The sequence below is a fragment of the Hoplias malabaricus genome, chromosome 5 (genome assembly GCF_029633855.1).
Source record: "Hoplias malabaricus isolate fHopMal1 chromosome 5, fHopMal1.hap1, whole genome shotgun sequence".
Lineage (NCBI taxonomy): Eukaryota > Metazoa > Chordata > Actinopteri > Characiformes > Erythrinidae > Hoplias > Hoplias malabaricus.
The window spans coordinates 3,250,426-3,389,614 of record NC_089804.1 but is presented as its reverse complement, the minus strand read 5'-3'; the positions used below and the strand labels follow the sequence as shown (position 1 = coordinate 3,389,614).

Genomic DNA, 139,189 nt, shown 5'->3' with positions numbered 1-139,189 from the left:
AGAAAATACTGAATTGTCCCTGGACAAAAATTGTTCAATATCTACTCAGTGTGTTTGGTTCACAAACGGTTAAGGTCTTATTCTCCACTCCAAGCCCCACCTCCCGAACCCACACCACTAACAGCGTTCTTCACTAAAATACAGCTAAAGTGCTGTAAACATAGCACTGAGTGAGAGACACTGTCCGCATCGTGTCCTGTTCTGACTGAGTAAGGGACAGTGCATTTTATTTTTAAATGACGAATGTTTCAAAAGGTTTTTATATGAACTGGTGGCAGCCCTAAATCTGTGTGTGCGTGTGTGTGTGGGTGTGTATGTGCGTGCGCGCATGTGCTCAGTCAGAATGGTATCCAAAAAAAGGAAGGTGTAAATTATGGTGAGAAAACTGTTGCTCCGAGGCCAAGTCTCCCGCAGACTCACACACACTGTTCAAGCCCAAGCCTGAAGCAAGGTCTTAAAGTGACACAAAAATAAAAAAAAATTGCAGAGACAGGTCTAAAAATTCCATGGATTGTACATAATACAAACAATGAAAGCCAAACATACAATTATTGTACATTATATATATATATATATATATATATATATATATATATATATATATATATATATATATATATATATACAGGGATTGGACAATGAAACTAAAACACCTGGTTTTAGACAACAATAATTTATTAGTACGGCCTGCTTTTGCGGCCAATACAGCGTCAGTTCGTCTTGGGAATGACATACACAAGTCCTGCACAGTGGTCAGAGGGATTTGAAGCCATTCTTCTTGCAGGATAGTGGCCAGGTCTCTACGTGATGCTGGTGGAGGAAAACGTTTCCTGACTCGCTCCTCCAAAACACCCCAAAGTGGCTCAGTGATATTTAGATCTGGTGACTGTGCAGGCCATGGGAGATGTTCAACTTCACTTTCATGTTCATCAAACCAGTCTTTCACCAGTCTCGCTGTGTGTATTGGTGCATTGTCGTCCTGATACACGGCACCGCCTTCAGGACACAATGTTTGAACTATTGGATGCACATGGTCCTCCAGAATGGTTCGGAAGTCCTTGGCAATCCTTGGCAACACCCATCTAGCACAAGTATTGAGCCGAAGGAATGCCATGATATGGCAGCCCAAACCATCACTGATCCACCCCCATGCTTCACTCTGGGCATGCAGCAGTCTGGTGGTACACTTCTTTGGGGCGTCTCCACACCGTAACTCTCCCGGATGTGGGGAAAACAGTAAAGGTGGGCTCATCAGAGAACAATACATGTTTCACATTGTCCACAGCCCAATATTTGCGTTCCTTGCCCCATTGAAACCGATGTTTGGCGTTGACGTGAGTGACCAAAGGTTTGGCTACAGCAGCCCGGCCGTGTATACTGACCCTGTGGAGCTCCTGACGGACAGTTCTGGTGGAAACAGGAGAGTTGAGATGTACATTTAATTCTGCTGTGATTTGGGCAGCCGTGGTTTTATGTTTTTTGGATACAATCCGGGTCAGCACCCGAACATCCCTTTCAGACAGCTTCCTCCTGTGTCCACAGTGAATCCTGTTGGATGTGTTTGGTTCTTCTTGGTGGTACGTTGACATTACCCTGGATACTGTGGCTCTTGATACATCACAAAGACTGTCTTGGTCACAGATGCGCCAGCAAGACGTGCACCAACAATTTGTCCTCTTTTGAACTCTGGTATGTCACCCATAATGTTGTGTGCATTGCAATATGTTGAGCAAAACTGTGCTCTTACCCTCTGCTAATTAACCCTTCACACCCTGCTCTTATGGGTGCAATGTGCAATTAATGAAGCTTGGCCACCAGGCTGCTCCAATTTAACCATGAAACCTCCCACACTAAAATGACAGGTGTTTCAGTTTCATTGTCCAACCCCTGTATATATATATATATATATATATATATATATATATATATATATATATATATATATATAAACAGTTGTCTGTTATGGTTATTTAGCTATTTATTCCTCTTTAGTCATTGAGATCCCATTTGGGTGGAGGGGGTTGGGGGAGTGAGTGTTTTATTTGTCTTTCCAATGTTGAAATCAAATCTATGCCCTTACACACACACACACACACACACACACACACACACACATATTCTCTCTTTCTCGTTTGGAGAAGATTCACTCATAATCACCATAATCATAATTTCACCTAATTATAATCTTCAATGTTTCCCCATTTAACTCTGGGTTTGGATCTTAGCAGATGTTGTTTTATACACACATGCATGCACACTCTCTCACACACACACACACACACACACTCTCTAGTACACACACACACACACATTCTAGTACACACACACATATATCGTCACTCTAAAGTAAACATGTATCTCTGTGTTCGTTTATGTTTAGTTTACTCCATCATCTGAACACAGCAGCTGTCTTTCACACTGTGTGAACATTTAATGATGAACGAACCAATAGAAACACTCCAAACTTAGTCTGAAGAAAACTGTTTTACATGGACTTCCTCTGACAGTTCAGAAGGTACATCATTTGTGGGGGTGTCACTTTGGCAGAATACAGCGGCAGAGCCACAGATAAAATGTCAGAGCCATGACAGGGTCATTGTTTATTCTTTATTTACTGTGGAGCCAGATCAGAGTGAGATATAACACTGTGTAAATGTTATTGAGTTCAGAGGCGTTCTGCTGAGCTTGTGAACGGCGGAGAAATGTAACCAATGCAGACCAGCGGCTCCAATGTGCATTGTGTCGCCCCAAGCACAGCCATGGAAAAACCAACTCTCCTTTGTTTTATGTCTGTGGAACCAGTTTATGTTGAACTGGAACCATTCCGGTTCCTTGTGGGAAAGCGTTATCTATGTACGCATCGTCTGGTTACATTCACACCCATGCAGTGTTGAGAAAGATGCTCAATGTCCATAGCCAACTGAGGACGACCACAGAGTGTCTTCTCTAACATCAGAGCCTCATTCAAAGCCACAGTAATGGAGTTCTGATCTTTTTCTTTTGTGAATGTGTTTACTGTAAGGTCAGAGCAGGTTTTCTTTGTTCTCCGTCAGGGTCCGAGCTGGATTTTGGTGCCAAGGTTTCTGGGAACTGGTGCAGGTTTGGCGGAGGTGTTGTGGTATTTGTTTCAGTAATCACGGGCTTAAGCGGTTTCCCATCTTCTGTGTGCAGGCGTTGTCCTCTCTTTCACTGGAGCAGGAGAAATAAAGAGCCCTGATGATCAACAAAAGACCCTTCTCTCTCTCTTTCATTTCTCTTGACTCCTCCCTGTCCAGGTTCTCCCTTCCCTCTAGTTCTGCAATCACAGACTCTTGTCCATCTGTGGATCTGCATACTTTCCCCCCTTTCCCCCTGTTCCTCAGCACTCAGGACCCCCACAGAGCAGGTGTGATGTGGTGGTGGATCATTCTCAGCGCTGCAGTGACACTGACGTGGTGGCGGTGTGTTAGTGTGTGTTGTGCTGGTGTAGAGTGGATCAGACACAGCAGTGCTGCTGGAGTTTTTAAACCCATTACTAAAAAGAGTCAACAAGCTGCACTATGTGGAACTGCCTGTTTGGAGACCTCTCTGGTGGAAATGTGTGACTAAATGTGACATAGACCTTTCTGAAACACACACACACACACACACACACACACACTTTTATAAATATGAACAGAGGTCTATAAACTTTAGTTGTTTTATCTGTCATTAGGCCAATGTCCTCCCTCTGTTCTGAATCATGCTCTGGTCTACAGCTTGACCTGAAAAGATCCCCTGCTCTCTGGGCCCTTATTAAAGTACACTCCAGTGATGTTGGACTGGGTTTAGTTTGACATGAAACATCCGTCCCCAAGGAACAAAAACCAGCGAAAAATGTTCAAATTCCTCCCACCTCCTCATGCGTGAGGCTGATTGAAAACGCACACCAAAAGCCAGAGAGTGGTCCAGAGTCTCCCACTCATTTGTGAGGAGGATGAGCTCAGGCTGTTCTGCTGTTCTCTCAGTGAATCAGACCTTGCTGGGCCAGGACGTAAAGCCAAATCTCTGTGCCTTCCTCCAAACTTTGTAAATCATTTCAGCAAACATCATTTTTGCTACAAATGTAAGATGAAAAATGTGCTTAAAACTCACATTTTCAGTCCAAATAACTCAACAGAGAGAGCTATTTTCAGCTGTAGGTCTGGAGGAGCCCTGCAGCGTCTTCTTTCATTCAGATTCTCACCAACCACTGTTTACTTTTGCTCACCAAACCCAACCTCATTTCCATCACTTTGTCCGAATCTGAACCACAGAGCTATGGAGAAAGTTGGGGCAATTCTGTGGAAGTCCCCTTTAAAGTCAGGGTGTGTGAGGTTTAGTGGCATCTAGTGGTGAAGGAGCTTATTGCAACTGGGTACCCCTCCCTCACCCCTCACTTTCCAAGCTGCTGCTTCAAAGTACAGATGCAGAGGAAGTCTCTAGTGCTTTTGTTTGTCCCTTCTGGGCCACACACACACACACATACACATACACATGGATTAATCAACATACACGTTGAAGCAGAATATGCAATAGTTTGTAAACTGTTTCTATAATGAAACTCATGCATATACAGGAGTGCAACAGTCACACACACACACACACACACACACACACACACTACCTCTTTCTAATACAACAACAGAGCTGTAGGGAGTTTCCTCCTCCTCTTTCCTCCAGAGCTACAGATTTATAAACTTTGGGTGGAGGCAAAAAAAACAAACGCCTGCAGCATCTGCAACCACCACTCTGAATATCTGCTGAAGTATCATCCTGAGACATGGGCTGTTGACAGTCAAGGGTGTTCCTGGGGTTTATCATGCCTACGTCTACCAGATAGAGCAGTGCACATTGTGTTTGTGTGTGTGTGTGTGTGTGTGTGTGTGTGTGTGTGTGTGTGTGTTTATATAATCCCACCCCCCCGAGAGACCACGATCCAGGCTTTAGCTCATATTTTATAAAATGTCTTGCTAACACACTGCTACAATTAGTGCCCCTTCCATTTCAGATCCACAGTGCTCCTATACAAAGCCCTGCCCCTTCAAGGCCACCACAGCCAGAGCAGCAGTGCTATTGGTCGAGGACATAAATTCTCAAGTGATATTTCACCAAACTTGAATTTCGGCCTTAAGTTTCTCTCGTGAAACATATTCAACCTGGACGTCTGCTTCTCTAAATCGCTAATAGCAGCTAATCCCATTGAAATGAATGGGACTTTTTCCCAGCAACATTTTGCTAACTGAAGACCGGTGAGGGAGAGACATCCTGTCCACCCAGGGAGAGAGAGCGAGAGAGAGAGAGAGAGAGAGAGAGAGAGAATGTCCTAGTAACAGAGGGGACAATTACTGTCTGTGTGGGACAGCAGTTTACGGATGGCTGTGGCAACACTAGAGATGGCAGCTTAGGAATTTAGTGAGCAACTTAGCATCCTCAAGATTTCTTACCCTATAGGTCTCACCGTAATTGATATTGGATGCCACATTTTGTGTTACACACACACACACACATAAAACATGGTCAAAAGTTTGTAGCTACCCTCTTACCCCATTTACCCTAGTTTCTTCATAGGAGTGTTTTTTCGTCTTCCCTGCAGTCTCTAGTCTTCCAGGATTATCTTACACTAGATTCTGAGGCATTGCTGTGATGATTTGATGGCATTCAGCTACATAAACATCTGCGAGATAATGTGAGGATCTCTAGATTACAGTGTGAACTCTTCAGTCCAGTGAATGATCTCGCGGATGCTTATGTGACTGTGGGGGGGTCAGGGTTAGGATGGACTCTTGGTATTGGGTGTAGTGACCTTACTCTGCAACTGCTCCTTAGCTTCCCATTTCTGTTCCTTTCCTTTAAATAAACTCAGACAGTCTAAACACTGTCCAGCTGTTTGCAACATGTGTAGAACAGCATGGTTCAGTCAGATGCAGATGCAAACAGCTGTTTGTTTGTTAGGTGAATGTTAGCATGTTTATGAGATGAAAGAATGTGTTTTTCCTCTCTCTCTCTCTCTCTCTCTCTCTCTCTCTCTCTCTCTCTCTCTCTCATTTTGGGTATGTGTCCATGTGTCCAAAGGCCAGGGCTTATTAGGCTGCTAGTGGCCTTCTACGGAGCCAAAAGGACCACCACGTGATCCAGGAGAAGCCGCTGCCTTTGGAACATTAAGAACTTTGTCTAGTGAGAGAACAGGGAAAGGCCACGTGAGGATTAGGTTTCTCAGGGTCAGTGAGAAAAGGGGATCTTTTTGTAGAAAGGATCAGGAAAATGCAGTGTTTCTCTCTTAAATTACGGCCGAATCTCGTCTGTCTCTTCATCTGTTTTTCTGTGGTGTTTCTCTGACCACAGCATCCACATGTGTCCAAACAAACAAACACACACACACACACACACAGAAAGAGAGAGAGAGTGTGAGAGTCTGACCACTGAGCCTCGTCCAAACCATAAAATAAACAAGAGTTTTGCAGCCATCTCTTCCATACGGTGTGCACACCTATCAATTTCTGGGTCTCCAGAGGGAATGGCAGCTATGAGAGCATCAGTGAAGTCAGGTGACATTAGGCTCATGTGCAGCTACCCCACACCATTTCAAATTCTGAAAGTTAAATACATTTACAGTGTTTTGCTTGACTTTGTGAGGGTATGAGGGTGTGAGTGACTGTGTGAGGGTGTGAGTGACTTTGTGAGGCTATGAGGGTGTGAGTGACTGTGTGAGGGTATGAGGGTGTGAGTGACTATGTGAGGGCATGAGGGTGTGAGTGACTGTGTGAGGCTATGAGGGTGTGAGTGACTGTGTGAGGGTATGAGGGAGTGAGTGACTGTGTGAGGGTGTGAGTGACTTTGTGAGGCTATGAGGGTGTGAGTGACTGTGTGAGGGCATGAGGGTGTGAGTGACTGTGTGAGGCTATGAGGGTGTGAGTGACTGTGTGAGGGTGTGAGTGACTTTGTGAGGCTATGAGGGTGTGAGTGACTGTGTGAGGGTATGAGGGTGTGAGTGACTGTGTGAGGGCATGAGGGTGTGAGTGACTGTGTGAGGCTATGAGGGTGTGAGTGACTGTGTGAGGGTGTGAGTGACTTTGTGAGGCTATGAGGGTGTGAGTGACTGTGTGAGGGTATGAGGGTGTGAGTGACTGTGTGAGGGCATGAGGGTGTGAGTGACTGTGTGAGGCTATGAGGGTGTGAGTGACTGTGTGAGGGTGTGAGTGACTGTGTGAGGGTATGAGGGTGTGAGTGACTTTGTGAGGCTATGAGGGTGTGAGTGACTGTGTGAGGGTATGAGGGTGTGAGTGACTGTGTGAGGGTGTGAGTGACTGTGTGAGGGTATGAGGGTGTGAGTGACTGTGTGAGGGTGTGAGTGACTGGGCGAGGGTATGAGAGTGTGAGTGACTGTGTGAGGGTATGTGGGTGTGAGTGACTGTGTGAGGGTGTGAGTGACTTTGTGAGGCTATGAGGGTGTGAGTGACTTTGTGAGGCTATGTGGATGTGAGTGACTGTGTGAGGGTGTGTGTGACTGGACGAGTGTGTGAGTGACTGTGTGAGGGTGTGAGTGGAGTGTGTGTGAGACTGTGTCAGTGACTGTGTGAGGGTGTGTGTGACTGTGTGAGGGTGTGATTACATGCAGGATCTGCACCCACTGCGTCCCAGAACAGGATGAAGTGCTTACAGAATGTGAATGAATGAATGATTCTGAGAAGTCTGAGGACCCTTTTCTCACGCTGTGGTCACTACAGAGAGAAATGACTGTCTGAGCTTGATTCCTTTTCCAAAATAAACCACAGGAGTTAATACAGAGAAGAATTTAGATAAACATTGGCAGCAGGGAGGGGCCCGACTCTTCTGGGATTGATTAATACGGTCTGGAATCTGTTAATGCGTATCAGATCCAGAGAAGTAATGAGAACCGGGTTCTGCTGGATGTGCTGACGAGGGTGTGAATGAGGTAATGTTTGTCTTGGGCTGAATAAATAGCACGCTAACGTGGCGTCTGAGGCCCCTCAGATCCTCCACTGCACGTGGGAAAGACCCGAGCGCTGGAGGGAGCGAGAGAGGAGAAGAAAACATAGCGTGAACACGAGTGTGGGAGCATTTAGAGGTGAACCCAAGTCTCCCCCTGCACCGGGTGTGTATTTCTGGACCAGAGGAAGGGTCCTGCATGTCCCAGGTCCAGAATGAAGACATGTGTCTTCACAGTAATTCGACCAAGTCTTCATAGATGAGGAGACGCTTCAGTGGAGAAGAGGGAGCTCTTTTGAAGAGGTTCAAACGCTCCTTGGATCGGTGGCCGACGAAAGAATCCAGCGAGAGCGGGACGCTGCAACAAGGAAGGAACAAACTCTACTGATCTGTCTGAACTGATGACGGAGCTGTGTTCAGTCCCAAACAACAACAACACGCCGATACACCATGAGTAAACACCACTTAACGTTACCGCCGCCGTTGTTGTGGTTTCCAAAGCCCACTGTTCCTTTAGAGACGGGGTTTAGAGACAGCCAGAGACTAAACAGTAGAGTCCAGTAGAGTAGGGACCATGCAGTGGAAAGTCACCTCAGCACTCACTTACCATCACTATCTGATCTTTCACCCTTTCCTCCTCTGCCTTCTACTGCTGAGAGTTAGACCAGGTGATCTCACAGCGCCCTCTAGTGGTGGGAGACAGAAAACACAAGACAACATTCAATTAGAACACTCTAAGTTCTCCCTGCTATTTTTTTCTGCCCTAAACACCCCTCCCCTCAGATCTTGCTGTCTGTGTTTTTTGCCTTCTCTCTTTGTCTATCATTCCCCTCAATACTTTCTATGCTCTCTTTCTCTCTCCCTCTGTTTTCTATCTCTTCTTTCTCCCCCATTTTCTCACTCCATATTCTCTATCATTATCTCCCTCCTTTGTGCCTCTCTTTGTTTTCTGCTTGTATTTCCCCACACTTTTTCCTCTCTCTCTCTCTCTCTCTCTCTCTCTCTCTCTCTCTCTCTCTCTCTCTCTCTAATGAAGTAATTTTTAAGTGACCAGAGTTTTCAAGCTTTTGCAACTTAGGTAATGCTCCTTACGGCCAGTAGGTGGCAGACGTGGGCAAGTATTTGTTTGACACAATGTGTGTGTGTGTGTGTGTGTGTGTGTGTGCATATGTTATTAAAAACATATACACCAATCAGCCATTACATTAAAACCACCAGCCTAATAACAGCTCTGCTGACATACACCTGACTCATCAAGGCATGGACCCCGCAAGGCCTCTGAAGGCCTCCTGGGGTCTCTGGCACCGAGATGTAAACAGCAGATGCTGTAAGTCATGAAAGTGGAGCTGGAGCCTCCATGGAGCGGATTGGTTCTTCATGCTCATCCCACAGACTCTGGACCTGGCCTCTTCTTATATCAGAGCAGCATTACCTCTTTCAGCAGTGTGTGTTCACAGCCCTAATATAGCACTATTTAAACCACAGCTTTCCATTAGTTCAGTGCTAATATGAATGTGTTTTCGCTGCTTTGTGTGTGTGTGTGTGTGTGTGTGTGCATGTGTTCATATTTGTGCTCTGGACCTCTGTGCTTGTGGGTGCGAATACATTAAACCACAGTCAGGAAATAAGCCAGATCGTGCTAACTCAGCAGAATTGCTGAAGCCATTTCACTTCCTCCCAAAGTTTCCATGGCAACCCAAATGTGCAAGTCACATGGTTTATATCTCATATTGTTTTCATATTGATGTGCCAATAATACAACTGCATCTTGCTGACTGTTATTTTTAAAAGATCACAATGCTAGAGCCAAAGATGATGCCACAGCCATCTGTAAACATTCATAACCCCGCATACATATCTCTCTCTCTCTCTCTCTCTCTCTCTCTCTCTCTCTCTCACACACACACACACACTCTCCACTGTCTTTCCCTCTCTCTGTCTGGAACTCCTTTCACATAGAAACTCTAGAGAAACTCCAGAGTATCAAGTCCGGAGATGTCCCAGAGTGGTCCTTTCACTCGTGTAGTGCACAGTGGGAGGTTTTCTTTTTCTGATGTGTTCTCACAGTGAGAAGTGCTCTGCGTACATTAGGCATGAGGCAGCGCATGTGCACCGCAGTCAGTGTGATACTCCGGGACATTAGCGGCTCTGTTCACACATGCGCCCACTCTGACTTTACTGGAGTCTTTGCTGGGGCTCTAGGAGGATAAGGTCCATATAAAATCTGGGGCGAATGCCATAGGTGTTTGTGTTCACACTCCTCCCTTGTTTCTTTTCCTTGTCCCTCTGTTCCTTGCTAACACAGGTGTATGTTGGATGAAGGCATAGATCTGTCCTCAGTGTTGGTAGGGACACATGACACATAAAACACTTTATTATGCCACACCCAAAACAAACAAACAAACAAATAAAATAACAAAATATTGAACATCATGGGAAATCAATGAACAGGGAGGATGTTAATGAATACATAAGTAACCTAAACAGAACACTGATAAGTACTGATCATGAAATAGTTTACTGACACTGATACTGTACATTCATCATTCATTCATTCATTATTTGTAACCTTTCTCCAGTTCAATGTCTGTATTATGTAGATTTTGAACATTTTTGAAATTTTGAATCACTTTATCGCCCACTATTCTGCACACAGAGGAATTTGTTCTCTGCAATGAACCCAATCCGTGCAGTGAAACACACATTTACACACACTAGTGAACACTAGGGGGCAGCCCTAGCCACAGCGCCCAGGTAGCATCTAGGGATAGGTGCCATGTTCAAAGGAACTTCAGTCATAACCTGCCGGCTCTGGGGATTGAAATGACGACTTCTGAATGGGCACCTGTCTCTGCAATTACATTTATGTTTGTGATTTTTGGTGCACTGTCACTTTAAGACTGTTCTGCTTCAGATTTGGACTTGAACAGTGTGACTCTATGACATCTGTTTGTAAGGACACACTGCTGGCGTCACTGTTTAAGTTCATTTCAAACCACACCACATCAAACCAATGCATTGTTTGTTCTGTATCAGGTGCGATTTTTAACCATTCTCCATTCAGGTGACCTGCTTTCACTCCTACTGTGAAGTTAAGCAGATTTACGAGTTTGTGTTACAGTCTGGGGGTCAAGGAAAGGATGGATGTCCAGCTGTGTGCCGCCCCTCTCTTTTTAACCTGAAAAGCTGTGATAGTGAAGCAGAGGAGCTTTTACTTTCAGATTTACTCACAATACGGCTCCGCATTGTCTCAGGCAGCAGAAAATAGCTGGATACAACATTCCCACGGGCTGATCCCGCAGCTTTCCCTGTGCTGCAGACACCTGAGTGGGGTCCAGCCTGAAAGACTAAGCCTTGTGTGAAGACGCTGAGACATCAGTGCAGTTTATGAGCAAAGTCTGTTAATGTCGAGTCTGACCCGAATCCTGCTGCTGTATCGGGTTCGGTCAGGTTCAGGTATCGTTCAACAGATCTGTGGCTTAAACACTCGTCCAGCCATTGTTACCACCATGTGGTGTGTGTAGAGACGGGGCAGTGTTTGTAGAGACTGTGCAGTGTGTGTAGAGTCTATATAGTGTGTGTAGAGACTGGGCAGTGTGTGTGTTTTGTGTAATATATAAAATGTGTGTGTGTGTGTGTGTGTATTTGGATGTGTTTTGTGTAATACATAAAATATGTGTGTGTGTGTGTGTGTGTGTGTGTGTGTGTGTGTGTGTGTATGCATGTGTTTGTATGATGTTTTTTGTGTAGTAGAGAGTGGGTAGTTTGTGGGAGCAGGCTTCTCATTGTGTGTGTGTGTGTGTGTGTTGTATTTGGATGTGTTTTGTGTAATATATAAAATATGTGTGTGTGTGTGTGTGTGTATGCACATGTGTTTGTATGAGGTTGTTTGTGTAGTAGAGAATGGGTAGTTTGTGGGAGCAGGCTTCTCATTTTGTGTGTGTGTGTGTGTGTTTGTTAGAGTAGAAGCGTATTGCGTTAGCTGTGATGGCTTAAACGATAAAAAAAAAACTTCCTCTTCTCACACTTTCACTTGCCCCCACTTTTTCTCCCCATACCTAGAGATTTTAAGATGCCATGTCAGCATGTGTGTGTGTATGTGTGTGTGTGTGTGTGTGTGTGTGTGTGTGTGCGTGTGTGTGTGTGTGTGTTTGTAATGTGTTCACATGTCGAAACAGCATGAACACGTGATCGTTGATGTACTGTGACAAAAAACTTCAGTGTCATTTATTTCCACTTTCTACACTTCACAGCTTTTTAGTGCTTTTGAAAGTGCATTTTATCATCTTTAAAATCTTTAAAACAGCTTTCCACATCCCTCAGATGGATCATATCAGCCTGGACTTCACTTTAGCTATGTACAACAACTCTGAGCCTAAGGTTGTTACAAACACTAGCTGTCAAAGAAAGTTTCCAAAAATAAATCTCCTGAAAACCACATCCATCTCTTCACTAAGGGCACGCAGACTTGCAGATGTGGTTCAGGACGCTTAATGTGAGTTGTAAACAAGAATGAAAACCCATTGTGTAGCTGAACTGTGAGAACAAATGCAGGACAACTTCTAAGAGTGTTTTATTGCCTACTCAGAGAATGCATCCTGCTTGGTAAAATAATAAACAAATAATAAACAGGATTCAGTGCTGATATCGAGAATAAGAGAAATACAGAACCAGCACAAAACAGCTGCCATGCCGAACTGCAGCCAGTGCTGAGACTTTATAAGATCCAGTCTCAAACAGAGAAGAAGAGTCGGTCCTTCAGTGCAAACTGCGAGGTCGTCCATGGGTGAGTCAAGATAAAGAAGCTCCAGAAAGAGGTCAGACCCTCAAATAAAGCATAATCTCACAGTGGAGTTGGAAGTGGTCATTTGCAGCATATTATATGATCCTCGCTTGTGTGCTGGAACCAGAGAACCAGACAGAACTGTGTATGTTGTCACACTGTAATGGGGAAATGGAAAGAGGAAACGACCAATTTCTGACTTTTATAAAAAAGGGGGATATAAGAAAATAAAAATGGGAAAATGTTCCATCTATTTTTTTCTGGGAAGCGGTCAGTTTTGGGACATTCGAGGTTCTACGAAGTTTTGTTTTAAGAGTAATTCAAGACAAAGATCGTAGGTGAAGCTTGAAACTTGAGGCACAGATTTGGGTTTTGACCATAGCCATCAGGTCAGGAGACCGGTCCATTCTTGGCACTGCAAATTAAAACAAGCTGCAAAAGCACAAAACACATCCATCAAATTGTTGACACCTGGGCTTCATTTAAAAAACACAGTGTAGGTTTAGAAACCCTGCGAATCCAGTCACAACACAAAAGAAGTGCGGTGCCCCTAAAAATATGTGATGTGTGGAGGAAAAGCCTGTCAGAATCCGACTCTATTTGTGTGCAGCTGCGTCACCAAGCAGCACTGGAATGACAGATTACACTCGAGGATATTTTTAATCAAATATTTTTTACAAAGTTTTTTTTTTATATATTTTTGATAAAATAAATCCTGTGTTCACCACCAACAACTAAAATAAAAGGTATTCAGTTAATTACATGCAATACAACTAAAGCTTAATGCTAATGCTAACCTGTTTGTGCCAGTGCTGCTTGGTGACACAGGTGTACACGAAAGTCAGATTCTGATGGGCCTTTGTTCTATACATCACATAGGGGTGCAGCAGCAGGGTCGTCCAAAAAACTTCTGTTGTGTTGTGACTGGATTTGCAGTGTTTCTGATCCTGCAGCGCGTTTCTGAAAGTTTGTTTTCTGAATCTTGTGTTTTTTAAATGAAGCTTTTGCAGATCGTTTTAATTTGCAGTGTGTTTGGGCTGTCACAGCCATGGGTTTAAATCTGATGTGTGCAGCCATAGGAAGACTAAAGACAAGCCACGCTGCTGCATTCTGTATTAGCTGCAATGTTCTGATAGCCCATAACGGAAGCCCGACCATGATTATGCTGCTGGATTTCAGTCTTGAGATTCACTGTGTAGGCCCAGTGTTTCTAGAGAGACTCATGGATGAGAGATTATGTTTACAATTTCTGTTGTTTCTTGTTTTTTTACCAATCTTCTCAAATATTTTGAGTCTTTGAACTGATTCTGAGGAACACCTCTGCTCCAGTAAGAGTCTTGATGAAGGACAAAGAGTGGCACTGATATTGAAGATGCACATATGCTTCACATAGAGGTGAACAAACAGAAGTGTAAACAAGACTGCAGGAGATGCTGAGAGATTAGAGCTCTGCTACATCCTGTGGTTATTGTAATGCATCTTGTGGTGTCTACGTGACTTATGCTTGTGGAACCACAAAGCCACAGGGACAGAAGGAAGATCTTGAAAGACTTGCATTGTCATTACTGAAACATTCTTGCACTCTCTCTCTCACTTTCTTCCTTTAGAAAACAACAAATTAACAGCAGCCATGTGTGTATGGGTTGATTCCTCCCCTTTGGTTACTGTCTTTGAGGAGTACAGTATGTCCCCCACTGTGTCCTCTGGAGTTGCGTGTGTGTGTGTGCTCCTGGTGCTGAACCCAAGCCCGGGTAAAAAGTGTGTCATACACAGCTCATCTCCCTGTGCTCAAGAGAGTTTCACAGCACTCAGAAGCACAGATGCCCACTGCTACTTTGCGCCAAGGGGTTAAAGGATCCCACGGGGTTGCATAATGACCTGAAAAAGATAGGTATCCTCTGTTAGCCACATTAGCATTTTCCTAATTGGACCTAGTGGGAAACTGTTAGCATGATAGACTCCAATGAATGTCTCTGCTCTGGACCAAATCTGAGAAAGTTATATATATATATACAGATCATACACAAGCTTCAGTCATTGACTTACACAGGTTGGACAATGAAAGTGAAACACCTGGTTTTAGACCACAATTATTTATTAGTACGGTGTAGGGCCTGATTTTGCGGCCAATACAGCGTCAGTTCGTCTTGGGAATGACATATACAAGTCCGGCACAGTGGTCAGAGGGATTTGAAGCCATTCTTCTTGCAGGACAGTGGCCAGGTCGCTACGTGATGCTGGTGGAGGAAAACGTTTCTTGACTCGCTCCTCCAAAACACCCCAAAGTGGCTCAATAATATTTAGATCTGGTGACTGTGCAGGCCATGGGAGATGTTCAACTTCACTTTCATGTTCATCAAACCAGTCTTTCTCCAGTCTTGCTGTGTGTATTGGTGCATTGTCGTCCTGATACATGGCACCGCCTTCAGGACACAATGTTTGAACCATTGGATGCACATGGTCTTACTGGTGCAGTGTGGAGTTAATGAAGATTGTCCACCAGGCTGCTCCAATTTAGCCATGAAACCTCCCACACTACAATGACAGGTGTTTCACTTTCATTGTCTAACCCCTGTATTTCACTCCTTTTTGTGTTGTAGTGTGTAAGAGACGACAGACACAAGCCCTGAATGCTCTGTCTCAGTCTTTTCCCCCTGTTTACAGGTAAATAATTAGATCCCACTGTCCATGAACCCTGAGCGTGGAACATATTCATGGAGAATGATGTTTTATCCTGAATTAATTATTCCTCTGGTTTGGCTTAAAGTTTAATAAAGTAGTTATCCTCATCTGAACATGAGATTAGTGAGAAAGGTTTTCACACTGCAGAGAAGCTTAGGCTGAATCCCAAATGGGACACATCCCAAGCTCCTCTACTGACTGACACAGACGAACAGAGCTCTGGTTACAAATGTGACATGGATAAATTGGTCAGGGATCCATGCTTACATTTATTTAATTTTAACGTCTAAAAGTGTTGACAGAAACAATAAAACAACTTAAATATAACAGTTTTTATCCAAACTGTTTGTTTGAGTGATAAATTAGTCCCAAATATGGTGTTTACCCTTCACAATGCAGTTAGCTGCAACTGCTGGATAGACTGTATGGCTCAACAAAGGTCAAACAAAGGTCAAAAAGAGGCTTCTAGTTCTACGTAGGTGCATTTTAAGGGACAAAGGCCAACAACAGGAAGTCAGGCTGCCCATGCACTGCCTGAATGTTGTGTTCATAAGCGTGATGTGTGAGCAACCACGTGTGATTGCAGACAAGGAGCATAACCTTAGGTTGAAATTTGAAGGGCAAGGGCATGCACAAACACAAAATATGTGACAGTGGCAACAAAGTATCATCTGGGTGCAGTTTAATAACACTGACAACACTGTGGCAGAATGTAAAAGATGGAAGATGAAACTCTCATATCAAGTAAGACCTGCTGACACCTTCACTAGCATAGCAGTACTCAACATCCAACTGTGCAACTTGAAGAAATAAGGCAAGCTCGCATCCCTACTACGCTACCTGGACAAGCCAGTACATCTAGTGGAACCGTTGCAATGTCAACAATCACCCCTCAGGCATCAGTTACTTCACAACCAATTGCAACACCCAAGAGTTCTATGAGCCAATGTCATGAGGAAATGGCTCAAACGATGAGGCAAGAGCCCAAGAACCCAAAGACACTTAAATGCTGCAGTCTATATAGAACTGTATAACAGAGAAAACTTGAAAACACATAGTGGGAGGTTGAATGCAAGGGATAAGAGTTTTAAGCTGGGATTTGCAAGAGGACATCCTTTACTCCTGGTAACTCCATTGTGCTCTGGGCTTTTTCATTTTTGAGTGGTCAGTATAGTCATCCCTGGGTTTTGGTATTTCATGTCATTGGTTTATTCATTCATTCATTCGTTCATTGTCTGTAAGCGCTTATCCAGTTCAGGGTCGCGGTGGGTCCGGAGCCGACCCGGAATCAAGAATCAAGCAAGGGAACTCCACCCATGCTGTCAGTCCAGTATTCATCATTTTCTAGCAGGAAAAGCACAGAGACTCACAAAAAAAACTGCCGCAAGAGCCGACTACTGAACATCCAGCGCCACCAGTCTGCTACGTCACTTTACTGAACATTATAAAACCTCTTCTGAGAATCTGAGACTAGTGGTTGACAGAGATGTTCCGAGAACCTGGCGGAGGAGCTGCTAAGTGTGGTAAAACAGAGGCAAGTGGAAATCAAGGTGGTTCGTGAGACAAGGTGGAACCCACCTTGCTTTGTAACTGCCTTCAAAATGTAGTTTCCATACAAGTGCCTGTGGGGTGTAAAGGCCTATTTATGCTTTACTATAGTAAGGGAGCGGTGAGGTTGTGACAGATGGACACTGTCCAGGGTGTGTTCCTGCCTTGCACCTTGTAGGCTCTAAACCCACCGTGACCTTCAGCAGGATGAAGCATGAATGATTGAGGTGTTGTTTTTCATATTTGAATTGATGCAATTTACTACAGTCACTGCCTTCAGAAGGAATGAGAGTTTTGCTTCTCGTTCCAACAAAAGGAGGCAGAGTGAGAATGAGAAAGAGAAAGAGAGAGAGAAAAAAAAGTGAGACATAAACAGAGAGAACAACAACAAGTTTGAGTGCAGCAGGAAGTGAAAACTAGTGAGGTTTTGTAGATGTGGTCAGACATCAAGCTCAACTTTCCACTCTTTTCATGAGTCTGGGCCTCCGCTGTTACTCAGAGCCACTGATCTCTGTACTAAACCCCTCGTACAAACACACTGACCGCTGCTTTAACCTCACGTCGTCACAGGGCGGAGGCTCAGGGCAGTGTCATGTTGACTGTTCAGGCATTGTTTATGTTTTACACACAGTGTCATTATGTTCTTATTTCAAAAGGCTGAAATGTTTCCTGTTTTAAATTAACTTTTACCAGGTATTCTTCCTAATTTAAGTCATGGTCAGACCCTCCCTTTACCTAGGCTTCCCCCCGTCACACACACACACCTGCCTCAGCCTAGGAGAGTGAGGAGCACATGCTCCTTCCGAGACGTTTCAAGCCAAATACACCTCTTTTCACACTGTTGCTAACAATGCTGATGGAGGGGAGATCATGGGGGAGACAGGAGAGCTAAAGAATAATGAGTATAATATAAAATAAATATTATGTGTTTTACTTAATTGTATTTAAATTATTTTATAATTTATAAAATAATAAGGCCTTGCGCCCGATGATTCCAGGTAGGCTCTGGACCCCCCGCAACCCTAACTTGGATAAGCGGTTACAGATAATGGATGGATGGATAAAATAATAAGTCCAGAAAGCAGTGTTAGAATGAGCCTAGCATAATAAATAATTAGGTGCTAGCATAATCTATTTTTTTATTTTTATTTGTTGCTGAATGTAGATGAGGTAAAACACACACACACACACACACACACACACGCACATGTCCAGTATCATGGTTTGTGTGTGTGTGTGTCTGCACGCATAGGGGGCTAATCTGTAGTAATCCTGCTTTATTGGCCATTAGCGCAGTGACGCAGGTTTACTCCTCATGATGGATTTTGAGTGACATCTAGCCCAACCTGACACAAACACACACACACACACACAAACACAGACACACACACAGACACACACACTTTCCCTCTGTTGAATGCGTAAGTTAAACTAAGGAACTGCAGTGTGTACCACTCTGTTCTTGTTCTGGATCATGTTGAAGCAGTGGAACCGTTCCTGGGGGTTCCACTGGTGTGCTCACATCTACCACAGTACAGCCTTGCCTTTAAGTCTTGCACCCAAATGTATAGGAACCATGTTTGCTTAACACCGGAAACAAATGCTCTACAAAATGAGTAGTAAGTCGATGGTGGTTTTTGGGAGTGTGCATTTGTGTTCAGGGTGTGAGGTGCTCCCACGCTTAAGGGCAAGGCCCCCCTCTCACTACGATTTCCTGCCTATTGAGATTCAGAAGTTCCACTGAGTCTGTTGGGCTGGGTCTGTGGTAGTGCAATGGTATGTTCCATGACATGGATTGTGAGCTGTGGCGCAGTGGAACTGTGTTCTCTGGAGCAACAGAGCTCCATCCACTGCTTTGGAATAAGTTGGAGTGGTGTTTGTGATTCAGTGGAGTTCTGAGATCTATTGGCAATGTGAAAACAATCACCATGAAGACCAAGTTCATGGAGCGTTAGCAGATCACTCCCTGGCCACTTTATCAGAAACCCCTCTCTTTCTAACGCACCACTTGTGTCCGCCGTCCTCTAGTCCTCCAGTGGCCCTCAGGCCACAGACCACCTCTCTGGCAGATAGTTTCGCTCTCAGTGTTGCGGCGACTTTTATGTGTGTGAAAACCTCAGATGTGCCACTTCATCTGGCACACTTGTGCCCACCCAATGATACACACACACTGAGCCTTGTCAGTGCCATGAAAAGTTTTTGCACATTTCATCAAGGCATAAAAACTAAACTACAAAAATGACAAAATGGCAAGGAATTAAAAACAGGAAAATTCTCCATTTGTTTACTGTGGGCAGAGCAACAAAACGCATCGGCCTTTCTCATTTCTGAAATTTCATCTCTGAAATCATATTACACGTCACCAAGAAGACACCTGTTGCCCAGCAAAGGACTGGCACCCCCTCCAGGGTGTGTCCTGAACTTGCGCCCAGTGATTCCGGGTAGGCTCCAGACCCACCACGACCCTGATCTGGATAAGTGCTTACAGACAATGAATAAAGGAATGAATGAACTAAAAACACACCGCAGTATCTGCCACTGTGTCACATTGTTGTGGGGAAGATAAAGTGTTTACCTTTATTAGTGTGGGGGATTTTAGTTTAAAATGTCATGAGTCAACTCTATCTCAACCTCTTTCACATTAAGAGCGGTGGAACACAGTCTAAGTAAATGTTATTAATGTAAATTAAATTAAAAGAGCTGTTTCTTTGAACCTCAGGGAGTTGTTTGTATCAACTGCTGGCCAATGATTCAAAGAGTCCTAGATTTTCTAAGAAAAAAAAAAAATCATGTAACTGTAACAGCAAAAATAAAGCCCCATGTCTTCTTTGTCCTCCAGTGCTTCACATGGAAAACCCAGAGGACCATGGGACCCTGGGATCACGGCTCTAACTGCAGACAGTTGTAGAAGTTGAGGTGCAGTGGGAGAGGAGCAATGTCATCAGTTCAATATTTTTTCTCAAACATTCTGCCACAGTATTAACCAAACTTTGCCAGAGAGATTTTTATACTTCTTTTTGGGCAATTTCATCATAGTATCGCACTAGACTGCACTCTTCCTCTTTTAAGACACCTTTCTCAAGCTGCAGAGCCTTCAGTTCATTCTCAGTGGGTTCAGAGAGGGCTCACCCCGACATGCTTTCATTATACGTAAGGCATTTCCCCAATGTATCCCTACTCTATCACTACATTCCTCATTATGTAGTGCACAATCAAATTATTGTGTGAGTTGTGGGATATTTGTGTGGCCAGACTAAATAACCATGTATTTGTTGATGGTTCAGTCATTGTAACTTTATTAAAGGAGACTTTTATTTGCCATCTGATGGTTACTGATGTTTTTCCTACACGAGGTGACCAGAGAAATAAAACTCTCCAATGTTAGATGTTTCAAGTTAATTTACTGATTAATTTGTACAGTTGTGTGCCATTTGTCTAAATGTCTAGCTCTTAATTTACCCAAAGAACAAACATTTATCATGGCTATTGCTTTGGAATAGTACAACAAAAGTATAACATTAATACAATTTTATTTGAAGCTAGTTTATGCTGTAGCATATCAAGCACACACACACACACACACACACACACAAACACACACACACACACACACACACACACACACACACACACACACACACACACACACACACACACAAACACACACACACACGTTGCAACCCTGAAGATCCTGCAGGTTCTACCATACTCTTGTGGAGAACTAATGCTTCCTGGGACACTGCACTTGCAGTACCGTACATGTCCACTAGAGAGCAGCCTTGAAGTGCAGCACCGTGGTGAACGAAGACGCACCCCAAACACACATATACACACTCCGAAAGTGTGTGGACACCACGTACAATGGGTGAATTCGCGTCCAGTTGTGTTTGTATAAAAGCAGGAGCAGCTGCACATAAGGTGTATAAACCTGTGGAACTGTGGAACGGTTTTCTCTGGAGAGGACTGAGCTTCCTTTAGGCCGAGCTGGAGTGTCCTCAGCACTGGTGTCGAGGTGAAGGCTCTGAACATCCTCAAATCCTCACAGCTACTTAATAACAGTTGATAATAAATACTTATCTACGTCACAACTCCTCAACTTCCCTTACCCCTCGGCTTTAAAGAGAAACGAAACTGGAGAGAGACAGACAGAGGGAAGAAGAGAGAGAGAGAGGGGGGGGAGTGAGAGAGTGAGAGAGAGAGAGAGAGGTCGGGAGGAGTGAGAGAGTGAGAGAGAGAGAGAGAGGGAGGGAGGGAGGAGAGAGACAGAGAGAGAGAGAGAGAGAGAGAGAGAGGGCGGGAGGAGAGAGAGAGACGCTGATCTCGCGCTGCAGCTGAGCAACCCAAACAGACGGAACTGTCCGCAGCGGCGCGCGGGACCGTGACTGAAACCCTCATCATGTAAAAAAAACAACAACAACAACAAAAAGCAGCAGCAGCAGCAGCCACCCCGGAGCAACTGTGTGCGCGCGCGATGACGGAGGAGGTCTCTCCCGCGAGCGCGCGCGCGCTGACCTGGGCGCAGGTGCGGCGGCTGGACGCGCTGCTTGCGGAGCGCGTGCACATCCACGGGCGCGGGAACTTCCCGACGCTGCACGTGAGCCCACGCGACATCGTGCGGGTGGTGCGTGCGCGCCTCCGCGAGCGCCACATCGACGTGCGCGAGGTGCGCCTGAACGGCTCGGCGGCCAGTCACGTGCTGCACGAGCACAGCGGCCTGGGCTACACGGACCTGGACCTGATATTCCGTGCGCAGCTCGCGAGCGAGCGCGACTTTCACACGGTCAAGGAGACCGTGCTGCACGCGCTGCTCGACTTCCTGCCCGCGTGCGTCAACAAGGACAAGATCACGCCGCTCACGCTCAAGGTGAGGAACGGCACGCGCAGAGTGCTGACAGGTGGGATCCGGAGCTCTGGGAATGGCAGGAATTTTAACATCGGGTTCCTCAAGAGAACCCGTTGTTTTGGTTCCGTTGACCCAGCCGGGACACCACTGTGGTTTCCATAGGGGTAGAACATGGCTTCTGATCTACTAGAGGGACTATTAGGGATGGGTTGCCTGTTAGGAGGATGTGGGAGCTGTGGGCAGCCAAGTGCTCACATACCACACTCTTAAAAAGAAGGTTCTTCAAGGGTTCTGTAGCCCAGGCAATGGTTCTGCATGGTGACACAGTTCCTCAGATGGACAATGTGGGGTGTATTGATTCACATGGCTCTGAATAGCACAGAATGGCACTCTTCCACCCATCTGAGGAACCAGTGCACAATTGCACATGGTTCTAGGAACACATAGTTCGGTCTAGAACCATTGCATTTGCTAAATGACCCTCGAAGAACCTTTTTATTGCTTTGTTTACAGACACTTCCTATAACTGTACCATGTGTTCATACTCAATAGGCTTTATACACTGTCACTGACATTTCATAATACAAGGTACAGTTTACATACCAGTAAATAAACCCTCATATTACTGTAGTTTCATAATCATATAACGGTCATTATAACTGTAAACATCACCTTGTATTACTGAACTATATAGCTATAATCATAGTTTTAATACACTGTAAACAACACCTGATCACGTGCAGTATTTATAAATTGTAAACAAGACCTTAATATACTGTATACATTCATAATCATAGTCTTTATAACTGTACTCATTGTCTTGTATTACTGCACTATAAATAATCATAGATTTAATACTGCATACAACATCACCTCATAAACCTTACTGGACTATATATTAATTAGTTCAGGCTTTATTCACTGTAAGCTAGACCTCACTGTACTATATATTAATTAGTTCAGGCTTTATTCATTGTAAAATAGAACTTACTATACTATATATTAATTAGTGCAGTCTTTATTCACTCTAAACTAAACCTTACTGTACTATATATTAATTAGCGTAGACTTCATACACTGTAACCAACACCTCCTGTTACTCTCAGTTTTGTTGTTCAGTAGCCATGCTAATGCTAGTGGTCACTCTAATTTAGGATTGGTGTCAATAGCAGATAATTTGCCCCCAGTTTTACTGGAGCTAGTGCTAAAACAGACTTTGTTTAGTCTGACTGACTTAAAATGGTTAGCCTGTCACCTTTAAATGAGTTAGGCTAAAAATTAAATCTTAATTTTAAATCTTAATTAGAACATATTTAAAACCACCTATCATTACCTTTGTGTTATTACAGCTATAATCTCATGGTAAACTCTGTTAGCTATTCAGGTCTGCTCTACTCTAAGTCATTAACTTTTATTGGTTAAAAATAGCTTAAGGTAAATAATGTAAAATGATAGCTTTAATTCTTATTTAAGCTTTTATTCCACTGTTCAGCTAATCTTTAACATTCTAAAACATACTAGGGTGACCAGATCTGAGATGGTGAAAAAGAGGACAAGTCTCGGGGTTTGGGGGGGGCGGTTGTGCTCTCACCCCTCGCTGCCATTGTATGCTTAGCTGAACCTATGTGTGTTTTTAGGTCCTTTACACCTTTATTTGCTACACAAAACATGGGAATTCCTTTTTTAATTCATCCGAGAACTTACATTTACGTTTCAGCATAGCTGCTCGAGATGAGGGTGGGTAAATGAGCTTTGCCTGATGTAAACAAGGACTACTGACATGCAGACTGACTAATCAAATGTTTACAGAAAAGATTATCGACCAATAACTGGAGCTCTACAGTCAGACCCTCCAATCAGAAGATTTTAGGCTACTTCACCATGCCCCCTTCGCACTCAAGCGAACCAATCGGAGTAGGGGAGAGCGGGACTAGTTTGTGAATGAAACGCTTCTCAAAATTCTATGTAAGCTCTAGAAAAACAAAATCCCGGATATTTTTGAAATTCCACCCGGACATTTTTTTCAAGTTTAAAAAAGAGGACATGTCCGGGTATTACTTTGGAGTAGATGTTAGCATTGCTAGTCAAACTTATTTTAAAAAGCTTCCTTAAATGCAACTAAAAGAGGCACTGACAAATAAACTGAATAGCAAAATAGCTATATATATAGGGTCCATAGGGTTAAATAAGAATTGATAACCCAGCTTTATTCAAGTTGATAGCCTATAGCTGTTAGCTAATCTTAAATAATAGTAGCATTCATTCATTCATTCATTCATTCATTCATTCATCTGTAACCGCTTATCCAGTTCAGGGTTGCGGTGGGTCCAGAGCCTTAATAGTAGCATAACATTTATTAAATTTGCTAACTGAGCTTGCATACATTTGCTTAATTGTAAGATATTAACTTGCTCAGTTTAAAACCTTTGGACAACTTGCTTCCTGCGTAATTTGAATTGTGGAAACCTAAGAATTGTTATTATCACAGTTCAATACCCTTACAGCCATCTTAGGCCATTAGTACACAGTGGCACAGCCTCACTCTTTCTTGGTGGATAGGATGGCCCTCTTTCATGGATGGAGTCTGTTTCTTATCAAAGCACATCTGTACATTTAGTGTTCTCCTCCAAGGGTCTTAAGCTACATTAGTGTTGTGTTAGCAGCAGGTGAAAACAAGTAGTAGTTGGCTTCACTTGAAGCAAGTGCTCCTCAGTCTCCGATGTCAGGGGCTAAGTGTGTGATGAGGGAGAGTCATAAGGCATTTTTCCACTGCATTGTTCCTACTCCACTCTACTCTACTCGACTTATTCCACTCCTCCACCAGGTGAATCAGGTCCTGGTTCTGAAAGCAGGTTCTTGTTTGTGGCTGTTCTCTCGTGGTTCAGAGCGAGTCGAGTAGGGACTAAACCGTGGCATGTAAACCTTGCAGAGCGCTGATTGTCCAGAGAGAGTCGTCACCCTACACCATGCAATGCAGATGTCCAGCGCAAACTCTCTTTTATTATTTGACTCATGATGGCAGCTTGTGAAATTACGATTAATTGAGGAAGGAACAAACTCTACTGATCTGTCTGAACTGATGATGGAGTTGTGTTCAGTCTCAAAAAACTACAACAGCACGCCAATACACCATGAGTAAACACTGCTTAACGTTACCACTGTTGTTGTTTCGGGGGAGTTGTGGTAGCATAAAACCAAACAGGAACCAGGGACCAAATAGAGAGTACAGTCCAGTGGAGTAGGACCCATGCTGTAGAAAGGTGCTGTCTGATAATGGGGGCCTGGGTACAACAAAACTGTGGAGGATAATGGACATTTTGAAAAATTAGCATCATGTCAAACATTTTGATCTGAAAATGCAGTTTTATGAAATAGATTATTTTGTTGTTTTTCAGGGGCTATTTGTTCTATTTGTTTCCGGTGACATGTATAAATTGAAGTGTGTATTTTGACAACAAGGGCATGGCCTTATCAGAAAGAGATAATTGGGTTTAAGCTGATGCTGAAAAATAAAACGGTGGTTTCCTGCACAAAGAGGCTTTACTTTAAACCAATTTACAACCGATCCGCTTTCACCTCATTCTGCCTCACACCTCACACCCACACACACACCCACACACACACACATACACACACATATATATATATATATATATATATATATATATATATATATATATATATATATACATATATATACACACACACAGACACACACACACACACACATATATACACACACAAATGGAAAGGGAGAGAGAGAGCACACATATTTTCATGTGTGCAAATTCAGCGCAAATAGAGCTACTTTTATGGATGTTTTTATCTATTACGGCAATGCAAATCAAGCTTTTAACTGAAAGTGCGTATGCTAATAGGCTTCATGTCAGCTTTGTGTAGACACTCCAGTCAATTTCTCTCTACATGGTTTAGAATTTACTCTCTGTGTCCAGGAGTAGATTGTACACTCCCTAAAACTGCCTCATGTGTTTATGGGCAATTTAAATGACTGTACAACCTTGAAGCAATTAATCAAAAGGTCAGTGATGCTTTTTAACCATTGTGGCAACAATTTCTCAATTGTAATTTAACCAATTACCTGCTGCAAATTCTCATGCAACTGAACTCATTTTTTTAATTTGGAAACACACAGCCATAAAGATGATGATGGATTTGATTTATAATGAAAATGAACAGTTTAGGAACTGATCAGATCACCTTCCAACCTCCAAGAAATATTATTTCCATCATGGGAGATCTCTGCTTCTACCCCTGTGATGCCTCAGGGAGTTAGAAGTCCAAGAAAACCCAGCCTTGCTCTCTCCAGTGTGGTAGGATGGCCTTTATTCTTCCCCAATCTTAAGCCCAGTTCTAGCAGCACAGTTGACTCTTAACATGCAGTGCATATCTGGACATTTAGCCTCCTCCTTCAAGCATTTTGAGCTCTAGTGGCATTGTTTTTGTTGCAGTTTGACTTATGATGAAGTTCCTTATGTTGCTCACTTTTCCAGGTTGGGGGCTTTGTGCATTACTTTGGGAGTCATGTGTAGAGTATGTACCATGCAATGCAAAATCAATATATGATGGGGGAACCAGAGATTGCTAACTGGGATTTATTAAAAGCACAAGGATGTTTTGTTGTGCAAGATGAATTAAATCAAGTGATCAAAAAGTTTCATTGATGTCACACTGCCCAGAGGAAGTGAGAGTAAACAATGAGCTTGGTCATGTTGTGTCTTCCTACATTTAAACCCTGCACTACAGCATAACTCTCAGTTCTCAGCTTTATGACAGTGTTTTTAAAAACCTGTAAATCTTTTAAAAACCTGGTTTATGAAAATGTTTCAGGGAATACAATGATGCTATGTCTGGTGATATTTCCAGCCAATATTTGGAAATCATTTTATTCCTGGTTAAGAATTTCCATTGGTCCAGCCATGATTATAGTTTGATTGTGTTTCACTTGGTTAATCAGGGTGTAATTGGTTAATTACATCACTCTAACAGCTGCAAATTACATGATGTACTTGATAAATTAAGTCATCGATAATGGAATAAATAAGATGTCTAATTTTCTTGTCTCACACTCTTCCTTTCCTCTTCCCCCCATTTCTTTTACAGGAGGCATACGTTCAGAAGATGGTGAAGGTGTGTAATGAGTCTGACCGCTGGAGCCTGATTTCTCTGTCAAACAACAGTGGGAAGAATGTGGAGCTGAAGTTTGTGGATTCCCTTCGGCGCCAGTTTGAGTTCAGCGTTGACTCATTTCAGATACACCTCGACTCACTGCTGCTGTTCTATGAGTGCTCGGAGAACCCCATGGCTGAGAACTTCCACCCATCCATTGTGGGCGAGAGCATGTACGGCGACTTTGAGGAGGCCTTGGAGCACCTCCGCAGCAAGCTCATTTGCACGAGGAACCCCGAGGAGATCCGTGGAGGCGGGCTTCTGAAATACTGCCACCTACTTGTGAGGGGCTTCCATGCTGCTTCGCAGCCGCACATGAAGCAGTTGGAGAAATACATGTGCTCACGATTCTTCATCGACTTCCCAGACGTCACAGAGCAGAGACGTAAACTCGAATCCTATCTGCAGAACCACTTTGTAGGGCTTGAGGAATGCAAGTATGAGTACCTGAGCACACTACATGGTGTTGTCAGTGAGAGCACCGTGTGCCTCATGGGTCACGAGCGTCGACAAGCCCTCAGCCTTATCACCATGCTGGCTGTGCGGGTTCTAGCTGAGCAGAATGTCATCCCCAACGTCGCCAATGTCACCTGCTACTACCAGCCTGCACCATACGTCTCTGATGGAAACTTCAGCAACTACTATGTGGCCCAGGTGCAGCCAGTTTATGCCTGCCGGCCATCAAACACTTTCTGTCCCTGGCTGCCCTGCAACTAAGACCAATACACAAAAAAATGTCAAAAAGAGTTGCTCAGATGCTTTATACCTTCTGTACCCTTAAAGTTAATCAAAGAGAAGGTTTGGCCTAAATGAATTGGCCCTTGATAATAAATGTCACCTAGGTTTTTGGTATCCTGCAGGTTGCTCCTTTACAAAAGTTCAAGCCTGTCCTCTGTCCCTTAATGGGACCAAGTACTGGTTAAAATGAAAGTAAATGGTCATCTGAATGACACACAGCGACAGATCCCTGTACCCTCTGAGAGTTTTAGGGTAAGAGATTTTCAAACCTTTGGGCTACAAGCAAAATTAGGTAGATACAGTATTCAATGCAAAACTAAATAAGCACACATCAGACATGCTACACCTTTTGGCTGATCAACTTCATTATGTTTCTTTGGATGCCCATTGCTTTAAAAAGGAAAACCACAATGGCTGGGTACTCTAAGAGCAAGATGCAAGATGCCCTACTGTGTGGCAAATTACAGAGGTGGAAATTCAGGTGGTGATAAATTCAGCAAAGTTACACATCTACAGGAATCCACTGTAGGATTAGACTTAGAAATGTTTGGGGAAGTGGTGACAAAGCAATTTTATATCATCATGAAGAAGCACTTGTATGACCATTTTCACTTTTACCCAGTGTTACTATTAAAACTCAGTGGTCATCTGAGCAATTCTTTTAGACATCTGGTCTGGCATCACAGGCAGCATGGAGGAGTAATCGGACCAGCTTCGGATTGCTGTGCTGATTTGACAGATATACATTTCTTTGTTTTTCTTGTGATGAAAATAAGAAGAAAGGGAAGTCAAGCTTCGCTTGTGGCAAAAGAAAGCACATGACTTACATTTAAGCAAAAGACAGAGAGAAGTAGGTCACTCGGCTTCGTTCCCAAAGGGCGTTATGTTGTGCCCAGGTGTTCAGAGACGTAATGCCAAACCTGAGGAAACACTGCAAAGATGAAAAGGGCTACAACAGGACAATACACACAGAGACTGGAACTTGAGTCCTGGGAACAATCTCAGATTTCTTTTTGGAAGCTGGTTTGGCATGAGGAAGCAGAGAGATAGTTTTTGTACTAGTTTTGCTTTGTCTTTAGGACATGTAAAAAGACTTAAAGGGATGTACAGATGTGTCACACAAATGTTGGTGTGAAGGCAGGTGAGATAGATGTTGATCAGAAGAAAAACTCATACAGAGACACATTCAAAATAACCAGGGATAAAGAAACTGTTTACAAACCAAAGAAATTGACTTAGATTTAAACTGTAGCCATAAAGAGACAGCTTTATTATTGACAATCTGCAAAAATTCAAGTGCCTGCAACAGATCAAATGCAACAAAGACTTACAAATAAATCACAGCCCCTGCAAACCTGCAAAAAAGAGGGGTGGTGCCCTGGACAAAATCGAGGTACTCACTTAGTGTATGAGAATTTTTTTGTGTGTGTGTGTGTGTGTGTGTGTGTGTGTGTGTGTGTGTGTCTTCAAAGTGTATAGTAAGCAGGTGTAAGGGTTAAATCTCTAAACGTGTATTGAACAATTGCATTGCAAAATCTCAAAATTCAGCAATAAAATCTAACCTCAAATTTAGGATTAAAACAAAAAATATCTGTATACTTTACTATTAAAGTGCATAACCATCAGATTATCAAATGTTTTAGGACACACATTGATATTGGAATCCTACCAGTCTTGAAAGATGTTTAAATTATTTAAAACTTCATAATGTATTTATGAAACTTTGGGTCAATGCACTGAAATATCTGCATTTTAATCATTTCACTGCATTTGTAGCCCCCACTGATTTAATAATTCTGAGTGGATTTATTCCAGACTTTGATATTTTCTGGTTGTTCATATATATCAGCATTGGGAGATACCATGTGTATATGAAAAACATTGTGTTATCATTGGTCCACACTCCACAAGTTTGTGCAACACTAGAATTTTCAGTCCCTAGATAAGTGTGATAGAGATAGTCTACTGAATGAGGAGGGACAACATTACTATTGCACAATATAAGGTTGTTTGTTTGTGTGTGTGTGTGTGTGTGTGTGTGTGTGTGTTCAAGATATGAGTAACTCACAGACATTCACCTCCTCTGGCCTGACCTTACTGTACAGTTGGCTCAAGGGGGCCTGGGAGCTGGCTAAGCTCAGATTAGAGCGCTGGGGCCAATGCCATTACTGCTGAAGGAGAAAATGAAGCTAGGTCACAGGCTGAAAAAGCAAATGAAGGAAGTGGGTTCCAATGACAGAGGCTGGTCGAATCCACATCCTCTTTTCTTTGTATGATAATAACAATCTGCACATCCACATATAGTGAAGTATACTGGACTACCCTGTAAACCATGCCAATAAAGACAAGCTGAATCAGAATCTGTTTTAGTTGCCAAGTACATTTTGTGCAAAATCTCTGCGATGAGCCTAGAGCTGTTTCTAAAGATATGTTTGGTCAAATATAAGGCTCCAAAGGGACTACTGGACTGTCATTAATTGAGCTAGAAAACTTGCGTGCTAGAAAAATGGTTTCACTTCAGAGTTTTCAAGCATCAGGATCCTGGTTTTAAATGGCAACCTATTAAACAATTGTGTTCAGTGAGTGGAAAACCATATTCAGATGTGTACTGTAAAGAAGCATAGATTATATTCCATTTTACTAAAAATCATAAATTCAGACTCTCAAGTTATATGCACACAGACCAAATTGTTACAAAGTTTAATTACGTTGTTAAACACAGTCAAGATATTTTGTAAAATACCATTTTGTAAACATTAGCGTTTTTTATGGAAATTTGAATGGTAGTTGAGTGGTAAAGATTTTTATGATTCACTTGAAAAAAAATCAAGAATAAAGAAAAGAACAAATGCAGTTAATCAAATGGCACAACCTTAGTCACCAAATAAAGCCAGAATCTGGACACAGCCCTAATGCTAATCATGACATATCATTTGTTTATCTTTTGAAGAAAGTAGTGTATTAAGCAAATAAAGAAGGAAGTCTCTGGGGTGGTTCTGTAGGTTCTGTTGCCACCTCAATGATGTCACAGCCCACTTCAGTGCTCTAATCCCTCAAGCTGAGATCTTACAGAGGAATCCTGTTGTGTGTGGGATCAGCTCTACAATCGGTTACTTGAACCATGCTAATGAAGGGCTGGAGATTGAGAGTTCAGACAGAAGTGTCTCTAATGGAACCTGCATGACACTTGCAGCACATTCCCTTCGCCTTTAGTCGTGTCTCTTTTATTTTTCTACTGATTCCTCTATTTTTGTACGTTTGCTTGATGCTAAGGTCGCGACCATGACCTTGTTTCTAATGCTGTGAAAGAAGAGTGTGCATGTGGAAAGCTATCCAAAATAGCTGAATTGTCTTTCTTTTGACTCCTGTAATGATTTAGTAGTATGTGGATGTGTAATTGATGAATGCATATTTGTAGGGCTGTGTGTGTGTGAGTGTGTATGTGTGTTTTGTTCAATTTGTATATGTTCTGGAGTCATTTCTAAAAGAAGATTATGAGTGACTCTGTAACTTGTAAATGACCATGTAATTTGAACATGAATCTTATTAAATGGTGGAAAGACATAGCTGTTCTTTTGGGTTTTCTCTCAACACGACCAATGCCCACATGGCCCATAGTCTTGCAGATGGACACAGGGGATGACATCACAGAAATCCATAATGATCGCTAACAGCAAAACTAATTAGACTGATTAAGTGTGAACACAATTAGTGCTAAAACAAAATGAAGGTTTCATTTTGTTTCAGTATGGTTATAAGTCTTTTATAAACTAAGTTACATAGTGAAGGTTTGTGCAACGGCAGGACAGTTTGTAGTATTCAAATGAAAAATTCTAATCATCAGCTTTTACATATTGACACAGTGAAATGTGAGAGATGAAGATAAAGGCAAAGAGATGGCTTGTATGGGGCTGGGCTAGAGAGAGTAAATTCAAGGGCATGGGCAGTGACACAGTCGCTTTAATTTTATGGATGCCATAACTTCAAACATCACTACTACTAGCCTAAGTAAATGAAAAAGTAAAATGTCTTTCTATACCACATTTCAAACAACCAAAATGCACCAAATTGTTTCATGAAACCATACAATTCACACGGCCTAAAAATTATTTGTCAAAGGTAAGCCATGGATATTTATTTAAAATTCATTAAGGTCAATTTAGAGAAAATGTCATCAGGTCAAGATTCAGAACATCATACCTTCAGTGCCATAATCTGTAATTGAAGTAGCCTAGTATCAACATTTACGTAGTTCACATCTACTGAACTATAAATCAAATTACAACTACAGTTACAGTTCCATTATTTTTTAGCAGTATTTATCAGTTTACACATGGAATTGGATGAATTGTCAATAACAGACACTAAACAAAATAGTCTTTTCTTACTTAAGTTAAAATAAAAAACCTAATGAAAATGTGTGTGTTAAAACAAAGTGCTTAAATTAGTTCTGGTTGAATTTCCTGCTTCCCCCCACAAACTTCACCACACTGAAAACCCTCCTCCGCTCACTGCATAACCAGCAGGACTTTATCTTTCAACATGAACATGAACTCCCATTCACATTTCAGCCAGGGAGCAGTCTCCTTATTTATAACATTTATAACATTATAACATGCACACAACAGAATGTGTCCCAAAAACTTTATCTCATCCCATGGGCTGTTTCTATTGGCTCCTGGACAGTGAAGTCTGGAAACAGGCCCTGGTGTCTGTCATTCACTCGAGTCACAGCACTCATCATAATGCACAGAATGTACTATGCATGTGATAGTAGTTTATCAAACATAAGTCCAGGTCCAGATAGGACAGTGACCACTTAGCTAATAGATACAGGTACGTTTTCAGTGTTTCCTTAAATGCCAGAATGCTCACACTCACACTCATACACACCACAGACAAAAATACTGGTTTATTTTAGCATGTGTCACATTCTAATGCATGCCAGATGTTCCTAACCTCTCTCTCTCTCTCTCTCTCTCTCTCTCTCTCTCTCTCTCTCTCTCTCTCTCTGTTCAGTTCATCCATCTCAACTTCACTGTTAGTATAGTTAAAGAATTTGGAACTAAGGGCAACTAGTCAAGCATATGCTGAAAGCAAGTATTTATTACTGATCTGTGCTTTACCTGAGCAGGTAATCCATCTCTACGTATCAGTTCTAACTGATCTGCACATTACCCAAGCAGGGAATTGAACCCTGGTCTTCAGTTCTGACTGATCTGTGCTTTACCTGAGCAAAGAATCCAACCCTAGTCATTAGTGTCTTGATCAGAGTAAAGTACAACCCATGGTCGCTTAGCTACGACAGGCCTATTACCCTTGGCATCGTTGTAGTAGGTGAGAAATGGGGTCTAAGGGCATATTGGCATGGATGATGGTGGAAAGGGGGCTGGATGGAGGCCTGGGTGATCCTCTAATTGAGCAGCTGCAGAGCATGAGCTATATTTAGAGCTCCATAATCAGGATATTAACCTGTCTCTTCTAATCTGATGAAGTGCTTAATAGCCATGTGCTCAACAGTCTAGGGTGGTTACAGCATTTGGACTTATGGGCATTACACTGTAACACAGGGAAAGGCTGGGGCAGGGGGTAACTCCAAAGCCACCGCTACTCCAGCTCCCATCCTGTTAGCACTGGACAGGGTCAGTGTGCCTTGGATACAGAAGAGAGACAGAGGGAGGAAGAAGCATTATCCACATATCTGGTCCATTTCCGTCTTAGGTCTTGGGGATGAGACGATGAAGTGGCCGGTTTGTTGCACAACCACAAGCCTAGACAGATGGGTTATTATTGATTAATCAGCCTGTCCCACTTGGATTCAATTCCAGAATCTGCACCAACTTGAGGGTAGACTTGCCAGTAATATCAAACACTCCTTCACACTATCCACTGGTGTTTGAGCTCCAGTGCCCCCTAGTGGCTGGTATGCAGACTGGCCCACTTTGTTTGAGCTTTGCAGCCTCACTTTAGAGACGACTGCTGAATGAATCCCAACATCACTCATTCATTCAGTCATTCATTCAACACAATCGTTCACACATTCATACCTGTTGACACGACTGGAAGAAGCCTTGATTGAATGGAACCATAGACAGATACACCACTCAGCACTGTTTACGCTTTACCAGTGATATCTATTGTCTGCACCTGAGGAACGCATTGTTATACTCTGCACTTACAGTGAGTTAATCATTGACCTTGATACTTTCCATGGGGCTTGAACATTAGGTCAGGATTCTCATCTTCCAGGTGTAACCAGGATTGAAACAGCTGTAGTGGTACCCTCAAGGGAACATATCCATACCTTTAATTAGGGAATATATCCTATATTAACTGTAGATTTTAAAGTTGTGATGATTTCATACACCCCGTTTCATCTCCAGGACTTTTATTCAGTTGTTTTATTTGACACAGTTCTATAAAGAAAGATTACAGATTTTCCTTTAGGGAACACAACTGACCAATAATGTACCTCAACCAAACCTTTTTTTTCTGAGAGTGTAGAAACTCAATATGACCAACAGAACCACTTGGAGAATGCACAGCTTTGACAAAGGACAGATTAGATATGTGCTGATGCAACATTTCAGTGACGCAAACAAAAAAAATAAAATAAAAAATAGGACCGAACCCACTGCCCCTGGAATTGATTGATTATTGCTGTTAATGGTATGTAGGCGATTAGTAAACAAGAAGCGCTGGCTGGTCGAATGTAGTGGGAGATGAGTGTGTTCGTCCATCTGCAATCACAGATGTTCACCAGCACTTTCACTCCAGCAGGTTCAGGCCACTCTGCTAATACTTGCTTTTTGTTAGCAATTGTTTGGCCTCATTCATATTTTAGTCGTTTTAGATAAGTTTCTGATATACTAGTAATAAATTAGCATCAGGATGCATTTTTATTAAAGCTTCAGACTAAATTTTACTTTTTTTACTTTCAAATTGTACATTTGAATGCATTTGTACATTATGTGACTTGGATGAGCTAATAGCTTACATACACACTCCAGAATCAGAGATGAGGATGTAATGCATTAATCAGTTTAAATTAGCATGAAACATTTGACAGTTGACTTCACTAGCACATGGAGTGAGCAAAACATTAGCTTTAGGCTAAATCAAACTTTCACTGGAAGTTATTCACAGGGAGGATATTACACACACTTTAGCTCATGTAGCCTGTGCATTTTAGCATGTGCAACATCACTTACAGATTAGTGACTATGTCCCTTCCTGAATGGTAATACAGTGCATGTGTTCTCTACTACTGGCCCGACTCTACTGGTGTTAAAATGCAGCTTTGTGGTCAGACCCTTCCTTAAAAAGGGGAGTTATGAAGATTAGCGAGTGATTTAAGAGTAAATCCTATCGTCCAATGCAGCTCTGACTCATTCAGCTGTTCCCATGGCACCACACAGGTTTTTCCACTCGACCTTCAGACTCCAGGACCCTTAACACGTCTCTCTCTCTCTCTCTCTCTCTCTCTCTCTCTCTCTCTCTCTCTCTCTCTTTATCTCTCTCTGGTATTAAACATGTTCTGCTGTAATGTCTGCCTGCTTCTCACTGGAGGTCAGATGTTGAGAAACATTACTGTGTTGAACACAATCCAAAACCAAACTCACTGTCCATTTTCTCAGCTCCACTGATCATACAGGAGCACTTTGTATTTCTATAATTACAGGCAGTAGTCCATTTGCTGCTCCGCATACTTTGTTAGCCCCACTTCACCGTGTACTTTAATACTCAGGACCCCCACAGAGCAGGTATGTTGTGGGTGGTGGATCATTCTCAGTGACACTGATGTGGTGGTGATGTGTTAGTGTGTGTTGGGCTGGTGCGAGTGGATCAGACACAACAGTGCTGCAGGAGTTTGTAGAAACAAGTAGATTATGGCTCACTGGTGGCTGACTGGTGCAAAGTCTTTTCAGAAGTGTAGAGTGTGTGTAATGTGAAAGCTCCTCTCTGAGGCACTGCTGTGTTATGACGTGTGTAACTGGATGATCCTTGCCCTATTCAGGATTGGTTTGTCCTCAAATGACCTCAGAGCTCCAATTGGGTCTGTTTTGTTTTGATTGTGTTTAGATAGCTGCGTGAGATGGTGACTTCTGACCCAGACAAAGTCGAGCTGGATGGACTGTGCCCTGGCTGGGCCAACTGGGATGTGTCCAGACGGGAAGATCTCCCTGTGTGTGTTTTCCTATGTCTGCTCTCATAACCTCCACCAGCGATGACAGTATGGTGTGAGGCCTCTCGTCCAAAAAGAAGTGCAGAATGAACAAAATGGCTGCCCCATTTGTGACCAATGACCTCACAAATGACACAGTAAAGCCTCTCTCACACATGAATGGTATTTTCTGAATATTAACCAAAGTACCTGTATGTGTGAACACAAATGTCAGTAGCAGTCTTACCAGACATTATACAGATTTATTCCTGTTGTTTGGGTAATGTCTTAGTGTGTGTGAATAGAGCCAATAATATTCCAGAGAATTCACAGTAAATTCCAAGAATGCGTCTGAATTAGAAAACCTCTTACTGCATGCTACATAGGTGGAAACGGCTTTAGACTGTAACAAATCATAAGAAACCTCACACCTCTGTACCATGCATCTGTCTGCCTGTCTATGTTCATTCTGGTGAGAACAAGCTGTCATCCTTCCTTCTGTTTGACTGTTGCATCTCCTTTGGATTCAACTTTGTTTTCATTCATTCATTCATTCATTCATTCATTGTTTGAAATCGCCTATCCAATTCAGGGTCGCAGTGGGAGGGATTCCGGAACCCACCCGGAATCACTGGGCGCAAGGCAGGAACACACCCTGGAGGGGGCAGCAGACCTTCACAGGGCGATACACACTTACACATTCACTCACACACTCACACCTACGGAGACTTTTGAGTCTCCAATCCACCTACCAACATGTGTTTTTGGAGCATGGGAGGAAACCGGACCACCCAGAGGAAACCCACAAAGACACAGGGAGAACACACCACACTCCTCACAGACAGTCACCCGGAGGAAACCCACGCAGATACAGGGAGAACACACCACACTCCTCATAGACAGTCACCCAGAGGAAACCCATGGAGACACAGGGAGAACACATCACACTCCTCACAGACAATCACCCGGAGGAAACCCACACAGACACAGGGAGAACACACCACTCTCCTCACAGACATTCACCCAGAGGAAACCCACGCAGACACAGGGAGAACACACCACTCTCCTCACAAACATTCACCCGGGGGAAACCCATGCAGACACAAGGAGAACACACCATACTCCTCACAGACAGTCACCCGGAGGAAACCCACGCAGACACAGGGAGAACACACCACACTCCTCACAGACAGTCACCCGGAGGAAACCCACGCAGACACAGGGAGAACACACCACACTCCTCACAGACAGTCACATGGAGGAAACCCACGCAGACACAGGGAGAACACACCACTCTCCTCACAAACATTCACCCGGGGGAAACCCATGCAGACACAAGGAGAACACACCACACTCCTCACAGACAGTCACATGGAGGAAACCCACGCAGACACAGGGAGAACACACCACACTCCTCACAGACAGTCACATGGAGGAAACCCACGCAGACACAGGGAGAACACACCACTCTCCTCACAAACATTCACCCGGGGGAAACCCATGCAGACACAAGGAGAACACACCACACTCCTCACAGACAGTCACATGGAGGAAACCCACGCAGACACAGGGAGAACACACCACACTCCTCACAGACAGTCACCCGGAGGAAACCCACGCAGACACAGGGAGAACACACCACACTCCTCACAGACAGTCACATGGAGAAAACCCATGCAGACACAGAGAGAACACATCACAGAGAACACGTCTGTGTGGGTTTCCTCCGGGTGACTGTCTGTGAGGAGTGTGGTGTGTTCTCCCTGTGTCTGCATGGGTTTCCTCTGGGTGACTGTCTGTGAGGAGTTTGGTGTGTTCTCCCTGTGTCTGTATGGGTTTGCTTCAGGTGCGCACTGTGACTCTGAACTCGATAAGCAATGAATCAGCAGACAATAAACGAATAAGGATTTGCAGCATCCCAGTGACTCATGACTCCACCCAGACTCTCCTTACATCGACTCTGGACTCGAATTATATTATAGTGATTCACATCTTGACTCAGTTTGCATCCCACTGATTTGTGATTCAACTGAAACTCACATCCCACAGATTCAACTCAAACTCACATCCCATTGATTCTTGATTCAACTCAAACTCACATCCCACTGATTCGTGACTCAACTCAAAATAACATTACAGTGATTTGGAACTCTATTCAGACTCACATTCCAGTGACTAATGACTCCACTCAGACTCTTCTCACATTGACTCTGAACTCAAATCATATTATAGTGATTCACATCTTGACTCAGTTTGCATCCCACTGATTCATGATTCAACTGAAACTCACATCCCACTGATTCAACTCAAACTCACATCCCACTGCTTCAACTCAAACTCACATCCCACTGATTCATGACTCAACTCAAACTCACATCCCATTGATTCAACTCAAACTCACATCCCACTGATTCATGACTCAACTCAAAATCACATCCCACTGATTTTTGATTCAACTCAAACTCACATCCCACTTATTCGTGACTCAAATCAAAATCATATTTGTGACTCTATTCAGACTCACATTCCAGTGACTCATGACCCAACTCAGACTCTTCTCACATCGACTCTGAACTCGAATCATATTATAGTGATTCAGGGACTCATGAAACAACTTACACTCACATCCCAATGACACAAGCCTACTCAGACTCACATCCCTGTGACTCATGACCGCATCTCAGACTTGCATCTCAGTGACTTGCCAATTGATTCAAAGATACATCCTGGTGAATCCTGACTCAACTCAGATTAGAATCCCAGGGATATGACATCCCAGTGTTTCCCAACTTGACCTAGATTCATATCCAACTAATCGTGACTTGAGCCAGACTCGTATCCTTGTGACTTTACGACTCATATAGGTGCCTTGGTCCGGTGACATTCCACTTCAGCCACATAAAAAGGCTTTAAGCACAACCCTTCAGTCTAATCTCCTCAGACACAGAAAAACAGTGACCCAAGCACAGCCTATAGGACCTGGGAGACGTCATTAATAAGAGCACATTCTGTTGTTGAAGGTTTTAGTTTTACGAGCATGAATTGTTTTGTGTCGGGTTTCTGGAACATCAGACAAAGCCTGGTTCTCTTGCCGCCGTCGCCGCTGACACACAGTGCTGGAAAATGTGAAAAACATGGACGTAAAAATGTTGTGTTTCATCAATCTTCCCTGAGTCTGGGCACATACATGATCTTGCTCTTACCTTGCTCCACTCGCACCCACAGCAGAGCTTAATCATTGCCTTTAAAGAGCCCTCAGACTTGGCTCTTGCTCTGATTCAGCCAGATATGAACTCTATTTACTGTGTTCCCATTACTCAGAGGCATCTGGTCCAAGGAACAGTCTGCTGTCTTTAGTTCAGCACTGGAGCTATGAGAAGACTGCGGCTAATGAGAAACAGAAGCGTGGACATTGTCTGTTGAGGAATTCCACCTCGTTCGGCAAAAATCAGTCTTGGAGATGTAAACAAAGTGACAGTGAAGGTCTGGGTGATGGTGAATTGGTTAGGGTTCCAGTGGTGGTGAATGGAACCAGGCATCTCTGTGTCTCCAACATGAATCCAGCACTTTATTTCCACTCCAGCTCCTGCAAAGACCTGTCTGGAGAGCTTTAAATGGAAAGAGGACGCAGGGTAATGGTGGAAATAATACAGTAATAAGACGTAAAACAGTTGTAACTCTGCAAATAAACACTCTCTTTAATTTCTCTCCAGGCAGCTTCTAAGTCCCACCTGCTGCATAGTCTACACCACACACACACACACACACACACACCTGCAGTTCATTAAGTGCAGGCCTGTTAGGCACTGACATTAAATCAGAAGCTGTTTTTGGATGCTTCTGTTAAACTTGTGTCATTCAGTGCTTGAGCAGTGACCTTCTGAAAAATTCAGACTCTTTCCCTTTTTTTTGGATTTGGTCCACTTTTATTGTTGGTTTTATGTTTGTTTCGGATCCAATTCCTGCATTTCTTTGTGTCTCTTTATGGGAGTGGAGCTTCTCGACTTGCAACTAGGACACCTAATTCCTGCATTGTTACCATGACAACAAACACCAGCTACATTACTAAGGCAATCAGTGCCTGTATCACTACTAATAAATACAATGTCTGTATCTACATTTAAGTCACCAATCCACCTACCAACATGTGTTTTGAACACACCACATTCCTCAGGTCACCCGGAGGAGACCCACGCAGACACAGAGAGAACACACCACACTCCTAACAGACAGTCACCCGGAGGAAACCCACGCAGACACAGAGAGAACACACCACACTCCACAAAGACAGTCACCCGGAGGAAACTCACGCAGACACAGGGAGAACACAGTGCACTCCTCACAGACAGTCACCCGGAGGAAACCCACGCAGACACAGAGAGAACACAGCGCACTCCACACAGACAGTCACCCGGAGGAAACCCACGCAGACACAGGGAGAACACACCACACTCCTCACAGACAGTCACCCGGAGGAAACCCACGCAGACACAAGGAGAACACACCACACTCCTCACAGACAGTCACCCGGAGGAAACCCACGCAGACACAGGGAGAACACAGCGCACTCCACACAGACAGTCACCCGGAGGAAACCCACGCAGACACAGGGAGAACACACCACACTCCTCACAGACAGTCACCCGGAGGAAACCCACGCAGACACAGAGAGAACACACCACACTCCTCACAGACAGTCACCCGGAGGAAACCCACACAGACACAGGGAGAACACATTCCTTTATCAATGGAATGGCAAACAATGCCTGCTCTGTCACTATGACAGCCACCACTTGCATCATTACTATGACAACCATTGTCTATGTCCTTTCACTGATTGCACCTTTAAAGCACAAGACACACTGCAGCTTGTGTGTAAAAAACACATCATCTGAACTCCCAGAATACTTTACTGACACAGATGTCAGAACATAATTCTTTCAAACACACACACACACACACACACACACACACACACACACACACACACACACACACACACACAAATACACACATTTGTTCTTGCCATCCATCTTTTCTTTCTCTTTTTTCCCAGCACTTGGATTCTCTAACATTATCCCACATATTTCAGCAGTCGGCGTGGTTCTTATCACGTTTCACACGACACGAGGGGATTTCACAACTCCGACTGCGGTGGGCTTTCGTCTGAAAACAGTCAGACATGAGTTGTCAAATGTTTCTGCACGCAAACAAGCTAACTGTATTCATGAGAAGGACTATTTATAATGGGGCTAACACACATTGATTTGCAGCCCCTGAATGAACTGGTTAATGCTCCATGGAGTGGGTCCCCCACCATGTTAACACAGCCGTTAGTACTGACTCCTACACACTAAGTGAATTAAAGTCTGGAATAGAGGGGCTGACCTGGAGAGGGGTTTATGATCCAGAACTAATCCTCCACCATCAGCACCTCACCTCACTGAGGTTTATGTGAAGGCTGAAAGCCCTAAAATCTGCACAGAGAAAATGTTTCAACATCTAGTGTAAAGCCTGGGTGTGTTTGAGCCAAGTGTGAGAACTGAGGAAAATGAAATAAAAAAGGACAAAACACAGATGGAACATGGCGTTCATGAGCCTTAAAACATCGACACGAAGGGAACGGAACGGGAACACGGTTCCTCTATGGGTCAATAAAGCACTAACTGTGTTAGAAATATTCCCCCATCTCTTTAAACCACGCCAGCTGTTTCCAAGACCGGGGCTGATTTGATGATCACGCTGGCCAGAGATGATGATCTCGTAAACACAGTCCCAGCAGATCTGTGCTGACAGGAAGGATGAGTGCAGACAGAGAGAGAGAGAGAGAGAGAGAGAGACAGAGAAAAAGAGAGAAAGAGAGTGTTCATCCTCCACATCCTTGGAACTGTAAAGGCCACAGTGAGAAATGTTCGAGCAGTGGATCTCACTGAGAGAAGAAATGATGCGTACGAGCCAGACAGGCCAATAAAATGCATCCAGTATTTAACCATGACCCACCCACACACTCACACACACACACACACACACACGTGCATTGAGAGAGAGAAAACAACAGTCTAACATACCATAAACATTACACTCAGGACAGATTCATACTGGAATAAATTAACAGCATATGGAGTGTGTACAGTCTGACAGTAATAACAGTGGAGGGATTATAATCCAGTATTAATCTGCAGTGTGTGGAGTGTTTACGGTCTGACAGTAATAACAGTGGAGGGATTATAATCCAGTATAAATCTGCAGTGTGTGGAGTGTGTACGGTCTGACAGTAATAACAGTGGAGGGATTATAATCCAGTATTAATCTGCAGTGTGTGGAGTGTTTACGGTCTGACAGTAATAACAGTGGAGGGATTATAATCCAGTATGAATCTGCAGTGTGTGGAGTGTGTACGGTCTGACAGTAATAACTGTGGAGGGATTATAATCCAGTATTAATCTGCAGTGTGTGGAGTGTTTACGGTCTGACAGTAATAACTGTGGAGGGATTATAATCCAGTATTAATCTGCAGTTTGTGGAGTGTGTACGGTCTGACAGTAATAACAGTGGAGGGATTATAATCCAGTATTAATCTGCAGTGTGTGGAGTGTGTACGGTCTGACAGTAATAACAGTGGAGGGATTATAATCCAGTATTAATCTGCAGTGTGTGGAGTGTGTACGGTCTGACGGTAATAACAGTGGAGGGATTATAATCCAGTATTAATCTGCAGTTTGTGGAGTGTGTACGGTCTGACAGTAATAACAGTGGAGGGATTATAATCCAGTATTAATCTGCAGTGTGTGGAGTGTGTACGGTCTGACAGTAATAACAGTGGAGGGATTATAATCCAGTATTAATCTGCAGTGTGTGGAGTGTGTACGGTCTGACGGTAATAACAGTGGAGGGATTATAATCCAGTATTAATCTGCAGTGTGTGGAGTGTGTACGGTCTGACGGTAATAACAGTGGAGGGATTATAATCCAGTATTAATCTGCAGTGTGTGGAGTGTTTACGGTCTGACAGTAATAACAGTGGAGGGAATATAATCCAGTATTAATCTGCAGTGTGTGGAGTGTGTACGGTCTGACAGTAATAACTGTGGAGGGATTATAATCCAGTATTAATCTGCAGTGTGTGGAGTGTGTACGGTCTGACAGTAATAACTGTGGAGGGATTATAATCCAGTATTAATCTGCAGTGTGTGGAGTGTGTACGGTCTGACAGTAATAACTGTGGAGGGATTATAATCCAGTATTAATCTGCAGTGTGTGGAGTGTGTACGGTCTGACAGTAATAACTGTGGAGGGATTATAATCCAGTATTAATATGCAGTGTGTGGAGTGTGTACAGTCTGACAGTAATAACAGTGGAGGGATTATAATCCAGTATTAATCTGCAGTGTGTGGAGTGTGTACGGTCTGACAGTAATAACAGTGGAGGGATTATAATCCAGTATTAATCTGCAGCGTGTGGAGTGTGTACGGTCTGACAGTAATAACAGTGGAGGGATTATAATCCAGTATTAATCTGCAGTGTGTGGAGTGTGTACGGTCTGACAGTAATAACAGTGGAGGGATTTTAATCCAGTATTTGATCTGCAGTGTGTGGAGTGTGTACAGTCTGACAGTAATAACAGTGGAGGGATTATAATCCAGTATTAATCTGCAGTGTGTGGAGTGTTTACGGTCTGACAGTAATAACAGTGGAGGGATTATAATCCAGTATAAATCTGCAGTGTGTGGAGTGTGTACGGTCTGACAGTAATAACAGTGGAGGGATTATAATCCAGTATTAATCTGCAGTGTGTGGAGTGTTTACGGTCTGACAGTAATAACAGTGGAGGGATTATAATCCAGTATGAATCTGCAGTGTGTGGAGTGTGTACGGTCTGACAGTAATAACTGTGGAGGGATTATAATCCAGTATTAATCTGCAGTGTGTGGAGTGTTTACGGTCTGACAGTAATAACAGTGGAGGGATTATAATCCAGTATTAATCTGCAGTGTGTGGAGTGTTTACGGTCTGACAGTAATAACAGTGGAGGGATTATAATCCAGTATGAATCTGCAGTGTGTGGAGTGTGTACGGTCTGACAGTAATAACTGTGGAGGGATTATAATCCAGTATTAATCTGCAGTGTGTGGAGTGTGTACAGTCTGACAGTAATAACAGTGGAGGGATTATAATCCAGTATTAATCTGCAGTGTGTGGAGTGTGTACAGTCTGACAGTAATAACAGTGGAGGGATTATAATCCAGTATTAATCTGCAGTGTGTGGAGTGTTTACGGTCTGACAGTAATAACAGTGGAGGGATTATAATCCAGTATTAATCTGCAGTGTGTGGAGTGTGTACAGTCTGACAGTAATAACAGTGGAGGGATTATAATCCAGTATTAATCTGCAGTGTGTGGAGTGTGTACAGTCTGACAGTAATAACAGTGGAGGGATTATAATCCAGTATGAATCTGCAGTGTGTGGAGTGTGTACGGTCTGACAGTAATAACTGTGGAGGGATTATAATCCAGTATGAATCTCTCCACAGTTATTGTCAGACTGTAAACACTCCACGTGTTGCAGATTCACACTAAATTGTAATCATTACTTATTAAATATGGTTTTAATAAATCTGAAAGAATTTGTGTGAGGAGAAGAATAGTAGAATTGCGAGAACAGGAAAAGAAGGGAGATTAGTTCCTCTGTGTGTGTGTGTGTGTGTGTGTGTGGAGATGGCACTGAGAACATCAGAAGCAGATGTGGAGTTCCACTGGCTCTAAATCTAATGCCATTGAGTTCCTCACACTCCACAAAACCCTGCCCCAAACACCGTTTACTTCTGGCCCCGCCCAGTTATTTCTGTCCCCGCCCATCAAACTCTAACCAGCAATGAAAGGTCTTCTGAGGACACAGCACGTCTCTTTGAGGACAGCGTCCAGCGACGTGTGGAAGTCATTATTTTAAAAACCGCAGCCCAACAATGTGATGTCTCCATCTCTGCTTCTTTTTTGTCTTCCGGTCTAGAGCCAGGACACAAACATATTGCTCCCACTCTGTCCCCTCCCTCCATCTGTCCCCACTCTGTCTTCTCTCCCTCCATCTGTCCCCGCTCTGTCCCCTCCCTCCATCTGTCCCCACTCTGTCCTCTCTCCCTCCATCTGTCCCCACTCTGTCCCCTCCCTCTCTGTCTGTCCCCGCTCTGTCCCCTCCCTCTATGTCTGTCCCCTCCTTCTGTCTGTCCCCACTCTGTCCTCTCTCCCTCCATCTGTCCCCTTCCTTCATTTGTCCTCTTCCTTTGTCTGTCCCAACTCTATCCCCTCCCTCCATCTGTCCCCACTCTGTCCTCTCTCCCTCCATATGTCCCCTTTTTTCATCTGTCCCCGCTCTGTCCACTCCCTCCATCTGTCCCCACTCTGTCCCCTCCCTCCATCTGTCCCCACTCTGTCCTCTCCCTCCCTGTGTGTTTCTGCTCTGTCCTCTCTCCCTCTGTCTGTCCCCACTCTGTCCTCTCCCTCTCTGTCTGTCCCCGCTCTGTCCTCTCTCCCTCCATCTGTCCCCGCTCTGTCCCCTCCCTCCATCTGTCCTCACTCTGTCCTCTCTCCCTCCATCTGTCCCCTCCCTTCGCCTGTCCCAACTCTATCCCCTCCCTCCATCTGTCCCCATGCTGTCCTTTCTCCCTCCATCAGTCCCTGCTCTGTCCTCTCTCCCTCCATCTGTCCCCGCTCTGTCCCCTCCCTCTCTGTCTGTCCCCGCTCTGTCCCCTCCCTCTGTCTGTCTCCACTCTGTCCTCTCTCCCTCCATCTGTCCCCTTCCTTCATCTGTCCTTTCTCCCTCCATCTGTCCCTGCTCTGTCCTCTCTCCCTCCATCTGTCCCCGCTCTGTCCCCTCCCTCTGTCTGTCTCCACTCTGTCCTCTCTCCCTCCATCTGTCCCCGCTCTGTCCCCTCCCTCTGTCTGTCTCCACTCTGTTCTCTCTCCCTCCATCTGTCCCCTTCCTTCATCTGTCCCCTCCCTCCATCTGTCCCTGCTCTGTCCCCTCCCTCTGTCTGTCGCCACTCTGTCCTCTCTCCTGGTCTGTCCCAGCCCTGTCCTCTCTCTCCAGCTGCAAAGATGGTATGGGAAATATATTCCATAATTAGGTGATTGTTGCTTTCAAAAATCCCATAATGCTTTGTGTGATAACTTTAGCAATTAGCTTGCCATCTATTTGGTTTTGTTTCAGATTTCTGCAAAGAAAACAACACTTTATCTGTGCAGCATGAGGCCAAGCTTTTTATATTCTTTCTGTTCTCTTATTTTTATTTTCTGTTCTGTTTATTGTTTGTTTTTCTTCTCTCATTTTCCTCATTGCTCTTGCTTCTCTCGTTTTTACTATGTCCTCTTAGTTCTCTGCACTGAACATTTTCCTTTATTTAGTTCAAGGATAAACACTAAACACCAGAATATAATTGTGCAATGCTCTATGAGCCACTCACACTCAAACCTACCAACTTAAAATGCCAGATATAGTGAGAAGATTATGTTGATGCACCTGCTTCTTTCGCAGTGGGACGCATCATAGCCCTTAGCTCTGATTAAACTCAACATGACCGCACTGTCCAGCTGTCTCCACACACACACACACACACACACACACACACACACACACACACACACACACACACACCAACCTCCACCAGCCTCAGAAAACATACTTATATTAGAGTCCACATCATTATTTCTCCAGTATTTCACACAATGTTCAGCGCAGTTTCCTAGAAAACTGACTGGTATTTCCTTTAATGGAGGAAACCCATGCAGACACAGGGAGAACAGTAACCTGAGGACAGGACCCTGAGACACTGATTCCGTCAGTGATGTATATTCCTACGGTGTCCTACAGTAACTCTGAGGTGACCGCTGTCCTCGCTGCGGCACAAATAACAGGTGTTTGACCGATCGGAGGAGGAAGGGTCACTTCGTTAGCGCCCCTGACCTGCCCGGGGTTTATAAGGACACTGTCTTTACTGGAGTTCATTCACCCAGGACTCGGGGACTCGGTCCGAGCGATGATCTGCGGTCAGTTATAGCTCACACTGAAGTCACACTGTATCCAGATGTCGCCATATTATTCAGGGTTATGGAGGACATTTATCAATCTGTGCAGTTCTCCACTGACTCGAGGGCATGTGGAGTGTCCTCAGTCCCTGGTCAAGCAAAGAATTACTGCGTTAAATAACGAACCCCCAAAAACTCCCAGAGGAAAGGAAAATCAAAAAATGATATCTCCTTAATATCTCAGTAATTGCTCCTAGACACCAATAAGAGCAAATGGAGAAACAAATGAGACCTTAGCATAAGTGTCCTGTTGCTCAAATGTTTCTCCTGAGACTAAGACCTCAGTAGTCTCACACATATCTCCTTTGGAGTTTAAAAGGAGATCTCAGTATAGTCACAATCTGTGCTCGGATTTTCCAGATTATACTTTATATCTCCTTTATTCTCCTTTATATCTCTCTCATGTCTCCTATTTGTCTCATGTTTTTTCTTCAAAGGAATTATAGGAGAATCACAGTTATATCTCTTGAGACACTACAGAGCTACAACTTTCCCCTGAGGTACCCACAGTCCTCAGAGAGTGAGCCAAGGTCAGAAGAATGTTCTCAGAACATCTGTCAGCATCTGTCCGCCCAGGATCTGAAGTGTTGACCACTCTGTTCTTCTCTTTCTGGATCATTTTGGACTATAACTCCAGGGTCATTGATGCAGCAACAAGCCACCACCACATGACTCTCTGAGAACAGGTCAGAGACAAAATATGGACAGGTTAAATGGACCTTGTCTTATCTCCTTCCAACTCTATAAACCCATGGAGAAACGTTCAGAGCGTTCTGCCAGTGAGCTTCCTCAGATCATGTCCCAGTTCGGTCCCAAGCGTCCCCTCTCAATCCGGAGACGCATTACACGCAGTTCCCTCTTTCCAACCCATAGCTCAAACATCTCTCACCAATGTCTCAGGAGACTCGGCTATGGTTCTTCTAAGATTTCCTCAAACAAAAACAGCATGACATGAGATAAAAGGTGCTTGTGTCCAAATGAAATAATCTCTGTCTTTTATCCAGAGGGTTTAGTCTCAGCAAACTTTAGACCAGTGTGAGACATGCTGAGATCTCAGAGAGGTTTGATGAAACACTACTGAGATATTAACGTGGCACTACAGAGATATTAATGAGACACTACAGAGATATTAACATGACACTACAGAAACATTAATGAGACACTACAGAGATATGAAGGAGACACTACCGAGATATTAACGTGACACTACAGAAACATTAATGAGACACTACAGAGATGTGAAGGAGACACTACAGAAACATTAATGAGACACTACAGAGATATTAATGTGACACTACAGAAATATTAACATGACACTACAGAGATATGAAGGAGACACTACAGAGGTTTTAAGGAGTCACTACAGAAACATTAATGTGGCTCTACAGAAATATGAGTGACACACTACAGAGATATTAAGGAGTCACTACAGAGATATTAAGGAGTCACAGAGATATTACTAAGCATGTGAGACTTGCCCAAAGAAGCCAATCTTCAGACAAGACTCAACCTTGGGCAGAAGACAGAGAGATGAGGGGTGTTCTGAGAGACAGATGAGTGTGAGGTGTGGGAGGAATGTGAGGAGAATCTGGACAGAGAAAAGAGCCTTGTTCATCAGAAAAGAAAAGCACAGGAAGCAGTAGTTTTTATAATGAAATATATGTCATTAATCATTTCTAACCATTCCAGACCTCAGGAAAGAAGTAGAAAGTCTTTTAGAAAAGATCTAGGGACTCACAGGGCGTTTAATACTTTATTATTTATAATATAATTATATCTCACTATGAGGGGAACAGCATATTCATTCATATACACAAGAAGGTACCAAAGAAATGTACAATATCAGTGTTTTAAACTATGATCACCAGTGTATTATCTTAGTTTAATGTAGATCAGAGTTCCCTTTTCCTCAGAACAAGCAGAAAACAGCACGAGCAGCAGCTGATGTCTCTGCAGTTAGTTGTAACTTAAACGGTGAAGAAATCACATTATATTTTCCTGATAATAACCTGCTAAAGACATGGTGGAAAAGAAAGAAAGACAGAAGAGTTTGTAGAAGATGTCTTATCCATGTTATGTGTGTATTCCACTGATCATGCCCAATGCAAATTGTGGGGGGAAGTGATGGTGGTAAATATAATAATAAAGATACCATCACTGAAAAGAATTGTGGATTTGACAGTGTCCTGTTTGTTTTGACTCAGGATTTGATTGTGATAATAGTGATGCTGGCGATGATAATGATGCTAATTAGGATAACAGTGATATACAGTGATCGTGATGATGATTGTGATGATGACAACAGTGGTGATAAATGGAATAACGGTTGATCACAGAGATATTGAGGATGATAATGATTTTATATGTGATGATGATGGCGATGATGATAACAGTGATAGTGATGGTCATGATGGGGTTAATAGTGACAATGTTGGTGATAATGGTGAGAGAAAAGACATGTTTACAGTGGGACTGAGGGCTCTGTGAGGAAGGAGACCCCTGTGGAATTATAAGAGAAAAATAAGAGGAAAGTCAGGGCTTTCTTTGGACCTTGGAAAAGCTTTTCAAATCCAGGGAAAACAGACCTCTTTAGTGGACGGGAAAAGCTTTAAATAACTGTGGAAGAGAATCAGTTTAATGAACAGAACAACCTTGAAACACATGATACCAGTGTGTGTGTGTGTGTGTGTGTGTGTGTGTGTGTGTGTGTCTGAGCAGAGTGGAAAAATGAAGTGTGCGTTTGAGGCGGATTTTGTGCTGATTTGGGGTTATTACAATTACAATTACAGAAATATTTACACAAGACTGTCACACGTACCATATGTTTTTATTTTCAGAGCTTTGTGTGGTACTCAGATGCGCCTTCATCCCATATCTTCATAAACGTGGGCATTTTCTGACCAAATATTTACTGGCCTTCTGCTCAGTTTTGGTAATTCTTTCCAAACCGAATGAATAACAACGTGGTTGTAATAATTCTAGAGCTCTGCTTCGCTTTCATACCTTTCCTAAAATGTTCTGAAACATTTATTATTACCTTAAAAGCCTACATTTCCCACAAGCCCTTTCTTCCCTCACCTGACCAATAAGAGAAACACACACCAACTGACAACAAAAGTGGATGGCAGGACTCTAGCTGTGTTCAACACACAGTATCACACGGTATTCGTGAACATCAGTGAAATGTGGTCCAGGAGGGTGTCCATCTTTCAACGGGTACAGGATCAGCGAGTAATGACTGGTGCCCTGACCACACTCGTCTGAAAGTGATGGTTGACTGAGATTTTTTCATTTCACTCGATCCCATGCAGAAAACAAGCTTTCTGCATTGTGTGTGTGTGTGTGTGTGTGTGTTTGCTTAAGAAGATGCTGTGAAGATTCAGGATCATTTTTGACCTGTCAGCATTTGACTCTCTCTAAGCAGTCGACTCTGGCTCAGACTCTGTTCTGACTTGGACCTACCTTTATTCAGGGTCTGATTTAAACAAGCGTGGCTCAGGATTTGAATCAGATTTTTTTATTTTGACTCAGCAATTGACTCATGATTTGACATGGCAATTGACTCAGGATTTGAATTATTTACTTTGACTCAGTATTTGACTCAGAATCGTTTATTTTGATTCAGGATTTGACTCAGAATCATTTATTTTGACTCAGGATTTGACTCAGACTTGTTTATCTTGACTTGGCTTGTCAGGATTTGACAGTGTCCTGAGTGTTTTGACTCGGTATTTGACAGTGTCCTTCCCCTCTCAGTGATTTATGTCTGTCTCTGCACGGCTGCATGGCGGAGCTGAGTGTGCTGAACTGCAGAAAAGCTTCAGGTTTGTCCCCTAGGGATTATAAATAACTCTGACTTTATTCCAGATCTCCATTACTCTCCACATCTCTCTCTCTCACACACACGCATACACACACACACAAACACACACACACACACACGCACACATGCTTTGCATTAATAAAGATTTAACAATGTGAATTCAAGGGAACATGCACACACACACACACACACTCACACACACACACACACACACACAAATTATGCCAAAGCCACTTCACAAACAGAGGACCTTGAAACATTAACGGGTTTAGAGAGAGACTCACAGAGAGAGAGAGAGAGAGAGAGAGAGAGAGAGAGAGAGAGAGAGAGAGAGAGAGAGAGAGAGAGAGGGTGAAATGGAGAGAGAGAAAAAGAGTGAAAGAGTAAGAGAGAAGTAGATATTCATTCGTTCATTATTTGTCTGTAACCCTTATCCAGTTCAGGGAGTCCGGAGTCTACCCGGAATCACTGGGCGCAAGGTGGGAACACACCCTGGAGTACACGCCAGTCCTTCACAGCCGACACACACTCACACATTCACTCAAACACTCACACCTACGAACACATTTGAGTCACCAATCCACCTACCAACGTGTGTTTTTGGAGCGTGGGAGGAAACTGGAGCACCTGGAGGAAACCCACACAGACACAGGGAGAACACACCACACTCCTCACAGACAGTCACCCGGAGGAAACCCACGCAGACACAGGGAGAACACACCACACTCCTCTCAGACAGTCACCCGGAAGAAACCCACGCAGACACAGGGAGAACACACCACACTCCTCACAGACAGTCACCCGGAAGAAACCCACACAGACACAGAGAGAACACACCACACTCCTCACAGACAGTCACCCGGAGGAAACCCACGCAGACACAGGGAGAACACACCACACTCCTCACAGACAGTCACCCGGAAGAAACCCACGCAGACACAGGGAGAACACACCACACTCCTCACAGACAGTCACCCGGAGGAAACCCACGCAGACACAGGGAGAACACACCACACTCCTCACAGACAGTCACCCGGAAGAAACCCACACAGACACAGAGAGAACACACCACACTGCTCACAGACAGTCACCCGGAGCAGGACTCAAACCCACAACCTCCAGGACCTTGGAGTTGTGACAGAGACACTACTTGAGGTGGGTAGTGAGAGAAAGGATCATTGCTGCAGGGAGAAAACCTGGTGTCTCCACTTTTCATTGTGTGACCTGTTCTGAAAACAGTAGCAGGTCTTTAACTGGTGTTGACATTTCATGGCTATTGAACCGATAAAAATGTGGCAGATCTGCTCTCACTGTCCTGTGCTGGCCTCCACATGTTGTGCACACGTGTCCCGTCCTTGTGCAGCTCTAGTTTATCATTTAGGTGTGCGTTTATGTAGATAACTATCCTTCTCTCCAGGGGAAGCCCTGACTCCGCTGCCTGGCTTTCCCTCTTCCTGTAAGAGAGTGGCTTTAAACTACGTCTTCCATAAATCAGGCGGAGATAAACGCAGTGACACTCTGTTGGAATCCGTGGAAAAGAGACTGCGCTTCAAGGCCAGGCTGGTTTTCTGCCAGTGTTTCAAATAATGGGAAACGATCAGACGTGGAGAGACCGGATTTATGGCCTTATCCCTCACACATGGTCGGCACAAGGTCTGGACTCGATGCACTTCTCAGCGCAGTTATGAGGAGTTAGAGTGGGCTGGAAACACTGGGGGAAATGTGGCACTAGAGGGCGCTGGAGAGATTCCGGTCTCCTTCTTCTTCGTATTATTATTATTATTAATGAATATATTAATAATATATTGAATGTGTGTGCTTAACATTTATGGGGTCTCAAATCAATGCTCTTTCCACTGCAAAATTATGAGTTTGTTTTGGTATTTCTAGTTTAAACTTTGACAGAGGAATAACTATTTAATCTCCATTGCCTTCTCCTTTAACTCAGGGACACAAATGAAAGCTCACAAGACTGAGACACACAGCTTGTTTGTGAAGAGTCGCCTTGACCTCGGCACCAAGGAGCTCCACGATGACTGTGGTGTGGTTCTCTTTTATTCTCCTGAGGATTAACGGAGCAACAACTACATTCAGGTCCACGACGTCTCTCAAATTTATGAATATAGTTCCGTTACTTACGGTAACATTGGGTTTTAAAGGGATGAGTGACGGGGGAAACACTGTTCTCTGCTTTGTTTACTTTCAGAAGTGGAACCGTGTGTTTGAGGAGAAAAACAACTGTTGATGTTTTTTAAACTCATTTTTATTCACTGTTTGAATTCCCACAGAAACTCATGTGTAACTCGAGCTGTTTAGTTTTGTAACACTTTCGGTTTGCGCTGGAAAAGGCTCCAGTGTCTGTAAATAGCTAAAAAAACAAACAAAATGAAAACAAAAAAAACAAAGTGTCTCGGTCTGGTAGGCTAGGCTTTCTCATTCTCTGATCACAGCAGAGTAACTACATTTTGGAGGATTTTATTTATTTTTGCTGTAGATGGAACTGACTCTAAATTCAGGAGAGCCCTAACTGCATGAAAGTAAACACAGAGCGAAAGTGTTACAAAACTAAACAGCTCGAGTTACACATGAGTTTCTGTGGGAATTCAAACAGTGAATAAAAATGAGTTTAATAAACATCAACAGTTGTTTTTCTCCTCAAACACACGGAGCAGCACATGGAGAGGAAACACCCTCAGAGTTTTATACAAAGTGTTTTTTGATAAAAGTCATGAACGTCGCCCTTAACCCCATCACCAGTGACCCACACAGCCCCCACAGAACTGTGCAAAATAACATTCTCGCTCCTCACAGACCACACACTCAAATCAGCTTTCCATTCCACCTTAAATGGTGCATTGGGTACATGGCGTCTGCTGCAACATTTAGAGTGGAACGGGACACGCGACGTGAATATGATCTAAAGCTGACTCCAGCCCCCTGTGGTTGTGAGAAGTGAGCTTGTGTTGTACACTGTTGTGTTGGTGCTGTGTCTGCATTGGTGACAGATTTAAAACATCAACAAGAAACTCAGACAAGACGATTCTGAACAGGAAGCTGCCTCACTTTCGTTCTTTTAAGCCATTATTCAGTCAAATTCTTGAACTTTCTCCCTCATTAACAGGAGCATTTGGTACTTGACACATGTTCCTTGTGATTTATTGATTGAAATATTTTGAGCAAACCGCACAAAACACAGGGTATATTAGAATGTCACTTTAAAACAACCTACTGCCTGTATCAGTGGGTCCCAAAAGTGATGCCATAGCCATCCATAAACAGGAGTCCAATCCATAAAGCTTCTCTCTCTCTCTCTATGTCTCACATATCCCTAAGTTTAGTTTCCACAACCACGGTAACCCAGAAACCTTCTGGACTTTAAGCAGTGGGGTGTATGTGTGAATGCAGATGTCTGTAACATTTGTCCCGGACATTACGCTGACTTTACCCTTCCAGACCTCCCGGTAAACAGTCTGGGTAATGTCAGAGTGAGCCGCCATGTGAACAGAGCCGCTAATGTCCCGGAGAATCCTTTCTATCTCCTCCACACTCTGAACAGGTGCTGCCCCATGCCTAAAGCATGCAAAACATTTCCAGCTTTGAGAACACATCTGATACAGAAGACTTCCAGCTGTGTACTACATGTGTGAAAGATCCTCTCTGGAAAATGTCTGAGCTTCATATGTAAAAATGGCTTGAGGAAGACTGCAGCCACCTCTGAAATGGTCTGGTGTCCAGTCTGCATCTGCCCATCCCCTGACACAGCCATTTGCCCTTACTGGGGCCAGTAGGTTTCTTGCCCTGTGAAGACCTGATAGACCACCTCCGAAAGACTGCAACCCAGCAAAACACTCCCATTGGGATTGGAGCCTGAGACAGTGTCCTCCTCTACATCTGTGGTTAAACACCCAGACCCAGCTACCTCTGGAATCTGGGGTGCTACGGACACTTAAGTCAGCACATACCGGGACAATATGTCCTCCAGTGTTTCTTCTGTAATGAAGGATCTCATTCTTTTGAACAGGTTTACCCTCGATAATAGACCACCAGGGCTTGCAGAAACGCTGGGTGAGCAGGTGTCAACATTTGGACATAAAAGGTATTTAGCACTCAACAAAATTTCCTCAAATTGCACATGTCAGACTTCACCACCAGGGAAATATTTATCAGACGAGAGAGATGAAGTATCCACAGAGACGTCAGTTTTCCGTCTGTTTTGGACCCGCTGGAGCCTTTTTAACGGATTACGGCACATTCCGATCATTCCTCAGCATGCTTCAGCAGTGAGGGCGGCTTTCGCCGATGGTCACTGTCTCACTCTGTCACTGAAACCTTCCTGTTCAGCCTTGACCTTGCATTCGTCTGTTTCTTGTTTTCATTTTTCCTATTGTTTGTGAACATGTGCTTTTGTTTTGGTCTTCCAGCTGCGGCCACGCCCTTCCCCTGGTCTTGTCCATCGCTCCCTCCCATCAGTAGTCTTCAGAAAAGTCTCCAGTGGCCGGGTCAGTGAGTTCGGATCTAGAAATGAATTGTGTCACACAGATGAGAGGTACACTGGCCTTGGATCAGAGTCAAGGGTGAGGGGGAGTGGGGCAGACTAAAGCCTGAATCAGCTCAGTAAATAACTGATCAGAGTTAACAATGCGGGACCTGATTAAACCCTGTAAACCCAGTAAATACTGACCCTGGATCAGAGTTAACAGAGTGGGGACCTGATTAAACCATGTAAACCCAGTAAATACTGACCCTGGATCAGAGTTAACAGAGGGGGACCTGATTAAACCCTGTAAACCCAGTAAATACTGACGCTGGATCAGAGTTACGAAAGCGGGACCTGATTAAACCCTGTAAACCCAGTGAATACTGACCCTGGATCAGAGTTAACAATGCAGGACCTGATTAGACCCTGTAAACCCAGTGAATACTGACCCTGAATCAGAGTTAAAAGATAGGGACCTGATTAAACCCTGTAAACCCAGTAACTACTGACCCTGGATCAGAGTTAAGAAAACAGGACCTGATTAAACCCAGTGAATACTGACCCTGGATCAGAGTTAACAATGCAGGACCTGATTAGACCCTGTAAACCCAGTGAATACTGACCCTGAATCAGAGTTAAAAGATAGGGACCTGATTAAACCCTGTAAACCCAGTAAATACTGACCATGGATCAGAGTTAGTTTCCTCCGGGTGCTCCGGTTTCCTCCCACAGTCCAAAAACACACGTTGCAGGTAGATTGGCGACTCGAAAGTGTCCGTAGGTGTGAGTGTGTGAGTGAATGTGTGTGTGTCTGTGTTGCCCTGTGAAGGACTGGCGTCCCCTCCAGGGTGTATTCCCGCCTTGCGCCCAATCATTCCAGGTAGGCTCTGGACCCCCCGCAACCCTAAATTGGATAAGCGGTTACAGATAATGGATGGATGGATGGATGGATCAGAGTTAACAGAGGGGGACCTGATTAAACCCTGTAAACCCAGTAAATACTGACGCTGGATCAGAGTTAACAATGCGGGACCTGATTAAACCCTGTAAACCCAGTAAATACTGACCCTGGATCAGAGTTAACAGAGGGGGACTTGATTAAACCCTGTAAACCCAGTAAATACTGACCCTGGATCAGAGTTAACAGAGGGGACCTGATTAAACCCTGTAAACCCAGTAAATACTGACCCTGGATCAGAGTTAACAGAGGGGGACTTGATTAAACCCTGTAAACCCAGTAAATACTGACCCTGGATCAGAGTTAACAGAGGGGACCTGATTAAACCCTGTAAACCCAGTAAATACTGACCCTGGATCAGAGTTAACAGAGGGGACCTGATTAAACCCTGTAAACCCAGTAAATACTGACCATGGATCAGAGTTAAGAGAGGGGACCTGATTAAACCCTGTAAACCCAGTAAATACTGACCCTGGATCAGAGTTAACAGAGGGGACCTGATTAAACCCTGTAAACCCAGTAAATACTGACCCTGGATCAGAGTTAACAGAGGGGACCTGATTAAACCCTGTAAACCCAGTAAATACTGACCATGGATCAGAGTTAAGAGAGGGGACCTGATTAAACCCTGTAAACCCAGTAAATACTGACCCTGGATCAGAGTTAACAGAGGGGACCTGATTAAACCCTGTAAACCCAGTAAATTCTGACCATGGCTGTTTATTCTTCAGCCTTCAAATGGTGCAGCAGTGTTATCCAGGCAGTTTAAACTGCTTTACTGTTTAAGATGTGTATAAGCCAGAGTTTGTGTGACTGTGTGTATATGTCCGCAGCCTTTAAGGTGGATTTGAATCTTCACAGAACTCAGCTTCACTTTTTAAGGTGGAATGAAATAGTAAGGGACTTTGAGAGTGCATTGGTACACGTATAACGTACATTTTTTAACATCACTAATTTGCAGGGCCCTACACAACTTGTTTAATCAGGGTATAGGGCGATGGTATGGTCATTTTAATAATAATAATAATAATAATAATAATAATACATGTATTGAAGGAGTGAGAATATTGTTTTTCTATAATCTCATTTTTCCAGACATTCCTTAAAGGAAATGTACTGCCTTAGGTTATTATTTCTCTACAAGGGAAAATATTTGTTCAGTGATAACACACACACACACACACACACACACACACACACACACACACACACACATATATATATAAATGTTCCAAAATAAAGTGAGATTGATGGTTTAGACAGTAATGATGATATACAATGATGTCAGTGTACACACACACACACACACACACACACACACACACATATACACACACACACACACAAACACACAAAAAATAAGACCTTGAATCTTTCAGAAATGAGGGAGTACAGAGATTCATCATTTGGTGCTGAATGACAATACACAGAGATCCTAACACACACGCAAACACACACACACACACACACACACACACACACACACACACACACACTCTCTCTCTCTCTCTCTCTCTCTCTCTCTCTATCTCTCTCTCTCTCTCATTTTCAAATGATGTCATGTAAATTCAGAGTTCATACTGGAAATAAACATGATTTGCTTTGTTTAAAACCACTCTCCTCGCGTTCCTGAAGTGTGGCGCTCCTGTGCTTCTGCTCTCAGTGCAGTGCATTGACCATTCACTACCTGTTGTTTAGGTTTTACCGTTTACTCCTACATATAGTTACACACTGTAACACTGACACACACCAGCTACAGCCGTTTAATCCTAAATACAGTTACAGCACCGAAATACTGACACACACCAGCTACAGCTGTTTACTCCTACATACAGTTACAGCACTGAAATACTGACACACACCAGCTACAGCCAATTACTCCTACATACAGTTACAGCACTGAAATACTGACACACACCAGCTACAGCCGTTTACTCCTACATACAGTTACAGCACCAAAATACTGACACACACCAGCTACAGCCGTTTACTCCTACATACAGTTACAGCACCGAAATACTGACACACACCAGCTACAGCCGTTTACTCCTACATACAGTTACAGCACCGAAATACTGACACACACCAGCTACAGCCGTTTACTCCTACATACAGTTACAGCACCGAAATACTGACACACACCGGCTGCAGCCGTTTAATCCTACATACAGTTACAGCACTGAAATACTGACACACATCAACTACAGCCGTTTACTCCTACATACAGTTACAGCACCGAAATACTGACACACACCAGCTACAGCTGTTTATTCCTACATACAGTTACAGCACCGAAATACTGACACACACCAGCTACAGCTGTTTATTCCTACATACAGTTACAGCACTGAAATACTGACACACACCAGCTACAGCCGTTTACTCCTACATACAGTTACAGCAACGAAATACTGACACACATCAGCTACAGCCGTTTACTCCTACATACAGTTACAGCACCGAAATACTGACACACACCAGCTACAGCTGTTTATTCCTACATACAGTTACAGCACCGAAATACTGACACACACCAGCTACAGCTGTTTATTCCTACATACAGTTACAGCACTGAAATACTGACACACACCTGCTACAGCCGTTTACTCCTACATACAGTTACAGCACCGAAATACTGACACACATCAGCTACAGCCATTTACTCCTACATACAGTTACAGCACCGAAATACTGACACACACCAGCTACAGCTGTTTATTCCTACATACAGTTACAGCACCGAAATACTGACACACACCAGCTACAGCCATTTACTCCTACATACAGTTACAGCACCGAAATACTGACATACACCGGCTACAGCTGTTTATTCCTACATACAGTTACAGCACTAAAATACTGACACACACCAGCTACAGCCATTTACCCCTACATGCAGTTAAACAGAAACATTTAGAGACACTCTAAATTCCTGACTATACTCCTTTCTCCGTTGAGCACCGTGCAGCTGGAGTGGACCTTCAGTCCGCCAAAGGCTGTGTAATAAAATTAATAGAGCGCAGTATTTTTGAGTCCAGAGAAACCTCTGGAGTCATGGGTCACTAAACAAACATGACCTTGTAATTGAAACTAAACAGAACTGGATCCAACTTTTGGTGTTAAAGACTGTGTGAAATTTATTGCAATAGGGTGGTGTCCGCTATTAACTTAATTTTCAATGAAGGAGGGTCAAATGTTTAGGGAAAAATGACATCATTAAACTTAACTTGGGAAATGGTCGGTGCTGGATGCTCTGTAGTGAACTATGTCTTGTTCTATATCAAGGCAGGACATTGTTTATACTGTATGTGGATAAACAGAGGTGGCTGAAATCCTGAATGCGACCCATGCATGTTTATAAATATCCAGGGAGGAGGTAGAGGTGGCCAAACTGCAGATTTGTACACAGTTTTCCACTCCAGTGAAACTATTCTGACTTCAGAAGTACCCTGTTAGCAAAACTGAAGAAGACCTCTGTCCAAACCTCCATTTTTTTGGGAAACTTTGAAAGGAAGTCCCTGGATCAGGACACCACTCTAAACAAGGCTTATCAGTGTTTGTTTTGTAGCAGATTTACACAGTGACGTAAAGTCCAGTCTTTAAATGGTTCTCATGTGTGTCATTCCCATAGACGTCAGACTGGATGGTGTTTCACACTCAATTAATCCGGGAAACGTGTGTGTGTGTGTGTGTGTGTGTGTGTGTGTGTCAGCTCTACCCAAATCTGCTTGACTCTGCCCCAAGAGGTCTTGCATTTCAGAAGGTCTCACCTGTCAAAACACATAAGAACTTAAGTGGAATCACCCTGAGAGAAACCTGACTAGTTTGTGCATTTTTACACTTACATTTATGCATTTGTCAGAACCTTTTATCCAAAGCGACTTACAAAAAGAGGATCTAACATTCAAACTACAGCACAATGTATACAAAATACTTTACACTGAGTGCAATATGCAGGAAGTAATAAGTGCATTAAAGAAAGACTTTCAGTGCAAGAGATACTCTCGGAAGAGCTGGGTTTTCAATGATTTCTTGAATGCAGAGAGGGTTTCTGTTGCTCTGATAGTGCTTGGAAGCTCGTTCCACCAGCGTGGTACCAGAGATGAGAATAGCCTTGACTGAACTGTACGGGGGGTTGGTCGTGTTAGTTGGCACTCCTTTGAGGAATGGAGAGGGCGGGCGCTAACATATGGTTTTAAGAGTCTATAAGAAGATGGGAGCAGAACCAGTGAATACTCTGAAGGCCATCATTAGTGATTTAAATTTGATGCGAGCAGCAAAGGGTAGCCAATGCAGATCAACTAATAGGGACGTGACATGTGCTCTTTTTGGCAGGTTGAAGACCAGGTGTGCTGCAGCATTCTGGATCATCTGTAGCGGTCTCACAGCACAGACCGGAAGACCTGTCAGGAGGGCGTTGCAATAGTGAAGACGGGAGATTACTAACGTCTGAACGAGGAGCTGTGTTGCATGTTGAGTTAGGTATGGCCTAATCTTCCTTATGTTGAATAGGGAGAAGCGGCATGATCGAGCTACAGCGGTAACGTGATCTGCGAAGGTCAGCTGGTCATCAACCATGACACCCAGGTTTCTTACAGCCTTGGTGGGAGCCACTGATAGGGACTCTAGCTTGATGCTGATGTTGTGGAGAATAGCTTGCTTGGCTGGGAGGACCAGTAGTTCAGTTTTGAATAAATTCAGTTGGAGGTAATGTTCCTTAATCCATGTAGATATGTCAGAGAGACAGTCAGAGATTCGAGTTGCCACTGAAGTGTCACCTGGACGAAAGGATAAATAGAGCTGTGTGTCATCTGCATAGCAGTGATAGGAGAAGCCATGCGAATGTATGATTGGGCCTAGAGAGGTGGTGTACAAGGCAAAGAGGACGGGTCCCAGCACTGAGCCTTGGGGCACACCTGTGGTGAGGTGGTGTCGCGCTGATGTTTGTCCTAGCCATGACACATTGGTCCAGTGAGATAAGACTCAAACTAATGGAAGCGAAGAGTTACGAGTGATGTGAGCGAGCTTACACCACCTGCCACTAGGTGGCCCAACGAGCGTTCAGTTCAGTTGGTTATCTGGCCATACATCTCTGTTGCATAGCTGTTTTTGTAGCATTGTAACATTAAATGTGTAGTGAGTAAGTTGAGTTAAACGAGCACAGAAACATTATATTAATTACATTTTTCTTATTTAAAAAAAATGTAGCAAAAAAGTGTTGTGGTTTTTGGGGCTGGAATAGATAACATTTCAATTCATTTTAATAGTGAAATTTAATTTGATATATGAATAAATTGAGTGATGAGCTCGGTCACAGAACAAATTAAACTCGTAAGTCAAGGTATTAATGTATTTCATTTAAAAAGTTTTTTTTATTATTATTACATTTTATTGATTCTTTAATAATATTTGCCCATTTTATAATTGATTGCATTAACGGTGCCAGTGGGGCTCAGTACAGCCTTCGTCACTAGGGAGGCCTATGTGGATTTGCGGTTGTAGATGGTTAAGGGTATGGCAGGGCTGTAAAGCAAGCTTGGAGGGGGCTGGGTCTGGGATGCCAGACTTAACTGTTGAGCCTTCCGGATGTGTCCTGGGCTTAATTCAGTGAAACACTGATGAGGGGAGGAGCCTGTGGCAGAGTTGGGTACACACAGACCAGGCCCAGTGAGTAAGCCCCTGTGTAAGGTGTAGCCGGTTGATGATCTGATCATAAATGGCCCCAGAAACCCCACTGCTTTGGGTTAATATATAAATGGCCAAAGATTACAGGAATGTTGTGGCTGCAGGTCGGAAGAGAGTTTATGATTATCATTGATGCCAGCAACATGTTCCAAAAAAGTCAGGGTCAGAGAGGTTGAGTTTTTCAGAAGTCTTTCACTTTGTTAAAGTCTGCATGTGCAAACAGTGAACTAATTCAACGATAATATTTCTCAACTTAAAATTGTGAAGAACTTGTACAGCTCATATCATAAAGGTTTCAGAGAATCTGGAGAAATCTCTATGTGAACGAGACGATGCTTAAAACCAGTGTCTGTGGCTGTGGTCTTTGGGCCCTCAGACAGCAGTGAATTAAAAACAGACAGGGTTTCTGTGGTGGAAATCACTGCATGGGTCAGAAACACTTCCCAAAAACCACTGTCTGTTTATCACCACATCCACAAACACAAAACTCATAAATGCAAAGAAGAAAGCGGATATAAACAGGATCCAGAAACAGGGAAGGCCTTGTTTATTTCAGTAAAATGAGGCCAGTCCACATTCTGTACGGATTACAACAGTACGACTCCATCGTAAAAGAGTCAGGGAGATAAACTACTCCAGACCTGTGCCCCACTGAGAACAACTGGGGCTTTATGAAGCTGTTGAGAGACTGGAGTCCTGTAACAAACCAAGAATCAGAAAACAGTTACATTTCAAAACTACAGCAACTGGTCTCCTCAGTTCCCAAACTCATACACAGTGCTGTTGCAAAACTGGTAAATATTCCCCTTTCCCAACACTTTAGGGATGTGTTGCAGTAATCATTTACAAAATGGGCAAATATTGTTAAAAAAAAAAACATTAAACTTTATTTGCAATATTTTAAAATGTTGTGTTTGTATTGTTTTAGAGTTTTAGAGTTGTTGTGATTGTGCTCTGTTTTTATTACATGTAGCACAATGTCCCAACCCTTTTTTGGAAATGAGGTTGTAGTTAGTGACCGTCGTAAACATTGTTTGTTATTTTTCTGGTGGTAAAAGTAACTGATTGATCATTTTTAAATAAATAAAGGATCAAATATGATCTGTGAGATGGCTGTGAAGTGTAGAGCGCCAAGCGGCGTGAGAACATCCTTGGCCGTCATCTGCAATGTGCTCTCACGTGTCTTCCATTTGTTTGTACGGCATGACTAAGAACGTCTCAATATTTTCCTCATCAAAACCCCCTCAACCACAGCTTTTAAACCTAACTCAGAAATCTCTAAACCCATCAGTGCACACACACACACACACACACACACACACACACACACATACACATACACACACACACACACACACACACACACACACACACACACACAGAGAGAGAGCAATGTTCTACATCCCTGACCACAGTAGAACAGCAGTTCATTAGCCAATCCTCGAGGAGCATTTCCCACAAACCGAATGGAAAAATGAAAGGAAGCAGATCAAAGTTTTGCACTGGAGCTAAAGTGGCTAAGCCATGGAAGATCATACGCCTTTAATTAGCATCGTCCTGTCGGACACGGACCATGCTGAGATGTTCAAACGGACTCCAAAATGTTTACTGATTAACTGGGGCTTAAAACAACATATTACATAGCTACATAGCATTCATTCATTCATAATCTGTAATCACTTCATCCTCATCAGGGTCACAGTTGCTCTGGAGCTTACCTGGGATCACTGGGTGCAAGGCAGAACACACACTGGACTGGGCACCACACACTCATCCAGTCACTCATACACTCATTCAGTCATTCACACACTCACTCAGTCACTCTCACAATCAACCGGTCATTCACACACTCAACCAGTCACTCCCACAATCACCCAGTCACTCATACACCCATTCAGTCACTCCCACAATCACCCAGTCACTGACAAACTCACTCAGTCACTCATACACTCACTCAGTCACTCACACACTCACCCAGTCACTCTCACATTCACTCACACAGTCACCGTCACTCACACAGTCACCCAGTCACTCACACAGTCACCCAGTCACTCACACAATCACCCAGTCACTCACACAGTCACCCAGTCACTCACACAATCACCCAGTCACTCACACAATCACCCAGTCACTCACACAATCACTCAGTCACTCACACAGTCACCCAGTCACTCACACAATCACCCAGTCACTCACACAGTCACCCAGTCACTCACACAATCACCCAGTCACTCACACAATCACCCAGTCACTCACACAGTCACCCAGTCACTCACACAATCACCCAGTCACTCACACAATCACCCAGTCACTCACACAATCATCCAGTCATCCTGGTTCTTTTTCCTGTAAAGTTATTTTTGGGGGAAACAGGAGCTTTTATTCCAGTCATAGAATCTTTCTCACTGATTCATACATACCTTAATATGACATATGAGGTGATAAACATGTGGTTTTCCTTTCTCCATTGCTATGGCAACTGAGCCCACCCCTTTATCTTTGGTGGAGAAAATCCTGTTAGGGTTTCCGTGGTAATGAGGGAGGGCATGGGTCACGTGAGCAGCTCTGATGTAAATGCTGACCCCAGTGTGTGTGTGTGTGTGTGTCTGAGTGACTGAGTGAGAGTGCATGGCTACTGCTGGGGGCTAGTCTTTAGGTTTAGCTCTAACTGAGCTTGGTGGAGCTCACGGGATTAAAGCGAGACACAAATAGAGACCGAGCTGATTACCGGCTTCACACAGTCATCGATGATGTCACAGCGCTTTGATCCCTCCTCTGGCCACACCCACCCTGCCACCACATGATTGGCTTATTCCTGGAAAGTGCACCCTCAGGTGAACGGCGTTCTCGGCCGTGGTCTAGTCCTAACGATGGATGTGTGCGCTGTCGGCCACATACTCAGATCAGCTACAAGATTAAAACCACGGCCAGGTGACGTGAAGGACACTGATGAACGGGTTACTGCGCCCCCTGTCAAGAAGGGGTTGAGGGATATATCAGGGAGCAGGTGACCTTTTGGAGGGCCACAATGAGATGGTCATAATGTTTGTATCAGATTATCTCTGAAAGTGTCGGTCTAATAGGATGCTCCCAGAGTGAAGTGGTCAAAACCTGCACAAAAGGGCATGTCATGAACTTGTGGCAAGGTCAGGGGTGTACACAGAGCCCCCCTGCTGTGCCCCGACCCCTTTCCATCAGAACACCATTAACTCATTCAGCACTGTGCTACAGTAGACCTTGTAGCCAGTTCACAGGTAATCCTCCTTATGACCAGTTTTGGTAGATACTGACCGGTGCACACTGGTTAAACCCCCAAGAGGATAGTCAGAGCTTCTCCAAAGGGACAGGTCTTGAGGGCGTTCCCAGTCTGTGGTGGTCAGTACAGAAAAAAACAAGCCTAGGAAGGTCGACCGCTGAGCAGGGCTCCAGGCTAATGTCCCGCTGTCCCGGGGCTAGTAGAAGTAGCACATGGAATGAGACAAAAGCTTTCGGATGACAGTGTTGTGTGCTGTAAAATTTGGTTTCTCCTTGATTCCCATAGAAATGGTAAGAGGGGAAACAGTGTCACTCATGGGTTAAATATGACACTTTTAGGGCCACTTGTTAAACAAATAAAATATAAGATTTACAGTCTACACTGGCAGCTATTGAATCTGGAAAAATCTGAAAAGTGGCAGCTATTGAATGTGGAAAAGAACTGAACTCTAAATGTATTTACACACTGTTTACTGAGGATTTAATCACAGAAACAAACACAGCAGGTCAAAAGAATGGGTTATAAATGTTTTTAAGGACAGAAAACCCAATAATAAAGAGGAAAAAACTAAGAAAACCATTTTGATTCTTTAAACATTTAGTCTGGAGCCCTGGATGAATAGTTAGTTGCCCCTGCTGACCCCTTCAATCCCCTCGCCCATCAGGGAGCCTTGGGTGCCAATGACCCTGTTGACTTTCCTAGGACAGCGTTTGGTCGGTACTGACCACTGCACACCGGGAACACCCCAGGAGAAACTCTGACCAAAACATGATCATCACAATGTGGTCAAAATGATGACTGTCCAACTTCAAGAACTGATTGATCATTTGCTGCCCCAAGATGGATGTATGCGGTAAGTGATGAACTGGGTGTTGGGCCAGAGTTAAATTCACTTGTTATGATATAATAAAATCAGTGGAGGTCTTTAAAAGTCCTCTGAACCCATGTTCCCAGCCAAGAGTCTCCATACTGCTCCCATGTACAGGACGGTACAGTGTGGACCCGCTATACCACATGAAGAAGCGTATAGTAATGATGTGTGGAAGTGTTACCAGAAAAACCACAGAGCCTAGGTTCCCCCAGAACCATGGGTGGGGAGCCACTGCCCCTGAGGAATGTTACGGCACTGACTTGGTAAGCATCCACACAACACACAGATCCCATTAAGGCTTGGGTCCATCTCACGCCGGAAGGTTGTGCCAAGAACTGTGTGTCCAAGTCAGAAATCCTGTAATTGTAAGAGTGTGCATGTGTGATCCTCCGGGGGCTTGACGTGAGTAACAGAGTTCTGACTAACTCTAACCAAACCCAGACCACTAACAACCACCCCAACCCTACCCCCCTGATGCACCCCCACCCCGGGACGGCAGAGTTTAAGCAATTACACATCACACAAAACCACTGCTTTCAACAGGCCACTATCGCTGCAGACTGACTGGGGTCTAACTCAGGGACACGGACCTCAGATAAACCCTGGGAGCTCCGGGAGAAACGGGTGGGAACTGGGCTTTAGGTCTGTCCGGACCCCAGCTGGGATCGGGACCGCCGACTGGGTCAGGGAGGATGTAGGAAGAGCTGGAAAATGAGGTCCTAGAACTGCCACTTGAACAATGACTAGAGCTGGAGAGATATTAACGTGGAATATTAAGGTAGAATCACACTGATATGAAGGTGGAACTACAGAGATATTAATAAGACTCTACAGAAACATCATTGAGGAACTACAGGAATATTAATGTGGAACTACAGATATATTAAGGTGGAATGCCAGAGATATTAAGTAGTCTACAGAGAATTAGTGACAAAACAGAAATGTTAAGGTGCAACTGCAGAGATATTAATGAGGAGCTACAGAGATATTAAAAGATACACTTCAGAGATATTAAGGTGAATCTACAGAGATATTAAGGATGAACTGCATCTAAACTAAGGAGGAACTACAGGAATGTTAGGGTGGCACTGCAGAGATCTTAATAAGACACTGTAGAGATCTTAAGGAGACACTAGAGGAATATTAATGTGGATCTACACAGATATTAAAGACATTAAGGAGACAGCACAGAGATATTAAGGTGGATTAACAGAGATATAAAGGAGACAGTACAGAGATATTAATGTGGATCTACAGAGATATAAAAGAGACAGTACAGAGATATTAAAGTGGATCTACAGAGATATAAAAGAGACAGTACAGAGATATTAAAGTGGATCTACAGAGATATAAAAGAGACAGTACAGAGATAGTAAGGTGGATCTACTGAGATATAAAAGAGACAGTACAGAGATATTAATGTGGATCTACAGAGATATAAAGGAGACAGTACAGAGATATTAATGTGGATCTACTGAGATATAAAAGAGACAGTACAGAGATATTAAGGTGGATCTACTGAGATATAAAAGAGACAGTACATAGATATTAAGGTGGCTCTACAGAGATATAAAACAGACAGTACAGAGATATTAATGTGGATCTACAGAGATATAAAAGAGACAGTACAGAGATATTAAGGTGGATCTACTGAGATATAAAAGAGACAGTACAGAGACATTAATGTGGATCTACAGAGATATAAAAGAGACAGTACAGAGATATTAATGTGGATCTACAGAGATATAAAACAGACAGTACAGAGATATTAATGTGGATCTACAGAGATATAAAAGAGACAGTACAGAGATATTAAGGTGGCTCTACAGAGATATAAAGGAGACAGTACAGAGATATTAAGGTGGATCTACTGAGATATAAAAGAGACAGTACAGAGAGGTGAAACTCTGCAAGTTCTTTTCTGATTTGCATGCCTGATTTCCTAAATCTGGAAATGGGTAACTGCCTGTTGTTAGACACTAATCTCAGTAATGTTTGTAACCTTTAGGCTAGGTAAATTATAAGGGTAGCATTAGCCAGCTGGATCTCAGGTTTCCTCTTTATTCTGTCTTAAGGGAGCTCTAAACCAAAAACATGATTCAGAAGCCAGACCAGTGCTGCTCTGTGAATGCAATTCTAATAAATATGGGGGTCTTCTAATACCACACTCCTGCTGTCCCTCTTATTAAAATACATCAAAGGGTTTCTACACACACTCAGTCACTCACCCAGTCATTCACACTCATCCAGTCACTCACCCAGTCATTCACACTCATCCAGTCATTCACACATTCATTCAGTCACTCACCCAGTCACTCATACACTCACGCAGTCACTCAGTCACTTATCCAGTCATTCACACATTCACTCAGTCACTTACCCAGTCACTCACGCAGTCACTCAGTTACTTATCCAGTCATTCACACATTCACTCAGTCACTCACCCAGTCATTCACACATTCACTCAGTCACTCACCCAGTCATTCATACATTCACTCAGTCACTCATACACTCACCAATTCACTCATACACTCACCCATTTACAGCCATTGTGTTTACAATGTGTTTATTTATTTTTTTGTGTGTTTGTCACAAACCAAGACAACAGACATAGAAGAGAGAGAAAGTGTGTGTGTGTGTGTGTGTGTGTGTGTGTGTGTGTGTGTGTGTGTTATTCTGTGCTGTATAAACACACATGTGCTGGATTACGGCTGGACGTGAATTCTGAATGGTCAGCACTGGTAAGAACTCTGGGTATAACCAAAATTCACCAGTGGCTGTGGCCGTCAGGACGGAAACTCTGAAAGTTAGATGTAACCAAACACCCCATAAATGAGCAGAATCAATCACTCTCCACTTTCCACACTCGATTCCAAGATGAAACTCCAGATCCAGATGAGGAAAACAATCCCAGTGAGAGTCCTGCAGACTGACTTTTTACAGTGTCTGGACGTCCGACAGCTTCAGCCCAACGCGGGGCACCAGAGCCTGGTGGAGGAAGGTCAGACATGTTCAGACACTTCCTGTGCAGGTCAGTGTCGACCCCAATTGGTTGAAACAGATCAAAGCACAGTCTATCAGTGTTTAAGAAAGAGGTGATGCACTGGAAAGACCGTGGGGAATCTTTAAAGTGGTGGACGTGTCTTCAGAACTCTTGAGATGGACAATTCAGAAACACCACCAGTGAAGTTTCACATCCTTGCTGCCACTGGGATCTTTTCCACTGCATAGTACAAACCAGTGGTGGATGCTGGTCTTTCAAGGAGGGGAAGCTCAATTTCGGCCTACATCATACAATGTGTCGGTTTATTTATACGTAAATTCTACCCTCCGTTCCTTTTTAAGAAAATGATCTGTGCCCCTGTCGTACCAACAAGGCGTCTTTTCCAGGGACTTGACTAGTGTCCTCTCAATGGCCAGCAGAGCTAGGCTGCTTAAATGGCCTTGGCCCATGTGAAGTGTGTCTGCCTGTGCTCCCACGGATCTTTACACCAAAGGATCGCTGATTCGCTCATTTCGCTGTCAATCAAAAAGGGATTCAGCCTCAGACAGATCATCCAATCATCATGCAGAAGCTGAGCGTCCGGGCCAGCCGAGGCCAGCCCACTGCCCCATAGACCCCCAGAGACGCTGAGCGTCCGATGGGCGGGACAAAGCCCAGCATTTATCCAAACACTCGTCTCGTTTCGCTGCACTTCCCTGCATTGCTATTGAACTCTGTGGACGCTCAGCATCCTCACTGTTTAAAGCACTGTGAAGCTGTGGGAATGATTGAGAGGAAGGCCGCATCTTTACCAGTAATAAGAAGCTGATTCTGAACTAAAGTTGAGCGTGTTGTAGTGCATATTTATTCACTGACATGTACACACAACAGTTTATATTTGATCACTTATTTTTTGACATTTTAGGGCAAGCTGAGCTTCCCTTGCAGTCTTAGAGCAATCGCCTCTGATACAGACTCCACTGGACTCTCTCTGTTTAGTCCCTGGTTAGTTTCCCACTTCCACAGCTGCCCCCCAAAATGTATATGGTGTCAACACAAAATCCAGTATCTAAGGACAAACCACAACAACGGCGGCGGTAACGTTAAGAGGTGTTTACTCATGATGTATTGGCATGTTGTTGATGTTGTTCTTGTTGTTGTTTGGGACTGAACACAGCTCCGTCATCAGTTCAGACAGATCAGTACTGTTTGTTCCTTCCTTGTTGCAGCGTCCACCTCTCGCTGGATTCTTTCACCAGCCACGCATGGAGGGAAGCATACCCAGGCCCCAGTGCCTGTTTCTGGGCAGAGAAAACTGGTTTAAGTCCCCTCTGGCTTCTCTTCCTAATCAGATCAGGTTTGGCACCAAGTCTTCCAGAGGCTGGGTTGAGTAATGGGAAAGTGGACGCAGGGATCTGGACCAGGGCCAGCGTTATCCAGTGTGGCCTTTAATATCCTACCCCTTACCGATAGTATTAACCCAGACGGTCATCTTGGTTTTAACAAAACTGGAATTAGGACGTAAACACGACCCATAATCAGACAGTAAAGTTTCTAACAAGAGGCAATAAATGTGTTTACAAGCTGTCAGGAGCGGAGTTTCTCACAGTGGAGGTTTTATGGGGCAGGGCCTGTGCGCTGGTCTCACCCTGGATGGATGAGAGGTTTATGTGAGAACCAGTCGTTTAAAGGTTGACGAGAGCTGTGTGTGACGTACGCAGGGAGTCAGACTGATCTCCTTTAGGACCCAACACACGCACACACCAGCCCTTTCAGGACCAAGACCTGAACTAGCGCCTGAACAGTGAGGTTATGGCCTGCTGGAATGACGTGTGAAATGGGCACAGTTCCAGAGTCAGAGTAGTGAACTGCAAGCAAATGACGACAGTGAATCCAGAGTGAGCTGATCTAGGTGAACTATGTTAACCCTGGGACATTGCTGGGGGTGCCCCCCCCCCCCCCCACACACACACACACACACACACACACCAACAGGGGCACTGCCAGGAATAAGTTTCTCAGTACGCACAAGAACGAATTACTATTACTGGACATAACTTCATTAATTAATATAGAGTACCTTTATTTTGACGGGGTATGCTTTGCTGCAGACAACATACACAACTGTAGAGGTGGTAGCAGAGCTGGTAAAGCCCATTCTCTTCTCCAGAAGGAGAGGGGGATCTCTGTAATCTTTCATTATACAACTGTGGAGAATAAAAGAACACAATAAAAGTCCTGGAGTTTAAATAAAGCGTATAAAGTCAATTCAAATAGAAAATCTACAAATATAATAGGACAAGGTACAATTATGTTCCTTAATTAAAAGCAGAGGATATGTTTTCTTGAGGGTAAACACAGGGCATTAAAATGTAAATATCCTCTGTAAACAAACACCTAAATATAAAAATATGCAGTAAGCTAAATGAACCCATTAATTACAAACAAAGATGCAGCCAATGGGATTACTCCATTTACTGGGATTCTTTCATTCATTCATTATCTGTAGCCCTTATCCAGTTCAGGGTCGCGGTGGGTCCACAGCCTACCTGGAATCATTGGGCGCAAAGCGGGAATACACCCTGGAGGGGGCGCCAGTTCTTCACAGGGCAACACACATTCACACACTCACACAGTAAACCCACGCAGACACAGAGAGAACACAGCGCACTCCTCACAGACAGTCACCCGGAGGAAACCCACGCAGACACAGGGAGAACACACCACACTCCTCACAGACAGTCACCAGGAGCGGGAATTGAACCCACAACCTCCAGGCATATATATCATTTATATATACTTTATAAATAAAAGTCATTAGCATCAGCATTATTTAACAAACTCTTTTCAGGAAAGTTGTGTATTTAACAAATGCATAGCCTATGAAGGAAAGTGAATCCTGAAGCCTGTGTGAGAACTAGTGTTGTTAGTGTTCTCCTCCAAGCGTGCTGAGCTCCACAGTCCCAGAGGATGTTTCTGTGACTCGTGGAGCCGTGGCTAACGGATCCTACAAGTGGCTTTCTCCCACCCACATACATCCATTAGTGGAATTAGCAGGAGAGGGTCATGCCAACCTCGCCAGAGATCCATCGGCAGGGTAAAAATTCGAAGGCCAGGAGTTTAATCTAAAAAAACGAGGGTTAATTATGGTCGGGACCACGGGCCAGGATCAGTTTACGCGAGACGGAAAGGTCAGCACGCCTCCCTGAGATCATGCAGCTTTACTCGTCGGCAAAGCAACAGCCAGAGATTCATTTACATTAATGGAATCAGGACCAAGCTCCAGCTTCAAGGATGAAGGGAAGAGCGAGGGAAGGGAGGAGGAGTGAGAGAGACAGAGGAGGAGGGAAAGGAAGGAAAGCGAGTGGCTGCCACTGCTGTTTTTACCATTTATGATTTCATAAATCATTTTATTACCACCACGTTTACAGCAGCCGTCAGTCTGCCGTTGGGTTGGAAATGTTTTACTGGACACAGTGAAGTAAACATTATGGGGGAGAGAGAGAGAGAGAGAGAGAGAGAGAGAAAGAGAGAGACGTAGCTGAAACTCCACGTGTCTTTCCTCCACATGTGTTTGTGGCATTGTCAGATGAGACTCTGTTTGATGATAGAGAACTGTGTAGCACGGCTGTGCCTCTCCACATCACTCAGTGTGACCTTCACCAGTGCAGGCCTCTGTTTAACACAGAGCTGGTCCTGACCTCCCTCGGGCCTTAGTTTGACTAGTCTCTCCTTGCCTTCTCCACTCCTCCAGCAGGTGAATCAGGTCCTGGTTCTGGAAGCGGGTTCTTGTTTAGTGGCTGTTCTCTCGTGGTTCAGAGCGAGGCGAGTAGGGACTAAACCGTGGCGTGTAAACCTTGCAGAGCGCTGATTGTCCAGAGAGAGTCGTCAGTGGAGCTGATGAAATGGAGAATAAGTCTGAACAGCTCAACACGCTCGGAGGAGAACACTATGCAGGCAGACCTGGTAGCAGTGTGTTTGTGACGATAGTGACACTGTGTGCTTTGGGACATGAATGGCCCGTGAGCCAAATAAATTAATTTGCATAAATATTTGTAACAAATCTATTGTTAAATAGGCCACGCCCACCAATGTGTCTGGACTTTGAGTAATTAGTGCCATAAGGGCATAGAGGCACATTCACACACACACACACACACACACACACACAGAAGGTGTTTGTTATGCAAGTTTTCCTCTTTGGCTGAGGGTAGCGGAGCTGAAATGTACTTTGGAGGCAGTTTGAGGATGAAGCTGATTTCCAGCTGGAGCTCAAAGCTTCGGAGTGGAAAAGTACAGAAATCTAACTCTCTCTCTCTCTCTCTCTCTCTCTCTCTCTCTCTCTCTCGCTCTCAGACTGTGATTGACTGTAGGGGCGTTTGTTACCAAAGCTCTGCTGCCACCTACAGGTTCACAGACCACCTGCAGCTTCAAACTTATCAATGAATTCATTAATGTATTTATTTATTTAAATAAGGTTAATGTTTTGGAATGAACCCATGCTCTTTGCCAATTATTATTATTATTATTATTATTATTATTATTATTATTATTATTATTAATCGTTTCGTTGTTGTGGGGAATACTCAGAAGTCGTTTTAAAGTCACTTAGTGTAAAGTGATATGAAGAATTTTCCAGCGTTCAAAATTCACAGCAGAATTCACGTCTGAAAGATTGTAGTCTCAGCCACAGATGCTCCGCCCACAGAAATGTATGCAGCTGCACTCTGATTGGCTGTCTGTGCCTCTGCGTATACGCGCTTCCGTGTATCGTTTAGTGCAGGCTCTGGTACTGGTCCAACGTCAATCAAAATGTCAAAATTCATTTCCTTCTGTTCTCTGTCCCATAGACGAAAGGGACCATCCGGGCTGTTATCACTGAAAGACTGTTATCAAGTTGATGCAAGACAAAGCCCGTCTTCAATCTGGATTTGCTACACCTGGCCGACCTGCCTGCAGTCCAGTCCTGCGGTGCAGATGCAGTGGAAGTTATAGGGTTAATCCCCTCCTTTAAGAGGAGCACTCTATTTCAACACTGTTGCTGTTCCAGCTTTGGGCAGTAGGTGGCTAACCCTGCAACCTCCACTACATCGGCCCCTCCTTTCCAACCTCAGGCAGCAGTCAGTAACGCTGGCCATGCCCTGGGCTTGTTGTCATGTGTTTGTCCAGTAGAGGGCGCCAGACCATGTCTTATTTCCATGTTCTGAGCGGGCCTTAAGTTTGGTGATATCTTCTATGTCTTCCAACAGGTGGCTCTGCTCCCTCTCCCTCTCTCTCTTGTTCGCTCTCTCTCTTTCTCACCCCTTTCTCATCCTCTCTCTCTCTCTCACACACTGCTGGCTGAAGGATGATATCTGAGTGCAGGGAGTTTGTATGAGTTTGCTCGGCCTTTACTTGGCGTTTACTCGGAACGGGACACTTCCAGACACCGAGGCCTTCGGGGAGGTTGGTAAAAGAGTAAAAACAAAGGACCAGAGACACAGAGAGAGAGAGAGAGAGAGCTGCAGATCGAGTGTGACACTGACCGTCTGCACTGACTGGCTCATGTTGCTGTGAGGATCATTTGTCTGGAGCTGTAAGGTAAGGAGCCTGGTGCGTGTTTGTCTTTGTAACGCGCTGTAGTTGGGCTCCGGCCCCCTGCACCTGCTGTAGTTGATGCTGCACCATCCACAGCAGGGGTCTGCACACCTTGGGGGTCATTCATAGCGGGAAGTAGGTGTAAGACAGTTACAGCGCGGTCTTAAAGTCCAACTCTGAGCCTTAAAACCTCCCTTAAAGTCAATATTTGTGGGTTAAATAATATACTAACAACCAACAAAGGAAATTAGGGTTAAATACAGGTTATAAGTTTACATTAAATTAAGTTTATTTAAAAATGTAAAGGTTCCACATGGTTCTGGGAGATGTTCTCACTCAAATCTCACACCGTCCTCAAAAACAGGTTATTTCTTGACTTCGGAAGTTCACCTTCTTCAAATTCTCCCTTCTTTCTGAGGCTCGATCCTAGACACACTCTAGGGATTAGATCCTGTCTCCACGAGCCGGAAACCAGCTAAGGGCTTTTATTTTAAACTGTATTACATGTTAAGTATGTGTGTGTGTGTGTGTATAGAGAGAGAGAGAGAGAGAGAGTAGTATAGCATTGTGTCCAAGTCGTTGGAGTGTAAACCCTGAAACAGCTTTGTACAGTAGTGTGTGTGAGGTGTGTGTGAGGTGTGTAACCTTCACCGGGACTCTCTTGGTGCGCTGATTGTCCGAATGTGGGTCGAGGGCCATTTGCAGCCGCAGTTAAGCTGCAGATCAAATGGAATTAAAGTGGACTGGCGGCTGCGCGGAAACCTGCTGACCAGGCGCCCGGGGGCTTTACGTCCAGGACACGAGGGGCCGTCTGCACGGCCTGGGGACGCTCCCGTTTATACACACACACACACACACACACACACCCCTGTCATTTATAAACCACATACTGTCACAGTAATGTAGAGGTGAACACAGTGTTAGGAGTCCTGCCCAGGGACTGCCTGAGCTGGGACTCGAACCCCAGCCGGCTGTGTGGAAGTCAGTTGTGTTATCTACTACAGTCCATATAAGCAGCTTCTATATGATTCAGTACCTGCTATAATTGATTCAGTATGTTCTAAAAATGATTCAGTAGCTACGATAAATTTTTAATTAGCTAAATGATTTAGTAGCTACTATACTTGATTAGTATGTACTATAAAAGATTCAGTAGCTACTATACTTGATTCAGTATGTTCTGTAAATGATTCAGTAGCTACTATACTTGATTTAGTATGTTCTATAAATGATTCAGTAGCTACGATAAATTATTAATTAGCTAAATGATTCAGTAGCTACTATACTTGATTCAGTTCTATAAATGATTCAGTAGCTACTATACTTGATTTCAGTATGTTCTGTAAATGATTCAGTAGCTACTATACTTGATTTAGTATGTTCTATAAATGATTCAGTAGCTACTATACTTGATTCAGTATGTTCTATAAATGATTCAGTAGCTACGATAAATTATTAATTAGCTAAATGATTCAGTAGCTACTATAAATTATTCATTAGCAGCTATATATTATTTGGAAACTAAATGATTCAGTATTTACTATAAACAGTATTGTGTGTTATATCACAATGACCCTGAAATGGATTACGCGTGTAGTATTTCATAAATACTATAATGGTTTAAATGAATACCATAAGGCTTGCGCCCAGTGATTCTGGGTAGGCTCCAGACCCACCGCCGCCCTGAACTGGATAACGGTTACAGACAATGAATGAATGAATGAATACCATAAATGTTTCAGTACCTACTATACTTGATTCAGGATGTTCTATAAATGATTCAGCAGCTACTCTGCTTTGTAAGTACTACAAAAGATTCAGTAGTTATTATAAATTATTTAGCAGCTAAATTATTCAGTAAGAAATATACACAATTCAGTAGCTATTATAAATGATTTTTACAAACTATAAACTGTTCAGTAGCAGCACCAAACAACCTCATTATTAAGAAATGAGTGTAAGTACTGCACATTTAAAATAATACATTATTTTGTACTTTACATGATTCAGTGATTTGGTAAGTGCTATTCATTTTTCAGGAGCTACTTTTTTTTTTTTTACTTTGTCATTTGTATTATTTATCTGGTATCTAATTTAAATAACACAATTAGAGCATGAATATTCATATATGTTAATGGGTGTAAATTATGAGCGGATGAGTTTGGGAAGGTGTTTTTTAAGGTGGAATCGTCTCTCTCTCTGCTCTTGCTCCCACTGTTAAAGCCCCAAACGTGGGCCTGAGGGGTGTCACTCTCCTGTGGAGCAGTGGAACCGAGTGTTGGTGCTCCATCGAGATTCTTTGGGATGAGTTGCAGTGTTTATGTGATCACTGATCAGGAGCTTAGCCACTGAATGAAATGAGAGGATGTAGAGTAGCAGCACCCGAGCCGTTTATTCACCAGTGTACAGTCTGAAACGTCACGTGAAGGAATTATGGGAGTTGTAGTTCCGTGTTTATATTCTCCTCTTTTTCCCTGATTCCAGGAAAACTGAGCCTGAGCTGGAACCATGGACACAGTCATTCACTTTATGAATGACACCGCAGAGTTTTACAAATGGAGCCTTACTATAGCAGGTAAACCTCTCTGTCTCTCTCTCTCTCTCTCTCTCTCTCTCTCTCTCTCTCTCTCTCTCTCCCCCCTCATACTGATGTGTCTGTCTGAGCAGGGAATCAAACCCAAAGCTGTTTCAGAAACCGCTACCTATTCACTATATAGGTCCACCATTTTGAAGCAGAGTCTGAAAACACATCGGGCAATTTTTATTGCACTCAAACATTCCCACAATGCACCGCAACCCTCCGTTAGTGGATAGTGGATCTTAACTACCCACTTACACACACAGGTTAACGCTTGCCTGTGTCTATGTGTTTGTGTTTGTCTTTAGACAAGAGGGTGGAGCAATGGCCCATGATGTCATCACCGTTGCCCACGCTGGGGTTCAGCGCTCTGTACCTCCTCTTCCTGTGGGTGGGGCCTCGATACATGCAGAACCGCGAGCCTCTCCACCTTCGCAAAACCCTCATCATCTACAACTTCAGCATGGTGCTCCTCAACTTCTACATCTGCAAAGAGGTACTCATTCTATCTGTCAATCCTTCATCCGTCCATCCCTCTATCCTTTCTTCATACATAGATAATAATCTCTCTCTCTCTCTATCTCTCTCTCTCTCTCTCTCTCTCTCTCTCTCTCTCTCTCTCTCCAGCTGTTGTTGGGTTCCAGAGCAGCAGGGTACAGTTACCTCTGCCAACCTGTAAACTACTCCAATGATGTCAATGAAGTCAGGGTGAGGAGGAAAACACACACACACACACACATTCCTGAAACCAGTCTGTACACAATTTATAAAAATGATAATCTAATCCCTCCCTAAGTCACCCTTCTTTTGACTGCATTAGCACATCAGTCTGAGAACTGGAGCCCACCAACACGCACACAGTGAAACAGGATCTATTATTGAGATGAAGGTTTGATTGATGTGACAGATGGACGGTGTCATGACTGATATCAAACACTTGATGGGAAAGAGAATAAAACGACTAGAAAGTTCACTGGGGTTCGGTTTTGTTGCTCTGTCTTCGTGGTGCCTCAGATTTATCTATGCACTTGCTGTCATCTTGACTGGCTTTGGGAAACATTATCATGTCCATAGCCATCCCAGAATAAACAGTTCTCTGCACAGCAGCTATAGAAGGAGAAAGATAGAGCCATGTTGCTTCACTCTGGTCGCTGCATAAAGGCCTTCGCTGTGACTGACGTCGTTTAGGGATTTCCTCAGTCTGCTGCTTTGGCAACAGCCCTAACCCTGTGCTGGATAACTTCATCTCTTTGACCCAAGGACATGGGCGGAGACTGGTATCTCACCACCTCTTGTCTCCGCCTCTTTTTCCCCTCCTCCAGCTGCAAGGGTTGTACAGGGTTAGAGAGTTAACCAGGACTTTAGATCACCAAGCTGTCTGTGTGCGGGACAGTCCTCCTCTCGTAGCTCAGAATACCCCATGCCCTGTGTGTGATGTTGGAAAATCTATCCATTTTTGACCCTCAACCCAAATACAGGCAGCGAGCTGAGACATCTCTGGTGTCGGATATTTCCTTCCATGGATTTACACTGGAGTCATGAGGCTAATGAAACCAAACAATCATGAAAACCTCATCGCAATGTAGAAGTCGAGGTGTACGCTTTGACTTTAAGGTGTTTATCCAGGATTCTTTATGCTTTTGAGGTAAATTAACTTTTAAAAATATGAACAGAGGGAACACTATCAATTATATTCAATTATTATTAGAACTACATGGTGCTTTTGGACTCTGACCTCTGGTTGGTTTTCCACTCCCACAGCTCCCCCCTGAAATGTATCAGTGTCATCTCTAACCCCGTCTCTAAGGGGAACAGTGGTCTTTGGAAACCACAACAACGGCGGTGGTAACGTTAAGCGGTGTTTACTCATGCTGTATCGGCGTGTTGTTGTTGTTTGGGACTGAACACAGCTCCGTCATCAGTTCAGACAGATCAGTAGAGTTTGTTCCTTCCTTGTTGCAGCGTCCAGCTCTCGCTGGATTCTTTCGTCGGCCACCGATCCAAGGAGCGTTTGAACCTCTTCAAAAGACCACGGCGTCATTTTACGTGCTGCCGTCGTGAGTCGGATAAAAACAAACCTGATCTCTGCTGCAGCTGGATATTTTACAGATGGAGAGTTGGTGCTGGACGTTGGTAGGTGGATTGTCCACAGGTTTCAGTGGGTGAGTGCTTGGTGTGGATCGGCTGCCGTCACATCATTCAAGTGAATGCGCTATAAATGTACGCAAGTAAAACCGCACGGTAATCAATGGTAATCTGACGTAGCACCCCTCAGACTCCATGACAATTTGAGCTGAAATTTGAGCTGATCCCATAGTGTCTGTGACTACCAAGTCAGGCTTAATAATGAGCTCAGTGTAAGTCTGGCTTATCGCCGCAGTGACAGTGAAACTGTAACTGGAGAGGTAGCTTTCACTGAGTGTGTTCTTGACTTGGGCCCAAGCACTGAATGTCGTGTTTATAGTGGATGTAATGTCACAGCTCATGGTTGTTGGGTGGATTTTGATTGGTTAGATTCATCTACAGACAGCTCAGAAGTTTGTCTTGATGTGAACTGTAGGCACACCGTCAAATTGCGATTCTGGTTTGTAATGAAGGTTTCTGGTTTGATTTTCTCTATAAATTTGTGCCTGGACTTTTTGCCACACAGAGTCTCTACACAGTGTCCTGCCAGCAGCTCTTAAGCCCTGAGTGAGCCGTTTCCTCTGCGGGCCTGAGTCTGTGTGGCAGCTGTAATTGTTTAATTGTTCTGTAATTGAAACTTAAAGCACTATGCTGAGCTCTGTTTCATTCCTCTGGACTTAGACCCATGCTCAGCTGGCCTTAATCCTCAGAGACTCTCGGACCACGGGCCCATCCCAAAGTTTGCACTTACCATCTCTGAGTTTATGTACACACAATCAGGTCATGGTACTGGATTTAGGATGAGATTATACTGAATAAGAGCTCATGATGTTAGTGAGTGTGTGTGTGTGTTTGTTTGTTTGTTTTTTGTTTTGTTGGGGGTGTATCCCATCAGTTATGGAATGATCAGTAGATCGACTATATTCTCATCTGATTAACATTTTTCCCAGATATTTTTGAAGAGATTCTTTATGTAAAAATGGGATTACTGGAGATTTAGGGTGTTATAAGTTTGGGTTTACTGGGGACTTAGTGTGTGATAAGTTTGGGTTATTGGGGGTTTAGTGTGTGATAAGTTTGTATTTACTGGGGGTTTAGTGTGTGATAAGTTTGTATTTACTGGGGGTTTAGTGTGTGATAAGTTTTGGTTATTGGGGGGTTTAGTGTGTGATAAGTTTGGGTTTACTGGGGGTTTAGTGTGTGATAAGTTTGGGTTATTGGGGGTTTAGTGTGTGATAAGTTTGTATTTACTGGGGGTTTAGTGTGTGATAAGTTTGTATTTACTGGGGGTTTAGTGTGTGATAAGTTTGTATTTACTGGGGGTTTAGTGTGTGATAAGTTTGGGTTATTGGGGGTTTAGTGTGTGATAAGTTTGGGTTATTGGGGGTTTAGTGTGTGATAAGTTTGTATTTACTGGGGGTTTAGTGTGTGATAAGTTTGGGTTATTGGGGGGTTTAGTGTGTGATAAGTTTGGGTTATTGGGGGGTTTAGTGTGTGATAAGTTTGTATTTACTGGGGGTTTAGTGTGTGATAAGTTTGGGTTATTGGGGGGTTTAGTGTGTGATAAGTTTGGGTTTACTGGGGGTTTAGTGTGTAATAAGTTTGGGTTATTGGGGGTTTAGTGTGTGATAAGTTTGGGTTATTGGGGGTTTAGTGTGTGATAAGTTTGGGTTATTGGGGGTTTAGTGTGTGATAAGTTTGTATTTACTGGGGGTTTAGTGTGTGATAAGTTTGTATTTACTGGGGGTTTAGTGTGTGATAAGTTTGTATTTACTGGGGGTTTAGTGTGTGATAAGTTTGTATTTACTGGGGGTTTAGTGTGTGATAAGTTTGTATTTACTGGGGGTTTAGTGTGTGATAAGTTTGTATTTACTGGGGGTTTAGTGTGTGATAAGTTTGGGTTATTGGGGTTTAGTGTGTGATAAGTTTGGGTTATTGGGGGTTTAGTGTGTGATAAGTTTGTGTTTACTGGGGACTTAGTGTGTGATAAGTTTGGGTTATTGGGGGTTTAGTGTGTGATAAGTTTGTATTTACTGGGGGTTTAGTGTGTGATAAGTTTGTATTTGCTGGGGGTTTAGTGTGTGATAAGTTTGTGTTTACTGGGGGTTTAGTGTGTGATAAGTTTGTATTTACTGGGGGTTTAGTGTGTGATAAGTTTGGGTTATTGGGGGTTTAGTGTGTGATAAGTTTGGGTTATTGGGGGTTTAGTGTGTGATAAGTTTGTGTTTACTGGGGACTTAGTGTGTGATAAGTTTGGGTTATTGGGGGTTTAGTGTGTGATAAGTTTGTATTTACTGGGGGTTTAGTGTGTGATAAGTTTGTATTTGCTGGGGGTTTAGTGTGTGATAAGTTTGTGTTTACTGGGGGTTTAGTGTGTGATAAGTTTGTATTTACTGGGGGTTTAGTGTGTGATAAGTTTGGGTTATTGGGGGTTTAGTGTGTGATAAGTTTGTATTTACTGGGGGTTTAGTGTGTGATAAGTTTGTATTTGCTGGGGGTTTAGTGTGTGATAAGTTTGTGTTTACTGGGGGTTTAGTGTGTGATAAGTTTGTATTTACTGGGGGTTTAGTGTGTGATAAGTTTTGGTTATTGGGGGGTTTAGTGTGTGATAAGTTTGGGTTTACTGGGGGTTTAGTGTGTGATAAGTTTGGGTTATTGGGGGTTTAGTGTGTGATAAGTTTGTATTTACTGGGGGTTTAGTGTGTGATAAGTTTGGGTTATTGGGGGTTTAGTGTGTGATAAGTTTGTATTTACTGGGGGTTTAGTGTGTGATAAGTTTGTATTTACTGGGGGTTTAGTGTGTGATAAGTTTGGGTTATTGGGGGTTTAGTGTGTGATAAGTTTGTATTTGCTGGGGGTTTAGTGTGTGATAAGTTTGTATTTACTGGGGGTTTAGTGTGTGATAAGTTTGGGTTATTGGGGGTTTAGTGTGTGATAAGTTTGTATTTACTGGGGATTTAGTGTGTGATAAGTTTGGGTTTACTGGGGATCCAGTGTGTGATAAGTTTGTGTTTACTGGGGACTTAGTGTGTGATAAGTTTTGGTTATTGGGGGTTTAGTGTGTGATAAGTTTGGGTTTACTGGGGATTTAGTGTGTGATAAGTTTGTTTTACTGGGTAGTTAGTGTGTGATAAGTTTGTTTTACTGGGTAGTTAGTGTGTGATAAGTTTGGGTTTACTGGGGATTCAGTGTGTTTGATAAGTTTGGGTTTACTGGGGATTCAGTGTGTTTGATAAGTTTGGGTTTACTGGGGATTCAGTGTGTGTGATAAGTTTGGGTTTACTGGGGATTCAGTGTGTTTGATAAGTTTGGGTTTACTGGGGATTCAGTGTGCGTGATAAGTTTGGGTTTACTGGGGATTCAGTGTGCTTGATAAGTTTGGGTTTACTGGGGATTCAGTGTGCTTGATAAGTTTGGGTTTACTGGGGATTCAGTGTGCTTGATAAGTTTGGGTTTACTGGGGATTCAGTGTGTTTGATAAGTTTGGGTTTACTGGGGATTCAGTGTGCGTGATAAGTTTGGGTTTACTGGGGATTCAGTGTGCTTGATAAGTTTGGGTTTACTGGGGATTCAGTGTGTTTGATAAGTTTGGGTTTACTGGGGATTCAGTGTGTTTGATAAGTTTGGGTTTACTGGGGATTCAGTGTGTTTGATAAGTTTGGGTTTACTGGGGATTCAGTGTGTTTGATAAGTTTGGGTTTACTGGGGATTCAGTGTGTTTGATAAGTTTGGGTTTACTGGGGATTCAGTGTGTGTGATAAGTTTGTTTTACTGGGTAGTTAGTGTGTGATAAGTTTGTTTTACTGGGTAGTTAGTGTGTGATAAGTTTGGGTTTACTGGGGATTCAGTGTGTGATAAGTTTGGGTTTACTGGGGATTCAGTGTGTGTGATAAGTTTGGGTTTACTGGGGATTCAGTGTGCTTGATAAGTTTGGGTTTACTGGGGATTCAGTGTGTTTGATAAGTTTGGGTTTACTGGGGATTCAGTGTGTTTGATAAGTTTGGGTTTACTGGGGATTCAGTGTGTTTGATAAGTTTGGGTTTACTGGGGATTCAGTGTGTTTGATAAGTTTGGGTTTACTGGGGATTCAGTGTGTTTGATAAGTTTGGGTTTACTGGGGATTCAGTGTGTTTGATAAGTTTGGGTTTACTGGGGATTCAGTGTGTTTGATAAGTTTGGGTTTACTGGGGATTCAGTGTGTTTGATAAGTTTGGGTTTACTGGGGATTCAGTGTGTTTGATAAGTTTGGGTTTACTGGGGATTCAGTGTGTTTGATAAGTTTGGGTTTACTGGGGATTCAGTGTGTTTGATAAGTTTGGGTTTACTGGGGATTCAGTGTGTTGGATAAGTTTGGGTTTACTGGGGATTCAGTGTGTTGGATAAGTTTGGGTTTACTGGGGATTCAGTGTGTTGGATAAGTTTGGGTTTACTGGGGATTCAGTGTGTTGGATAAGTTTGGGTTTACTGGGGGTTTAGTGTGTGATAGGTTTGGGTTATTGGGGGGTTTAGTATGTGATAGGTTTGGGTTATTGGGGGTTTAGTGTGTGATAGGTTTGGGTTATTGGGGGTTTAGTGTGTGATAGGTTTGGGTTATTGGGGGTTTAGTGTGGGGTTTATTTGGCTTGAATGCAAGATTTGAGTTTAATTTAATACATGTTTTGTAAAATCCAGAAAATGTTCCCTCTCCATTTACTGCTCTCTGTTTTGTTTAAGCTCTGGAAAAAGTTCTGGTGTTTGTACCCAGCCCTGGCTCAGTAAGTGGGAAACAAACTACTTGTCTTGGTCCAAACTGTCTCAGGCATCCTCTCTCTCTCAGCCACGGTTGAGAATCACACTCTCGCGTTCAGAACATCTCTCACACTCTCGCGTTCAGAACATCTCTCACACTCTCGCGTTCAGAACATCTCACACTCACCCAATCACTCAGGCTGTCACTTTTCTGAGAGGTCATAGCTCTCATTCACATATATCTGTACCAGTGGCGGATGCTGGTCTTTTAAGGAGGGGAAGCTCAATTTCGGCCTACATCATAAAATGTGTTGGTTTATTTATACGTAAATTCTACCCTCCGTTCCTTTTTAAGAAAATGATCTGTGACCCTGTCGTACCAACAAGGCGTCTTTTCCAGGGACTTGACTAGTGTCCTCTCAATGGCCAGCAGAGCTAGGCTGCTTAAACGGCCTTGGCCCATGTGAAGTGTGTCTGCCTGTGCTCCCACGGATCTTTACACCAAAGGATCGCTGATTCGCTCATTTCGCTGTCAATCAAAAAGGGATTCAGCCTCAGACAGATCATCCAATCATCATGCAGAAGCTGAGCGTCCGGGCCAGCTGAGGCCAGCCCACTGCCCCATAGACCCCCAGAGACGCTGAGCGTCCGATGGGCAGGACAAAGCCCAGCATTTATCCAATGACTCGTCTCATTTCGCTGCACTTCGCTGCTTCGCTATTGAACTCTGTGGACGCTCAGCGTCTGTTTAAAGCACTGTGAAGCTGTGGGATTTGATTGAGAGGAAAGCTGCGTCTTTACCAGTGATAAGAAGCTGATTCTGGACAAAAGTTGAGCGCGTTGTAGTGCATATTTATTCAATGACATGTACACACAACAGTATATATTTGATCACTTATTTTTTTTTTACATTTTGGGGAAGCTGAGCTTCCCTTGCAGTCTTAGAGCAATCGCCACTGATCTGTACCCATTCATAGAAAATGAATGAAGTCAGCCTCAGAATTTCTGTCTAAATTTGTCATAAGCTCTCTCAGCCTGGGTTTAATGCAAAGCTACCTCTAAGTCATCTCTCGGCTTTGAGAGAGCCTTCAGATCTGTCATTGGCTGATACACTGAGGTGATGCCGAATGATTTCACCCCAAGCGCCTTGACAAAGTCCGTGAATGTTATCAGCGCAAGGTTGAGGAACTGAAAACAAGTCTCTGACACATCTCAGACATGTCTCCAAAGTATGTCTGCAGGATGTTGGGGCTTTCCTCCTCAAGTAAACTATCAATCAAACTGATTGTTGTGTCCAGTGATGAGGAACTCTGTCAATCAATGGAAGTAGATATGACCACCTTGACACAACGTAACATGAAATATGCGGAACCTCAGCTTCACAGAATTCCCTCAGGTGTGTGTTCCACTTTCACTTAGTGCGTGTTCACTGTGTTTAGTGTGGAATTACTAAGTGTGTACTGTGTGTTTACATTGCAAATCATCAGCTTAAAGAAATTCACAGAATTCCTTTGTGTGCTGTCCACTGTCGTTAAGTGTGTTTTTAGTGTTGAGTGTTTACTGTGTTTGTGTACTGTGTGGATTTTTTTTATTGGGTTTTTATTGGTTTTAGCATAAGATTAGTGCGTGTTTAATAAGGTTTTAAATTGCATTCAATGTTTAGCATGGGTTTAGTGTGTTATTAGTGTGAGTGTAGTGTTTTAGGCATTTAGGTTGTGTTTAGCATGGAATTAATGTGTTTTGTGTGGGGGTTAATGTGGGTGTAGTGCATTGATGTCCAGTTATTGAGTAGGTTGTATGTGAGTTCCGTGTGTGTAGTTTAGGTTTAATGTGCGTTTAGTGTGAGAGTAGTGCTTAGCTTATGTTTAGCATGGGTTTAGTGTGTTTACTGTGTGCTCAGAGAGTTGATTATATGTTCAGTGTTGTTTTAGCATGGGTTCGGAGTGTGTTTAGAGAAGATTTAAAGTGTGGTTTAGTGTGCGTTTAGCATGTGTTTAGCTCATGTGTTTTGCTCCTGCACACTACGCAAGAAAAACTATTTTTATAAATACTGTGTTTCATGTTTTGATGGGTTTAAAAACTACAAGAAAATACTCATTCATTCATTCATTCATTATCTGTAAACCTTATACAGTTCAGGGTCGCGGTGGGTCCAGAGCCGACCTGGAATTATTGGGTGCAAGGCGGGAATACACCCTGGAGGGAGCGCCAGTCCTTCACAGGGCAACACAGATACACATTCATTCACACCTACGGACACTTTTGAGTGGCCAATCCACCTAAGACTCATTCATTCCCCTGAAATTCTTCAAGAGCTCGCTCTTCGTTTAGCCTAGCAATGCTTTGTGATTTCTTAGCAACTGTTGCTAGGTTGGACAAGCAGCGAGTATATATCGATCCACTGGCTTAAAAATGTGGGCACAAGGCTGACTTTGTGACCACGGCTGGTCCACCATTGGGCCTCTCAGATTACTGTCCTCTACATGATCTAACTACTCTTTAATCTCCACAGACTGATTTTAAATTGCAGAGACTTTTATTCTGGAAAATAGACTAATTTAAATATTACCCTCAGCTATAAGAGATAATAATGAGTACCCCTGGTAAAAAATTATAATACTGAAAATGTTAACAGTGTTGGATTAAAATCATTTACAAGAATATCGATAACGATAGAATATCAATGTACAATTTATAAAATTTACAAACTACAACAAAAGAAATGTAGGAAATATCAGTAAATTGCACTGTGAATGGAAAAGTGTTAAATGTAACTGTGTCTTAAATTCTGTTTTATCACTGGTGGTCTGCCCAGAAACCACTGTCCAAACCCCCAGTGGACCTCCATCTTTGCCCTGAGTGACCAACTGTGGTCCACTCTCTTCTTGGGGAATAGGGCCGGGCAATAATTCAATATCAATATATATTGCAATAATTAAATATTTCACTAACAGTGATATGGTTTGATTGAACTTATTTTCAATGTTTGAGTACACATCATTTACAGCATCTGTCACTGACTGACGGTCAATAGAGTCATTAGTTCAGCACTCTAAGCTAACTAAACAGCACTCTAAACAGCAGTTTAAAATTTAGTTTAAAAATATTAATATTGAAAAAGCCAGTAGGTTGATGTTTGATGGTGATGTCATGTCTCTTGATTGTTCTTGGAGGTTTTTCAGTGGATTTTACAGTGTTTATATCGTTATTGAAATCATATTGTATTGACCGGAATTAAGAAATATATCGTGATATAAGTTTTGGCTGTATCGTCCAGCCCTACGTGGGAATAATCACATTCAAGTCCATAAGAACCTGATGGATACAAATTATGAACATTATATATATCATTAATTTATCAATCTCTGGAGGTGTGTTGGTGTAAATCGTGTTTTGATGGGATTTTGAACTATGGGATAAACATATTAGCTTTAATCCATTTAACCCTTCCTGCTCTGTGTTGCTAACGTGGCTGTGTTTTTAACCCTATAGATGCCAGCTCAGTCAAATCTTAAAGAAAAGCTAAAGAGAAGCTGTGGTGCACAACATTTTTCAACACCTCACTTATTAGCTTTCATCAGAAGTGAAGAAAGTAGGATCATACTTCTGATTTAGAGATTTTGGATCAAGTATCAAACCCGCTTTAGGTTGAATGGGATTTTGACCTATATTCAGTAAAGCTTGTCCAACCTGGCAACAGTTGCTATGAAAAAGCTTTGGCTTGTGATTATAAAATGTCCATTTTCTTGTTTGTTGTTTTAGATAGCGTCTGCGCTGTGGTGGTACTACATCTCAAAGGGGATTGAGTTTCTGGACACAGTGTTCTTCATTTTAAGGAAGAAGTTTAACCAGGTCAGCTTCCTGCATGTCTACCATCACTGCACCATGTTCATCCTGTGGTGGATCGGCATCAAGTGGGTCCCTGGAGGCCAGTGTAAGAGCACACACACACACACATACACAAACATAATTTCATACACAAACACTTGCCCCTTCATTCTATGTAGTGTGGTAAGTGAGGTGCCAGATGAGCAGGATGAGGTGTTTACTCATGTATTCATGGGTTTGTTTGTTTTTATTATCATTTTGTAGAGAAATATATTGAGGGCTTATGGGAGAAAATGTAAAGACATGAGATCTCTTCACAGATGAGTGGTTTGAGGGTGGGGGTTGTATCTGGTGAGTGGTGAGGTGTGGGGGCGCTGTATAAGGGGCTTAACCCGAGCATATGCTTCTGGTCTAACACCCCTCCTCTGTGCAAGGGTCAGATTATACACCGCTTTCTCTGACGTACCCTGGTGGTTAATCAGCCCTCGTCTTTTACAGCGCGTTGACTTTACAGTTAGGAGTTTATTACATTTCTAATGGTTCTCTTTTCTTCATCCAATTCAAATGAGAATAAAACCGATGACCTTCTCTCCTGCTGATGATGACTATTAAGGTCAGAGTATTAAAATATAATAGCTGCTGTTATGTTGGCGCTCTCCAGATAAGCCAAGAACCTAAGAAAGATCCTAAATGACAAGGGTAGAACCCTAGATGTCTAAGTATCTAGGTCCAGGACCCACTCATAAACCGTATTTAAGGCGACAGGGGCTTGATAATCACTTCTGAAGACGCTCTGCTCTAATCCTGACCTCAGTACTTACTCAGCTTGCCCCTTTAACCTAGATATCTTCTGACCTGTGACCTCCATATGTTTTCCCCCCTCACAGCGTTCTTCGGAGCCAGTATAAACTCAGGGATCCATGTGCTGATGTATGGATATTATGGCTTGGCAGCCTTCGGGCCCCACATGCAGAAGTACCTGTGGTGGAAGAAGTACTTGACCATCATTCAGATGGTAAATACCGCACACATTAGTTTGAGGATTGATATCCTACAGATATGAACCAAGCCTAGTTCCGGACCACATTTTTCAAACAAAGGACATGCGGAGATGGATTTTTAAAGGAAATTCAGACATTTATCCCTTATCTCTGTCATGCATACAAACCCAACCAAATTAGAGTGAATTTCCATGTGAAACTGCCAACAGAAAATTGCCCAATCAGGATTATTTTCCTTGTGGTATCTAGGCAGATTAAGCCAAGCAAGCTGTCCCAGTGATTAGGCTTTCAGTGCAACTTGCATAAGATGAAGAAGCAAATTGCTGCCTTTTGGTAAATCACTGAAACGTTCCTGAATGTGTCTATTTTGATGCTGGGTGCTTGTCCTGTGTTTTTAACAGATCCAGTTCCATGTGACCATTGGCCACACAGCACATTCCATCTACTCGGGCTGTCCGTTCCCTGCCTGGATGCAGTGGGCGCTCATCGGCTATGCCATCACCTTCATAATCCTCTTCGCCAACTTCTACTACCAGACTTACCGCCAGAAGCCGAGGCATAAACCCACCAAGGGTGTGACCAACGGGGTCACCACAGCAACCAACGGTGCCACCAAGACCGCTGAGCACACGGAGGAGAACGGCAAGAAGCACAAGAAGGGAAAGAAGAGGGATTGAGGAGTGGGGAGAGGAGAAGAGGCACGAGAAGAGGAAGGTCTTTAGGGACCATTGGGTTGCGAAAGGGCATTAGTCGATTTGTTGATTGGCATATTGAATTTACTTGATTATTTCCTAAACTCTGCAAGAATAACTGAACATTACATCGACACGGTTCTTCTTGATGAAGTTGACTTAAGAGGAGCCTATGACAAAGCTCGGGCAATGTAATAGGTCTTATTCATGTTGAAATTAAGTAAACAAGTAAATTCAAATGCATGCTTTAACTAAAGGTACATAGGGACTGACTCTAGGTGAAGGGAAGGGTACAAAGAGGGATTCAGATGCTCAGATATTTACAGGATTGTGTCGATTTCACATGCTTCCATTACAGTGGAACAATTCCTAGCTTCTTCAGTGATGTCGCTGTCTTCCTTCACGTCCAGTATTCATGTTCTATGAGCTTTCTGTCTGGCTTTTTCTCCCTCATGGTGCACTGTATAGTAGCAGCAGGCAGTGATACCCTGAGGAGAGTGGGGGTGGGGGGGATTTTGGTTGGGAAGGGGATATATTTCTTTTTGAATGGTGATCTGAATTTATTCTTGTATTTAATAAAAAAGAGGTTGGTCCTGGAAGTCAGCGGCAACTTCCAGAGTACAACAACTTGCAGAAAGGAAATGGCAGGTTAGTAACTGTGTCGAAATAAAGCCGAGCTGCTGTAGTGTCCAGACCATGCGTTTAGTGTATCCATCAATGCTATATACATACCTCATTGTATGAAGAATGCTAATATATAATGACTCTGTAAACACGCAGTCCTTCAGTGTACAGGAACTTAAGACAATCTCTAAACACTAGCAATCACTAGTTGCCAATGCATCATCTTTAGAGCTCAAAACACTTGGAGGAGAACACTAAGCCTGTATCTTCTACGTCAATTAATAAACGCCAGTCTTGGTCAACATTGAGCTCATTGGAGAGAGAAAGAAACCAAGGCACCTTTCATACATGCACAGTAACCCAGAGTTTACCTGGAGTTTACGTGAAAACGTCAACAACAAATGCAACAAATAGCCTCAAATCAAAGATGACAATCACTATTTCTTTTCAGAAAACAGGTGCTGGAGGATAAAACAACACAAATGATGTCACAGAAGAAATTCAGTTTAGCTAAATGACCATAAAAGCTGTGTCTGACCACTGTGTCCAATGTGTACACACTGCATGTCTGTGTGTGTATGCTATGACTGTTTTCATCCGTGTTTAATTACTAGAACAAATTTGGGTTCCCTCGGAATATCCAGGACCTTGATTTATTCGAGCTATCCAACATTGTACAAGGACAAAGGTAATAAGAATAAGTTTATGGTCCATGCAGTGGGCACCCCGTATGGGAGCAGCCATGTGTGAAAAAGATTTAATACTGAGTCTAAGTCAAATTACTGAATCTAAGCCTTTATTACAGGGACATCTTGAATAAACAAAGGCTATCATTTTCCCCAAACTCAGTTCCACAGCGTTAAGCAGACTCCCCCTTGTTATAGTTGTATCTGAGATGTTAAACTTCTTTTACGACAAGCAGACGTCATCTTGTTCCTCTCTTTTATAAAGAACAGCCCCTTATCCCCTATAAAATACCTGTATAGAGAACTGTAATGTAGTGTAGCTGAGGGAAAGGATAAAGCTCCCATTAACCCCTTTCCATGTTATTTTTGCAATGTACTGTTGACTCTGGTGTGTGTTTTTGCTCATGGGTTTGTCTAGAAACTGTTTAAAAATGTGAAGAGTGACAAAATGGCTAAAGGTGTTAGGTAAGCCAGCTTTTTTTTCTTTTTTTTTCTTTAAAAAAAAAACATCTGGGAAATAATGGATCATTTCTGCTCATCTGAATAAACGGGATGCCAGTGACTATTTTTGTGTGTGTTTCATCCATATATGTTAAGATGTAGGGAGCAAAATCTGTTTACACTGTTTACTAAATCTGTTGTGCATTGTGGGGACTCAAGACATGTAAGCTATTACATTTTAAGGCAAAGACATTCGTTAAGTTTAGGATTAAAATTAGTGTAAGACTTGGGCTAGTAGTGATTATGGATAAGGTACAGCATTTGGTTAGGGACCAAAATTTGTTTGTGCACTTACATTGCAGAGACATGTCTTCCTGGTGGAGACAAAAAGCATGTTTCCATCATGTAAAGCATTACGCTTTAAGGTGAAGGTGTGTTTAATATTTAAGGCTAGTCTAGTTGCAGTAATGGTCCAGGTTAGGGTGTGGGTTAGGGAACAACATTTATATTTGGTAAAACTTATAGTTTCCTAAAACTGATCAAAATGAGGAAAATTGTTTGAAAAAGAAGTCTGATTTGGGCATTTCAAACAGACCAAAAGGGTAAAATCTGAGTGAGTGTGTTGTGAATAGAGCCGCTAATGTTCCAGAGTATCACACTGTATCTCCTGCACGTATCCAACCCCATGCGTTTTTTTCTCTAACATTGCAGTAATACATTGTGCAAAAAAAAGGTCAAAATGAAGTAAATTGTCTGGAAAAAATGTTTGCTTTGGGCAAAATATGGAAATCAGATCCAGGACCAAACAGCCCAAGCCTCAACATCTATTTTGAAGCTAAATAAAGGCCATGACGGACCAATCACATTTAGCCCTCAAAAAAAGTGTAGGTTTGGGGTTAATGTAGTACAACAATGCCTCAGGTTATGTTTAATATGAGGGTCAGTGTGGTATTAATGATAGTTAGGGTTAAGTGTTAGCCTAGTAGTACTTTGGTTAAGGTTAAGGCGTGTCTCCACAAAATAAATACAAGTCTATGTGATGTCCCCTAAAACCATGGAGACAAGTGTGTGTGTGTGTGTGTGTGTACGCACTGGGGGTGAAGTGCTATGTCCAGCACAAGGCTTTGCGAGCTTGTTCAGGCAGATCTGACCTAAGCAGTCCAGTAAATTGGCTTTCGATGTAAAAGCGCTTAGGCTCACGTCACACTGACAGTTTACAGAGGAAACCAGGTCACTCTGCAGGTTCAGGAATGTCCGTAATCCATCAGGACTCGTGCACATACAGGTTCACACATACACACTCACACCTGGGACCCGCTGTTCCACAAGAATACGAATCCTCTCTTTGAAAAATAAAAGTATGTATGGTTCATTAACTTTCAGTAGACTGAGTGGATGTTTGATCAGTGAAGGAGTATCAACATCGACAATGAAAAATAATAGAATCAAATAAAAAAAGAAAAACAGTATCATCCCAATATCAATGACACTGCTGACCCTAGAGCTGAGGACTACAAGAGTTCACGCTTCTCAAAAGATAATCAGCACCACTGCAGCTTTCCTTATCTCCAACGATGCACCACTGCTCAATCAAGGGCACTGATCTGCTTGTGCTTCCATAGGTCCAACCCCTCCGGGCAACTAGGAACTCTGATACTCCAGGGGGATTCCTGGTGAAGGGGAAACTCCAGTCCAGAGAGATGGGGTGGCCTTACCCTTAAGAGAGGGAGTGCCTTGCCTCCTGAAGAAATCGACATTCAATCCTAAGAGACAACCAAGCACTTGTCAGAGACGGTCTGTGAACAAGATTTGTTCAGTTGGAAGGGCACCGGTCCGCCATACCAGACAGACTGAGTACACATCCCACCTCCGGCAGGGTCCAGGTGGTCTCTCAAGTTTACTGTTTAGACTCTGCATTGTGCTAGGTGCTCCCTCACTTAAGGGCAAGGCCTCACTGTCTCTGTGGGCTGGAGTCCAGGTGGAGTTGGATCTGTCGTAGCGGAACAGACCTGTGGTTTCCATTTGACCGTGTCTTTGATGCCAAGCGCTCACCTTGTGGAGCTGAGTATGTATGGGACTTTGCCTGTTGTTACGCCGGGACCAGACTGCACCCGAACATAAGCGTTGGGGATGAGGAGCCGTCATGAACTGTGACATAATCAAAGAACATCTCGCGCATCTGAACTCTCACAATGATGAGAATTTATAGCGCTAATCAGACACAGTTAACGTCATGTCGTCTGATCTTGGCATTGCACACCAGTTCTATGAGGTTCATTGCATCTTAAAAACATAAACCCAGTTCTCTTCCATCTGTGTTGCCCAGAGCCTGCTTTCTCCTGTCATTACATTATTATAGATTCAGCAGAAAAAATGATGTCTTTGTCGGGGTATTGTCCTCTTTGGGACACAATAATCATGAGTAAACAAACAAACAAACACTCCTTTTTTTAAAAAAAAGGAATTTTCTCCCCTTCGTCTCTCTTTTGTCTCCATTTTCACAGTGAAGAGGGTTGAGGACGACCAGTTAGTCTCTCTCTCTCTCTCTCTCTCTCTCTCTCTCTCTCTCTTTCTCTCTCTCTCTCTCTCTTTCTATCTATCTTTCTCTCTCTCTCTCTATCTCTCTATCTATCTATCTTTCTCTCTCTCTCTCTCTTACTCTCTCTCTCTGTCTGTCTGTCTCTCTCTCTCTCTCTCTCTCTCTCTCTCTCTCTCTCTCTCTGTCTGTCTGTCTCTCTCTCATTCTCTCCCTCTCTCTGTCTCTCTCTCTCATTCTCTCTCTCTCTCTCTTACTCTCTCTCTCTCTCATTCTCTCCCTCTCTCTGTCTCTCTCTCTCATTCTCTCTCTCTCTCTCTTACTCTCTCTCTCTCTCATTCTCTCTCTCTCTCTCTCTCTCTCTCTCTCTCTCTCTCTCTCTCTCTCAAGGATTCAACAGTAAGAGGATTGTGGATCGTCCAGACTCTTCCACAGGGCTCTGACCATACGGTGGACTCACCTTGGTGTTAACCTGCTCATCTGCTCCACTCGGCCCTGCCCTTTCCAACAGAAAACCTTCTCTGTAGAATCTGAAAAAACTCCAGAATAATCCGTCTAACAAGAAAAAGAAACACTTCTTATTCAGTGCACACTGTGTAACAAAATGATGCCTCTGCGTGTAGCCCATCCACGGCTGTGAACACACACACACACACACACACACACACACACACACACACACACACACACAAAGCAATGGACAGCCATTCCTGGGTTCAAAAAGCAGTTAGGGGTTAGGTGTCTTGCTAAAGGAGAGGATAGTGCTGTTCCTTCACTCCCCCAAACCCCATTTGACCTGCTGCTCCCTCACAGAAACTGTTCACAGGTGTGTATGTGTGAGTGACTGGGTGACTGGGTGAGTGTGTGAGTGACTGGGTGACTGTGTGACACTGTCCACAGATGTGAGTGACTGGGTGAGTGTGTGACACTGTCCACAGGTGTGAGTGTGTGAGTGACTGGGTGAGTGTGTGACACTGTCCACAGGTGTGTGTGTGAGTGTGTGAGTGACTGGGTGAGTGTGTGACACTGTCCACAGATGTGAGTGACTGGGTGAGTGTGTGAGTGACTGGGTGACTGTGTGACACTGTCCACCGGTGTGAGTGACTGGGTGAGTGTGTGAGTGACTGGGTGACTGTGTGACACTGTCCACAGATGTGAGTGACTGGGTGACTGTGTGACACTGTCCACAGGTGTGAGTGTGTGAGTGACTGGGTGAGTGTGTGAGTGACTGGGTGACTGTGTGACACTGTCCACAGGTGTGAGTGTGTGAGTGACTGGGTGAGTGTGTGAGTGACTGGGTGACTGTGTGACACTGTCCACAGGTGTGAGTGTGTGAGTGACTGGGTGAGTGTGTGACACTGTCCACAGGTGTGTGTGTGAGTGTGTGAGTGACTGGGTGAGTGTGTGAGTGACTGGGTGAGTGTGTGACACTGTCCACAGGTGTGTGTGTGAGTGTGTGAGTGACTGGGTGAGTGTGTGATGCCCTGTTCTTGATTCTGGGTGAGCTCAGGACCCACCATGACCAGAAAATTGATGAGTAAATGAATGAATTTTGTGTGAAAGACCTTGATAAATCTGCACAGCTGTGTCTTCCACTATGGGGCGCTGCTGCATTTAATTAATACTTAATTAATTAAATCATTAATTCTTTAAGGCCGAATCTATCTGGTGCAGATCAAACACACGCAGCTGGAGCTTTATTAGGATTATTACATTTTAGCCGCTGAAAACTTTAGAGTTCTTTATTTCTTTATTTTTTAAAGCGGATGTCTCTCGTCTGACCAAAGCTGCTGTGATGTCCTGCACAGACACGTGGCGCCACTTTGCGGCCAGTCAGAGAAATGCAGAGTGAAGATTTCAAACACAGACTTGGGTCTTAGACAATTCAAGAATAATCTCTCTCTTTTTCTCTTTCCTTTTCTCTTTTATTTATCCCTTGTCTCTCTCCCTTTCTCACTTTACTCCTATTTTTCCTGTTTTATTCTCTCTTTACTCTTTATTTATGTCTTTATTCTTTATCCCACCCCTTTCTCTCTATCTCCCACAGAAAGAAACCCGTACAGTATTCGAATCAAAGAATCAAAGAATCGGTTCAAAATACCTCCTGAAAACAAACCATCCAAAAGAATCGATTCTTTCTCGATTCGGACACCGCCGCTGGAGAGGCAGGCTTCTGTCTGTCATCCTTAAAGAGAGAGGGATAAAAAGGAAAGCAGGAGAAAAGGAGGAGAAGGGAGCAGCCCTCACCGATTCCTGTGGAGAACCGGAGCCTGGCGCGGAGATGGAGGAGGACGCGGCCGAGGCCCCGCGCCCTGAGAGCCGGCAGGAGGAGGAGGCTGAAGCGCTGATGCAGCGGGACTTCCACAAACTGCAGCAGGAAAATGAAGAGCTCAAGGTTGGGGGCTTTTTCAGATGTACATGAGATAAACAACGGTGGATATGCGGGGAACCTCACCTGAGTTATTCCATCCACCTCAAATGATGCATTTCGATTAAATTCCATCTCAATTTTACATTCCACCTTAAACTCTGCATCATTGGTCACTGATATTTACGACGCCTGCTTCCACCCGCATTTAATAAATCACCTTAAATGAAGTCCACCTTAAATTAAATAGTTGTATTGTGCTGCCTCATATTTCCGTTCCACCTTAAACTGCACCTTAACTTGAATATAAGTTATTTTCTGGAGTCTCGGTAATTTTTGTATATCTTAATTAATGCAGCAATTAAATTCCACCTTAAATAGTGGAGCATTTAAATTCTGGGTACTCCCATTTTCCTCAGCAATCATACAGCAGTTACACATTTTTCGTTCCACCTTAAATGATACAGCAATGACATTCTGCTGCCTCCATTACGCATTCCATCTTAAATCCGGCAGAATTTACATCATGGTGTCCAGGTTTTCCTGTCCACCAGCAGTTAGATTCTGGGCCCTCAATATTCCGTTCCACCTTAAATGAAGCAACAGGTTTTGTTTGTTTGTTTGTTTGTTTATCATCTTCTCTGACGCCTCTATATTCAGTTCCATTTTAAACGGTGCCTAACTGACGTAATTCCACCTTAAACACAACTTATGTATGTAATCTAAACCCAAATGCTGCATCATTTAAGGTGGAATGGAGGGTTCCAGCCAGGAACTTAATGTACTGTGCCCTGTGCAACATCTGGAACAGCATCAGCAACATCTGCATCAATATAAATTTCATTCTTCTTTTTGCTGCAGTAACAGTCACTAATCTTCTTTAAACTAGGTGCTAGAACGTTGCTGTGAGGATTTGATGGCACTGAACCTTCACATATACATCAGTGATATGAGATACTGTTGTTGGATCACTGACCCAGGGGCACACACCTGTTGTGCGCACACATGCTGTAGATGTGTGGACTCTGGAGCAGCTGCCCATGAGTCTGAGCTCACCATGAGCCCACCAGTGTCAGGCTGGGGGCAGTGTAACTGTGTAGCGGACCTCATTAAAGGCAGATTTATGCTTCAACGTTGATTCAGTGCAGAGTCGACTCCGGAGCCAGCGCGGGTACCTTGCAGTACGGCCTTGTGTCTGCAGTGTCACCTCCAAACCACTAGGGCTGAATCTCATAAAGCTTCCTTTACACTGCATTAGTACATAGTGAAGTAGAGTAGTAGTATTAGTTTTCTAATCTGCACTATTTAGGGAGTAGGGCGCTGTTTGAGACAGAGTGTAGTTTACATGCAGTGCCAGGAAAGTAACAAATACAAAACCGTCTGGAATATTTGTTGGAGGCGTTTGTATTTTCCCTTGTTCCACCTTTTTATTTGTTCCATGACGTTCCAATCTAGGTGAAGGAGGAGCTGTGTTAAACACTGATCTTGATGTGAAGATCGGCCATATTGTTTTTCTTCAGCAGAGTGTTTTCTTCTAATGTGTTGTCACCTGCACACAGTTTTCACTTTGTTACTCTCTGTTTCTGCCTCTGGATTTAGTTTTCTGGGCTACGGAGCATTTCTCAGGCTTGGTGTCGACTTGTTTTTCTCATTTACGCTCTGCCCTTTTCGTAATAAAGTCCAAACTGCTCACGTCTGTCTCTGGCATAAGCTTATGTTCAGTAAGCAGCTGAAACCGTGGGTTTCTTTACGTGGAGTTCTCAAAACACTGGGGGATCCTGTTCCCTCCCTGGAAAATTATGGTGGGAACACATTCCCCTTCCCATAGAGACGTAATGAACTACGATGTTGTCTTGACTGAATTATGAAAATTTGATTTAATTTACAATCTAGATTTTCAGTTATTAATAAATTCCTCGATTAAGTAGTAAATTTTTCTGAGGTCATGTGGCGTACCACCTCTTGCTGCTTCAGTTGGAGAACCACTGCTCTAGAGTAAACGTTCCCGGAGGAGTAGGAGCTGCACCGCTTGTTTGGGATTGTGGAGTGTTTGTGCTGGTTTGTTGCAGACGGAGATCGAGGAGATGCGGGTGGAGATGGAGGAGATGCGGGACACGTTCTTCGAGGAGGACACGTGTCAGCTGGAGGATCTGAGGAGGGAGCTGGAGCGGGCGAACAAGAACTGCCGCATCCTCCAGTACAGGCTCCGCAAAGCGGAGCGCAGACGCCTGAGGTACACGCAGAGCGGAGAGGTGGACGAGGAGCTCATCAGGAGCCTTGAGCAGGACTTGAAGGTGAGGTGGTGGGGTGGGGGGACAGAGAGAGAATTGGTCATCATTGTTGTGTGTGTTTCAGGTTGCGAAGGACGTGTCTGTGAGACTCCATCACGAGCTGGAGAAGGTGGAGGAGAAACGAACGAAGACGGAGGACGAGAACGAGAGACTGAGAGAGAAACTGATTGAAGTGGAGACCACCAAACAAGCTCTGCAGAACGAACTGGACAAAAACAAAGAGGTGCTAACAACACACACACACACACACACACTTTCTCTCTTGACATCAATCACTCTCGTTATCGTCGCTCGCCATCTGTCTCTCTATCTCTCGTCTCTGTTTATCTCTCCTCTTTCACTTTCAACATGTTTTATGCACCATTTCTTTTTATTGTCGCTCTTTATCTTGCCTTTTATTCTCCCATACCTCTTTCTCTCTCTTTCCACGTCCCACTCATCCTTTCCCTTTATCATCACTCGCTCCATGTCTCAAAATCTCTCTAGACATCTCGTCAAACTCTCCTTTGAGTATTTCACTTTGAAATAAAACTGTGTGTGTGATTTGTTTGTTTGTTTGTTTGTTTCCGACCTGTGTATGTGCGTACAGAAGAGGAGGGGCAGTAAGGACGCTCAGAAAGGCGAACGGAAGCCCACCCAGACCCCCAGTGAGGTGAGTAGTAGTAATAGTAATAATAGAAGTGCTCAATTTTCATTACTATAGTAAAAAACATGACTATGAACTCGCCACAGACTTTTAAAACAGGATGCAGTTTCACTATTAAAATTAATTCATTATTTTCACATTGTTTCTTATTAAGTGAGACAAATGGTCAAACTGTACGAACCAGTATGTGCTCCACAGAACAGGTCTTATGCCCCTTTTACAAATCCAGAAATGTTCCAGAGTTTTCCTGGAGGAGCTGTATGTGTGAAAGTGACCTGGTCTTTATTCTCCTTACGCCCTGGTAAAAGTCAGAGTCAGCGCATGTGAGAACGGCGCAGGAAATGTAGACTTTCTCCTGCACGCACTGCACAGGCGCCGCTCCTCCGTATGTGAACATGCATCTCCAGACCCAATTATGCCAGAGTCAGAGTGACGCCAGAAATTCTCTGTGGTTCAAGTGTGAAAGAGGCAACAGAGGCGCCATGTTTAAAGTAGGTTTAGTACAAAGACTCTGATACAGACAAGCCACAAGGTGTCAGCGTATAATTATCTTTAGTGTCAAGATGTTAAAAAGCTCTGCACAGAATGACTGTTTCTCAGTATGTATTTCCAAGTGTTCATAGGTTCTCATGTGCTTGTTTGACATTATCTTCCACGAGTTATGTCCCGATACTCAAGAACACAAATTCCAAGAATGTACCTGGATGTGGTTCTCCTCCAAGAATAATGCAGATGCATCAGTTCATGACTTTCCAAAAAGAACTTCTAGGGAAACAAGTCCATACTTGGTGTTCTTGATATTGCGAAACAGTCATTGTCTGCCTGCCCCTGTAGTTCAGTGGTCAGTTTCTTTGTGCTGTCTGACCGATCCGATGGCCTCCTCTGTCTTCATCCTCAGGAGGACACCGACATTGACGACCTCAAGTGCCAGCTGACCTTTGTCAATGAGGAGGCGACGCTTCTGAGGAAGAAGATGGCAAAGATTGACAAGGAGAAGGACCGCCTGGAGCAGGAGCTGCAGAAGTACCGCTCATTTTACGGCGACCTGGACAGCCCCCACCCAAAAGGTGAGGCCGGGGGTCCACCCACCACCCGGGAGTCCGAGCTGAAGCTGCGCCTCCGACTGGTGGAGGAGGAGGCCAACATCCTGGGCCGCAAGATTGTGGAGCTGGAAGTGGAGAACCGAGGCCTCCGGGCCGAGTTAGACAACCTGAGGGGGGGAGAGTCATCACCAGAGGGCATGACCGGGGCGGCGAGGGGCGGGGCCAGGGAGCAGGGGGAGGAGCTCTCGGAGCTCAGGCAGCAGCTGCAGCTGGTGGAGGATGAGGCAGAGCTTCTCCGCAGGAACCTGGCTGACATGGAGGAGCAGAACCACAGAGTCACGGGAGAACTCAACAAACTCCGATTCAAAGAGGGGTGGAGACATGGGGGAGGGAGCTCCACCTCTGGGGGTGGGGCTTCCACAGCTGAGGGTAGGGCTGAGTTTTTTCTTAAATGTTTTGTTTTATTCATTGTGTTTCCATGTGGTTTATTGGACGCAAATGGTCCTTCCGTGTTGCAGGTTCAGCAGAGGCCGGGAAGGTGGAGGCGCTGCAGGAGGAGCTGAAAGCGGCACGTCTACAGATCAATGAGCTAAGCGGCAAAGTGTTGCAGCTTCAGTACGAGAACCGTGTGGTGGTGTCCAGCATGCAGCGGCATGACCTGACCACTGCTCCACTGGACAGTGATGCTGAGAGCGAGGGAGCTGGAGCAGGAGGAGCAGAAAAGGATAGAGAGAGAGCAGGACGAAGAGGCAGCGATGACGAGTCATCGTCCTCAAGGCTCCCTCCTCACCGAAAGCGAGAGGGTCCTGTTGGTGGCGAAAGCGACTCGGACGAGGTGCGCAACAGCGCTCCTCGCGGTTCCTCTCTCTTTTCCTCTGACCCAGGTCGCCTCGTCCCTCGCTCCCTACGTGAAAGGCAGCAGATGACAGACATCCGTGTCGAGGCTGAGCGGCTGGGACGCACCATCGAGCGCCTCATCGCCGACACTGGTGCCATCATGTCCGAGGCGAGGGCCAATGGAGACACGTGGGGACGCAGGGACGAAGGACAAGATGCAGGACGAGTGCGGGAGCGGGAGCTGCTCTTCCGCATCAACGCTCAGATGAAGGCCTTCAGGAAGGAGCTGCAAAGCTTCATGGAACGTCTGGAGCTGACCAAACCGGAGGAGACCCGCTCCGAGGAGCCTCTGTCTGTGAGTCCAGCCTGAGAGTGAGAGAGCTTCTGTGTTTACAAAGCGCTGAGCACACGTCAGGTTCCGATCATTTCCAGTCAAAATGGTCATCATAGTCTGCAAATTCCTCCAGTGGTTCTCCATCACGTAACAAAGCTTATATTGACACCTAGTGACCTGGATGTGTCAGTGTTGATGTTTTAAACATGATCGCCCCCTATCTGCAGGGTCGTAGAAGTTGGTTGCACTTCCTGCAACGTAATCCCAACCCCGAGGCCTGGGCTCTGGGGCGGTCCGTCCATTGTTCCAAGAAACACCAGCGTCTACTTTAATCCTTCTTTTGTGGCTATTTGCATTTTCAGAGCGGGGTTCTTCTGTCCAGCTCCACGTCCTTTCAGACCTGTAATGTTGCGCTGTTCTTCTCTCAGTGGGCAGAAGGATGGATCAGTGAGAGATAAAAAGATGAAAGCTCTGGGTGAAGACACCAGGTCTTGCACGGCTGTTATGGCTTCCACATTCTCTGTAGTTCTGAACCAGAAAGAACTTGTATGTAATGGCTGTTTTGACTGGAAATAAACCAAGGACGGTCTCTGACTTTTGCTCAGAGCTGTAGATTATGGCTCGACTGATATACACCTGTTGGCAGATTTGGAACTTCTGTGGCTTTATTTTTCCTAATAAAGTTGCAGTAGCATTGGGGGAGAACTTTTGAATATTGTATTTACATACTGTCACAGGTAGGGACCACTGGTCTGCTTCTGCTGTCAGAAACCCAGCTTCTTCGACTGCTGAAATTCGGAAACTGGAAATGTGGGAACACCTGTTGAGGGGAAACTCCACCCTACCAGAAAAGGGCAGCCTTGCACTTAAGCAAGGGAGTGCCTTGCACCCTTCAAACCTGAATACGCAATCCTGAGAAGCCTTGCCAGAGGTGGTATGCAAACCGGTTCTGTTCTGCATTTTGGACAGATGCTCTACCAACTGAGCAAACCTAATTCTGTTGAGTTTACTTTGGTCTCTCAGGAATGAACCTTCAGTTTCCGCAGGGTGTGTGGCATTCCCTCGCTTAAGGGCAAGGCTGCACTCTTTCTCCAGGTTGGAGTTTTGCCTTGTCAGGCGAGGTATAGGCTGTTTCTCAATACGCGTTCTTACGTTCTTGTGTTCTTGCTTGGTCATTGTCCACTGCCGAAGGTACTTTCCAATTCCCAGTGTTAAAGTTCTTGGATATTGGGCTCAATCCTCCCAAAATAGCGAGGAAGCCTCTGTTCCCAGTCCCATCATTCACTGCAGCATCACAAATTTACTCGAGTGGTGACGTCTCAAGAACATTCTTCTAGAGAACCCAAGTCCATTCTTGGTGATCTTGGTATTGCGAAACAGGAGCCATAGTTTCAGAGTTTCCGAGTCCTTCATGGTCCAGGGGGGCTGGATTTCTCGTAGCACAAGCAGTCCTGTGCTTCCCCCATGACACAGACAACATGATCTCACTTCACATTTTCTTATTTTCTGATAATGATATTGAATGCTATAGAATATCATTCAATACCAGTTTGATACTTAAGATAAATGAATGTGCTTTAAAACGTGCTGCTGCATTTTTAAAATAAACACTTAAGCGCCTGAATGTAAGCACATGCTCCAAATATTATCCCCTGGCATTAGAGGCCATCAGGTGCTAATCGCTGCTTATATTGTATAAAAAAAAAAAAAGTGTGTGTGTGTGTGTGTGCGCTTTGTTTGTTTATTTACTTATTTAATGAGATGTTCAGTGTCAGATTTTGATTTTATTTACTTGAGTAAAACGTGCGTTTATTTTGTTAAAGGTGATTTAATAATAGCCTACTGTGTTGTGTTCAGGATTGTTGCTATGTTTATGACCATTGTATTTGACAATTTACAGTTACAGCAGTGTAGAAAGGTGCTGAACTGAACAGTAGTGACTTCAGTTGCGAAATCAACATCGGCTTCTTAAAATCAGTGTTGGAGAGCAGTTTCTCATATTGGTCGAGCCCTTTTCTTTATCATCGCTGTCCAGACAAAACTCTTTCCTTCTGGCTATTAACATGACCAAAAAATGTAGATGCTTCTTACCTTCAGTAATGTTACATTTTCCATCCTTCCATCACTTTATCAGACCCTCTACGAACTTTATTTCAGTGTTGAAGCTACTTGAAACATTCAGTATCTTTGAAGTGAGATATCTTTGCAGATTGCCTTTTCATTTGTTTTTTTTGGGGTGTGTTTTTGTTGCAGCACCCATTTTGAACGGCTTTGCAGTTAACATTGAAACAGTGACTCGTTATTTTTCAATTTTGCTCAAATGGCCTCTTTCTGTACCAAAATTCTTTCATTCCGGAGAATATGAAGTTTAGTCCTGACAGCGAAAATGTGTGTGTTTGTGCTTGTACCTGTGTAAGATGTGTAACTGCATGTTTGTGAAAGTGTGTTTGTGTGTGTTCCTCCCAGAGCCAAAATTAGAATGTATTTTTATCTAAAAAGCAACAAAAATGCTACGTACTAAATTCAGGCAGCGTTTTTCTGTGATTTACTACAAAACTTTGTGTTCGGCGAGATGAGGTCTGTGATCAACCTTTTTTCTTCTATGGAAAACAGTGAAGGAAATCCTTTTTATTTTTTATTTTTTTTTAAACTTTAGCCTGAAGGAACACTTCACTCAAACAGGATACTGTGTGGAAACATGCTTGCTAACTCTCACTGAGAGTTACACTGAAAGAGTTTGGCTGACTCAAGTCCAGGCTTTAACAACATCTATAATCAAGTTGTGTGAAGATAAATCCACAGATATGTTCGCTGACTGGTTTGCTGCTAACAGTGCTGGTTTTTATGGTGAAGATCAGTGTTTTTAAGCTCAACTTTGTGGCTCAAGGTCAAAAAAGATGTAATTCTGTGATATTTCGACCTCAGAGCTGAGTCAAGTGCAGCTTAAAATACAAGATCACACCACAGTGTGAATTCCCTGCTAATCTGGTGCTAATTTTAACTGGTCGCCCAGCAGTGGTCATACTGGATGACGAGGACCATTGTCCAAACACAAATGTCACAGTCCAAAGAAATACATGTATCTCCAGTTTTGTGGATGTTAATGTACTACATCATTTGAACACATTTTTACATTGTCTTTCATTGGACGTCCAGATGGTTATTCTTCTTTTTTTTTTTCCTGCTGTAAAGGTACTATTTTGGAGATACGTGTTTTTTTGGGCAGCAACGATATGTTCCTTGGTCATCCAGCATGATCCTAATCCTCTACAGTTAACTGTTAGCCTGGTTATCCTTGCTGTGTGGGAAAATCTCTATTGATTAGCCTCATTGATGGTCATCAGGGCTATGCTCCCGTTAGGTTTGCCTTCTATTGTCCATGTGAAATCCTTCTTAAAGAACTTCGTCCTCACTGACTCTCTCTCTCTCTTTCTCCCCGATCCTCTCTCTCCATGCTCGTTTTTTAATCCTGTCGTTTATCCACCCAGATGGTCCAGCCCATCATTTTACTCATCCTCATCCTGGTTCTCTTCTCCTCGCTTTCTTATGCCACCATGTTTAAACTCGTTTTCCTTTTCACCCTTTTTTTTGTCCTGTAACCTCTTCACCCTCAGCACTTTTCCCATTCCTCCACCTTTTATTTACTTTTTGTTTGTTTGTTGATGTTATGTGCGTTGCCATGGTTGCAGAATTTCAGGAGGCTCACTGCTCCCTCTCCCTCGAGCATACCCAGGACTACACTACCCAGAAAGTACTCTGTAACTCATAAAGAACTACATTCCCCAGAGCTGACACTTACGGCTGCCACTGGAAATTACACCATCCAGTACCTGGGCTTTCTTTTCTGGCTGTGGAGGACCACAGCTACTCAAGTGAACTTCCATGAAGATGATGTTGCATGCTTACCATACTTTAAACAACAGGACTTTTCCATAAATGGATTAATACATATCCATTGGAGACTACATTACCCACATTTTTCACCTGCAACTACAAAGGACCACATCATTACTGACTCCTCAGTGTTCATTACTACACTTCCCAGAATTCCTGCTCCTGTTCTCTAAGGACTATGGCCACAACCACAGGTGGCTCCCAGTTCTCTGCAGGTGAGTACGAGCATCACTGCTACAAACACAACACGCCATCTACACACCATGCAGTGTGTTTCTGAACATGTTTAGAGCTCAGACATCACATGGTGTTGATCATGGTGAATGCAAGACCTTCCCAGTGTGTCTACACCATTAGTCTCAATCAGATATCAGCTTAATACTTACACCTGAAATGGAGTATCGAAGACACTGTTTATCAGAGCAACTGGACGCTGTGAAGCAGCAGAAAAAGATATCACCCATACTTCAAAAACTGGTGCATCACTTTACATTCTTTGTCATTAACTAATTAGATATTTGTCCTGTATTCCACTTTGAGTGTTTCTAATTGTTCCTGGAAAATGAAAATAGGGACAGGAACATAATTAGGAATATCTAGGACTGTCAGGAATTTTGGCACACCTTGTTTTGAGGCAGATATGTTGGATGAAAGCTGGGGTTAAGTTTTATATTCCACTGCCTGTTTTGCTCACACTTGCAGATATCTGCGGGGGGCACCATAGCCTTGAAATGTGTTCTTTATTGCGGTCTCCGACCCCTTGTCTGGATTAATGTGCTTTTTTTGTAATGTCTGTGGAGGAAAGTGGTGGGTTTGTTTTTGTTTACCATGATGATAATGACCTGTGGGCTATTTGGCCGTATTCCTGTGTGTGTACTTCATGATGCCATTAGCGACTCGCTGCATTCAATAGTGAAAGGTAATACATCTATGCAGAGGCAGGGGTATTTTTATGTGTACGGTTGCTCGGCAGCTAAAAATGAAAATAGCTGCTTCAAACAAGAGGGATTGGAGATAATACAGAGGCTCAAATCCGGCCTGCAGCCAATCCCTCTCCTCCTGCTTCTGATCTGACTGTTTTTAGTCTGGGGAAGACCTGGGAAAGGCCACTATTCCTCAGCAACTGAGTCTCTGCTCTGACGTCTTTGTGGACCAATTGCGTCACTGCTATGTGTATGGAGTCTCATATCGATCCTCCAATAAGAGCGTTGTAACTTGGGTCCAATAAAATTTCCTTCCCCAGCAATAGTTTTACATAAGCATCTCGTAAAGAATAAATTACTTTGGGTCTCAGCTCTCTCTGGGAATGTGTGCAACTAAACTAAACTATTAAAATACATTTGAACCCCAATTAAATTATATTCCCTGTAGAAAGCAATGGCTTTTAACAGTAAATACAGTCAAAACCACTGGGAAACTTAAATATTTGCTTTGATGAGCTCCTGTGGTTGAACCATGGTCCAGTGTAGTGTCCTGTAGGCTGTGTAATTTGGGTCATTGGTTCGATTCGGCCAGAGGTGAAGTGACTCTCGGCGGCTGTTGTGCAACAGAAGAGTGTCACAATAAATTTAACGTAAATCAAGCGTGAAGCGGCAGGCTGAAATCCGCCGACAGGCGGCTAATTCTGTCCACTGGCACCTAGAAAAAGAAAAGAAAACATTAGACAGTGGACCGGATCAGCAGCTGGCCTGCGAATCACAAGACTCAGAATCTGCCCACAAGCCCCAAAAGAAGAGCAGCAACAGGGCGGCGCTAAAATAAGCCTCAGCCAAAACAGCCTTGTAAACACTTTCCCTCTTGTCTTGTAGTAATTATAACCCTGAGAGGCCGGTGACGACAGTGGCTCACATGGAGATGGCAAATGGCAGAATCAATCTGACATTATGACACTGGACACCAGGCTGAGTGACGCCGCGGTGAAAATAGCAGGAGGCATTATAAAGTCCCACAGCCAGGGGCTTGTTTACCCTGAAGAGAGAGAGAGAGGCACTCAGCCCAGGGGGCAAGGGGCCGGATGTGGGGCAGCTTTAAAATCCAATCCATGGGACTCTTTACGTCACAGCAGAGGGGAGCTGGAGGGGAGTTTTCTACCCGCGGATAGAGTGCTGGGAGCTCTTGACTGAGTTGGAAGCTTGAAGAGCATTTTCTTACTAAGGGACTAAATCACTTCAAGTAGCTGGGATTTTTTTTTCACCTAGGAAAGGCCAGCTACACTCAATCTCTGGGTAAGGAGAAAGATGTCTTATAGAGATGCTGGGAATGCTGAGATTATTGAGCATGTTGACGATCTCTGTAGTTTTGACCTGTTCTGTAGTGCATGTTTCTTATAGTTTGTAGTTTCTGTAGTTTGTTTCATGAGATGGTGAATAAGAGAACATTCGAGTGGTCAAACAGTCCACACCATCCACAAAGACATGTTCTGCTGACTGCTAAGAGATCTAGACGTGTTCTAGTTCTGAACTGTGATTTGCCGTTACCCACTTGACAGGCATAGGTCAGATTTCTGCAAGACAAAATTGAGGGTCCAGCAAGTTCACAGTTTACAGATTATCAAAACTGGGAGCTTGTAAACACTTTGAGTTCCTTTCATTCCAGCTGTTTATTAGTTCTCTGTAATGCAGGCCACCTCTCGCCTGGTTTCTGTTGTACCCCAGCGTGAGCACTCCACGACGTATCGCATGGTTACAGAATTATAAATATCTCTCAATTCTTACATCACACGGAGGTACGTTCGGGCACTTTCGAGGCTCCCAGAGCCATGAGGTATCCAGTTTCCTAATGGTGGAAAAAAATCCACCAAGGATGGATCATGTACAGCCATTAATCATTTGCACATAATCGGAATACCACTCTGAATGCCCTCTGGAAGCAGATGGGACTATCCTACTCTTCCACACTTGTCCAAGCAGGCCAAAGGTTCTGGACTTTTAGACAACCTTGACCTCCTCACTTCCAGTTGAAGGAAATTCTGGGAATTCCATATTAACTGTTTTGGACCAGACAAGCGAACCAATCCCAAGCAGCGAGAGGTGCATGCTGACAACTCAGATGCCTGGCTGTAGCGTGAAAGATGGGAAATGGCCAGTTAGGCTCAGGTTTAAAGGGCAGGCTTTTCCAGGTTACATGATGGAAACCTTGGCCTGCAGGACACAGGGAAGAGTCCTTGAGGATACGCCTGGGAATAAACACTGTTCTGGTTAAGATTTGAACCAGAGACTGTGGGATTGATGGGAGTCTCTGGAGTGCAGAGTTTATAAAATTTTAATCCAATAAAACACAGCTGAGGAACTGTCCTTAGAGGAGGTTGACTAATTAGGAGTGTCCAAACATTCATGTGCTGTGAAATCACAACCACAACCTTTAACTTTCCTCCATCCCAATCTCTCTCTCAGAGGGGACCCTGCTGAGACTCTGCTGGTTCTTTTGGTTTGTATTTCCGTGAAGAGAGAGTGCGATGGCGGCTTTGGAGCTCCACCGTGGGCTGGACCGGGCCGGGTGTGGGTGGGCGAGCGAGCGGGTCGAACTACTGGACTCTTTTGACTCTGAGATGCAGGAATGGGAGGAGCAGCTTCAAGACATGCAGAGAAAGATAGAGGAGGTAAGACACACAAACACTAACTTACACCAGATAAAGACATAACAAACAATAGCCAACACCAACTAACACCACACTACACCTAACAAACATCAGTTAACTTCAGCTAACAACCCACAAACAACAGTTAACAATTCCACAAACACAACTAACACCAGCTAACTATCCCACAAGCACCAACCAGCAGCAGCCAACATCACTACCACAAAAGGACAACACAAACACCAAAGGAATCATCCACCAAGCAACTGAAACACACACAATAAAACATCAAAAGTAAGCCAATCAACCCACAATGGCAATAACAAGAAACACTGAGATCAAACTAAAGAAACAATAACAAGCATCGTTAATGTGTAAACACCATCAATACAGAGCAATACAAACAGCAGAATTAGTAAATTAGTAAATCAACAACATCACCACACACAGCACAGAGGCCGGTCTTTATATTTATACACACACACAGCCAGAAGCGGCCAGTACGCTGGCTTCATACTTGTTGTTTTTGTTGTTGTCGTCGGGGTAGAGTTCTGATTGGCTGAATGAGTTTTGACCCCCTGCTGAAGCTGGCAGCACACGCTGTTATCCCCGTGCTTGGCTCTGTGTGTGTGTGTGTTTATGTGGATAAAAATAGTTTCCCCCAAATTGAGACACACACACAGTCATAACAGATGTTAACAAGCTTATTAAACTTCTAGTGGGCAGCTTTGCAGGGTACACACACACACACACACAGAGAGAAACCGGACACTAATGAACCTAATAATGGGGAATGGCACACACTTGGTAAGAACATAATCACCCTGGAATGGACTAGCCTTGGACCCACAGTGCAGCATTGGGCACCTTCTAACTGACCTCGCGCTGGGGACGCTGGGGTTGTTTTGATGTGGGACACTTTGGTCCCTATTGGCTGCAGTTTTCAACAAGACCCTCACTCTCATTAGGAGAGGAGAGTTAGCAGCCGAGACAGCAGTTAGCATTCCTGTTAGAGGATTAGAGGAACCGGGCATTTGTGCGGTCCCTTCAAACCACAACAACCAAAAGGACCACAGTAGGGAGAATCCTGTAATCGCAGGGGCTTTTGAGACGTGTTGGGCGCTGTCACATGTCTACCATCTGCCCGTGTGTGGATGCCTGACCCGTGTGCTGTCCATCATATTCATGTTGCAGATATATAAGGAGGTGGAAGCTCGGAGGGGAGCCTCAGAGGTCGGCTCCAACTCCAGCCCAAGCCTGGACATTACCTTATTGCCCGTCAGCACTGGAAAAGGCTGCCATGGCAACAGGAGGGACGTCCATCCAGTTTCTGGGGCGGTAAACGAGCCCTCAGTGGGACACACCATTTCTGCCAAAGCCATTTGTCATCACAGAGATGGTGTCCCCTCTCAGGTCAACGGGAGCCAAGACATGACCTTGGACATCCTCAACGGATACCTGGGGCAGGGACCTGATAACCGGCAGGTCCTGGATAACCCAGGACCTCAAAACACAGGAAGTAACACAGTGAGTAACAGACACACCCCTTCAAAATAAGAGAGGGACAACCCTCTCTTTTGTATTGGCTCACAGGAATGTCCCCTCTTTTTTTTTTTTTTATTGGCTCACAATAAGACTGTAACACTCCTCTTTTTTTTTTTTTTTTAATGGCTCACAGTAAGACAGGAAACCATTCCTCCTTTTATTGCAGTCCCTTAAGATAAAACAACCTCCACTCTGAAGCATAAACTATTATAAATCTTTTGTGAGCTGCAGTTTATAGAAAAATACTGACTGCATTTTTTAAGATGACATCACTCACTAAGATTCTTCAAAGTCTGTTCCAGTAACTGTCTCTCTCTGTCTCTGGTGTCTCTGTTTGTCTCTCGCCTAGAGCTCCAGGGGGACTCCAGGTGTTTACAGTTATCAGGACGGTGGTAAACAGTGGCAGGTGAATGGCAGGTTGGTACTGAATGTTTTTCCCCAGTGAGACTCCCAAACCACAGTGCTCATACACTTCCGATTTGCATTTAAATGGGCTTCCACTATCTCCTTCTCCTTAAGTCAAAAGCCTATTATCACCTATTAGCATATGCTAACACCTGAGTCTAAGAGTGGTCACCTCCGGAGGTCGGAACATAAGACCACATTGACTGAACGGTACTCACACATGCTCCCATTCCTAATTGGTGAACTGTTCCTGTGTCTCTTCCACAGGACCGGAGTGTGTGAGGACATGGAGAACCGTAAGAACAGAGGATCGCCTTCCGAAGACATTCAGGTCCGCCACGTCAGCTGGAAAGACCCAATCTGCTCCAAAGAGCCATCGCCCGATAGATCATCTGCAAGGTCTCAGCTCAAACATAGGGACAGTCCTCAGAGCCTTGGCCTCGCTCGGCCCGCTCACTTCTCGGAGCCGCAGCCGGAGCGCAGGTGCCCCTTGGTGGACAGGAAGTGTGGTGAAAGCCCCTCTGTGTTGCGCAAGTTTGGCGCCATGCTGCAAGAGAACGAGGGCAAGACCCTGGTCCTGGATGGAATGGTGACCATGGTGATCGAGCCAACGAAAGCCCCAAGTACACCAGTCTGCCAGCGCAAGTTTGGCGTCAGCAAACCTTCTGGACACTTACATGTCCATGCTTCTGGTCACAAGGCTCTTCAAGAAGCTAATGTGTCCACTGAGCTCAGCACAGAACCTCGAGCCTCAGGTCCCAAAGGTTCACTCAGAGTGAACGTCCAGGTCCAGAACAGGGATCACAGAGGCTCTGATCACAGCCACAACACAAGGGCATCTCACAGAGTGGACACAGGGCTGACTAGGAAAGTCCAGCAAGGGCCATGGGGGTCCCATGTGTTGGACCTCCAGTCCGATTACAGGATGGTGGAGAGGATCCTGGGCAAAGGACACGAGTCTAGTAAGGGACAGTTGCAGGACATGACAAAGGTGGAACAGCAGTATACGGCCAATCAGAGGAGCACCCAACAGGTCAGAGAGGTCACACACACACACAGGTGTATTCATACCTTTCTTAGGATGATAATAATAATAATGAACAAAAAGTTTGAAATAACCCCAAACTCTCTCTTGCTTTTCCAGGTCAGCGAATCATCTCCAGACACTCCACAACGGAGCTTCTCTCGTCCCGCTCGGCCAGCCAATCAGAGGCCTCCATCCAGATGGGCAAGCCACACCCCCCCTGCTAAGATTGCCACACCCTCTGGACCCCTGCCCCGCCCCCACAAAGCCAAGCAGCCCTTTAACCCCTTCCACAATTTCAGTCTTTACACGGAAACGGTCATCATGTGACCTCCTGGATGGACAGAATGACTCACCTCCACTTCTGACCCTTTCGAAAGGCCTCATCTTTTCCAGCTCCCACATGTCTCCCCCTCTTCCATGTCTGTATATAGCGTTTGTTTTGTAAAGCTGGTCAAGAGGAGCGGTCATCTGGAGGACGAACCTGAGCCTTGTATCGACTGTCCTTCCCTGAGACAAACCCTTTAAATCCATTACTGTATATCTGCTGGTGTTTTAATCGGCGCCGCTGCAAAGACGGACGTGAAATTTGTGGTGATCCGGCGGCCGGACACACTCCTGTGCCTAGATGCGTTCTTCCATTAGTCGTCTGGCCATGTCCATCTCTTCCTTCCTTTCTATCATTCTCATTTGTTTTGGGGTTTTTTTTGTATCATGGCTTCATGTTATTTGCTTCTTTGCATTGCTTTTCTTTTGCCCTTTGTTGTGGGCGCCAAACAAATGTGTGCCATTGTTTTAGTTTCGTTTGAAAGCGCCTTATAGCCACGAACAGTTTCAGGAGCTTCAGACCTGAGCTCAGCAGACCTTGACCGAAGCTTGGAACTCCAAACTCACAGGCCTTTACAGAGTTTGTAACCAGGCAGAAATTCCAGGTATAAGAACAGTATCCGGTGTGAATAGCGATTTAAACACTGGTGGAAGCTTGTTCTACCAAAATGGTCCCGAAAAGCTGAGGTAGTGTTGCCACGGTTACGGTGTATCCGTGTATGCGGTGTATGGTACATTGCCTAGTGGGTGTAGTGTAGTAGGTAACACTGCTGACCAGGGTTCAGTGCCCCACCCGGGTAACCTCACCACCCTGTGCCTACAGTAACTTACCTTTGTCTGTAACTCGGTCACTCTGGATTTGAGCATGTGCCCAGTGCTGTAAATATAAATGTAAATATGTGTATGTGTGATTGATGACTGTGATTGGGTGGTTGAAAGCTGCCCTCACCCTAAGGGTCAGTGTGTCAGCGTCTGCTCAAAAGCCAAAGGAATTAGCATAAATCCGGTCGGTCCTTGCCCGTGGATGTAGTGCATTAATGGATAGTGAGGTCAGTGGAGGTCTACGGCCAATGGTCAAAGTCAAAGCTGCAGTGAAGGTTCACGGCTCTGGTCTGAATACCCGTGAGCATAGCTGTAAGAGTCCAGTACTGTAACTAATGCTTGTTACTGTTATCCCACCGCAGTCTGGACGTCTCCATGGACATCAGTGGACGGGCAGCATCTGCCTTCATACGGCGTCCTCCTCCGCTCTTCAGTTCTGCTCACCGTGAGACTTTGTGAATGATAATGTTAAAGAAGTGGCTACTGAAGCAGTGCTGTGGCGTCCTGTGAGACGGCAACGCTGGCTGTTTCTGTAATGTGATGTTTGAATCTTGTATCTCCTCAAAATAAAATTTCAAGTGCTTTGAAAAAAACAGCTTTGATTTTTTTATTTGCCTAAGATAAAAATCACATACTTTACATGTAGGGCTTTCACAGTGCTGTGATTTAACGGGCCTCAACTCTGCCATTTATATGATATTACTGCCCCAAATTACTTCATCTATCCTGATTCAGGTGCTATACTCCTAATTGCTGACTGGAACCTGCCTGGATTGTCCGTTTTGAGCCTGCTCCATGACTTGAGGCTGGTGGAGCCAGTTGGGCTTCGAGAGCTGGGTGACAGGTAGCTAGATGAGATCTCAAATTTGATGCATTTCCCCATTTCAGTGACCTTTCTGGCACAGATTGCCTCAGCTAAATGGGCTCTCCCTGTTTCATTTGGTTGAATTCCCAAATGCAGCCAAAATGCCAAAGCTTCATTTGATTTTGTGACTAGGTTTTCATTTTATAAAGAAGACTGAGACTCGGCTGTTCAGATGCCAACAGTTGGGAAAAGTTGCAACTTTTTTTTTTTTTTTTTTTTTTTTTTTAGACAAATTTTCTTAACATTTGTTACACAGTATTACAGTTATTGCTAAAGCCCTGTTTACATGCTGCTTATAAGACTGCACTAGAGTAGAACAGCACTGGGACTTTTAACTTGACAGGTAACACTCTGCTTTACTGGTGTATCCTGTTAGCCATTAGCACTATCACACACTAACGTAGACCTACACAAAACAGCAGTCTAGTGTGCAAGAATAGCACAGCTGTCCTTATCTTCATAAGAACAGCACTCCCTTCTGAGCTTGAATAATGCCGGTTGTTGACATGACAATTTGTGACATCACAAAATCAAGCCCACTGATATATTGTAATACCTGTTGATAAGGACACTGTAAAAGTTAAAAAGTGCTGTGACACGTATTATACCACAGTCATTTCTGATCCTACAGTGTGGATCTGGGTCGGTTCCCATTCACAGATCTGATTTTAAACGGATTGCCGCATTTCCACCAACATAAACGGGTTCTGGAACCAAGATTAACGCATTCTTCAGCACGAAGCCTGATGGCATCTGTGGGTGTGTTGAGATAAAGAAGCTCCAGAAAGAGTTCAGAGGCTAAAGAGTTAATGCACAGCGAACCTATTCGGACACACTGTGTGTGTTTTCTGGGGCTGTGGTCAGTGCAAGTCGAGGTGCTTTTTTCACTAATCTTATTACTAATCTTATGAGTTCATCAGGACAACTCTGGAGCCACACTCCAAAACACTCAATTTGAACTTACCACATGTGTATCACTCTTCACTCTGATCTGACCCCAGTGTAAACAGTGGATTAACTATGACTCTGTCCTGACTCTGTCCATTTATCTGTAGCTCTGGTGCAAACACTAGGGGTGGAGAGGGACCAATATTAAAAAATCCTGAATGGAACTAGATCAGAAGAGGGCTAAGAGGAACTTGTGATGGATTGCAACTATTTTACCTCATGGAAAGTTGATAAACCAATGTTTTCTGTCCTGTTTTTATTATATAATATACTCAAGGTTCGTGCCAGTATCTCACATTACAACACAAACCCTGAGTCTATTACTGACTAAATATAATTAGCTGATGATGTCACAAGCTCTTATAATGAGGGCGGGGTTTATGGTGGTGCTATGGTTCCCAGTTTCCCCTCGATACAGATGCAGTGCACACATCTGACACCACCTCAGGGTTAAGTAAAGTTGTAAATCTGGGTCCTTCTGTCTCTCTCTCTCTCTCTGTCCCTTCCTCCAGGGCCATGTTATGTCTCTCTCCCTCTGTCTCTGAATACGCTAAGGTCCATATTTCATGGTGGTGTCATCAGATAATCTAACTGTCTCCTCATTAAGCCGCATTAACAGTCTTTGGCCTTGTCTCACCACCCGCTAAAAACCATCAGGAGGGTCCGACGTGCTTCCAGCACGATGCCCCCCCGCTGGCCGTGCCGTTCTGCTGCGCTATGTAGCACTTGGGTCTGAAATAGCAAGCGTGACGTTGTTTTGGTGCCAGAAATCTTAGCCCCTGACAGCCAAGGACAAGGTATATTTACAGACAACAGGGATGTCTGAGACACGTGGAATACACACACACACACACACAAAACGCCACTTAAACAAGATGTATCTGCCTCTCACTCTCAGGGTCTTTCACCTACAGCGACACTACACCCAGACCCGTGTAAGTGACCCTTCCAGAGGCCAACAGCAGATGCCCAGGGGCTAAGCTCAGCCTGTGCAATGCCAAGAGTTCTCCAGAGAGGTGTGATGTAACTCATAATATCTGTGCAAATGTTATGGCAGTTACTTTACAACCTCAGAGCTCAACACGCTTGGAGGAGAACACTAAGGGCTCGCTTCTATTGTGTTAGCGAACAGGTGACCACTTTGACTAAGACTGCACTGGAGATTTGGGTCTGAGGCTGGGATGCCGTACACACCCATGGAGGGAGAGGACAACTGGGCTCCACTTACGTCCATTAACTTTGGTCGGGGGGGGGGGGGGGGGGGTTGGGTTATGTAACAGTGGGGGGTGTTCTGTCCACTGTCTGTTTTCCTCTGATGGACAGTGTACAGTACACATTAATGACAGGAGCTGGAGCCTGAAATCCACTCTGCTCTTCTCATCTGCCAGCACGTGTCATCACCCCTCCATTTAGATGAGTGTCAATCCCTTTCTCCCTCTCTCTCTCTCTCTCTGATGTATTCTGAAGATCGGACGGACCGTTCTGTTCTAAGTTAGTGAAGGTCAGATAAACACACCCGTGATCAAACAGGGTACGGCTAAAGACAGATGCCGTGATGTCACTGGGAGGTCTCTGTGGGAAGAGTCACTCAGCCTTGAATCTTGAAGGAGGTACTTTAACACTGACCCCGGACCAGTGCAAACAACACAATGTAGGTCAGGATCATGTTGCAATATTCCAGATCCATGCTCCAGACTCACGTTTCAGAACCATGCTCCAAACACACGTTTCAGATCCATGCTCCAGACCCACATTCCAGATCCATGCTCCAGATCCACATTTCAGATCCACGTTCCAGATCCATGCTCCAGACCCATGTTCCAGACCCATGTTTCAGATCCTTGCTCCAGACCCATATTCCAGAACCACTTTTCAGATCCATGCTCCAGATCCATGTACCTTAATATTGACCATTGCAAAGAACACAACAACACAGTATAAAGGTCTTAGCATTGATACCTGAGGTACCTACAAGGAGTATCTGGAATAAGGATCTTGAGCATGGATATGGAACAAGGATCTGGAATATATGTCTGAAACATGAATCTGGAATTAGGATCTGGAACATAGGTCTGGATCATGGATTTAGAATGAGGATTTGGAACATGGATCTGGAGAATGGCTCTGGAATAAGTATATGGAATATAGGTCTGAAACATGGATCTGTGAAAAACTGATCTGGAGCAGGGATCTGGAACACTGATATGGAACATGGATATGGAACATGAATCTGAAAAAACTGATCTGGAACACAGGTCTGGAACATGGATCTGAATCCCAAAGATAGAAAACCCAGTTCCAATACACTTCCAAGAGCAGACAACGGACCATGGGACCCTGGGGATGACCCCAGATGAGGCTAACTCCATGCTACCAGTGTTAGCCTGGAGCGGACATTTACGAGGCGGAGGAATGTTTACAGGTGTGGACTCTGCATGTCCAGGATGTCTCCCTTGATGTGAGACATGCTGAGGATGTCCACTGAGATGCTCGCGTGTCTCTGAGCGCTGACCTCTGACCCGTTTTAGGAGCGCTAACGACCCGGACGAGGAGGAACAGGTGTGTGTAGGGGGAGTTTGTGATCCAGAACTAATCGCCCAACATCAGGGGCTGCCCTCACTGATGTTCACACACGCACATACACACACACACACACACACACACACACACACACACACACACACACACACAATGCTAGGACAGCAGTGAAGCATAAAGAGTGCAGACAGGCAAATAATAGCAGCATCTGTTCACTAGTTAAACCACACTGAACCAGCTACTGTCACTTTAATGTGTGTGTGTGTGTGTGAGTGTGTGTGAGTGAGAGAGATAGAGAGAGAAATATACTGCTCGCAGAACTGAAAACAGAGAAACAGAAAATAGAAAGAAATAGAAATAGAAAGAAATAGTGATCGAGAGAGAGAGAGAGTAGAGTGATGGAGAGAGTGACAGAAAACAGAAAAGAAAGAGAGTAAGTGACAGAGAGCCACAGTAATAAAAGAAAGAAAGTGGAAGAGAGTGACAGAGCGAAAGAAAAAAGAGTGACAAAGAGAGAATGTCAGACAAAAGAGAAAGAGAGAGAGAGAGAGAGAGACCCCTGCTATTAGACCCAGGTTAGTGGTGCTATGGTACACAGTGTGTGTGTGTGTGTGTTATCTCTGTGAACAGCAGGAATCAAACTGAACACTATGGAGCAGCTGCACGAGTCTCTGCTCACCACACACTAAGCCCAGCGCTGACCCAATGTGAGCGGTATCAGTGAACTCATCACCCCCTGGGCCGGCCCCTGAAACACCCACAGCTCCCTCTAAGGTCCGATCTGACCCGGTCATCCCCTATTTCCAGAACTTGACAGAGCCTCACCCTCCTTTGTGTCCCCTGCATAGGCCTGGACTGACAGTGGACACAGGTCACATGAGTCAGACCTGAGGCATCAATTAATGTCAGCAACAAAGATCAGCCCATGTGGCCCCTTCTAACCCCGTGTCCCACATGTCCCCTACTCACTATTCCCTACATTCCTCACTACGTAGTGCACAACTATAGGGAACTATAGGCAACTTCAGACACAAACTTGTGCAGAATTTTATGCATTTGTATATATTATGGGTATCTGCTATCCGCTACTGTGTGTGGTGCATTGTGGGATTGTTTGAGTGCACTGAAAATTGTCCACTGTTTTTCAACACTACTATAAAATAGTGCACTATGTAGTGAACTCGGGGATAGCACATGGCACCACAAAGCCACGGTCAAGAGAAATGGTCGCTGAAAGAAAAGGTCGATCCACTTGACCATACAAGTGTCCCAGGAGCTGAGCTTCCTGACCACACTGAAGCAGACTATAGCTTTCCAATTCAGTGCTAGCCTGAGAGACAGACACAGGGAGACAGAGGGACAGACAGCTGTCGGAGAGGCCACAGCTGACAGACATTCCAGATTCTGACGATGTGTGGTTAGCGTTAGCGGGTTATCTGTGGATACCAGGGTCCTGCTTATATTCCAGTAGCTGTCCACAAAGAGCTGGACGACCTCAGCAGGCTCAGACACATTCAGACAGAGGGACAAAAAAAAACGGACAGAAACAAGGAGTGGGAGGCAAGTGCATCTCACAGAAATCTGGCGCTCTGCTAGCATGAAGCTTGTTGGTCCTCCAAATTTAAGCCATATTTAGATTCTTAATAGCAGAGCCTCGCCCCCTTAAACACATTCACCAGAGTGGACAGAGACATGTCCAGTATGTCCTTCCTAAACAAACTAAAGTGAGCTAGCTGGACTAACACCTCGGCTAAAGCCTGCTAACACCATGTTTACCTTGTTCACAGTAGGGAGGTAGCAACACTATCTTCAGGTTAGCAGCCAATCGAGGGCAGTGTCTACGTGTGTGTGTGTGTGTGCCAGCAGAAGGTGTAAAGTGTGTGTGAGGCATGGAGAAAGTTGCAAGGCAGCAGTTGTATCTGGAGATTATCACCTGATCCCTGATATCGCTCTCCCTCTCTCTCACACACACACACACAATTTTGTATCTGTGAATTGTGGGGACATTTTCATAAGTGCTATTTGCATAACACTAACCCCTTAATCTAGCCACTTAACCCTTTAGCAGTCCATAGCCCTTAAAGGCGATGTTCACAATTTTAATCCAAAAAATGTATTATACAGTTTAGAGAATGTTTCCTCACTATTTGCGTCTCTGTGGTCGATTTTTGCGCTGGAAAAATGTCCGGGATTTTACGCAGCCCTGGCTCTGTAAATGGGGAAAAAACGAAGGAACTCGGCTCAAAAAGGCCCACAGTCTCTGGCTGAGAAATGGTATTTGGAGGCGTTTGAACTGTGGAGAGATTCGTTAAAAAGAAATAACATGAAAACAGATGAGGATGTTGCTCTATTCCTGCTCCACAGGGGGGTAACACTGACATTTCTGCTGTTACAGTGATATCACTTAAGGTGGAAATGACTCTAAACTGCATGAAAGTAAACACAGAGTGAAAGTGCTACAAGACTACACAGCGCCGGCGTGTTGTTGTTGTTGTTTGGGACTGAACACAGCTCCGTCATCAGTTCAGACAGATCAGTAGAGTTTGTTCCTTCCTTGTTGCAGCGTCCAGCTCTCGCTGGATTCTTTCGTCGGCCACCGATCCAAGGAGCGTTTGAACCTCTTCGAAAGACCACGGCGTCATTTTACGAGCTGCCGTCGTGAGTCGGATAAAAACAAACGTGATCTCTGCTGCAGCTGGAGATTTTACAGATGGAGAGTTGGTGCTGGTCGTCTGCGTTGCGTGGCGTAGAGTGACGACTCTCTCTGGACGATCAGCGCTCTGCAAGGTTTACACGCCACGGTTTAGTCCCTACTCGACTCGCTCTGAACCACGAGAGAACAGCCACTAAACAAGAACCCGCTTCCAGAACCAGGACCTGATTCACCTGGTGGAGGAGTGAAAAAGCAGAGTAGAGTAGAGAAGAGACCATGCAGTGGAAAAGGGACAAAGATTTGTAGGCGTCCTGCTACTTAGTGAGTTCAGGCTGAACGCCATCAGATTCTCACAGCAATGCTTCAGCAGATAGTGTAAAGCCATCCCATAGGAGTATGTACTGTAGACAGACAGAGGGCCCCTGAGTGGTCAGTTTTTTTCTGACCGCTGCAGTGTAGATGTCAGTGAGGCGTGATCCCTGAGAGCTCTATCTGTGTGTGTGTGTGGTGATCTGATGCTGGACGGAATCCTGTGCATTCCTACAGGCGCCGTGCGTGGGTGTGTGTGTGTGTGTGTATGTACGTGCAGTACATGGGCAAAAGTGTGTGGACGCCTGATTCAGGATGTGTTCCTCTCTTCACTTCAGCATCAGACGTGTAGTGAAACAGACCCATTGCTGTGAGAGTCAGATGGCATTCACACTGCTCTGACTCCAGAGAACACAGTACCACAGCTCAGGGCCCCTCTGGTCCACTGTTGTTTCAGATTAGAGAGAATGTCTCTCTTCACTGGTCAACAGAGGTTAGGACAATGTGTGTGTGTGTGTGTGTTTCAAGTATCACATGACCATTATTCCTCTACAGAATGAGGTCATTCTGGCTCGCCAACTGTCCATCAGCTGCAGAGGTCACAGCCAGTTTGTTTGTTTGTGTGTGTGTGTGTGTGTGTGTGTGTGTGTTATACAGTCTTAGCAGTGTGACATAGTCCAGTCCAATACAGCAGAACATACACATACAGAAAGAGAAATAGAAGAGAACAAGAAAGAGAAATCAGAGAGTTAGAGAAATAGGAGAATTAGAAAAAGAAATGAGAGAGTATGAGCAATAAGAGAGGAACCGAAGAGAAAGAAAGAGAAATGAGAGAGAGAGAAATAGGAGAGAAAAATTGAGAAAGAAATTAAAGAGAAATTAAAGAAATGAGAGAACGAGAAATATGAGAAATCAGAGAGGAAAAAAGAGAAATATGAGAGAGAAATAGATCAATCAGAGAGAAAGAGAAATAGGGGAGAGAGAGAGAGAGAGAGAGAGAGCGAGAGAGAGAACGGTTTAAACGAGTGAAATGATCTGTCTAGAAAAACATATCTGTCTGCCATCGGTCTAAAGACTGACAACATATCCATCTCTCTCTCTCTCTCTCTCACACACACACACACACACACACACACAGCTGCTATTGATTATGCGGTGTTGAACTCAGTGGACCCTGGGGCTGTCGGACTGGTCAGAGGTCAGAGATCTATCGTCCTTCTCCGATATTTATTTCATATTCATTCATTTGTTCTGTGACCTGAGGCCAGCTTCGACTTCACCTTCTGGTCAGTTCTGACACTTCTCTACAATAATGCGGTCACTCTGACATTACCCTGTGTCCCTCTGGCCCTCGCTGGACATTCAGATGAGTGGTCAGTTCAGAAACGGCTGGTCAGTGGAGACAGAGAGTATGATTTAACAGGACAGAGATGCCCCTGGACTGGATTCCCACTGTCCAGATTTACACAGTGGACCCTACAGGGGCCGGGATTATCTTCCAGAACACGTCCCACACATCGATCTCTGGACACATTCGCTGACAGCTCCCACTGGACGGTAATCAATAATCTAATCTAAATTCATAAGAGCGTCAGACTCTGCAGCGTCCGCTGACTACTGTAGACCCTCTCTCACACTTCTGTCCCTCGGGGGCGGTCCACTGTGTTCCTGCCGCAAACCAGGACGCTGTCGGCTGGATGTTCTCGGTCCAGACACTGAGGGGTTTAAAAACTCCAGCAGCACTGCTGTGTCTGATCCACTCTACACCAGCACAACACACACTAACACACCACCACCACGTCAGTGTCACTGCAGCGCTGAGAATGATCCACCACCACATCACACCTGCTCTGTGGGGGTCCTGAACGCTGAGGAACTGGGGGAGAGAGGGGGTTAAAGTATGCAGAGCCACACCTGGAGGAGAACGACGTTCCGGGATCTCATCGTGCGATTGGATTCGGAGCAAATTTGGCAAAGCCGCCATGTGCGGAGCTCCACATTTCCACGTTCCCCTTAAATCACACACAACAGCAGCGTCTGCTGGAAAATCCCCGGATCGGACCCTAATCCGCCGTGATTCCATTTCCCATCGATCCTCTCAACAATGCAATCTCCGCTCCGCTCTTCTAGGACACGCGCTCCGATTAGTTCCAGAATGAACGGGTCGCCCAGAGTCGGAGCGAGGCCTTTATTTTCCGTGACCCATTTCCAGCCTCTGAAGAAGGAGATGGAAATTAAATCCCGGGATGAGCTGCTGAAGAGGCAGGATAATGCACTCTCCTGGAAAACATGGAGGAGGCACCGAATGGCACCCCCTTTGGGGGACGTCTTACTAAACGTGAGTGAGTATGCACAGTGAGAGTGAGCCACATAGTGCAGTTTCTGCAGTGCTGAGCCTGGAGTAGCATCGACGGAGCCTCTATTCTCCGTTAGAGCTCAGTGGAGCATCACAATGATTATGAAGCTGTAATTTTACGGCACAAATTGTACTTAGTGTTACTTTAATCCTAAAATGGAATGTCTCCGATAAAAAAAGAGCTGTGGGACATTGCTTCTGGGCAGTGCTTCACTCAGGACAGTCCCACAGAGCAGAGCTAGAGCGTCTCACAACTCTCCTCTGACTATGGGCTACAGTTATCTGGTTAACAGAGCACCCCCTAGTGGTGTAACAGGTGTAGTACCGGGCTCTACACATCAGCGTATTCTCCTGAAAAACAAGGACAGGACCATGTGGTTTCAGACAAATAATAGACATCACTTTATTAATCGTATCAACTTAGTAACAAAAACAAAACAAAGCCAACACAATAAAACAAAGTACACACAAAAAAAGTAGTTATTATATAGATATTTTCTCTTTTCTCTGATGAGCCTCGAGGGAACGGACACGAGGTCTCGACTCAGAAAAAAACAAACAACAAACTGAAACACAGGGACTGCTTTAAAATGTCAAAACGACACGGAGAACAGGAGAAAAAACTACAACTAGCAGTAAAACCTCAAATAAAACTCCACTTCCCAGAGTCCTTAGCGTTTCCACCTGGGGGTGGGAGTAGGGGGGGGTCACTTCCTTCAAATAACTTCTCACAGCATTCACAGCAACACTCTTTACAGAGGGGATGAAAAAAATAAACCCGCTCCCCCCATCTCTCTCTCTCTCTCTCTCTCTCTCACACACACTCTCTGTCCTGATTCTACACCCACATGACAGAGCGACAGGAGAAGTCAGTAAATGTCAGCTGGCTGAAGGCAGAGAGAGAGAGAGAGAGAGAGAGAGAGAGAGAGAGAGAGAGGAGAAGGGATAGAGAGAACAGAGAGAGAGAGAGAGAGGAGAAGGGATAGACAGGGATAGAGAGAACAGAGAGAGAGAGAGATAGGAGAAGGGATAGACAGGGATAGAGAGAACAGAGAGAGAGAGAGATAGGAGAAGGGATAGACAGGGATAGAGAGAACAGAGAGAGAGAGAGATAGGAGAAGGGATAGACAGGGATAGAGAGAACAGAGAGAGAGAGAGAGAGAGGAGAAGCGATAGACAGGGAGATGGAGAGAAGAGAGAGTAGAGAAGCAAGGAGAAATGGGGAGATAAAGAGACACAGACAGAGAGAGAGAGAAATGGGAGATTAGAAAGACAGAAATAAAAAAAATCAATGTGTGCGACTGAGTAATGCAGAACTTCAGTGACGTTTCTAAGCAGTGCCCCTCTTTCTACTCGTCAAAATAAGAGTCTCCACGAAGGCCAAGGCCAAGACCTGTCCCCTTCACTGCTGAGACCGTCCGTCTCCTCCCGCTGGACAAACGGCTCAGACGAAAACCCAGAGACGGACAGGAAGGATTGGGTCTGCTGTGAAACACGGTGGTGGTGAACGGAACCAGACGTCTGTCTCTTAAAGCTCACTCGACTTCCCAGGTGTGAAGGGCACTGCTGGACGAGGAGAGGACACGGGGACGTCTGGTTCCATTCACCGACAGTGGAGGAAAAAATAAAAGCAACCGTTTCTACAATCAACCACTCACTGCAAACCAGAACAAAACACCCCACTCCCACCCCAACCCCCCCAAAGACAAGTCTGCATTACTCAGTCGCCCCAACATCTCCAGAGAGCCCTGGTCTGTCATCACCCCCACCCGGCGCCAGTGCCCTTCCGATCTCGTCTTAAAAGGTGTTTCATTAACATTTTTTGCTTTGTCAGAGATATTTGTGAGAATTACAGTCCCCCCCACGCACACACACACACCCCGCCCCCCCACCGCGACTGTTGCCTGGGTGATGTGGTGGTATGGAGGTGGGGCAAGAGTTTCCATGGCAACGGTGGACATCTTGACTCAAGAGTCAAACTTCCGTCACCGTGCACTGGCCGTCAGGGCTCCTTGAGCGAACGCTGCCGTCATTCCCTGCTCCGCCACCAGGGGGCAGTCTGTCTAGCTGCTGCAGTCTGTGCCTGCCCTGAGAGCCTTCATCCTCACCCTCCTCGCCTCCTCCGCCATCATCCTCGTCTTCCTCGCTAGTCCCCGACTCCGACTCGTACCCAGAGGCGTCGGGGGCAGCCGAATCCTCCTCCTCGTCTTCGTCGTCCTCATCCTCGTCAGTTCCACCATGGGCGAGACTGAGCTGTGCGAGCGCCTGGACGAGCGAGAGCGGCGCGGACCCTGCGGGACTGCTCGGGTGGCCCCCCAGGATGGTGGGAGGCCGGACAGGGGCGAATCCCACCTGAGGGCGCCCCCCGTTGGCTGCTGTATCTGCTCCGTCTGCTGAGCTTTCTCTTTCGGGGACGGATCCGTCGACGTTGCCTACAGAGTCGCCTCCTGCTGGTGATAGAGCTGGCGCTCCAGATCCGGAGGAACCTCCAGATCCAGAAGAACCTCCTGATGCGGTTCCAGTTGATGATGAGGATGAAGGTCCAGGCTCAGGATCGAGCCGCAGTCCAGCTACGCCTTTCTTAGGGATGTCCACCACGTCCCTCTTCATCCTGCGCCGGCGCCCGTGCTCGTTTCTCCGGTACTGGACCATGTTCTCCAGATCAGCCACGTACAGGAACCCGGCGATGAGCATCTCGGCGCTCTTCTTGCCCTTGTTGTAGGCATCCTCCAGCTCCCGGCTGGTGCGCTCATCGTACTGCCACCATCCATTGCGACCCTCATAGTACCAGGCGTGGTCCCCGGTCCCTGTGGCCGAAGCTTTGAGCTCCTCGGGTGACAGCAGCGTGGGCCGCTCCAGAAAGTCCTCAGGCACCTCCTGCCTGCAGAGGGCGCATCGCTTACTGTGCCATGAGGCCCCCTTCACACACAGGAAGCAGAAGACGTGGCGGCAGGGCAGTCGGACCGGGTGGACGCAGCTCTGCAAGCAGATGGCGCACTCCAGCACAGGGAGAGTCGGGGAAGCCGAAGAAGGGGAGGGGCTCCCGCCGCTGCCACTGCTGCCGGCCATCACGGAGTCCCCGCCCACCTTCTTACCAGAGGCCAGCGTGTCCACTGAATGGTCCACCTCGCCGCAGCTAGCCATGCTACAAAAAAAGACAAGAACTGCAGATGAGATGACTTAGCACTTTCCTACCCTCCTCCAGAAGTTACATAGTGCAGTTTCTGCTGTGATGAGCTTGAAGTAGTTATGACAGTTGCTCTGCTCTACATATTACAAGTCAGTGGTGCATCACAGTGATTTTGAAACTGTAACTTTAAGGTGAAAATATTACCTAGTGTTACTTTAATCTGACAAATATTTGAGTAAAACAGGTTTCAGATTCATCTCCTACATTTTGCATATTAATAAAACTCATGAACTGTTGCTATGACAACGTACGTCACACCAAGCTGAAACTCGAATATCTCCCTCCACACTGCGTAGTGCACAGTGTGGGTCACAACATGACACTAGTGCACCGTGTCAGATAATAAAAGCATTGGTATTCTACATTAGCTTCACATCTCTCTGTCTAACAGTCAGTGCACTGTGAGTGTAGTAGTATTTTATCATCTGTGAAGTGCACTATGTAGGGAGCAGGGCAATATTTGGATATAAATATAAATGACGAATATAAAAAATTTTATATAAATTTGAATATAAATGACGAGAATTAAGTATCACAATCAGGACCTGGAGCAACACCATGAATATACTCACTTTTAATTTTATAATCACAGCTTTGTTGATATTAATGTGCCTTTATTTAAATGAGAGACTTAGACCCTGGGTAAACCTGTAAGAATTACCTAAACAGGACACACACAATCCACACAGAAAAGCTGAGTGTCACGAGTAAACAGTGGCAGTCTTGTGCCTTTTGTCCATTGTCTCGGACATTACCCAACAGTCTTTACTCTGTCCCCTCCTCACACTTCAGACCCAGAAAAGGACCGGAGTGTTTACTGAAATCAGCCAAAACACCCCCACAACATCAGTGCCCTCTTCTCTCTGAGCCCTACTTCCATTTTGAGGGTCTTATTAAAGTGGGGGGCTCTTACACTGCCCTCAGTTACTCTGCAATTATATTTTAGCTTTAAAATGTTAAATAAAATGGTTAAGACCAAGGAGTCAGTAATGTCCTGAAAAAAGCCACAAATAAACAAAGCCTTCAACAGCATTACTGCGAAAGTAGGGCATTTCAACGAGAAAATTCGCTGGAGATTAACAATAAATTGATTTAAAGCATTTTAAAGTGTATAAAAGCAGCTAGACGTCTGTTTCTCCCCAAAATATAAATAAATGTCGGTGTATATACCGAGGCCTAATAACCTTTAACGGCCTAACGTTAACGACACACCCTGGAAAGGATTTGAGAATAAAAAAATATCTTTTTTAAATGCCTCACTGCTTTAATATTCACATAATATCCGTTTTTGTGAATCTATATTCCGTTTAAACTCGGTTGGCTTCATATTCGGCGGCTTGTTCTTTGGAACTCTCCGTTCCACCTTAAATGGCGCAGCAGTTCCATTCTAGCGCCTGAAGCTGCAGCAACACTTAAGGTGGAACGGAGAGTTCCAAAAAAAGAAGAAGCCGAGAAAAAGCCCGTTTAACAGCCGGGTTAAAATCCAAAAGCGCTCCAGGTACGAACCTGTGAGAAGTCCCAGATCTCGCCCGTCTTTCAGCACAGCCCCGGTCCTGCTCATCTGCCGCGGACCGAGCCTTTAACCATCTTTATTCCGGCCCGGTTTCTGTCCGTGTTTGTTGTTGACGAGCCGCGGATCGGAGCGCGGGGACAGAGCCAGGTCTAACCCCACACACTGCGCCTTACTGCGGCTCAACGCTGCGCAGGGAAATGCGCAGGAGTCCGGGATAATCAAAAAATAACAAAAAAAAAACTCGACTGGAATTTCAAAATATAAACACATTTACAACCTGACACCTGCAGTACACTTCAAAAGAGAGGCAGAGCTTCCCGCATATTTAATTATTGACAAATTAAGCATTTGGGAACTGAAGAGACTAATCGCTGCAGTTTTGCGGCTGGAGTTAATTTATTAATTTAGTTTTTATTTATTTTACTTATTTTTCATTCAAAACAATTTTTACATTTTGTTCTAAGTGTTCATTAATTTTAAAATAACAAATTGTATTCATCAGTTTATTTCTGTACTTTTTGTCTTTTTTTGTCTTTTTATTTCTTTTCATTTATTGTCATTTTAAATTGTTTTAATCATTTTACTCTTTTTATGTAATTGTCTTATTGGAAATTTATGATTTTATTCTGGCTAATTGTTTCTTTTTCTGTAAAGCACTTTGAATTGCTTCTGTATGAAAGGTGCTCTATAAATAAACTTGCCTTGCCTTGCCTTAAACACCAGGACCAGAGGAGTTGGTTTGAGTGTAGAGCCCAGTGTCACTGACATAGAGCAGTGTGTGTGTGTTTATAATAATAATAAATATAATAATAACAAACTAATTTATTTTCTCCCACAAAACACAGTGATAGTAGATTTGGCCGTTGTTTATTTATAACACATTTAAAATTCATTTAAGATGCAGGAGCATTCCTCTCTGCTTCTTATTTGTGTTGCTCTTTTCTCCTACGCAGCAGTTCTGTAAAACACACATAGGACATGCCACAGTAGTCAATATACAGAGTCAACTCTGATCCTCAGAATACACTGGGATCATTTAATCATCTGGCAGTGACTGTGGAAAAGTGAAAGACTCACTACTTTAGGAAACCTGAGATATTTCTGAGTCTGAGGGGAGCAGGAGCTCAACAGCACTCTCTGATACACGGGATTTACACTGGATTTACACTGGATTTACACAAGATAAACACAGACAAACACTAATGTATTATGCCTCAGTTTCAGTCAACATTATATTTATCTAATTTATCGCTGTCTGCTCTTTGCTCCTCAAACAAAACCAGACTTTCGAGTATGTTTTTTATTTGTGTTGTTAGCTGTTCAAGATTAGCTCTAATATTTATCAGATGTACACATAACTTCCCAAGTGTATTTCTGTAGCATATGACTACCCAGAATCACTGAACGCAAGGCAGGAACCCACCCTGGAGGGGGCGCCAGTCCTTCACAGGGCAACACACACACATTCATTCACACACACACACACACCTACGGACACTTTGAGTTGCCAATCCACCTACCAAGGTGTGTTTTTGGATTGTTGGAGGAAACCGGAGCACCCGGAGGAAACCCACGCAGACACAGGGAGAACACACCACACTCCTCACAGACAGTCACCCGGAGGAAACCCACGCAGACAAAGGGAGAACATACCCCACTCCTCACAGACAGTCACCCGGAGGAAACCCACACAGACACAGAGAGAACACACCACACTCCTCACAGACAGTCACCCGGAGCAGGACTCGAACCCACAACCTTCAGGACCCTGCAGCTGTTTGACTGTGTGTCGTATTAAAAAATCACAATTTTCATTTTATTCAACAGAAAAGATACTAAAACAGAAGTGGAGAGTGAAGAGTTTATTGGGCGCTGTGTTCGTTCTGAGCTCCATCAGGAAAAAGCTGCAGAAGACTGTGATGGGTTTGTTCTGTTCTTGGGGATAATACTGTGTCCAAAAGTCCATGTGAGTGTGGGTTTAGACCAGTTACAGATGGGGATCTCAGGGTTAGGAGCGCATTAACACTTTCTTATTATTGTTTGTTAAATAAAGTCACAGTTATCATTTTTATACGACACACAGTTACCACAGAATGACTAATGACAGTTTTAAAGTGTACTCCTCGGACAACGTTCGCTCCTCTGCTGACGCCGTTGTCTGTAATCAGTCTATAAACACAGCCTCTGAAGCACACAGCCCCTGAACTGAAGTGAGACACACCCTGAGAAGGTGAAAGCTGCAGTGGGCGAGGTTTAATAAGGAGGACACCTGTCAATCACATTCAGCTCCAGCCAATCAACATAACACATTTATCAACTACTTTTTCACGACTTTCCGACCAAAAGCCACTTGAAAGAGAATTGTGTCGAAATTACGAGTCGCACCATCTCCATGGTTTTGTGATGTCACACACACATGAAGTGTGACATCACACATGGTGTATATGTATCTTTCTACTGTCTTATGATATCACTTAATGATAGTGATGTCAGACGCCTTTATCTTTTCCCGTATTGACTTTTTTCTGTTCTAAAAGTTAAACCGATCAGTCATGTCCATTTCATCCAGAACTCAGCAGCCAGCGCCCTTCCTTTCACCAAGTGCTGCGCTCATATCACGTCCTGTTCTTCAGCAATTGGACTGGTTTCCTATCGAGTCTAAGATTAAATACAAAATCCTCCTTCTAAGCGTTAGGGCTCTACACAGTGTGGCTCTTACACTTCTCTCAGATCTTATTTCTTCATATCGACCCTCTCTGTGTCTTAGATCTTCTAACTGTGCTTTCTTTTAGACGTTGTCCTCTGTTGTGTCTCTGCACTCAAACCGTGGAACGCTCTTCCTTCTGTGCGTCATTAGACAATTCAACATTTTTAAAAGAGTATTTATTTATTTATTTTCCCACCACTGATGATTGTAAAGTGTCCTTGGGTTTGTGAAAGGCACTATATACGTTTAACTAATGATATATATTTAATTATTTAAGAATTGGCTGAGGTCAGTTAAACTCTAAGACATGACATTACAATAAATGACTGAAGAATAAAGTGCATTAAAAAAACAGCAAACAAAAATATTAAAGCAGGGATTAAAGTAGAGTGGAGTGTAAGTAGATACCGTAAACATTCAGATATGATTGACAGGTATGACTCAGGTCTGGGACTCTATTAAAAAGCTAGACCTGGACGTAGCCTTGAATAAGACCTTACTTACCAGCCCTGAGTTTGGATGCTGTGAGGTTGTGGGCCAAGCCTGTCCTCTAGGGGGCAGTGTTTCGTTTCCTAATGAGCCGAAGCCCCTCCGCTAACCCTGTGTTACCCGGCTCCTCTGGCCTTGTGCTGCACGTCTGAGCGTTTTCCCCCCTCTCAGCCCCACGAGGCCGAGCCGATGAGTCAGACGAGCTGGAGCAGGAAAGCACCACGAGCAGGATTAGCAAACGCTGCTCTAAAAACGCCCCGCCGTGTTTTCTTAACCGTCACACTTAATCGCGTGTGTCTTCTTTTCAGGGGGAATCTGTTTGCCTAACGACTCTGTTTCTACCTCGTGCTGTTTTATAGATGCCCCTCTGTAACTTTAGAAACACTGTGTGGATCTTCATTAGCTCTAAAGCTAAAGGAAGGAGCTGTTAGCTTCAGTGTTTCTTCTGAAATGAAGGGCATTTGTTAGGACTGGGTTCCTCTCTTAACCTCAGTAACAGCCTCTACTCCTCTGGGAAGGCTTTAGACTAGACATTGGAATTTTTGCTGTGAGGATTTGATGGGATTCAGTCACATGGACATCAGGTGCTGATGTTGGGTGATTAGCTGTTGATCACAAACACCCAGTTTGTCCCAAAGGCATGGGATGGAGTTGTATCTCTCTGTTGTGTCACAGTGATGCATTTTACCCTACGCCTGACTCCAGGTATAGTGACCTTAGACTGTACAGTGCAGGTCCTTTGTCTTAGAAACTGGGCAGAACAAGTTTAAGAAGCAGAAGAAGGGTTGAGGAATGTGGGACATTAATGGCAACCTGTTTTCAAAAGTCCTTGGATGTCTGAAAGTACGACACCCTTGTGAGACTCCACGTGTAACGGTAAATAGGTAAAGAGCAAAGAAATGAAGACTCTGGCCACGTTTATTAGAATATCAACACAAACACAGGCTACATCTCAGGCTTACCATGCCCCACAGTGAGCTACAATGCAGCCATGGAAACCCCAGGAGCCTGTAATCCATCGTTACCCCAGCAATCCCTACTTTGTTTCACATGGGTGTGTTTTTGTTGCAGCACAGTTTGGAAAATCACATGTCACCACGTGTGGCACAAAACGAAGACCTGTCTCCGACTGTTTTGGACGTCAGTGAGGTGGCCAGAGTCAAAATACGCAGTTCTTCAGCATCTCGTGCGACAAAAAAGGCACCGGAATCCCTTGACGACTGTCAGGAGACAGGATTAAAAAGATAGAAGCGTCGCTGATCCATTACCCACAGGAATAGTCTGTTACTAGTGAAGAAAGGGAAGATCTGACAGCCTGAAATTAAGTCTTTACAAACCTAGGAGGGGAAAAAAATAAATAAAAGTTCAGAGAGAGTGTGTTCACATCTAACTGTATCTTTTCTTTCGCTTTAATGCATATGAAATGAATTCAAGACTGCAGAGGCTGCCTGTGTTTGCGCAGATGTGCTTCCACGTGAATGAGATCACTGTTGTTTCTTTTAGATGGCCACTTGAACACACCCACGCTTTCACGCACTGCTGGGCTCAGCCTGGTCTTCTTCCTCGTGAGCGCAGAGACCCCTGACCCCGAGGAAGACCTGCTGTAAACCGGATGTGGTTGCTGTTTTCACTCAGCTGACTCCCTGTGGCGAGGCTGTAAATGGTCTCCTCAGCTGTTTAAATTCCTCCGTCAGCGCCCTGAAGGTTGATGCCTTAACAAGTCGTACTCAGGAACCTGCAGGAACCACTCCCTTCTGGGAGATGCCTTTTTCCGGCACTCTATCCTTTCCTTTCATTCTTTTTCTCCTATTTCTCTTTCTTCCTCTCCTCCTGCCTCACATTTGCCCTCCTTTCTCCACCCAGCCCCATTGTCAGCGTTTTTCTCTTTGCTCCTGTCACCAAACACCTGGTAACAATAGGACGAGCAGGGAAGGGTAGGGTGAGCTAAACTGGGGCACGGTGTGTACGCGTGTGTGTGATGTACACACATACACACTGTTTTAGAGGTTGCAGCACACCTTTCAACAGCTCTAAGCTGCGGATCCACAGAGTGCTTTGCTCATGTAGGAGGAACAAATCTGGCAAACTATAATAAGCCGAGAACACCTACAGTGTTTCACTCGGTGGGAGTCGCTAACTAGACTTTGTGCCTTCCTTTCTTCGGCCTGTCCATCCTACCCCTCCCACAGGTGGCTGAGACACCCCTGAGGTCGACCCACCTTTGCTTCCGAGTCCTGCAACATCTGGCATCATCCTGTAGAAAGGTTTCACACACTGCTGCTTTTGCCGTATGTACAGTTCTCCCTGAAACATCACTGGATCCTTGGGAAGTAGGAAGTCCCCTAAAACACACACACACACACACACTCAAGTCCTCAAATCAAGGGGAAGATGGGCTGCCTGTTCCTTTAAATGATAATGAGCCGCTCGCTGTTCACCCCGACCCCGAGCGCACAGCAGTGAGGAGCGAGGAGCAGAAGCTCTGGTTTTTAGCCGTTTTCACTCTGTTCTCTTTCTTCTCCGTTTTTACTCAGTGCTCTTATTTCTCCGCGCTCGTTGTGTCTGTTTTGCTGAGTCTAACCTCGTCTTTGTGCTCTCACATAAAGACAGGTCCAGCGCTGTGATTGGACAGACTCAGACGAGGGGGTGGGGCCATTCTAAAGTCTCTGTACTTAACGTCATGAGTGGAGCAGAATCAGAGTGGCTCATTTCAACCCGTGTTTTCTGACTCAGGCAGCACACAGAAAACTGACCGGGGTCTTGTTTCACAGTGTGTGGGTTGATAGGTTCTGTGTTCACACATTAATGTCCATTTTAAGGACATAGAGGTCCCTACCTGTGGGTTTTGGGGGCTTTGCAGAGCTAGCATCGGTCCTCCCAGCCAGTTAGGAACTCATTTCACATTCGAGGCAGGAGCTGCTCAGCCCTGGACTCCGTGCCCAGCGTCTCTCCTGTTTTTCTGGAGTAAATAAAGCATATGGCACATGTATTTTTGGAGGGTGAACAGGGATGCTGGCATGTGTGAGTCTCGCTGCTTCTGACTCAGTGTTACTTTCGCTGTGAGAAACTTTCTCACCAACTTTCTTCAGTCGTGGCTGGGAATTCTCCAGAAATCTCAGAAAACTGTTTTAAACGGAATAACTCTCATCAGCTCAAGGCCAAGAGCAGACTTTAAGGGTCTGTGCAATGTTTCTGTTTCTTACAGTTTGAGGCTAAATACACACAGAGCCACTGAGGTTTGAAACACAAAAACAAACCTTACGGGTGAAGACTGTATTATAGCCCTTTTCTATAATAATACTGTTAAAGTGTATAAAGAGTAGAGCAAAGCCCATACCACGAGGGAGTCTGGGCTTTACGTTGCCCCCCCCCCCCCCCCCCCCCGCTTTGATGGTACAGTCCAACTACATTCAATACGAGACGCAGTGAGTGAAAGGTATTTATTTCCTCTGAAATTCAGAAAGTGAGGTGCAGAAAAGTAAAGGAATCCCATCAATTTTCTTACTGTGACAAATAATAGTTTTACATCCAATATTCTTTGATATATTTAACTTCAAACATTTCGGATGGAAATCCCTGTAGTTCTCACACGACTGGAGCTGGGGAAAAGGATAAAAATTACTTTGAAAAACTGTTTGATCCACTTTAAAACTCACAGTTAAAGTAAACAAACAGGAAAACCCACCGTTCCAGGGCTTGTTCTTCAGGTTCTGGGGTGAGTGTGGAATTTGATGGAGATAATTACACACTGACGGCTCGGGGGGCCACTGTAGACCACACCAACCCGGGTCAGCCCTTCAGATCTGAGCTGGGGGTGATGTTGTACCAGAGAGCGGAACACAACTGCCCCACCCAGTGGTCAGATTTGGAACTGCCACTGCTGTGTTAGCTGCTAGTTTTAAGTCAGCGTTGATATTGAAGAATGAGGGTTCCTACAGTGATCCTGTCCTGTTCAGACTGGTGGTAGGTGCTGCGTGTGACTCAGCGGGTCACGTCAACAGCGCGGAACCCAGCGTTTCACAAATGTAACATGAGATCCGTCTCTAACCGGCTCTGAATGTGGTGAGAGGGATCCGGGTGCGTCTTGGGCGTGTTTACACCTGGCTTTTCGTGGAGACGAGTGGAATCTGAATGTGATCCGATCACCAGAAACACATTGCAATACCAGAGGTGAACAGGCTCTAAATATCCGACACCTGGATTAGTTTCTAAGACGCAGTCACAGTGGAGAACCAATGTCCACCGTCTGAATCACATGGACATTTCTGACCAATTCCAACGACAGTGGTGCGGCACAACCACAGGCTTTAAGCCACACTACTTTAGTTTGTTTTTAAAAAATACGTTTCCTAGCGATTGTTATTCACATTTTACGAATTCAGCAGTTAAACAGTGGTCAATTAAGAGTCAGATCTGACTCTAAACCCTCCATCTGTGCCGTGGCCAAGAATCCACACTCGGACGAGTCCTCAGCCCAAAGCACAGACTCGGAGAAGGACTCAGAGAAAAGACAAAGAGGACGAGTGAGGGACGAGGCAGTCGACAGGTTTGGACAGTTTGACAAGTGGCCCGTACCACGCGAGGGACAGCGGACAAACAAAGGGACTCTTATTATCCGACAGCAAGCTGCGGCGACAGAAAACAGACACTGAACCAACCACTACGCCTCTGTGTCAGGGTCCTGAGTCATTTTGACAAGAGAGTGAATCATTTAGAATAGAAACTGAATCATTCAGTGTAGATACTGAATCATTAGGAGATACTGAATGATCCAGAGCAGATGCTGAATTATCCAGGCTACACACTAAATCACTCAAAGTAAATACTGAGTAACTCAGTTACATATTGAATCATTCAAAGTAGATAAATAAAGATTCAGAGTAGAGATTGAATCATTTAGCATAGATACTATATCACCAATAGTAGATACTGAATTATTTAAAACAGATACTAAAACATTCAGAGTAACCCAGTAAACATTTAGCCGTTGATTCAACATTGAAATAACGTAATGACTGCCGTCTAATCAACGTTCTCTTAAAAAATGAAAGTTGAAAAGACGTCCAAACACAGACATTGAAAAGACGACTATTAGACGTATTTTGGACGTCCATTGACGTTATTAATTGGTCCCGAAATAAATTACTCGTATAAAACGCGTTTTGGACATCCACTGACGTTATCGATTGGTCACCACTTAACTAACTTATTAAGATGGAGTTTGGACATCCACTGACGTTTAAAATATGTCCTCGACGGACAGACTACTTTTAGACCTATTTTGAACGTCCAGGGGCGTTCCTTGTTTACTGGGAATTGTTTAGAGTAGATATTGAATCATTCAGAGCAGATATTGGATCACTCAGAGTAGGTACTGAATGGTTTAGAGTGCACATTGTGTACACTGAATGAGTCAGAATAGATACTTTATCATTTAAAGTACACACTGAATCATTTGGAGCAGAATTATTCAGAATAAATACTGAGACACCAGATTCTGAATCATTTAGAATAGATAAAGGATCATTAAGAGTAGATACTGAATCGTTTAGAGAAGATACCGATTCAGTTAGTGTGTGTACACACTAGAGAGAGAGAGAGGAAAGGGGAGACTTGGAAAGTGTGAAGAGAGACAGATGCAGAGTGAGAGATGGAGAGGGGGAGAGGAGGGTGTCAGTGTGGTCTATAAAGGGTTAATGTTGAAATCTTGTCATTGAGAGAGTGAAGGAGGGATGAAAAGCAGAGGGACGGAGGGATAGAGGAACTCTTCGGATCAACACACATCAACATCATCATCAGGTCTCTCTCTCTCTCTCTCTCTCTCTCTCACACACACACACACACACACACACACACACACACACACACACACACACACACACACACACAGAAAGTCATGTATGTGTCCCAGGCTGAGGATGAATAGTGCATGTGTGTCAGAGAAACTAAAACAGACACACTGCACCCTCCACAGCAGAGAGAGAGAGAGAGAGAGAGAGAGAGAGAGAGAGAGAGAGAGAGAGAGAGAGAATAAGAGAAGGAGAGGAAGAGGAGAAAGACTATAGAAAGAACAGGAAAGAGTACACAGAGAGAGAGAGAGAGAAAGAGAGAGAGAGAGAGAGAGAGAGAGAGAGGCTGTAATCCGCGCTGTGCTTCACTCTGAGCTTCTTCGCGCGAGCTGCTGGAGGTAAGAGACTGGAGCTCCATCCCTCTCTTCTTCACCTCCATCCCTCTGTTCTTCACCACTATCCTTCTCTTCTCTCACCCCCCCGCCCCCACCCCCCAACCCCGGTTTGGCGCGAGCAGCAGCGTTAAAACCGGCGTCTTCTTCATCATCATCTTCATCCCCGTCTCCGAGAACTCTCAGCTTCAGCTTCAGCCTCGCGCACTGCCGCTTTAATAACAACGGTTACGTTCAAATAATAACAAGGCGTTCGAAAACCGTTAAAAAATAACGGTTACTTTTCGAATTGCAACGGCTACTTTCAAACAATACCAACAGCTGCATTTAAAAAAGAATTAAAGGTTGTTTTTTAACGGTTGGAATGGCGTTTATTCCTACTGCAACGCTTAAAAAAATAACGTCTACTTTAAAAAAATCAATGAATAATAATAAAAAAATTATAAATACAAATAATTGTTTTTAAATGGTACAAAACGACAGGCATTCTTCTCGTGGCATCATGAGGGAAACGAAAACAGTGACTGTTTAAACCCGTACGAGGAAAAGAAAAACAAATGTTACAGTTATATAGAATTAATTAACGGTTATTTTCAAATAATAACGACTGAACGGCGGCAGTGCTCGCGGGAATGTAACAGCACGTGCACGAGGACGTGTTAATTTGGGATGTCAGGGTGTTTGTGTGTGTGTGGGGGGGTGTAAAGTTCGGGGGCTCGCGCATGAGTGTAGGGGTTTGTAAATGACATCACGTGTGTCAAATGGCGAAACACAGACTTACAGACTAAGAGCGTGTTCTGCTAATGAAGTGTGTGTGTGTGTGTGCGCGCGCGCGCCCGCGTGCTAGATTTCACTCACGTTGTAGGGAATAAAATTCTGTTTGTTCTCATCCTGAGGACTTGTCTGGTCCCCACAACGTAATTATTACATTTCAACGTGAAGACCTGTATTCAGGATAGGTTTATAAGACTACGTTTAGGGTTAGGGTGTGTTTCCGTTTTTGTTGTTTTGTGAGGACATAATATCCTAGTGACAGGAGAACATTAAATGATAATGAGCCGCTCGCTGTTCACCCCGACCCCGAGCGCACAGCAGTGAGGAGCGAGGAGCAGAAGCTCTGGTTTTTAGCCGTTTTCACTCTGTTCTCTTTCTTCTCCGTTTTTACTCAGTGCTCTTATTTCTCCGCGCTCGTTGTGTCTTTTTTGCTGAGTTTAACCTCGTCTTTGTGCTCTCACATAAACATGGGTCCAGCGCTGTGATTGGACAGACTCAGACGAAGGGGCGGAGCCATTCTAAAATCTCTGCACTTGACGTCAAAGCGGGAGCAGAATCAGAGTGGCTCGTTTTATCCTGTGTTTTCTGACTTAGGCAAAGCACAGAAAACTGACTGGGCGTCTTGTTTCACAGTGTGTGTGTTGGTGGGCTCCAGATACACACTTAAATTAAGAGATGCACATCAGCCAAGACTGTTCAAGACTGGATTGAACCTGTATTTACTCCACAGAGCAGGTCCCCTACCTGTTATAAACAGGTCTGACACACCCAGACCACTAGGTGTCAGTGTGGTTGTGGTTTCACTGTGTCAAGAAGCGTCACTAGAGATGATGGCTGTGTAAAGGTTAGTGTTAGCTTTAGGTGTAGATGCAGCGTGAGAGTGTTACACAAGTGAATGAAAGTCCTCAGAAATGCAGTAATACCAATGTGTCTGAACGAACAGAAAGTGAATCAGCCTTTTTCTGGATCATTAATGTCCTCTTTAAGCTCTGCTGAAAGTCTTAAACACAAACTCTCTCTCTCTCTCTCTCTCTCTCTCTCTCTCTCTCTCTCTCTCTCTCTCTCTCTCTCTCTCTCTCTCACACACACACACACACACACACACACACGCACACACACACGCACACACACACACACACACGCGCACACAGATTCATTAATCATATAAATGCACATGTACACGCACTCCCTGGTTTTAGAGGCATTTGTGGTTGTGTGAGTTTGTCAGAGAGAGAGAGAGAGAGAGAGAGAGAGAGAGAGAGAGAGAGAGAGAGAGAGAGAGAGAGAGCAGATTGTCTCTGTCAAATGCTGCAATAGCCCTTGCCCCCCCCACCCCACACACACACACAGTTCTGACGAGTTGCTGTTTTTAAGAACAATTCTATTCACAACAGAGAACATCATCACTCTAAAGTCTCTCTCTCTCTCTCTCTCTCTCTCTCTCTCTCTCTCTCTCTCTCTCTCTCTCTCTCTAGCTTTAGGAATGATAATGTCAAGTTTAAAGTAAGTGAGTGTGTGTGAGGATGGTTGTTAATGAAGAGCAGGATGGAGGGATGAGTGGTGGATGAGTGCTGAGAGGGATGGAGCTCTAATATTGATGAGACAGCAGTGATGTGTGTGTGTGTGTGTGTGTGTGCACGTGTGTGTGTGTGTGCGCGTGTGTGTGTGTGTGTGTGTGGGGAGAGGAGAATTTGTCCGTCTGACAGAAGACAC

The 139,189-nt window shown here is 44.3% G+C and overlaps 4 protein-coding genes across 4 annotated transcripts; 3 read left to right on the top strand and 1 right to left on the bottom strand.

The window, feature by feature from the left end:
- Window positions 1-21,260: 21,260 nt before the first annotated feature.
- tent5ab (terminal nucleotidyltransferase 5Ab) lies at window positions 21,261-31,285 on the top strand. The gene is made up of 2 exons (XM_066673010.1): window positions 21,261-21,824; window positions 26,925-31,285. The coding sequence occupies exons 1-2, from the start codon at window positions 21,432-21,434 to the stop codon at window positions 27,705-27,707; spliced, it is 1,176 nt and encodes a 391-aa protein (XP_066529107.1). The 5' UTR covers window positions 21,261-21,431; the 3' UTR covers window positions 27,708-31,285.
- A 42,973-nt stretch (window positions 31,286-74,258) lies between these two features.
- elovl4b (ELOVL fatty acid elongase 4b) lies at window positions 74,259-91,416 on the top strand. The gene is made up of 7 exons (XM_066671243.1): window positions 74,259-74,605; window positions 77,087-77,177; window positions 77,489-77,676; window positions 77,808-77,888; window positions 87,795-87,966; window positions 88,748-88,875; window positions 89,263-91,416. Exons 2-7 carry the CDS (start codon window positions 77,111-77,113, stop codon window positions 89,536-89,538), a joined length of 912 nt encoding a protein of 303 aa, XP_066527340.1. The 5' UTR covers window positions 74,259-74,605; window positions 77,087-77,110; the 3' UTR covers window positions 89,539-91,416.
- Window positions 91,417-96,011: 4,595 nt separating this feature from the next.
- Window positions 96,012-113,529, top strand: mtcl3b (MTCL family member 3b). Its single transcript, XM_066671392.1, has 10 exons — window positions 96,012-96,235; window positions 98,278-98,502; window positions 98,564-98,722; window positions 99,089-99,151; window positions 100,044-100,617; window positions 100,707-101,380; window positions 110,025-110,357; window positions 110,725-110,792; window positions 111,048-111,813; window positions 111,925-113,529. The coding sequence occupies exons 1-10, from the start codon at window positions 96,122-96,124 to the stop codon at window positions 112,132-112,134; spliced, it is 3,186 nt and encodes a 1,061-aa protein (XP_066527489.1). The 5' UTR covers window positions 96,012-96,121; the 3' UTR covers window positions 112,135-113,529.
- A 9,459-nt stretch (window positions 113,530-122,988) lies between these two features.
- Window positions 122,989-127,521, bottom strand: rnf146 (ring finger protein 146). Its single transcript, XM_066673382.1, has 2 exons — window positions 127,319-127,521; window positions 122,989-125,767 (listed from the first exon to the last, which is right to left on the bottom strand). The coding sequence occupies exon 2, from the start codon at window positions 125,764-125,766 to the stop codon at window positions 124,597-124,599; it is 1,170 nt and encodes a 389-aa protein (XP_066529479.1). The 5' UTR covers window position 125,767; window positions 127,319-127,521; the 3' UTR covers window positions 122,989-124,596.
- Between the last annotated feature and the right edge of the window lie 11,668 nt (window positions 127,522-139,189).

Excerpts from the sequence above, each read along its gene's own strand:
- tent5ab (XM_066673010.1), top strand. The coding sequence starts at position 21,432 with ATGACGGAGGAGGTCTCTCCCGCGAGCGCGCGCGCGCTGACCTGGGCG. Across the intron at positions 21,825-26,924 it reads TCACGCCGCTCACGCTCAAG|GAGGCATACGTTCAGAAGAT; the intron begins GTGAGGAACGGC and ends TTTCTTTTACAG.
- elovl4b (XM_066671243.1), top strand. The coding sequence starts at position 77,111 with ATGGACACAGTCATTCACTTTATGAATGACACCGCAGAGTTTTACAAA. Across the intron at positions 77,677-77,807 it reads ACTTCTACATCTGCAAAGAG|CTGTTGTTGGGTTCCAGAGC; the intron begins GTACTCATTCTA and ends CTCTCTCTCCAG. Across the intron at positions 87,967-88,747 it reads GTGGGTCCCTGGAGGCCAGT|CGTTCTTCGGAGCCAGTATA; the intron begins GTAAGAGCACAC and ends CCCCCCTCACAG.
- mtcl3b (XM_066671392.1), top strand. The coding sequence starts at position 96,122 with ATGGAGGAGGACGCGGCCGAGGCCCCGCGCCCTGAGAGCCGGCAGGAG. Across the intron at positions 98,723-99,088 it reads AACTGGACAAAAACAAAGAG|AAGAGGAGGGGCAGTAAGGA; the intron begins GTGCTAACAACA and ends ATGTGCGTACAG. Across the intron at positions 111,814-111,924 it reads ATCAGAGGAGCACCCAACAG|GTCAGCGAATCATCTCCAGA; the intron begins GTCAGAGAGGTC and ends TTGCTTTTCCAG.
- rnf146 (XM_066673382.1), bottom strand. The coding sequence starts at position 125,766 with ATGGCTAGCTGCGGCGAGGTGGACCATTCAGTGGACACGCTGGCCTCT.